This window comes from Monodon monoceros, unplaced genomic scaffold (genome assembly GCF_005190385.1).
Source record: "Monodon monoceros isolate NGI ecotype Baffin Bay Population unplaced genomic scaffold, NGI_Narwhal_1 Super_Scaffold_18, whole genome shotgun sequence".
NCBI lineage: Eukaryota > Metazoa > Chordata > Mammalia > Artiodactyla > Monodontidae > Monodon > Monodon monoceros.
The window spans coordinates 125,301,547-125,442,641 of record NW_021703774.1 but is presented as its reverse complement, the minus strand read 5'-3'; the positions used below and the strand labels follow the sequence as shown (position 1 = coordinate 125,442,641).

The following is a 141,095-nucleotide window of genomic DNA, read 5'->3' as shown; positions in this document are numbered from 1 at the left end:
GATGTTTTCAAACTTTTTCTTAATAAAATGTTGGAGAAAAATTAGCTTGAATCAAAGCTAAAACATGATAATTGAGTCTCAATGAGAAACTGACAGAAACCTGAGTGTCATTTAGTCCAGTATCCTATGAGGGGGCAGAGGAGCAGTAGAGGCCTCCCTGGTAGGAAACAGTGGTGCTGCGGTGGTGTGTTGGTCCACTTGGTTGGAGCAGAAGCAGGGGTCTCTGCTAAATGAACCCAGGGTGTTGATTCAGCTGAGTTCAAGTGACTTTAGGTAATTGATGTGATGTTTCTGCACCTTAGTTTCCTCATCTGTTAAGTGAGAGTCATATTAATAGCTTCCTTAAGTACTAAACTCACAGAGCTGTTATGAGGATCAAATGATGTAAATGGTATAAATCTAATAGCTTTCAAAGGCAGATACAAGGACTTTCCAAGAAATCTGACAATACGGATAGTGTTAAGGGAATTAGTTTCTGGATCTTGGTTCCCATAAATAATTCTGCTAGAAAGGATTTATCTGAGGAAATGATGAGTATTGAGGTGTTATGCCGGTTTTCTATTCCCAACTCCCCATGCATAATCATCTTTATCCCATTTGATAAAATAAAAAGACATAGTTGTCCCCATCTTATTATGGTAACTTGCACTGGGTGTAAAATCCTCCAGGCCTCCAAAGAGACTATTTAAAATACTAAGGTAGGCTAAGCCTCTTCTAATCCAGGCTGCCTGCACCCAAAGTCGGGCTTGTGTTTTTTCTTGACTTATGCCACATCCTGTGAAGAAGGAAATATGGCCTCTGGGATGGACTATTTTGGCCCCTGTTAGATGTTTTGAATCCAGTTACACTGTAGGGTAGGGACATGATGGCATTTTTTATTTAACAACCTCAACCTTTCCGTCCCCTGACTATTGTCAAAGAATCTATCACTTCTGGAAATTCCCTGGCGGCCCACTGGTTAGGACTCCGCACTTCCACTGCAGGGGGCATGGTTTCAACCCCTGGTCAGGGGAACTAAGATCATGCATGCCTTGCGGCATGGCCAAAAAAGAATCTATCACTTCTTACAGTCTTGTGACAACAAACAAATAAATGGGGGTGGGGGAGGGGTGGGGAGTATTGATCAAAAATTCAAAAACTGAATGGCACTTTATATACTTTATTTCATTCAGGAACAAATTTCTCAGCAAGATCCTCTCTCTTTGAATTCAGAAGTGAGATGGTTGTCATGAGGATGTGTCTTAATATATTTATTTGGATAGAAAAATGTAGTCAGATCTTTTTTGACAGAAAAACAATCTGATTTGGCTGGTTGGTTTGACAGTGAGGGCTGACTTTTCCAGTTAGATGTTACGCAGATATTTCCATGAGCTAAAAATACAGCACCAAGATTTTTGAATAAAATATATTTAAATCACACTGTTTAAGCGAGAAAGATTCCTTGTCAAAGTTTTTATTACCTAAGGTATTTTGAAATTAATGGTATTTTCATTTTCTACACCTTTCTGAACACACCAGGTCAATCAAAATGCCTCTAGGTGGAAAAGTAACAAGTCTGATTTAATAATTGTCTGATAATTCTTGAGAAAGCCCTTTTGATAAACTTCCCAGAAATCCAGAAAGTCATTGGCTTTCCCGACTGGATAACAAATGCTTTTGCAAGTCAAGTATTTTCTAATTCTTTGCTTGCAACAGAATTGAGGGAAGAATAGAGTTTCAGCTAATAGATAAAATGCATTTTAATGATAGATCATTCTGCAGTTTTTGGAATATAACTTGGAAGGAGTTCAAAGAACTGAATGATATTTGCTGCAACAAAACTCTATTCCCATCCTCTGATTTGTGTGGAAAAGTTTTCTTAACACTTACGTCTATAAAACGGAAAAATAGAGTGGAATTAATGCTGAACATTATCTCAGCCTAGCAGTAACGTTTATATGAGGTAATTTTTTAAAGTATAATTTATCTTAGTAAGAGAGGCATTTATAATAAAATATTAATTTTATTAGTATAGCAGAGCTGTTGTCCCTCACCCATACCCTCTTAACCCTCCCATGAGATCACCGGCAGACAATTCCTATCATGCAGATGGCCTCCTGTGTTTTTCTGCTTGAGGGGCGCCTCAGGAGCAATCTTCTACCAATGAAAACAAGCTGGTGGACTAATATCCCAGGACAGTTCTGAGCTGTGTTCTACACAGTCATTCAAAAAGTCCCTGTGAGGATGAGCTCCAGTTGCCTTCGAGGTGATTCACTAATTCATGTATCAGGCTTTTTTCTCTTTCCCTTTTTCACTTCTCTCCCTTACCATGCTTTCCATGATCACCTCTCAAAAGAAGACTTACGCCCAATTCCTTTACTCAGGATCTGGGAGAATCCCAAGTTAAGAAAGTCAGATTCTAAGGATACAACAGTGAGCTTTCATTATATGTATTATATTGCATGAAAATAGTAATGTAAGCTACACAAGGACGGAGATTTTTGTCTGTTTTATTCACTGATATATCACAAACATCTAGAACAGTGCTTGAATCATAGCGTTTAATGAGTAGTAGTAATAGCTAATATTTATTGAGTGCTTAGTATGTGCTTGATATATGATTTTTTCAGAAAGCATTTAATCATCAAAAATAACTTATGATATAGCTATTATTATTATTATTATTCCCCTTTTGGATATAAAGGAATTAAGGATAAACAATGGATCCATAGCACCCATCTTTTAAATTGTGGATCCTGGTTTCTAACTAAGGTCCCTTTGATACTGGACCCCGTTCTTTTCTAATTTTTTGTTTTTGCTTTGTTTTGTTTTTGTTATATGTCTGACTCCTCCATTGGTCTTAACTTTTATGAAAGGTAGGGTCCCTATTCAACTCTGTATCCCCAACACCTAGCTTAGAAGCTGGAATAAAGTAGGAACTCAGTAATGTTTGTTGAATGAATAAAACGAATAGTGGCTTATTTATACATATCTATGTTGAGGAAGAAAGGAAAAGGATGTATTCTGGATCCAATTGGAGAAAAGCCTTGAATATAGCCTGAGATATGGTCTACTTTAAGACAAGGCATTTTTAGGATTCTGCCATTTAAAACTCCCCTGAGGGGCTTCCCTGGTGGTGCGGTGGCTAAGAATCTGCCTGCCAATGCAGGGGACACGGGTTCAAACCCTGTCTGGGAAGATCCCACATGCTGCGGAGCAGCTAAGCCCATGTGCCACAACTACCAAGCCTATGCTCTAGAGCCCACGAGCCACAACTACTGAGCCCACGTGCCACAACTACTGAGCCCGCGAGCCTAGAGCCTGTGCTCCACAACAAGAGAAGCCACCGCAATGAGAAGCCCGCGCACTGCAACAAAGAGTAACCCCTGCTTGCCACAACTAGAGAAAGCCCGTGCGCAGCAACGAAGACCCAACACAGACAAAAATAAAAATAAATTAAATAAATAAATTTATTTTAAAAAAAACAAAAAAACTCCCCTGAGATTTTGTTTTTCCCTTGACCGCACCCTGTGGCATGGGGAACTTTCCCAACCAGGGATGGAACCCACACCTCCTGCAGTGGAAGCTCGGAGTCTTAACCACTGGACCACCAGGGAAGCCCTAGCCTGAGATTTTTGTTTCCACCACCAATTCAACCTGGAGTCTATTTTAGCTAGCTAGTGTTTGGAGCTGACTTCCTTGTTGAATTTTCCTTCATCTAAGTATTTAACCCATATCTCTTTCTTTCATTTAGAGGTTTCCTGGCAGAGATATTTAAACCACTTCTGAACCTGAATTCCTTGTATCCAATAATCTGTAAGTCAATGAAAATGGGACTCTTTTGACCATTATTGTATTAAGTGCCTGGCATGCAGTTGGCACTCAATAAATGCTGTTAAATGAATGAATGAGGCAGAAGTAGAGAGGAAATTGTCTAGTTTCCAGTGATTATCCATGAACAATTAAAAAATATGTATATCTTCAACGCTTTACGTAAGTTAATACTTACTGGGTTTGTGAAAAGAGCAACTTCAAATTTATTTATTATTTATTTATAAATTTAATTTATTTTTTTGGCTGCATTGGGTCTTCGTTGCTGCATGTGGGCTTTCTCTAGTTGTGGCGAGTGGGGGCTGCTCTTTGTTGCAGTGCATGGGCTTCTCATTGCAGTGGCTTCTCTTGTTGTGGAACATGGGCTCTAGGCGTGAGAGCTTCAGTAGTTGTGGCAGGTGGGCTCAGTAGTTGTGGCTTGCAGGCTCTAGAGTGCAGGCTCAGTAGTTGTGGCTCATGGGCTTAGTTGCTCTGTGGCATCTGGGAGCTTCCTGGACCAGGGCTCGAACCTGTGTCCCCTGCATTGGCAGGCGGATTCTTAACCACTGCGCCACCAGGGAAATCCCAACTTCAATTTTAGATAATGTGAAATTTTAGCAAAACGAATCTTAGTGCTTCAACTATGATGTGAAAATTGTACTTTTAAATTTTTCTATGACTAAAATTAATATTTATTATGAATCTATGTCAGGATGCTTTAACTGTGGGCAATAGAAAATATAACTCAAATTGACTTAAACAATAAAGAATTTATTGGCTAATGTAAGAGGACATCCAAAAGTAGGGAAGAATTCAGGATTGGTCTATTGGTTGAATTACATCATCAAGGACCAAATTCGTTTCATCTTTCTGCTCTGTCATTCATGCTGTTGGCTTCAGACTCATTCTGGTCCCCCTCATGACTGCAGGTTGGCTCTCAACAGCAGTTGGGCTACAAAGATGTCTTGTTTCAAAGAAAGATAGATTGGCTCCCATTGCTGACTCTAAACTTTCCCAGAAACTTCCATAAATTGCTTTAACTCATAATTGCTCAGAATTGGGTCACTTATCATTCTTGAATTAATTAATGGCAGGGGGCAATTGAAATGCCCTTGTACCAATCAGGTATATCACTTGAGTCAGGATCAGTTTCTCAAGTTTCATTGCTGGTCCTCAATTAGAGAGAGAGGGAATAGCTACTAGGGAGTCAAACACAATGTCTAACCCAACCCTAGCTTATACCTAGGTTGTAAAAGCTTCATCTCAGTCAATTCAGTGTTGCTATGCTTTGCTGCAGTTTTGGTGGAGAGTGGGACTTTGGAAGTGGCATAACTTCGAGGAAGCATCCTGGTCTAGTTGTCACCCATCCACACCTGTTCTTGTTTTTTTTTTTTTTTTGGTGGGATCTTAGTTCCCAGACCAGGGATTGAACCCCTGGGCCCTCAGCACTGAGAGTGCAGTGTCCTAACCACTGGACTGCCTGGGAATTCTCGTGTTTACATCTGGTTTTCAACCACAGCTGACCCGTCCTCTTTCTCTTCCTCTCGCACCACTCTCTTTTGAGTAAACAGAAATACTCTGCTGAGGCATGTTGGGAACTGTGTGGAGTATTTTCATGTCTGTCTGTCTAGTCAGGGATTTTAAACTCAACGCCTGGGGACTTCCCTGGTGGCGCAGTGGTCAAGAATCCGCCCGCCAATGCAGAGGACAGGGGTTCGAGCCCTGGTCCGGGAAGATCCCACATGCCGCGGAGCAGCTAAGCCCATGTGCCACATGAGCCTGCACTCTAGAGCCCGCGAGCCACAACTACTGAAGCCCGCGTGCCTAGAGCCTGTGCTCCGCAACAAGAGAAGCCACCGCAATGAGAAGCCCGCGCACCGCAACAAAGAGTAGCCCCCGCTCGCTGCAACTAGAGAAAGCCCATGCACAGCAACGAAGACCCAACTCAGCCAAAAAATAAATAAATAAGTAAATAAATTTTAAAAATTAAAAAAAAAATACATAAATAAACTCAGTGCCTGTAGGGGAGAGTCAGCATAGTGGGCCAGGAACAAGATAATAGGGAGTGAGGACTGGTAAACCTAGGAAGGGCATGCTCCACTCAAAGTCATTCAAAATCACATTGTTTAAAAACCCTCTGCTTGCCAAACAAGACCTGCTTGTGGGCAAGATTCATTCTGTGATGAACTTCACTCTGGGGTTTTGCCATTTCTCTAGGTCCTACCTGGGGAAGTGGATACACACCTTCCCTGCCTTTGGATCGTCCCAGTCTCTGTTGTCTCTTTCATCCTGCTGGGCTCAGTCCTGGGAAGTAGCAGGTAGTCAGGTAACCCCTTCTTTCCAGGAAATCATTTTCACTTAAATTCTCCTCTGACTCTCTCATCTTCCTAACCCAGGGGATTTTTCCAATTTCAGGATATGGGAAGCAGAAAGCTTTCTACCATTTGCAGACTTCCAAATCAATTGTATTTACTAAGCACAAGCATTTTTTTCCACTTCTTCTGGGGCCCTAGCCCCAAACTCAAAGCCAAGAAAAGGCTCTTGGCTTCTCTTTTTCTGCTGCATTACCTCTCTTAAGATGATGGGCATAACATTCCTCAGCTGTTGCATGAAAAGGGAGAAGGATCATGGGGTGAAATAGGGGAAGATGTTATCCTGCTATAGAAGAAATATAGTGTCCAGAACAAGGGAGCATTCATCAGACTACACAGGGAATGTCTTGTATGTTGCTGTGTATCTCATCTTAGAAAGAATATATTTATCCACAAAGATCCAGGGAGGTAAAGGGATTCTGAATCACATTATATAAGTATCTAATCAATAAGACTTCTATACAACATTCAGCATCCAAGGCTGAGGATGTAACAGTCAAGATAGGCTAGTTTATGCTGTGATAGTAAATGACCTCTGCTCCACGCACAGCTGGGTTGGCCCATGCTCCGGCTGGCAGCGAGCTTTAATATCTGGGACCCGACTGGGGCAGCGGGGACCTGCGTGCAGTAGGCACGGCCAATGCACCGGGCTGGAGGGTGAGCCTTGTGCCCGGGGTGGGACACAGCCGACACCTCCAGATAAGGCCCAGAGCGGCCAGGGGACCTCCGGTGCCAGGCGAAAATATCTTCCTGTCTGCGCCTAACCTCATCGGTTATGCACAGATTGTCTTCACCATCATTTCTTTCTACTTCATGCTCTGCTGCCCCCTCACGTCCTCCTCCTTCTACCTGCTCAGTGGATTTCTGGACGCTTTTGATGGACACGCTGCTCGAGTCCTTAATCAAGGGACTGGGTTTGGGGCCATGCTGGACATGCGGGCAGACTGCTGCTCCACAATGTGTCTGCTGGTCAACCTGGCCCTACTGTACCCTCACGCCACCCTTCTCTTCCAGCTCAACGTGAGCTTGGATGTGGCCAGCCACTGGCTGCACCTCCACAGTTCTGTGGTCCGAGGCAGTGAAAGCCACAAGATGATTAACCTGTCTGGAAACCCAGTGCTTTGCATCCTCTACACCTCCAGACCTGCTCTATTTATCCTGGGTGCTGGAAATGAGCCCTTCTACTGCCTTCTCCTCCGTCATGTTCTCTGTAATCCTGGGGACCAGTCCCACCCCTGTGATCTCTCAGGGACCTTTAGTTGGCTTTGTGGGTCTTTTCCAAATGTGCCTCTGGATCACCACCTGATCACAGCCGCCTGCAACATGGCTGCCTTGGACGCAGCAGATCGTGCCAAGAAGACGTGACCCTGGAACCCCCAGTCCCTGGCTGCCCACCAGCCCTGGGAGTCTCACTGTGCCACGTGGCTCCCCTGTCGCTCCTAGGAGGTCCCAGGCTCATATCTTCCCAATGTGTCATCCAACCTGCTGGGAAGGGGGGCCAGCCTCTTTGGTGATGTCATGTTCTCCATAATCCTGGGGACCAGTCCCACCCCTGTGGTCTCCAGGGACCTATACTTCAAATCAGGAAGGATGCTCAGGAGGGCCCATCCACACGGGCAGTGCTTCTGGGACCCCAAGAGAGCTGTCTGAGGACTGGGTATTGTCACACCCACTGGCTCAGCCCTGGGATCTGGCTTGGCCTGAGACCTTAGGGAGACTTGAGTGAGGGAGGTGGGGTAGGGGCCAGGTTTCCCAAAAGGCAGGGATTCAGACCTCTGCCCCTGGCTAGAGTAATCTTGTGGGTCTAATGGTCAGGAGAGAAGGGGCTGTCGATATCCCCATTGCAATCTCCTCTGTCCTGGCTCTGAAAACCTTGATAATGAGGGTGGGAGTGTCACTGGAAAACAAAGTAACAAACAAACAAAAAAACCCTAAAAAATCTTGGTGACTTACAAAATTAAAAATTTATTTCTTGCTCCTGTTACATGCCCATCACATTTCATTCTTTTCTAGGGAGATGGAGTCAGCTTTACTCTGGAACACACACCATTTGCTGACCATTTTGGCCAAGAGGAAATGGACAAGGGGAACCCTGACTCTTAAAGCAATTGCAAATATTTGCTAAAGTAAATCACATGGCCTGAGATGGCAAAATGAGGAGGGCTATTACATGATGGGAAATCAGAATACTTCATGGACAGTTATATAATCTACCATGTAGGAAGTCCTGTATCATCTTCTTTGGGGGTCCTCTGTGGATCATCTAAGAACCCCCAGGGATTTACATGGTTCAAAATGAGGTCTCATACAAGGCATAGTAATATTTAATATATATTAGCTGTCATTGTTATTATTATTAATATTTCATTAAGAAGGGAATATTCTATATGTTACCTACATATAAATCTTTTGAGGATGAACAGGAGAAATTTCTGTTTTTTTTTTTTTAATTGAAGTATAGTTAATTTACAATGTTGTGTTACTTTCAAGTGCACAACAAAGTGATTCAGTTATTTATGTATATATATTATTTTTCAGATTCTTTTCCATTATAGGTTGTTACAGGACATTAAGTATAGTTCTCTGTGCTATACAGTAGGTCATTGCTTATCCATTTTATATATAGTAGTGTGTATAGGTTAATCCCAAACTGCCAATTTATTTCTCCCCCCCTTACCTCTGCTAACCCCTTTGGTAACTATAAATTTGTTTTCTATGTCTGTGAGTCTATTTCTCTGGTATTTCTTGCTTGAACAGCAAAAGACACACTGGTGTGCTAGTCTCCAGCAAGATACCGTATTACATAAGGAATGGTTGAGTAATTCAGAATATTCAGCTCGAGAAAGAGAAGCCACAGGTGGGACAATATGGCTGTCTTCAAATATATGAAAGTCTTTATGTGAAAACAAATTACACGAACAACGTGCAGGTCCTCGGGAGACAGCTCTGGTAGTGGAATAAATTTGTCTGGCAGGCTTAATTCTTCCAAGAACCTGCCTATAGTGTCATGAAGCACAATGAGCTTTGTGGTGGTTGAAGAACCAATAATAATGAAACTTACACTTATATAGTCCTTAGTATATGCCAGGCATTGGTCCAAGTCTTTACATATACTAATTTAAGCTCAAAACAATCCTATGAGATAGGAACTATTATGTTCCCATTTTTCAGGCGGAAAAAAATGAAGTACAGATTAAGGAACTGCTAAAGTCACACATCTGTAAGTGGTAGAGCCAATGATTGAACTTACCAGTCTGTCTCTAGGGTCCATCCTCTTAACCCTTGCACTATATCGCCTTTGTATAGTTGGAATTCACTTGGAAAGCCTTAGTTAATCAGTCTTATAACTGGTCATCGAATTTGTGATCTTTGTTTCGCCTCTGGGTCTTCTGTGCAACTCTACAACAAGACACTTTAAAAAAAAAGTTGAAGTACAGTTGATATACAGTATTGTGTTTCAGGTGTACAGCAAAGTGATTCAGTTTTATATATATATATTTTTTTTTTCAGATTCTTTTCCCTTATAGGTTATTACAAGATACTGAATATAGTTCCCTGTACTATACAGTAGAGTCTTTTTGTTAATCTATTTTATGTATAGTAGTGTGTATCTGTTAACACCATACTCTTAATTTATCCACCCCCCTTTCCCCTTTGGTAACCATAAGTTTGTTTTCTATGTCTGTGGGACTGTTTCTGTTTTGTAAATAAATTCATTTGTATTATCTTTTAGATTCCAGTGATGTTATATAATATTTGTCTTTCTCTGTCTGACTTACTTCAGTTAATATGATATTCTCTAGGTCCATCCATGTTGCTGCAAATGGCAAGATTTCATTCTTTTATGGTTGAGTAATATTCCATTGTATACATATACCACATCTTCTTTATCCATTCATCTGTTAATGGACACTTAAGTTGCTTCCATGTCTTGGCTACTGTAAATAATTCCACTATGAACATTGGGGTGCATGTATCTTTTCAAATTAGATTTTTTCATCTTTTTCAGGTGTATGCCCAGGAGTGGGATCACTGGATCATAGGGTAGCTCTATTTTTAGTGTTCTTTTGTTTTTTGGCCATGCCCCACAGCTTGTGAGATCTTAGTTCCCTGACCAGGGATTGAACATGGGCCCTCAGCCATGAGAGCACAGAGTTCTAACCACTGGACCGCCAGGGAATTGCCTATTTTTAGTTTTTTAAGGAACCTCCACACTGTTCTCCATGGTGGCTGCACCAATTTACATTCCCACCAACAGTGCAAGAGTGTTCTCTTTTCTCCACACCCTCTCCAGCATTTACTGTTTGTAGACCTTTTAAATTTTTTATTTATTTATTTATTTTTGGCTGCATTGGGTTTTTGTTTCCATGCGGGCTTTCTCTAGTTGCTGTGAGTGGGGGCTACTCTTCGTTGAGGCGCGCGGGCTTCTCATTGCAGTGGCTTCTCTTGTTGGGAGCACGGGCTCTAGGCGTGTGGGCTTCAGTAGTTGTGGCACATGGGCTTAGTTGATCTACAGCATGTGGGATCTTCCTGGACCAGGGCTGGAACCCGTGTCCGCTGCATTGGCAGGTGGATTCTTAACCACTGCACCACCAGGGAAGTCCCATGTAGACCTTTTGATGATGGCCACTCTGAACGGTGTGAGGTGATACCTCACTGTAGTTTTGATTTGCGTTTCTCTAATAATTAGTGATATTGAGCATCTTTACATGCACCTGGTGGCCATCTGTGGGTCTTCTGTGGAGAAATGTCTATTTAGGTGTTCTGCCCATTTTTTGATTGGGTTGTTTGCTGTTTTGATATTGAGTTGTATGAGCTGTTTGTATATTTTGGAAATTAGCCCCTTGTCAGTCCCATTGTTTGCAAACATTTTCTCCCAGTCCATAGGTAAGACACACCTTTTAAATTATACTCGATTTCTACGCATTTGGTTTGTCACTCAGAATGAGTGGTCTGTAGTGACATCTCACACAGTTGGGGGGGTCTATGACGGAGGCTGGAGAGCTGGGAGCCAAGTTTGGAATTGGTGTGGTATAGAGGTGGCAGTGGTGGTGGGGGAGGGCAGCTAGAACTTGACTCTGGAGTTGGTAGGCTGGCCTGTGGTTATGGGGTGGAGAACAAAGTGAGAATGCCATTTGAGAACCAGATCCACAGTGAGCCAAGCTCCAGTCAAAGGGGTCTGGCAGCAAGATCTGGGGCACAGCAATGATTTGGCAACAGGCTGGCAGCGGGAGGCTGACAGATGAACTGGCAGGTTCAGGAAGGATGTAAGTTGAAACCTGCAGAGATTCCTGAGACAGAGGGCCTAGTGGGAAGAACCTTTCATAGGACCCTGCTGGCCTCACCTAGCTGTTTAGCAAGTAAAGCCAGGTTGAACATAAGTGACTTTCTCCTTGCTGTTAGTATTTCTCTACAGAGCAGCAACCTGGTGCAAAGCCCTCCTGATAGTCTTAGGACCCTCTTCACTCAAGTACTGGGGAGACTGGGTAGTGGTTATGTTCCTTGACTCTGATGCCTGGGTTCAAATCCCAGCTCTGGCTCAGTGACACTGGGGGATGAATTACCTAACCTCTTAGTGTCTTAGTTTCTTCATCTATAAAATAAAAAGATAAGAGTGTTACTTCTGAATCAGCATAGCATAGTGATTAAAGAGCACTGTCTCTGGAGTCAGAATGCTTGATTTATGTCCTTAATCTTCCACTTATGTCTGTGGGACCTCAGGCAAGTTACCAGATGTCTTGCTCCAGGTTTAAGGTCTATAAAATGGACACAAAATAATAGGCACTTATGACATAGGGCTGTGACACGAATTAATATTATATATAACATAATAATATAATTATATTATATATATATATACACACACACACACACACACATACAGAGAGAGAGAGAGAGAAAAACACTGGCACATAGCAAATACTCAATAAATGTTAATTATAGTCTATACTGCCCATATCAGAAGACCACACTCAGAAGGCTCCCACAAGCAGGATCCCCTTTACCCAGCGAACCTGATGAGCAATACTTGGGCGGAATAAACTCAGTGTTCAGTTCCAGCCCCTTCATCCAGTTGGAGAAGGAAGAAAGTTGCACTCCCCCTGGCAGTCAAATTGAAACAGAAGAAAGACACAGTCAAAGGCATCCAAAGTAGAGACTTGCCTACCAATCCCAAGGCAACTCTAAGAAGGAGTGATTGTGGTTAGGAAGGTGGCGTGAAGAGCGAGAATGGCACAGTTTGTTCATCCCCACTACCAGATGTGCAAATCAGAGAAAAGTTCTGAGCAAGATATCATCATTATATCACTACATTTGGAGGGTAGAGCTTAACAGATTGTTACCTTGCTTTTTAGTGTTTCACAGTGAAAAAACCTAGGGTGGGAGTTCAACACCTTCCTCTCCCGAGGAAGCACCTCTATCATAGACTGTTATTCCAGGAGCAATTTGTAAGTAGTCTTTTGCTCATGGAGAATAATGGGTCATGCCAGGTAAACATGAAGAATGTAGATTTCTTTCCTCCCAGTTCTTTTTCTTAACTGCTTGGGAACTTTTTTTTTTTTTTTTTGGTCTGAGAGCAAGCTTGTAAAAAAAATGCTGCTGCCTCTTTTCAATAACTGTTAAGATGTTATAGGTTAATAACCACGTTAACTAGTAAAATTTGGAGATAAGATGATTCTTTCACTTGTAAGAATGTGCTACTGTCACACATAATGCCATGTTAGTCCTCACCATTTATTCTTCTCTCAATACAATTGTTACTGAGTACAGGCTCACTCTACTTGCCACATGACAGGCCAATAAATCGGGAGACGAGGTGTTGAGGCAAGGAATAGTGACTTTATTCAGAAAGCCGGGCATCTGAGAAGACGGCAGACTAGCATCCTAGAGTACCATCTTATCAGGGTCTGGATGATAGTTTCTTTTATAGAACAGAGAGGGGGAGGAGGTGAGGAGGTAAAGTAAAAGTAAAAAGGCCAGAAGTCTTGCAAAATATCTCCTGGTTTGGTCAGCCTCAGGGAGGGGATGTGTTAATTTCTTCTTCCTTACAGCCATTCACAGGTGGACAGGGTCAGAATGTTTCCCTGAGGGCTGAACAAAGGCACTTTAGTTTAACATTCAGGTAGAGGGGCAGGTTCCCCAAAGCAGGCCATTTTGTATGCTTAAAGCTATAGACAGATTCCACATATATGTGTTAGCATATGGTATTTGTTTTTCTCTTTCTGATTTACTTCACTCTGTATGACAGACTCTAGGTCCATCACATATATATGGAATCTAAGAAAAAAAAAAAAAGGGTCATGAAGAACCTAGGGGCAAGATGGGAATAAAGACACAGACCTACTAGAGAATGGACTTGAGGATATGGGGAGGGGGCAGGGCAAGATGTGACAAAGTGAGAGAGTGGCATGGACATATATACACTACCAAACATAAAGTAGATAGCTAGTGGGAAGCAGCCACATAGCACAGGGAGATCAGCTCGGTGTTTTGTGACAACCTAGAGGGGTGGGATAGGGAGGGTGGGAGGGAGGGAGATACAAGAGGGAAGAGATATGGGAACATATGTGTATGTATAACTGATTCACTTTGTTCTAAAGCAGAAACTAACACACCATTGTAAAGCAATTATACTCCAATAAAGATGTTAAAAAAAGAAAAAACTATAGGCAGCAACATTTTAGCGATTATAGCAACAAAAAGCAACGGAGAGCAAAGGTTAAAGTAAAAGAAACAGATCCAACATAGAGTCAGATTTTGTTCTTCCCTTTTACACAATCTTTTGGTATCTTAAATATTTCATAAGTGCCTACAGGGAGAAAGGAGTCAGGCACTCTGGGGCTGATATCTTGTCCCTTCTTCCATTATTTTACATCTTTCTTTTCTGAACCTTGCCATTTCCAAGTCACTAGCCTTTCTTCTGTCTGTCCAGAGACTTTATCCACTCTTCGTTCAGCTGTGAGTCAGTCATTCAGTGATATTTACTATGTCTGGAATCGATACCTAACTCTGTGGAGGCCACCATATACAAGATGAAGCCACTTTGTAAGCAGATAGATTGCGGGGGGGGGGGGGGGTGTCCCTGGAGAAAGAGAACCAGGAATGGCTTTCTTGACACAAGTGAACTCATTTTGGCCTAAGCCATGTTGTGAACTCATTTTGGCCGAAGCCTAGCCAAAATGAGTTTACAATGCCCGCCCTTGAACAGGTGTTGGTAATTAATGATCTTAAGGGAACAAAGAAATGCAGGAACAGAGAAGAGGCAGTCAAAGGATAGTGCAGTGACAAAGCAGAGTTCTAGTTCCTGCTTAAGGGATATACATAATAATATATCTTTGACTTCTGCAGGAATTAAGACCCCCACCCAGGTGTAGGACAGGATGATGATGTTGATGTTGACTCTTCTTACTTCAGTCAACCAAGACTTGGACTCTCTGGACATTTGCCCCAATTTTATGCTGAATTCTACTTTACTCAAGACCCTTCTTGAATATGCATGTACCCTTAGCTTAAAACTTTCCCGGTTTGGCTGTTTGGGGAGACACTGCTCTGGGAGAGATCTCTGGTGTTCTTGCTTGCTGTAAGTAATAATAAATCCTTCCTTCTCCCAATCTTTGGCTTGGTTGTGTCTATTGACTCGACACCCACCAAGAGGCAAACCCAGTTTTCCCGTAACAACTATGTTCAAGGAACCTACGGTCTATATTTATTTATTTATTTATTTATTTAACATCTTTATTGGAGTATAATTGCTTTACAATGGTGTGTTAGTTTCTGCTCTATAACAAAGTGAATCAGTTATACATATACATATGTTCCCATATCTCTTCCCTCTTGCGTCTCCCTCCCTCCCACACTCCCTATCCCACCCCTCCAGGCGGTCACAAAGCACTGAGCTGATATCCCTGTGCCTATGGTCTATATTAAATACAACAGAAGTATGCCTGAAATGATGATAGAAAGACAGTGATGGAGAATGATAGTGTGAAGAATGGGGATGGGGTGGGGGCGTGAGGGTTAATATTTGAAATGAGAGCAGCATAATATCTGTGAACTATGGTTGAAGTGGTCACATCATTTAAAAAAATCCTGGTGAGGTTATATTAAATTACATTTCAAGGGTACACTTTGAAGTATGTGAAAGCATCCCTGATGAAGCAAGAGATAATTTGATGTGGAGCTAGAGCTGATTCTAGGTGGTACATGGATCTGGCTTTAGACAATAATAAACTAAATGTTAAGAAAGTATTTCCTTTCTAATCCTATTTTAAAAATATATTTTAAAATATTTATATATTTATTTGTCTGTGCCGGGTCTTAGTTGCAGCACGTGGCATCTTCATTGCCACGTGCGGGATCTTCAGTTGTGGCATGTGGGATATTGCAGCACGTGGGATCTAGTTCCCTGACCAGGGATCGAACCTGGGCCCCCTGCATTGGGAGCGTGGAGACTTAGCCACTGGACCACCAGGGAAGTCCCCCTTTCTATTTTGAGCTGTATGTTTATAGACAAACAGAAAGTCTCATTTACATGCTGCATGTCTTTATTTTTGTTTTTTGTTTTGGCTAACACTTGGTAAACAACACACTTACTTTTTTTTTTTTAAACAAAGGTTAAGCTCAGAAACTCAAGAGGTAGATTTCATCTGGAATTTGGTAACTTTATTTTTCTTGCATTTATTTTAGTGTATCCTTTTATTTATGGTTAGTGAGTTATATACAGTTTCTTTTCCAAATAAATTATTTAAACAAATTGAGTCGATATAAAGAAACATGATAAGCAGATTAGAACCAAGGTGGCACAAGGTTATGGCAAAATTGTGAAAGTAGTATGGAAGTGACGGAAGTTTAGTAAATAAGAGCACTATGCCTGGAATGAGAAAATCTGGGTTTGAGTCCCTGCAATACCACCAACTAGCTCTGTGACCTTGGGAAGTTCACCTAATCTCTCAGAACCTTAGTATTCTCATCTGTAAAATAGGAAGAAGAATCTCTACATGAACTTCTTTGCAAGCTTGTGAGAATCTGATGAAGGAAGGTGTAAAGTGTGAACAAATGTTGACTTTATATTATGTGAAGCTGCAGAGAGGCAACATGGCTTGATGGTGAGTGTGTCAGGATGGGGAGGGAGATTTGCCAACATTTACAGAGTACTTACTATGGGCAAAATGCTGTAGATTTTTGAAAGTAGAAAAATGAATTCAATTTGGCCTTAGCCCTCAGAGTTTACTGTTTGTCCATGGACTAACACATAGATGTGTATTATTCTGTAGACTGTGATACATTATGGCCCTTCCAAGGGCTAGGGAGTCTGTTAGGTACTTTGTCATACTAGCTCATAACTCAGGAACTGAGATCAGAGAGGCTAAATAATTGTTCCATGGTTAATCATGGTGATGTTCATGAATAAATATTTATTATATGCCCAGTCCTGTGCTAAATTCTCTTATACATTACTTCATTTAAGCCTTATCACAAGCCTGTGAGGTAAGTCCTATCTCCCTTTTAATGACAAGCAAACTAAGACTCACAGAGATCAAGAGGCTTGCGGTTAGTGAATGGTGCCGTTGCAGTTTAATCCTGGGGTGTCGTTTGATTGCAAAACCCATTTCTTCCAATTCTACGGCTTCCAATCAGTGGCTGAGTTGTGGGACTGAGGATGGCTGTGCACAAGGAAGGTCCATTCAGGGCTCTTGAAGTGTTAGGTTCTAATCTCAGCTGGGCTTCTCTAAGTTTACTATGTCACAACTCCTCTTTTGTTTCGTAATATATGTCCCTAAACTCTTAAAGGACCAAGTCCTAGGACCATGTGAGTGGCTAATATGGCTGCATGCCACCATAAGGTGATATTGGTGAAGACATTTCAAAACCAGGCAGAAGAACTGGGTGAGAGGGCAAGGTAGGCTATCTACATCTAGTTTGCGGGGGCTAGAGGCTCTCTTTCCTGTGGGAACTTACAGAATCAATTCTTGGTAAATGCAAGGGGACCTTGTGCTAAATCCAATCTCCTCAATTTAGAAAGAGAAGTTAACGGCCAAAGGTCCCACAGCAGGCAGAGGAATGAGACCGCACAGCTCCCCTGTCTCAATGCTCATTTCCCAAGAGCAGTGGTTTTCAGTGTGCTCTCCAGATCAGCAGCCCTAGCACTACCTGGGAACTTGTTAGAAATGCCCACCTCAGAACCACAGAATCAGAGACGGTGGAGGTGGAGCTCAGCACTCTGTTTTAACAAGCCTTCCGAGTCATTCTGATGCATGCTCAGGTTTGAGAATGACTGCAAAGTATCTGCTATATACTCTACATCACATGGCAGGAAGAACAGTGGAGATTTGTCATCACGTCCAAACCCCCAGAAATTCTTCTCCCTCTTTGTTCCCAGGAGGACTGAAGGGGCTCAGTGTAACAACCCCCCGAGATCCACAGAACACTGAGATATTTTAGACAGGGGGATGAACCTATGGAACAAACACTGGCCTGGGGTTGGCAGCCTGGGTGTGCTCCCAGGTAGCCAGAGACAGGTGCTGTCTGGCCATCAGTGTGTGGAGGAGAAGGGCTGGGACCTGGGATACCATCAGGCTTCCCCACCCCCAGTCCAACACAGACAGAGCAGCCAGGAGTCTAGAGAAGGCTCTTCTCCACACTGTCCCTCCGAGTCTGTGAGCCACGAGTTGGGCACGCTCAGAACCCTGCAGTGGATTTCCCAAAGGCAGGAGGCTGGAGGCCTGTGGAAGGAGGGCAGAGGACCAGAGCCGGTGGGATGCAAAGGTGTATGGAAGGCACCTGTGTGCCCCTGCTGACGATTTTTTGCTTTATGTTGAAGGGACGATAATATCTGAGGTGGGGGAAATAATGGAAATTGATTTGCACTTTAGCAGTATCTCTGGCAGCTGCATTACGGATGGATTGGCGGAGGCCAGAGACTTGTGGGCAGGCGGTTATCACGCTAAATCCGAGTGGGAAATGAAAGCTGTGTGTGGTGTGGGAACAGATTTCAGAGAATATGGATTGGGATATGTGGTTATGCCTGGGAGGCAAGGGAGGAGATAGCACCCACCGGGACTTAGTGAGTTGTAAACGTAGTGCCGAAGTCCTGGCTGCTGAAGTCCTGGAACCAGTCGGCTACAAGATCCTGAGGGCTGGATGATCTCCCCCGTTCCCGCCCCACCTTTTCCTCCTAACCCAAGGAACCTGGGCTTTGGAGTCCGGCAGATGAGAGTTCAAAATTCCCGCTGGGGCTTCCCTGGCAGCGCAGTGGTTGAGAGTCCGCCTGCCGATGCAGGGGACACGGGTTCGTGCCCCGGTCTGGGAGGATCCCACATGCCGCGGAGCGGCTGGGCCCGTGAGCCGTGGCCGCTGAGCCTGCGCGTCCGGAGCCTGTGCTCCGCAACGGGAGAGGCCGTAACAGTGAGAGGCCCGCGTACCGCAAAAAAAAAAAAAAAAAAAAAAAATTCCCGCTGGAATGTAACTTCCACCGGGGCAGGATTCTATCTCTGGTTCGCAGCTATATGCTGAGGGACTAAAACAGTGCCTGGCACATAGTAGGGGCTCAAAAAACATTTGCTGAATGAATGAATCAATGAATGAATGGCCATACTCCAAGCCTACTCTCCTCCCTTGTGCATACCCTACTTGGAACGGTTGTTGCTGAAGGAAATCAACTAGCCTCGAACTTGACGCACAGTAGGCGCTCAACATGTTGTGTTTTTCCTTCCTCTCCACAGGAGACCGGGTCCCCAGGCGACCGCAAAAGGGGGTTTTTGTTCCTTGCCTCTTCTCCACCTCCCTTCGCCCCCGCGGGCCCCACGGGGTCTTGGGGAGCGAGCGGGCCGGGGAGGCGGGTGGGAGCGGAGCTACGAGGCGGGGAGAGGCGCGGGCGGACTGACAGGCGGCTAGCGCGGAGCCGTTCTCCCCGCTTACGTAAGGCGCGAGTCCCGCGCGGCCGGCCGGGGCTCCGAACGGGGGCGGGCGGAGGCGGCGCCGCCCAGCGGGATCCGGGCTGGAAGCCTTGCGGAGCGCCGCGTCCCGGCGGAGGTGTGTGTTTATTTGACTGCTCCGGGTGGAGAGGCGCGGAACTCCGGCTCCTTACAGCGGAGAGCGCATCCGTCAGCCCTCGGCGGAGGTGGGCGCTGGGCCGTCCGCGCGGGCGGCAGCCGCTGCGACTCCCCGGGAGGTGACAGCCGCCAGGAGGGGCCGAGGCGCGGACCAAACGCTGCCCACGTGCGGGGACCCGGGTTGGGGCTCAGCCCCCAGTTCTCCCGGGGCGTGGGCGACTGGAGGCGCGCCTGGAGTCACCGCCTAGCCCGGCCCCCCCACTCGGGGGAGGCTGGCGTGGGGATGCCCTACTCCCTCCTCGGACGGGGCGTGGGGCGCGAGGTTTAGGAAGGGATCGAGGTGGGGCGGGCCGGGTGGACCTCCAAGCACCCGACGGCTGCCCCCGCCAGGGGCGGGCGCTCGGACGTTCGCTAGAATCGCGGCGTGGGGCGAGGAGGGCGGGGAGGTGTAGCGTGGCGCTTACTCCGCCTTCTAGCCGCCCCGGCGCGGGGCGGAGGCGAGGGGTTGTCTCAAAAGTCTCTCCTTCCCCTGCAGGGGCGGCGGCAAGTCCCCGCGCGAGCTCAGGGTGTCAGAGGCTGAGGCAGAAGAAGCAAAGTTCCCGGGGCTTCTTCGAGGCCGCTGTCCGGGTTGCCAGTTCGGCTTCCCCCTCCTCGCCAAGGCAATGGCTTCCAAACTCCTGCGCGCGGTCATCCTTGGGCCGCCCGGCTCGGGCAAGGGCACCGTGTGTCAGAGGATCGCCGAGAACTTTGGCCTCCAGCATCTCTCCAGCGGCCACTTCTTGCGGGAGAACATCAAGGCCAACACGGGTGAGGACGTGCGGAGGCGAGGGGCGGGGTGAGCCGACGCGGGATCGGGTGAGGCTGGGAGGCAAAGGCAAAGGGCCGGCGAGGGGCCGGGTCTCTTCGGTCCCCGGGCGCCCTTCCCCCGCCCGCGTGTGGTAGTGCAGGCTCCTACGTGCCGGGGCGCATGCAGCCGGTGGCCCGCGGCCGTGCGGCTTAACCGCGCCAGGGAGGAGGCCGAGGCTAGTTGGGAGGAGGGTGGGAGGTGCACGCGGCCCCTCTCTCCGCGCGGGCTGCTCTTGCCGTGGCGAGAAGCCGGTTACCACCCAGCTGAGGAGGGAGATCCAGGCAGCTGAAAGCCCCGAGCTTCCCTCTCGCCCAGCTTCCTTAAGGCTAAGACGTCCCCGTCTCTCGGCCGCCTCCTACCCCGTCTACCGCGTCCCTGGTGACCCGAAGCGTCCCCTTCTCTCGCCCGAGCCCCCCGGGCCGAGCACCGCCCACCTGTGGGAGTCGGGCGGGGCCGCGCGCTGGGGAACCTGTGGCGCCGCGGGGCTCGCAGCCGCGCGCTGCTCCAGCCCCTCCGCGCCGCCTGGGACCTCTGGGCAGAGCCCTGGGTGGCTTTGAAAGGCCTGTCTGTTCCCTGCCGCCTTCTAAGGTAAACTCTCACCACTCACTCCCCCCTCCTCTCCAAGCCGGGGCCTGGCCGTTAGGAGACAAGGAGACTCGTTCTGATAAATTACATTTTGAATCCAGCTTCCCTGGAAATGGCTTCTTGAGAATGCCTCCTTTGGCTTGCGTGGTGAATTGGGGGCTATAGATCTCCTGCTCTCTTAGCCTTTCAGTACGGCCCTTCTCCCCTCTCCTCCCACCCCACGTTCACACCAGTTCATAATGAATTGGCGTTCAAAGGCGAGAGGTAGCTGTGGTGCTCCTGCAAGGTACATATACATGGCCCTTCTGGGATGCAGATGCTCACGATTAGCAACTTCTTTATGAAAACTTGTTACTGCAGACGGGGTGCTTCACTGTGGCTCCTTTCTCATCAGTGTCCTAGGTGGTTATGGCCTATTATGGGCTAATTATCCAGGGATCTTCATTACAGAAGCACAGATTAGTTTGGTGAGGTAGGTGGAGGACGGTGCTGGAAAACAGAAAGCCTGAAAGCGGGGAATTAAGATGTATCTCAAAGGCGGAGTTTTATTCATTATCTCTTAAGCAGGTTGTAAAAAAGCAAGCTTTTATTTTGATCTTCAAGAATCCTGTCACCCACCCTCAACATACACAAGTCCGAGTTCTGTGTACCAGATTGCACCTGGAATTTTCTCTTGTGGGTATTGTTACCACGATTGGGTCTATTTTAATTTTAATACCACATTCAAATGCATTTTATTCCTTCCGTGTTTGGAATGCAGTTTGGGCAGGGGTGAGAACTCTGTGAGAGGGAAGGCTGGCTCTCTACCCAAGCGTTTTGTGGCCAGGTGGGGCTTCTCGTGGTAGGCATAATGAGGGGAGGAAACTGCTGGGTGGGAGCCCATTTTTCTGCATTCTGTATAGCAACTGACTTGGTAACTTGTTTCTTCTGGCATGAAGGGCTTCACACCATCCATCCTGGTTCTGGATTAGTGGCTCTTTCCATTTTTAAAGAGAATATGATGGGAAGTAGTTGATTTCTGCACTTTTTTAGGGGTTTTGAAAACTTTCCACTTGCTGTTTTCCTTTATTTTGTTCATTTTAACTTTCCTTTGTTCTGAATTTTAGTTTCCATTCTCTTTCAAATGCTTTATTTCCCTCCCAGTGTTTCTCCCTGGAGTAAGAAGTGACTCTGCAATGTTTAAATTATCTTTTTCTGTTGGAAATCAAGTAGTTTATGCATGAACAATTAAAAAGCTTTATCAGGGAAAGAAGAAGAAGAGGAGGAATAAAGGACAGTGATTCGTTTTGAAAGTGGCCTGTTTCTAGTGGACTTGGAGGGTGTTCTCAGATTATTTTTTCTCTCTCAGAAGGTCTAAGAGTCTTACCGGCTCATTGCCTGGTAAATAAGAAAACATTCCACAGCATTTATTTTTTCTGTTAGCTGCTGTTTGCTTTTCCCTAATTTCCTGGTAGAGAAGCACAAGGATCCCTCTGTAGGTACCCCTTTATAGTTGAAGGTTTGAAGGAGATGATGAAGCACAGCAAAACCCCAGGAAATAAAACCTTGGTAGGAATTTAAGTTGGAAAGTAGCTCAGGCCATCTGCTGCAGCCTGGATTGGGGCATACTCCTGTCCACGTGGTTTTCCTGCAGCCACTCCCTGGTGGCTTCTCCAGGGAAGGGCTGGCTACTCATTGCTTTTGGGCAGTCTTCCCTCACCTGCCCTGGCAGAATTCATCTCTTTCCTCTGCACATAGCCTGTGGATTCTGTTGCTGCAGTCACACACAGTTATGATGCAGTGCAGCAAATGCCTTCTGATTTATCCAGTAGAGACTTACTGAGTACCTGCTACATATCAGTGTTCTAGGGGCTGGGGGCTAGAGTGATATTTTTTCTACCTTTACCATGTTCCAGTTTCCACTGAGAGACTTAAAGGACAGGGATCTGACAAATTGCCTAATGCATAAAAGGAGTTCAACAAGTCTGATGAAGGCATGGGTCACGGATTCTATCTACATTTTTCCCAGAAAGAATCAAACAGCCTCTAGCGATCAAGTCCATTTTGCTTAATTAGCTCTATGATTTATGGTAAAAGTTTGTATTTACTGTGGATCTGAGATTAGCCTCATGATAGATGTCACCCGTTGGCTTTGCCTAGGCTGCCTGGAGTAGTGCAGGCTGAGACTTATCAAATACCTTATTTGAAGACCCACCCCCAAGTCTTTGGCTTACATTTTCTTTAGCAAGTGAGTGAGTAAATAGATGGGAGAGTTCTCTTAGTCTGCCAGAAGCAGGGTCCTACAGTCTGTCATAAAGAATATTAGCTTTCCTTGGGGCTTCCCTGGTGGCGCAGTGGTTAAGAATCCGCCTGCCAATGCAGGGGACATGGGTTTGAGCCCTGGTCCAGGAAGATCCCTCATGCCACGGAGCAGCTAAACCCGTGCATCACAACTACTGAGCATGCCTGCCACAGCTACTGAAGCCCGTGCGCCTAGAGCTGGTGCTCCTCAACAAGAGAAGCCACTGCAGTGAGAAGCCCGCGCACCGCAACGAAGAGTAGCCCCCGCTCACTGCAACTAGAGAAAGCCCGCACAGCAACGAAGACCCAAAGCAGCCAAAAATAAATACATTTATTAAAAAAAAAAGAATATTAGCTTTTCTCTATGTGTGTGTGCGTGTGTTGTTTGCAAACATATGCATGAGCCTGTGTGTGCGCGCAAGTGCATGCGCACACACAGGAACACACAGAGCTGGCACTCAGTAGTGAGTTCCATTAAAATTTATATTTAGCGGTACCTTCTTTTGTTGAGTGATGGGTGACTGAAACTTCCTTCTGAAGGGTGTGAGAATCCTGTTTTAAGGATTGTACTGGATCTACTATCTCAAGTGCAGGAAAACTGGAAAGTTTCCATTTGGAAGCATCCTGGACTTGAGAAAAGATGTTCAAGAACAAACCTGTTTCTGCTCTTAATATTAACTGCAGCTCTTGCTGAGGTTTGCAGATGGGACTGGCATTTCAAATTAGTCAATGGGCTGAGCCTCTCCTCTGAAAAGATGACCTAGTTCGGAGGGCTTAGGGTTTTTTTTGTTGTTTTTTTATACTCATTAAGTATAAATGTGTGTCTTTTCTTATGTAGGAATGAAAACTTCTGAGAATTGGAGAAGTATTAAAGAGACTAATGTTCAACAGTGTATCTAAAACAACTTTAAATAGTTCATCTTTTTGTAGATCATACAAAGTCTTGGCTTATTCTGCAATATCTGGAGTATGGTATATTCCTTTTTTTTTCTCCCCTAGCTTGGTGAGACTCGGAATGTAGCCCAGGTCAAGGGTCTGACCAGCCTGGAGGCATCTGTCCAGTCTACAGGTCCACTTCCACATCCCCCTATTTTTTATGGTTTCTTTGTCTGAGGGTTTTCACGTGTACTTCGGGAGAACTATTTGACTTGAATAAGGTGGCCCATGACAATAAGACTGACTTTGTCACATTCGCAGCTGAATCTGAGCATCCTTCCGGTGTGGTCATTTTTTAAAGTAGCTTTTTCTGATCAAAGTCACGCCTTGTAGAAAATTTGGAAAATGTGAAGCTGTGGAAGAAACTGAAAAGGCAAGTGAAAATTACCCACAATTCCCCCCCAACACTTGGAAATTCCAACAGAAGTTATTTTACTTTTTTTCTTTTCTGTGTATTTGCTCCACTACCCCCAACAAACTTGGTGTCCTATTAGTTGATAACCGTTCCCCCTCCCACTTAGATACGTATTGTAAGCATTTTCCTGTGTTCTTAACGCTTCTTCAAAAACATTTAAAATTTCTGTATTATAGTCCGTTCAGCAGATATTTTTTTGAGTATCTTTTGAGTACTCAGATATCCCTTTGTTCTTTTTTTTTTCTTCTTTTTTTGTCTGTGTCGGGTCTTCGTTGCTGCATGCAGGCTTTCTTCTAGTTGCAGCGAGCAGGGGCTACTCTTCATTGCAGTGTGCGGGCTTCTCATTGTCGTGGCTTCTCTTGTTGCAGATCACGGGCTCTAGGCACGCGGGCTTCAGTAGTTGTGGCTCGTAGGCTCAGTAGTTGTGGCTCACGGGCTCTAGAGCACAGGCTCAGAAGTTGTGGCGCACGGGCTTAGTTGCTCTGCGGCATGTGGGATCTTCCCAGACCAGGGCTCGAACCTGTGTCCCCTGCATCGGCAGGTGGATTCTTAACCCCTGCACCACCAGGGAAGTCCCTCCCTTTGTTCTTAGAGGTGAGAGTCCACAGCAAGGTGAGGGGATGCGGGCATGAGGAGACAGGAGATAGCACATATGGAATAAGCAGCATAGTATTTGATAAAGGTGCCTGTTATGAAGGAAATGAAAGGGTGATGAGTTAGTGATGAGGCTAAGATGATTATCCTAGGTTGTGTGATTAGGGAGTGCCTCTCTGGGAGGTGAGTAACCGCAGGGATGAACATATAATGATCCAGGAGTGGAGTGTTCCAGGGAGAAGGGACAGCAAGTGCAAAGGCCCTAAGGTGAGACTAGCATAGCTTGTTTGAGGAACAGAAAGACAGGGAATATGATTGGTGCCTGGTGAGCAAGGGGGATGTGGAAGGAAGTCATGTGGAGCCTTGAGGGTCCTGGGAAAGATTGGACTTTAAAGGCACTGGAAAGCTATTGAAGGGTTTTATAGGACAGTAGCACGAGTGGATTGACCTTCTAAAAGTTGACTTGGGGTTCTGTGTGAGGTGACAAGAGTGGTACCAGGTGGATGAAGAGAGTGGACCGTGGCTTGGACTGGGCGGTGGCAGTGAGAAATGAAGGGCTTTAGGGTGTGTATGAAGGCAGGGCTGACTGGAAGGCATGAGTTGGCTCTGAGGGGTGATGGAGGCAAAACAGTGCACAGTGAGTCCTAGGATTTTGGCCTGAGCCTCTGTGTCGGATGTACCTTAGGGTTGAACTAGAGTCTGTCTAACCAGTGTGGTATGGAACATTTGGGTTATTTGCTGTTTAGTAATGCTCTTATGAACATCATTGTATGTAAACCATTGAGCAGATATCCTCTCCTTGGGATAGGTTACTGGGAATAAAATGACTGGATCAGAATAGTTTTTTTAAAAAAATATTTTATTTGTTTAGTTTCACTGGGTCCTAGGTGTGGCAGTTGCGGCTCGCAGGCTCCTTAGTTGCAGCTCGCCAGCCCCTTAGTTGTGGCATGCAAATTTTTAGTTGTGGCATGCATGTGGGATCTAGTTCCCTGACCAGGGATCGAACCCAGGCTCCTGCATTGGGAGTGCAGAGTCTTAACCACTGTGCCACCAGGGAAGTCCCCAGAATAGTTTTTAAACCATAGGGTGATGAGAGGTTTGTTACAATATTGCTTCTGTTTTATGTTTTGGTTTTTTGGCCCCAGGCATGTGGGAACTTAGCTCCCTGACCAGGGATCAAACCTGCACCCCCTGCATTGGAAGGTGAAATCTTAACCACTGGACTGCCAGGGAAGTCCCGCAAGAGTTTTAAACCTAGCTTACAAACATCCAGACAAGGTTTTGGTGTAAAGGTATCTAATAGGTGCTACTACTATATTCATGTAATTTTTGGCTTACTTAAATATTTTATTTAAGTACAGACATAGATACACATACATTTGTACCTATGGGTTTTTTTTTTTTCCAGCCATGCCGCATGGCTTGTGGCATCTTAGTTCCCCAACCAGGGATTGAACCCCGGGCTCTCAGCAGTGAAAGCGTGGAGCGCTAACCACCGGACCACCAGGGAATTCTCTGTACCTATGTTTTTAAACTCTTTCCTTGTTTTTCTGATTATAGAAATAGTTTGTATTAAGTTATCAAAGGTTTAGAAATCCAAGAAAGATAAGGAAGCAAAAAACTTGTAATCACACTAACTGGGAGGAAAAAATACTGTTAATACTTTTTATATGCAGTATATCTTCCAGACTGTTTTTCAAGGATATATTACTATTTTAAAAATTGCTTGTTTTATTTCACAATGTATCATTTAATATTTTACAGTGTCATTGAAGTCTGTTCTTTAATGTGAGTTTAATGCTTTGTACTATTTCAATATAATTTTTATTCCACTCTTGATTTTTTTGAAAAGGTAATACATGCAGATGGTAAAATTTTCAAATACACTAGGAGTGGAGTGGAAGATCTCTCTCCCATCCTGCCCTCTGGTTCCCCAGTTACTGTCCTCAGGGATACCTACATTTTTACTTTTCTTGGATGTTCATCCAAAGAATTTGTGTATACATATATCTCATGTATGTATAGTGGTGCCTCTTTTAAAAAAAATGTACACATATATACTTTGTTTTGCCTTCTTTTTTTTAAAACTTTGAAATATAGCTTTGACATTGGTTTCTACTAGCACTTATCAACCTACCACATTCTTTAAAAAAAAAGGCTGGATGCATACTCTTATTGTACAACTGTACCATTGTTTCTTTAACCAACCATTCTCAGGTGTTTTGGTCTCAGGACCTTTTAACATATAAAAATCACTGAGAACCCCAAAGAACCTTTTTTTGTTGTTGTTGGGGGTAGGAGTTTATTAATTTATTTATTTTTGCTGTGTTGGGTCTTCGTTTCTGTACGAGGGCTTTCTCCAGTTGTGGCAAGCGGGGGCCACTCTTTATCACAGTGCGCGGGCCTCTCACTGTCGTGGCCTCTCTTGTTGTGGAGCACAGGCTCCAGACGCGCAGGCTCAGTAGTTGTGGCTCACGGGCCTAGTTGCTCTGCGGCATGTGGGATCCTCCCAGACCAGGGCTCGAACCCGTGTCCCCTGCATTAGCAGGCAGATTCTCAACCACTGCGCCACCAGGGAAGTCCCTAAAGAGCCTTTTTTTATACAGGTTCTCCCCGTAGATACTAACTGTATTAGAAATTAAAACTGAGAAAATTTAAAAATATTTACTAATTCATTAAAGCTAACAATAATAAACCCATTACATGTTAACATATGTCTATAAAAACATAACTGTTTTCCAGAACATACGCAATGAGACAATGTAGTTTTGTTATGAGTATTTGCAAATCTCTTAAGTTTGGCTTAATAGAAGAAAGCTGGATTCTCACATCTGGTTCTTCACTCAGGCGGTGTGCTATTTTGTTTTGGTTAAAGTATTGGAAGAATATGTGTCTTCACCCAGATATGTCGTTAAAGGGGGAACTCACAGACTCCTGGAAGGGTCTCATGGACCCTCAGGGATCCTTGGACCATACTTTGAGAATGGCTGGTTTAACCAGTCCCCTGTTGATGGGAGGGTAGGTTATTTATAGTCTTTCAGTATACAAAGCATGCTGGGCTGAATGTCCTGTAAATATGTCTTCCAACAAATGTTTGAGTGCCAAGCAGTGTTGGCTTATGGGACAGAAAGAGATGAGACAAGGTCTATTCCCTGAAGGAGCTGCTAAGTTTATTGGGAGAGGCAGTCAGGCAAACAAGTATGAAGTCGTGAAAGGGAGCAAGATAAGCGTTTGTAGGTCCTGGGGACATAGGGAAGAGGCAGCCTACCTGGCATTTAGGAGGGGGTAGGGTTTGGGAAGGCTTTTTAGAGCTGGAGGAGACTCCTGAGCTGAGTTTTGACAAATGAGCCCATCTGCAAGGTGAGGAAAGGTGGTTGTTGCCACACAGAATTGGAACTCCCCCTCTAGAGCTTGTTTGTGGTTCACAGGGATCTTTTGTGTGCTTTTGTGGCTTGATCACACCTTGTATAATATCGTTTCAGACCTCATTCATCTCTTAGCTGTACGTACTATCAAAGGAAAGGGTTATTATTATACCTGCTCCAGATCACCTTTTCCAGTTTCCATTACTTGTGCTTACCTTTAAGATACATACACAGGGCTTCCCTGGTGGCGCAGTGGTTGAGAGTCCGCCTGCCGATGCAGGGGACGCGGGTTCGTGCCCCGGTCCGGGAAGATCCCACATGCTGCGGAGCGGCTGGGCCCGTGAGCCATGGCCGCTGAGCCTGCGCGTCTGGAGCCTGTGCTCCACAATGGGAGAGGCCACAACAGTGAGAGGTCTGCGTACCGCAAAAAAAAAAAAAAAAAAAAAGATACATACACATATGGTACCAGGAAACCTTTAGTCTTCTGCCTCAGGCTTCCTGGAACTCACGTGATGGCAACTGATCATGAAACTAGTAAACTGGGTACTAGCTATTAGCTATAAATCCACCCATTGGGAAGGGCATATAGAGTTGCCTCTTAAATTGTGGAATGCTATGTAACAAGTAAATTGCCAAGTAACTTGTTACATGGTATTATGCTAGTCTGCTCAGTAGCACTCTGTGTGGTCCATGTTGTGAGAAGATTTAAGACTCAGAAATTGTTTTTCTTGTAACGTTTTAGACAGTATGTTTTCACAATGGATCAGATAATATCAACTACATATTGTCTTTTATCAAACTAGATAGATACACATTTTTATTCATATGTTTTTAAAGCAGGTAGTAGAGGCTTTGGATTACTCTGCCTTTTTCCCTCCACCACTTGATATTTAGTTCAGGTTGGCCTTTAAGACATAGTACAAAAGGTCTCATTTGTAGAGCTTCCTGCAGTCCAGTTAGATGGCTGATGTTATATTTTAACAGTCTCACTCCAAGTTCCAAGAGTTCTTGTACTGGTTAAACGACAGGTCCAGGAGCAAGCATCCCTTCCTTAGCCAGAAAGACTGATGGTATTGAAATAGTGCAAAGTCAGTCCTGCTCATCAAATTCCCAAGAAGCTAGAAATCAACTATTTTCTGTACTAAAGCACTGTTTTTTATTGACCAGCAACCTGTGACCCTGGCACTTTGTAATTCTTGTGACTGTAGTTCTTGTGACTTGGTTAGTGGGTCCTGACCCACTAACGTTTGCAGTGGGTCAAGCATGTGCTAGGCCCTGCAGGGGCTAATGTATGCACATTCTCTAGTTTACACACACGTCTACAGGGCAGTTGAAATACATCATTTTACAAATAAAGAAATGGCCTCAGAAAGGTTGAGTTACTTACCTTAGGTTAAACAGTTAGTTAAATAGAGAAGCTAGCATTCAAACTTGGGACCACATGGCTGGGATTAAACTTCCCATTATGTCGTGCTGCTATGCAGGTACTCCAGTAACTACTGAAAATCCACTTCATGTCTTAGAAATGCCACACTGGGACAGGAATGGCAGGGAACCTTTGCATCTTAGTTCTCCACAAGTCCACTGAGATTCAGCTTTAAGGGTGACCTAGAGATATGTGGTTTGTTGTTATCATTCTGTCCTTAAAAAAAAAAAAAAAACTAAAAAAGGACCAACTTCCTCCTTTCTCCTAAATAAAGGGCCAGAAAAGGTCTGAAATAGAAACCATGTGTAATTGTGAGGAGGCAGAAATTGCTTCTCATCAAAATGGTAAGATTTCTGGAATAGTACCTGCACTTGTTTTTTTATTAGTTGTTTGACAAATGTTTCTATGCCTGCGTTAGGTGGGGGGAGGCATGCACAAGTGCCCTTGAAGCATTTATGGTTTAAGATTCAAGTTCTCGGTTCCACGTTATAGTCCTATGAGTCATGGTGGGGTGTATGTGGGTGAAGTGTTGGTCACGGACACGGTCGGGGAGGGTGTTATGCAGAGGTACCTTTCTCCCATAATGGCTTTCACACTTCCATTAATTTCTCAGTCTATTTTCAGTCCCATCACTTCCATGAAGCTTTTCCACAGCTGTTGCAGCTACATGTCATTTTCTAATCTGGAATTTCTCTCATACCCATCTGTACCTCTAACATGGCATTTATTAATACCTCCCTGTAAGATGATCTATTTCATAACTTCAGTTACAGCCTTTCACCATCTGAATAGTAAGTTCATTAGCGTCAGTTCAGCTCAACAGATGTTTTGATAGCCTATTAGGGCAGGAGGGACAAACAAAGGAAAAATAATCAAGATAAATTGTACACCTTATGCCTTATAAGTGCTATGAAGAAAATGTAATAGTACAGTGACAGTGACTGGGAAGACCACTTGGGAGTGTGAAGTTGGAGGAGGGCTCTCTGAGGAGATGATGTATAAGCTGAGCTCTGAACATGCGTGTGGAAGCCAGGTATATGTAGACTTGGGCAGAGGGAAGATCATATGACAAGACTGTAATATAGGAGTGAGCTTTCCATCAGTAGAGAGGAGAGGAGGCAGGTGTCTCAGGAGCACCGTGAGTGTGGAGGAGATGGCAGAAAAGGAGTCTGGAAAGGTAGGCCTAGGGCCTTGCAGGCTGGCCAGGAGTTTGGGCTTCATTATAACTGGATGAGAAGTGATGGGGTTTGTTGTTGTTGTTTTTTGTTATTTTTGTTCACTTTTTATATATAACAGCTTTACTGAGATATAACTTGCATATAGTAAAGTTTACCCTTTCAGAGTGCACAAAGCAGTGCCTTTTAATATATTTTATAAAGTTGTGCAACCATCACCACTATCTAATTTCAGAACATTTTCATTACCCCGGAAAGAAACCCTGTACCCATTAACAGTCATTCCCCATTCCCCCCTCCCTCCAGGCCCTGATAATCACTAATCTACTTTCTGTTTGTATGCATTTGCCTTTTTTGATGTTTCATATAAATGGACTCATACAATATGTGATTTTTTTGGAGCTGGCTTCTTTAACTTTGCATGTTTTCAAGATTCAACTGTGTGGTAATATGATATGTGTCAGTACTTCATTCCTTTTTATTGCATGATAATACTCTATTGGATGGCTGTACCACATTTTGTTTATTCTCTTATTTGCTGATGGACACTTGGGTTGTTTCCTGCTATGAACCTTAGTATACACGTTTTTGTGTGGACATATGTTTTCATCTCCCTTGGGTGTATACCTAGCAGTGGAATTGCTAAGTCATGTGGTAACACTATGTTTAACATTTAGAGCAACTGCCAAATTATTTTCTAAAGCAGCTGCATCATTTCATATTCCCACCACCTATGAATTGAGTTTTCCAATGTTTTCACATCCTCATCAGTGCTTGTGATTGTCTTTTTCTTTTTTCTTTTAGCCTCCCTCGTGGGTGTGAAGTGGTGTCTCATTGTGATTTTGATTTGCATTTCCTTAAGGACTAACGACGTTGAACATCTTTTCTTGTGCTTCTGACCATTTGTATGTCTTGTCTTCGTTGGAGAAATGTCTATTTAAATCCTTTACCAGTTTTTAAGGTTGGCTCATTTGTCCTGTATTGCTGAGTTCTTTATATATTTTGGTTATAAGTCCCTTATTAGATACATGATTTGCATACATTGTGTCCCATTCTGTGAATTGTCTTTATCTTTTTGTTTGTGTTTTTGTTTTTTATTAGGCCGCACCATGTGGCTTGTGGGATCTTAGTTCCCCGACCAGGGATCAAACCTGGGCCCTCGTCAGTGAAAGCACCGGGTCTTAACCACTGGACCGCCAGGGAATTCCCTGTGAATTGTCTTTTTACTTTCTTTTTTTTAAAAATAAATTTATTTATTTATATATTTATTTTTTGGCTGCATTGATTCTTCATTGCTGTGTGCAGGCTTTCTTAGTTGCGGCGAGCAGGGGCTACTCTTCATAGCGGTATGCGGGCTTCTCATTGTGGTGGCTTCCCTTGTTGCGGAGCATGGGCTCTAGGCATATGGGCTTCAGTAGTTGTGGTGCATGGGCTTAGTAGCTTTGTGGCATGTGGGATCTTCCGGGACTAGGGCTCGAACCTGTGTCCCCTGCATTGGCAGGCGATTCTTAACCACTGTGCCACCAGGGAAGTCCTACTTTCTTAATGGTGTCCTTGGAAGCATAAAAGTTTTGAATTTTGATGAAGTCCAGTTTACCTGTGTTCTTTTCTTCTTTTGCTGCTTGTGATTTTGGTGTTGTGGCTAAGATACCATTGCCTCATCTAAGGTGAAGCCACTGTTTTTAAATATGGAATTGACAATCTGGTTCACATTTTTTAAAAATTAGTTTTTATTGGAGTATAGTTGCTTTACGTGATTCACATTTTTTAATAGGTCACTCAGGCTGTTTGGAAACTGGACTGGATGGTTCTAGAGTGAAACTTCCAAAGACAGGTAAGAGGTTGTTACAGTATCCACAGACAAATAGGTAGACTTTAAACTTCAGTAAGTACTTGTTTAATCAAGGTATTCTGATAGCATCCTGTTAGATGGGATGTTTCTCAGGGAAGTTCATTTGGAAGTACCCATGTAGGTTTGGCATAGCAAGTAGTTGGCACGGAGGTTGGCTCCATGGCATAGAGGAAATATAGTTGGGCTTTGGAGTCATGCATACCTCGGACTCGACCTCTAGTAATTGTGTTGTCCTTCTGTTTTCCTTTGAAGTTGTCTTGTTTCCATTCTTGTCCAAACAAAAATACTTACATTAAAGTTACGTGTGTGCCTCTTTTGGAAGACTCCCTTAATGTAAAATAGCTTTTTAAAAGTTGTGTCATCATTAAAAAGGACAGTTTTCTAACTTTACCTGTTTGTCTGATTGGATAGATTTTTCTCAAGGTCTTTTAATATACAGGGTAGCTGACATATCTGATTCAACTTTTGCTTTGCTTGGTTTTCCTAAATTCTAACACAACTGCTTCTGTAGTTTTTCTCCTACATGACCCCTGTAGATCTTGGTAAAAATAACCCATGTGAAAAAAAAAAAAATAACCCATGTGGTTTGCAGGAGAGCTATAAAATATTGATTGCATATATGAGTATAGTTTCCCAGTTTTCTTAAATGGTGACTATAAATACCAACCCAGGACATAATTTAGTTTTTCCAAGAGGGAGACTGATTTTCAACTTGCATTACTTCAGTGGGCTTAGTTTTTTTTAAAAAATCAGGGGTACAGCTTGGATTGAGATGAAAGTGCAAAACCTTTTCATTGAGCTCATAGTTTTGTTTCAGTTTTCTAGGGTTCTTAGGAACTAAACACTATGCATAACAATGACTATTAGTTTAATTATTTTTTCCATTTCTTAACATCTTAGAATTGGAAGGGATTTTAAGTCCTTCTGTCCAAGTGGCCATTCTGTGCTAGATCCCCTCTATAGAAGCTGACAGCCAACTTGCAGGCTCTTTCATTGCTGGACAGGTCTAATTGTTGGAAGATTTTTTTTCCTTATACTGATATGAAAGCCAACTCCTTGAAACTGTCATCCACTTATCCAGCTTCAGTCTTTTGGTGTCACATAAATTAAACCCACTAGCTCTTCAGATAATTGAAAATAGTTGCTAGGCACCGCTTCCCTGACTTAAGTTGCCTTTTTTTTTCCCCCAAGAGAAACAGCCCTAGTTCCCCCAGCCATTCTTCCCATGATACCATTTCTAGATTCTTTTGCAGCCTGATTTCACTATGACCCTTTTAATCTGCGATGGCCACCCTTCCGAACAACTGGCTAAATGTGGCAGGATCGTTGTAGCTATGTTACCGGAAAGCCAGGTTCGCCTCTTGGTGGGTGTCAAGCCAAAACACACAACCAAGGTGAAGAATGGGAGATGGAAGGACTTCTTATTACTTTACAGCAAGTAATTTGGGATCTTTCTGAAAGCAGCGTCCCCAAACAGCAAAACTGGGGAAGTTTTAAGCTAAGGGGACATGCATATTCATGAAGGGGCTTGAGCAGAGGAGAATTCAGCTTAGAATTGGGGCAAAGGTCTAAGTCTTGGTTGATTGAAGCCTAGTGGGTCAACATCATCATCCTGTCCTCCACCTGGGTGGGGGCTTTAGTTGCTGCAGAACTCAAATACGTATATTGTGCTGTGTATCCCTTGAGGAGGAAATAGGACTCTGCTTTATCACTGGACTATTGTTTGACAGCCTTTTCTCTGTTCCTACATTCCTTTGTTCCCCTAAGATCATTGATTACTGAGACCTGTTCAAGGGCAAGCATTGTGGCCAAGGCTTAGATCACAAAATGGCTTAGGCCAAAATGGGTTCTCTCATGTCAAGAAAGCCATTCCTAGTTCTTTTTCTCCGGGACCTTCTAACCTATCTGCTTACAGTTATAATAGATTTACTTCTGTATCCTACTCTAAATGAACATGTCATTTGGGAGTATTTCTGAACATTGTCCTGCAGTGCACAGTGTAGTTCAAGTAGCCTTGTAAAGCTGACAGTATTTGAGGGTATGTACTAGGGTCATCTCAGACCTAAGTACAGACACCAGCTACTCCAGACTACTCAACTCTATAGTCCTGTCCTTGAGTGAGGGCCCAGAGATCCTCTCCCTTCCTTGGCTCCTTCTGAAGGTTAGAATAGCTAAAAAATTAGGGACAAATTAGAAAGATTCCAGGACGAATTCCAGATGGAATTAATCACTTAGCCTAAAGATTGCAGGACACGGATCAGCGGTGAACAACTCATGACTAAATTTACCCAGATTGTCATTAATTATAGTTTCTTTGGATTGTTTTCCACATATTATTTTGTGAAACCCAGGACTGTAGAGACTTAGGTTACTGAATGAGAGTTGGAGTGCCTGATGCACAGTGAGGCCAAATGAACGGAAAAGTCGGAGTTTGGAGCAGGCAAAGTTTTATTGCACGGTCAAGCATGGAGAACGGGTGGCTTGTGCACAAAAACCCCTGAACTTCCTGATGGTTTTTGGGGAAAGGTTTTTTTGTTTTGTTTTGTTTTTTGTGGTACGCAGGCCTCTCACTCTTGTGGCCTCTTCCGTTGCAGAGCACAGGCTCCAGACGCGCAGGCTCAGCGGCCATGGCTCACGGGCCCAGCCGCTCTGCGGCATGTGGGATCCTCCCGGACCGGGGCACGAACCCGTGCCCCCTGCATCGGCAGGCGGACTCTCAACCGCTGTGCCACCAGGGAAGCCCTGGGGAAAGGTTTTTATAGGCAAAATTTGGGGTGAGGGCTGCAGGGTGTGTGACTTTCTTCTGATTGGCTGGTGGTGAGGTAACAGGGTGGTGCTCCAAGAATCTTGAGCTCAGCCTGAAGTTACTGTTCCTCCACCTTCCACCTGTGTGGGGCCTTAGTTCCTGCAGAAGAACTCAAAGATATTGTTATGTATATTCCTTGAGGAGGAACCTGGATCCTGCTTTAATCCCTGCACTGTAGTTTCTTGATTGTGCCTCCTTTGTTTCTTCATTCCCTATTTCTCTGATTAGTAGCTGTTTGAATCTGCCCTTTGGAACTCAGGGAAGGTTTAGGAGGCTGAAGCCTTTATCCTGCAAATAAGAAATGGGGACCTGGAAAGGCTTTTGTGCCTAGGAGCTCCCCACAGGGTCCTGCTCAGTTTCACTTATGCTAAATATTTTAGCGATGCAAAGCTCTGAGATGTAGTCTTTAAGAGTTTGGGCTCTGACCCACATAGCTGGGTTTGGACTCTGACTTGGCCACCCTACCTGTATGAACTTGGGTAAAGTAGCTAACCTAACCCTAAACTTCTTGTGTAATGGTAGAGCTACCTCACAGGGTTTCCTTGTGCGTATTAAGTTAATATGAGTTGACAGGGCTGAGGCTAGGATGAGATGAGCAAGGCATTTTCCTTGAGTAAAAGATTTAAAGGGGTGCCAAAAAATCAATAAACAAGATAAGTAGTAGTGTAATGCAGTAAAATGAACAAATGCCAACATTTTAAATAAAGACCAGATCTGACAGGACTGAGATTAGGGTGAGGTGAGTGAGAATGAGTTGTGTGCAGGGTTGGATCCTCTTTAAAATTTTCATAGTTTTTCATCATGGATTTTTTCCTGAATTTGATATTTGAAAACACTGGATTAAAATATCTATCTTGGTTACTAGAGCTTGTTTTCTCTTGTACCCTCTCCAATTTTTTGCCCAAGGTGAGTGCCCTGGTTGCAGGCAAATGTGTTGTGTGTTGATGTCTGTTTGTAGTTATTGCAGGGATGTTAGTTTTGTGGAGGAAATGCATTCTAAGAGCCTTGTGGAAGGATTACTTTCCCCAGCATAGATATTTCTGTTACGTTATCTCAGAGTGCCAGTCCAAATCTCGTAATCAAGGTCAGTTTTAGGTTTCCAAATGTCATGCTTCAAACACTGCTGAAGTTCACACCCCAGAGAATAAAAAATGCATGCACTGAGCTTATGTCTAGAGGAATCCAGCCAAACCAAACAGCACTGCAACATTGATTCTCCTCAATGGTGGGGATTGTGAAAGACAAACACAGATGGTGGCTGAGCTGGAGCTGGAACTACTGTTAGTCGGCCGGAGATGTTCTAAGTGACAGAAGGCAGGACCCCACTGGGGGTTGGGAAGTGGTGTTTCTAGAAGTTGAATTATGGTGATAGAGTCTTTCTGTAATTCTGGTTCTGCTCCAGTTTGCCTTTAGTTATACAGGCCTGATGCTTTTTTTTTTTTTTAATTAATTTATTCTTGGCTGCGTTGGGTCTTGGTTGCTGCGCAGGGGCTTTCTCTAGTTGTGGCGAGCGGGGGCTACTCTTTGTTGCGGTGTGCAAGCTTCTCATTGTGGTGGCTTCTCTTGTTGCGGAGCACAGGCTCTAGGCACGTGGGCTTCAGTAGTTGTGGCACACGGGCTCAGTAGTTGTGGCTCGTGGGCTCTAGAGTGCAGGCTCAGTAGTTGTGGCACATGGGCTTAGTTGCTCTGCGGCATGTGGGATCTTCCTGGACCAGGGCTGGAACCCTTGTCCCCTGCACTGGCAGGCGGATTCTTAACCACTGCGCCACAAGGGAAGCCCCAGGCCTGATTATAAATATGTCCTGCAAATCTTTTTCATAGTTAGTGACCAGTGAAGGGCAAAAAAAAGCTGCAGAATGTTTTAAACCACTGTTCTTGACAGTCCAGATGTTACATAGGCAAGGCAAGCTATCTGCTGGGCACCACCCTATTGCAGTAGTCTTTCCTTCTTTCCTTATACAGATTTATCCAATGTTGCTTTTCGCACAAAGTAAGAGAAATAGTTGTGCTTAAAAGGTCACGTGAACTGGGTGTTGTTGATGCTTTGCATAAAATACGTAAAACTAAATAAACTAATAATCACCATAGCCGTTATCATTGGCTTTGATTAGGTTTAAATTTACCTGCAGGTTTTCTCATTTTGTTTTTATATTCCAAAGAGTGGAATCCAGTTATATACTTGAGAAGTGGAATGAGTTAAAACATAACTTCATTTTGTTGGCTGCTGCCAGACAGTGCTGCTTTGCTGTGTCGAGGTGGCTCTATTGCATGGATTTGATCACTTTTAGAGACTCCAGGCATCTTCTGGCTTAGCATTAAAAAAAAAGAAAAGGATGAGAAATTCTTGTCTCAAAAGAGTGTATGTCACCTTCTTTGTACCGATTTTTAGAGAATAGCTGTGGAAGCTGCTGAGCTATATATGTCTGCTTTGTTTTCCTTCTTTCATTTGGTGGGTGGAGAAAGTGTGAAAGTTTTAAGTTGAGTCTAAAATTGTATATCTGGTGGAGCATTCAATTTCATGTATATGTATATCTAGCAGAAGATGTAGAGACCTGAGTGTATATTCCACCCTCAAGTGTAGTGTAGAATTCAGCTTCATCGAGGGGCCAGCAAACTAGTGGCACTTTCATTTACAAGGGAAACATCCTCAGTTATTGAGGAACTCCTTTTGGAATAGAGGCAACTAACTGGGCATACATTGTCCTAGCCTGAAAGCAATCCTTTGGTTTAATGGGCGGAGGTTTATGTTTCCTGTTGGGTAATTTACCAGCTCATCTTCAGATTAGTTAGTGAGGTAAGACTTCCAGAGTCAGAGAATGAAATCCAGTGCTTTCTTCTCTTCCTCCTCATTACTTCTGCTTCTGGGCCAGCTTGGACTGAGTTTTAAAGAGATTTGCAAACCACAAATCTTGGTCGTTAGTGTTGAGTCATTACGATGTGTGGCCTGGTAGTGACTGTGCTCAGGCATAGATGTGCTGTCATGGTGTGGGTGATGGGCGACCCTGGGGAACAGTCTGTGGCACTTGGCTGGTCCTCCAGCATTATCTGTTGAGTTAGGAAGACTCAGGTTCCCATCACCTGCTCGGGCAGTACACAGCATTTCACTCCACCATCTACGGTACTGGCCACTCTCTAATCACTCCTTTTTCAGATTTCACGCTTCCGTGGAATTCTTCACTTCTGCTTTTCAGTCTTATAAGGGCTGCCGTCTTCTGCATTCCTCACTCCTTGTTGGACATTAATCTTCTTCTTCCAAAGGACTCCTAATCTAAGGTGGTTGTATTAAAGGTTTGGGGGTGATGAAGGTTAGAGTCTGGCATAAGCAACGTCTTGACATGGCATATTATTATTATTTTTGGCCACGCCACGCAGCTTGTGGGATTTTAGTGCCCCAGCCGACCAGGGATGGAACCCGGACCCCCCTGCAGTGGAAGCATGGAGTCTTAACCACTGGACCGCCAGGGAAGTCCCGACATGGCATATTAGACACCACTGTCTGAAAACCTGTCTGCCATTCCCTACACACCCCTTTAGCCCTGCCTGCCCCTCTCCTACCTTCGAGTTCAGTTTACCTTCCTGTTCTTTTCCCTTCTGGAAATTTTGCTCTTTTTCTGTCTACCAGCTTTCAATCATACAAAACCTGTTGTTACTTTCTTATCCAGAGCAGTTTACCTTTTCAGCGTCTACCCCGCAGATAAATCCTAGCCCTACCTTTGCTGAGCCAAAAACTCATTAAATTGCTTTCCCTGAATGAAGTGTAGACATATGCTTTAAAACTTTAGTGTGTTTTATAAATCTTATTAAATTTTAGATGAAAGTTTCTCATGTCCCCTCAAGTACGTCTAAGAAAGAGAAGAGTATTATTAAGACTCAGTTTCCCAAGACTTCCCTGGTGGCACAGTGGTTAAGAATCCGCCTGCCAATGCAGGGGACACGAGTTCAAGCCCTGGTCCGGGTAAGATCCCACATGCCGCAGAGCAACTAAGCCCGTGCGCCGCAACTACTGAGCTCGCGTGCCACAACTACTGAAGCCCATGTGCCTAGAGCCCGTGCTCCACAACAAGAGAAGCCACCGCAATGAGAAGCCCGCGCACCACAACGAAGAGTAGCCCCCGCTCACCACAATTAGAGAAAGCCCGTGCGCAGCAACAAAGACCCAACACAGCCAAAAAAAATAAATTTATTAAAAAAGGAGACTTAGTTTCCCTTTGCCTAGGACAGACCCTTAAGTGTCAGGGTTTATTTATTTATTTTTCTTGCTACATTTTGCTTTTCTTCCTTTTTAAAAAATTCTATTTTTATTTGTTTACTTATTCAACTTTGAAAACCTCTTGAAGGCATCCTTTGCTCCCTGAGGCTTAGTTTAAGTCACTCATCTAGACCAGACCTGCAGTTGAGATGTTCTCAGTTCAGAAGGGGAGAGGGCAGATGGCTGAACAAAGGATGGCACTGTGGGAGGAATTGGGAGGAAGAGACTAGTTGCTTGAGGAAGTGGAGAAAGGCAGGGCCAGGGAATCCAGCACTTTCGGGCATGTAAGATACAGGCTCTGGGAATGCATCGCCTGGGAAGCTAAAGCACTTTGTATCTCCATTTCTTCAACTATAAACCAAGGATAATAATGTTACTATCTCTGGGACTTCCCTGGAGGTCCAGTGGTTAGCACTCTGCTCTTCCACTGCAGTGGGCACGGGTTCAGTCCCTGGTGAGGAAACTAAGATCCCACATGCTGTGTGGCGTGGCCAAAAAAAAAGAAAAAAAAATGGTACTACGTCTTAGCCTTGTTGTAAAAATCAAATGAGATAATGCATATAAGTGGCTTGAGTAGGGCTTGGCCCAGTGTTTAATTTTTTTAATGTGACCCATAATAAGGTTGAAATAAATTTCTAGGCCCAAGACGGAACTGCTTCTGCTTGGTGTGCCACACCAGCAAACCGAAACTCAGGTAAGTTTCGTGTCCATGTCAGTGTTCTGCTTGACCGTAAATGTGGTACATCCAGTCAGCCAGTCCCCAGATGCCAAGCCAGCTCTAGGTCTTCTCACCCTAAACCAGATCGACCGACGATGTGGCCCCAGCCAATCAGATATCTTTTTCTTGTCTCTTCCTTGTTCTTTATTCTTTATCCTATAAAGGGCTTCCTGCCTTCTGCCCCATTTTGCAGTTCTCTGAAGGGAGACTGTCTCCTTTATGAAGTGTTTAAAGTTTGTCTGTATCACCTAAATTGTCATCTTTAATCATTTTTTTTAACAGTAGGAATTAGTAGAACCTTGCAATTAACTATATACATACAAATACATAAAATGACATACATTTAAAAAATTTGTAATACTCTCCCTTTTTGTGTACAAAACACTTTTTAATTTCAAAACCAGAATTGTGATACTGACAGCAGTTTGACAACCACTGGTCCAGCACTTAGGTGTTTAATGACTGTTGCCTCTGGTATTTTCCCCCATTACACTCTATCTATCTGTCTGTCTGTCTATCTGTCTATCTTATCTATCTATTTTAAATTGACCTGCTTTTATTTTATTCATTTATTTTTATGGAGGTATAGTTGGCATACAACATTATATTAGTTTCAGGTGTACAACATAATGATATTTGTATATCTTAAGAAAAGATCACAGTAAGTCTCGTTAACATCTGTCACATAGTTAACAGAATTAATTTTGTTAATTCTCATCTCTCTCGTGATGAGAACTTTTAAAATCTACTCTCTTAGCAGCTTCTCAGTATGCAGTACAGTATTATCAACTGTGGCTGCCATGCCGTCACATTACATTCCCCATGACTGACTTATTTTACAGCTGGAAGTTTATACCTTTTGACCCCCGTTACCCATTTTACACATCCCTCACCCCCTTCCTCTGGCAACCACCAGTCTGTTCTCTGTGTCCATGAGCTTGGTTGGTTTTCTTTGTTGTTGTTTTTTTTAGGTTCCACATATAAGAGAGAGCATATGGTATTTGTCTTTCTCTGACTTCCTTCTCTACTTTTATTTATTTATTTAATTTTTGACTGTGTTGGGTCTTAGTTGCAGCATGTGGGGTCTTCGTTGCAAGGCACGGGCTTCTCTCGTTGTGGCACATGGGCTCAGTAGTTGCGGTGCGCGGGCTCTCTAGTTGTGGCTCTGGCGTTCAGCAGTTGCGCGCACAGGCTTAGTTGCCCCGTGGCATGTGGGATCTTAGTTCCTGGAACAGGGATCGAACCTGCATCCCCTTTATTGGAAGATGGATTCTTAACCACTGGACCACCAGGGAAGTCCCTGTCTGACTTATTTCACTTAGCATGATGCCCTGAAGGTCTATCCATGTGGCAAATGGCAAGATTTCCTTCTTTGTTATGGCTGAGTAATATTCCGCTGTGTGTGTGTGTGTCTGTGTGTCTATGAGTGTGTGTGTATGTATGTATGTAAGTATGTATTTCTCTCTCACCTTTCCTTTATCCATTCATCTACTTATGGACCTTTAGGTTGTTTCCATATCTTGGCTATTGAACTGTAGTGAACATGGGGCTACATAAGTCTCTTCAAGTTGGTGTTTTCATTTTCTTTGGATAAATACCCAGGGTGGAATTGCTGGATCATATGGTAGTTCTATTTTTGATTGTTTGCAGAACCTCCGTACTGTTTTTCATATGACTGCCCTCTGGTATTATTATTGTTGTTGTTGTTGTCCTTGCTGGTGTTAAAGGATGATTGCAGGTCGGCCTTCTCAGTGGACCATGTGACCCCACTGGGAGCCCTAGCAAAAAGAGTGGTAGCGGCAGCTGTTTCCCTCCTTCTCTTTCCCTTTGTTCGCAGGACTCGCTCCTACCAGCCGTGGGAGGCTGGGGAACGTGTACCTCTTCGGTGTCCTTGGAGTAGTGCTTGACCAGAATATTGCCGGAAAGCTATGACAAAGGGAGGGAAAAGGGAGGGAGGCAGAGAGAGAGAAAAAAAAAAGTCCCCCATGGGCAGCAGTAGCAATCCATTCTGTTTGAGCAGATGGCACTGGAGGAAACAGCAGCTTCCCTTGTACAGATCTGCAGCCAAGATCCTGCCCAGAGAGGCAGCCGACAAGACGCCTGGTACAGGCAGATTCCACACCCGGGATCTTCTGCAATGGGAAGGAGTTCCTCTTACGTTGCTTTAAAAGTGAAATTCCTCCCTGTCCTCTGAATGGGGCTAGTAGTTGGGTTGTGATAAGTCACAGGGGAGCTGAGAAAATCTAGAGAGCTGGTAAGATTTGAAGTATGATCCCACTCCTTGGAGCTGAGAGTGCCCGGTATGGTGGATGCCAAGGCAGACTTGCAGAACTCAAGCTTGAGGAGATGGTTAAATGCTCTGGGTCTAAAACTCACCTTTGATTTTGGTAAACCTTGTGGATTACTATTACTTGCCTTTCCCCATTTGTTCCCTTGCCCAGATTCTGTTGCCTTCACCCCAATCTGCTTTTTCTCCTTTGCTGCTTACATAAGGCAGCGTGTGGTCCTTCTCCAGATGTTCATGGTGTGTCTATAAATGCATGTGTTCCTATTCTAGGCCAAGAAAATATTCCCGACATAGGACATCCAGATTTTTTTTTGGCTTAATGAAATTCCAGTATCTTTTTCTTTTCACGATTTATTTCAAGTCTTAAAATGAAGTTACTGTACAATTTGATTCTTTGAATCTGTGTGGGGGGGGGGGCGGTCACATAATTGACCTGCTAGTGGGATGAGAAGGCTTAAGGGTATTCCTTGTGCTTAGATATTAGATCACCTTCTTTCTCAGTAATGCTAGCCCCTACCCTATCCAGAGTCATGGTTTCCGTCCATGCATATTTTTATCTTGGCTATTACAGAAACACACCCACGGCCAACATATTTCTGGACCTAGGGTACAAAATTAGACTAAGTGAATGCAAATATCCAGTCTGGCTAGAGAGGAAAAAAAGCAAAGAGGCCAAACAGAGCATTGGCCCTTATTCCCAGGCAGACTGTCACGCCCGAGTTCTGGTCCGGACGCCACTCCTCACGTCTAGAATGGGCATAATGATCAGCGCCTTAGCTGCCCATGAAGGCAGGGAGACTCTCAGTCTCTGGGGTCCCTGTCCTCACCTCAGAGGTAGAGTCTTGGTGGTGGAAAGGATCCTGCTGTGGTTTCAGGCGTACTGAGGAGCCAGCCCTCTAAGCCAAAAGCCAGGTACGGGAAATTGAAATTCCACCTCTGAGATGGCAGAGGAAGAGTCCACCTCCCTCGCTCAGATGAGGAAACTTGAGGCCGCGATAAGTGAAGGACATTGACGTGTTCAGTCCTGTGGGTAGAGACTTGAAGGCAAACTTCAGATCAAGACTCCAGATTCCCAGCCTGGTGGTAATTCATTGTAGCGTATTGGCTCTTTGCCTCATTATGAAGCCGTTACAGTAGTTTTGAAAGGGTATTGTCCCTTGATAAAAATGCAGATATCACGAGTAAATAAACTGTATGATCTCACTTGTGTGGAATCTAAAAAACACACAAAACAAAACAAAAAACCTTGAGCTCATAGATATGGAGAACAGATTGGTGGTCAACAGATTGGTGGTCGCCAGAGGGGGGGGCTTTGGGGGATCAAAAGGTACAAACTTCAGTTATGAGAGTCCGGGGATGTCATGTATAACATGGCGGCTATAGTTAATAATACTGTATTACGTATTTGAATGTTGCTAAGAGAATATATCTTAAAAGTTCTCATCATAAGAAAAAAAGGTTAGGGACTTTCCTGGCCATCCCGTGGTTAAGACTCCGTGCTTCCACTGCAGGGGGTGTGGGTTCGATCCATTCGTCAGGGAACTAAAATCCCACATGCTGTGTGGTGCAGCCGAAAGAAAAAAAAGAAAAAAAGAAGTTTGTAACTATGTATGATGACAGATGTTAACTAGACTGATGGTGGTGATCATTTCAAAATATATGTGAACATCAAATCATTATGTTGTAGGCCTGAAACCGATGTAATGTTATATGTGAGTCATATCTCGATAGAAAATAAGAAATCACGTTACAAATTCTTTCATTTTAATCTCAGAATTAGTGGTAAAGAGATAAACATTTGTACTTTACATAAATTTGGGTTCAAATCTAAAAAGAAAAAAATTTTTTTACTGTTAACATCCTTTTGATGTAGGGAGTAATTGATTATATAGATCACGGATTTAAATAATTTTTTGCTGCAACTTCCTTTGGTTAAAACACAAATAATAATTGACCCCATGATGAGCTAAATTTTTTACCCTGAGACTGAATGGCAGAGGAAAGGTTTTGAAGACAGGTGTAGTTCATGTGAAATCAGGAGAGACATGTGGTCAGTGACCTGAACCTGTTGGGCATCTTAGTCTGATGATGTCCAAAGGAACAAAGAACAGATAGGATTAGTCTTTATAGTCTCAAGGTTTTGCATTATTTTACAATAAATAAGTTATAAATTTATCTCAGGTACCTTCTTTTTAAATTTTATTTATTTTATTTTATTATTATTATAGTTTTTTTTGGCTGCTTTGGGTCTTCGTTGCGGCTCAGGGGCTTCTCTTTAGCTGTGGCATGCGGGTGTTCTCTCTCTAGTTGCGGCACGTGGGCTCTGTAGTTTGTGGCACGCGGGCTCGCTCGTTGAGGCGTGCGAGCTCAGTAGTTGTGGTGCGTGGGCTTAGTTGCCCCGTGTCATGTGGGATCTTAGTTCCCCGACCAGGGATCGAACCTGCATCCCCTGCATTGGAAGGCAGATTCTTTACCACTGGACCACCAGGGAAGTCCCAGAGCATAAACTTTTTTTTTTTTTTTTTTTTTTGCGCGGTACGCGGGCCTCTAACTGTTGTGGCCTCTCCCGTTGCGGAGCACAGGCTCCGGACGCACAGGCTCAGCGGCCATGGCTCACGGGCCCAGCCACTCCGCGGCATGTGGGATCCTCCCAGACCGGGGCACGAACCCGTGTCCCCTGCATCGGCAGGTGGACTCTCAACCACTGTGCCACCAGGGAAGCCCGAGCATACACTTTTTAATAATTATGTTCATAAGTCTGTCCCCACTCCTCATTCTTGGAGGTGTTCTTATATTTGTATCTCTTGTGCCTTGCGTGTAGTAGATGCACAGAAAATTTTGGTTAGATAAGTGGCATGTTCCTGGGGAAGAGAGTTTTCACCTGTGGTTCTGAGTAATTGGAGTGACTCGCATACACTAGGGATAAAGGGGGAGGTGTCTGGTAGGATGCTGGCAGGGTCATTGCACAGCTGGTTGGAGGCCCATGCCACAAAACACCCTTGTCATTGTTGTCCTTATGCTGGTACTTTCTGGGCTAGTTACTGAAAAAAGTATTTGACAAAGAAAGACAAAAGACAGATATATTCAAATCAAATAAAAAGACCTCACTTGCCTTTGCTTAAAGTATTAATAGTAGTTGAGGTTTGGTTTCAAGAGACTTCCATTCCAGTAGTGGATTTTACCTGACTAAAGTTGATTATCTTTCTTAATCTCCACCTTTGTTAAAACAAATCTTTTTGTCTCCAGTGTCAAGATTAAGGGATCCTGGTTGACTTTCTGTTAACTCTGGACTAGGATTTTAGGGATAACTCTTCAGTAGTCAAAGGTGAATTAGCTGGCAGGTTGAATATTGGACCAAAGACCCTCATTTAGTTTGTGACCAATAGCCTCTTTCTGTTTCAAAATGTATTTATACGGAATTTTAATTTTTTTTTTTTTTTTTTTGCGGTATGCGGGCCTCTCACTGTTGTGGCCTCTCCCGCTGCGGAGCACAAGCTCCGGACACACAGGCTCAGCGGCCATGGCTCACGGGCCCAGCCGCTCCGCGGCATGTGGGATCTTCCCGGACCGGGGCACGAACCCGTGTCCCCTGCATCGTCAGGCGGACTCTCAACCACTGCGCCACCAGGGAAGCCCATTTATACGGAATTTTATTGACAACGTAAGAGCTTGTATAACTTAATGTGATAATTACTGACTATTTAATTTTTTTGCCTGACAGAGTAAAATTCCATAAAATTTTGCTATTGAAAGCTTTCTGTGGCTGGCACCTGATCCCCGTGTTTAGGTTCTGAGCTCTGGGACAGGCCTCCTCTGAGGTTGGGACAGGCCTCCTCTGAGGTTGGCACAGGGCCTGGCCCATGGTAGATGCTGAATAAATATCAACTGAGTGAGTATTAAGTGGATTCAGAGAGTATTTAAACCATAAAACCAACCACGTCCCATATTCTCCAGTTTCCCCTGAGTGAAGTGTTTACCATCTCCCCCCACCGCCCATTTCAGTAACCTGTCTTTCACATATTGGACCTTTATGCATTTATTTCTTTTTGGAAGTCATTCAGTCTCTGGAATGTTTGAGCTGGCAGTTGTGAGTATTTAGGGCGGCTATAGAATGGATTTTGTGCCACCTACATATCTGCGAGTGTTTTCTCATGGTTTTTCTAAAGAAATGTTATTTGCTTAGTGGCTCTCCTAGTTATTTAGACAAAGGTTTTTTTTTTCTTTTCTTTCTTTTTTATAAATTTATTTTATATTTGGGTCTTTGTTGCTGCGTGCAGGCTTTCTCTAGTTGCGGCGAGCGGGGGCTACTCTTCGTTATGGACTTCTCACTGTGGTGGCTTCTCTTGTTGCGGAGCACGGGCTCTAGGCACGTGGGCTTCAGTAGTTGTGGCACGTGGGCTCAGTAGTTGTGACACGCAGGCTCAGTAGTTGTGGCTCGTGTGCTCTAGAGCACAGGCTCAGTAGTTGTGGTGCATGGGCTTAGTTGCTCTGTGGCATGTGGGATCTTCCCGGGCCGGGGATCGAACCCGTGTCCCCTGCATTGGCAGGTGGATTCTTAACCATTGCACCACCAGGGAAGTCCTGGTGTTTTCTTTTTAATCAAGATAATTCAAATCGTGTGCCCCAAATCCTCCCCTTTTAGCAGTGGACAGTGTTTTGCCATATTTGCTGCCCAGAATACAATGATCTATGTCAGTCTGTTAAGGCGAATATGGACAACTTTAATGTGAAAGAACTGAGGTCAATAAAAATATCTTCCATAGCCTGGAAGCCTGAGTTTTGGAGAAATGACCTATTTAATAGGTACTTAAGTTCTGTGTTATCTTAAATTTTTCTATTTGGTGTTATTTTAAATATACAACTTAATAGGTAGTGTTAAATTCTGAAAACTTACATGTTGTCTGATCTGGCTAGAAATTGAAAATATATATTTCTCAAGGTAACCAAGGTCATGTCTATTTTAATTTATATTTAGTAGTAATTAAATGGAATAGGTTTGTAAGATGCATTGCTACAAAATTTATATTGTAAAAGAGGTGTATTTTCTTCTAATACATTTAACATTGACAATGGTAATATCTATCTATACATATACATACATACATAATTTTATAATACATACCATTTTGTCATTTGACACTTTCCATTTCTGAAGAAAGTTTTTCCAAATGTGGCCTTAATCACTGGTGTTCTGGTCAATCTCATAAACACATGATTAGTTTTATTTTTTGGTTTTTGTGACACTTAAGATATGCAAAGCTGTTGGTCTTTTTTTGAGTTACTCTTAATTTATTAAGTTTATTTTTGAAACCTTCCTGGTGGTTTATGGTTTATTATTTTAGTGAGTGTGTGTGTGTGTGTGTGTGCACATACGTGTACACACTAAGGATGCAAAAGTAGTGTAAGACAACGTATGTGTATGTACAGCCTTTCTTTGGAATACTGCTTGAGGAATTGGAGCAGGTATGTGTTTTATTCAAACATGCTGGCATTAGCGTTTAATGATACTGTTTTCTCCTCCAAGCAAACTGACAAGGGCAGATGAAGGTCCTGTTTTCTGGAATGGACTTGTCTTCTAATTAGTGTTTTATTTCAGATTGCTGCTGTAGTGAAGTCTTCATTCAGGTGTAGTTATGTTAAGGCCACTTTGCTCTGGCTGCTGTTGGCTTTTCCTGGTTTTTAGGGGGGGTGGGGTGTGGAGTGAGAGACATGGAGCAAGTTTGATTTTGTATCAGATTAGAGGGCATGCTGTCTGTCCTGCTCCAGAGAAGAGCCCAGCCTGCCCAAAATGGGAAAGGATGCTGCTTAGATCTTTCTCTTCACTAGTAAATTGGATTAAGATGGTTCTGGAAGTCTTCCACGGGGTTATTTTGAACTTGGAGTTGCACAGTCTCCGCTGGGTTAGCTCAAGGTACTCTCAAGGGCCAGAAGGTCTTCTGATGTTGCCTCTGCTTTGGACCAGGCCTGTTTGTGCTTGGATTATTGTCACAGCCTCCTTGGCTTTCACCACGCCAACCCTGTCCAAATTTCACATCGCCGTGGGCATTGACTTGTGTAGTCACACAAGGCCCTGCACTTAGTGTAATGCCCTGCTGTTGCCATCTAGAAATTTTTAGTTTTTGAACAAGGAGGCTCCATATTTTCATTTTGCGCTGGGCCCTGCAAATTAAATAGTTGGTTTTAGCTGTGGGAATGGCATTTCTGGAACTACCCATTTTTCCTTTAGTCCCTCGAAGCCCATACTCCTTAACCTACCGGTCTAGCTCTCTCTCGTGGCGTGGTTTTGTCAGATGTCACTAACTGAAGTTCCTCCAAGTATGCCAAGCAGCCCCATGCCTCTGCAACGTTGGGTCCTGGTGTTTCCTTCTCCCCAGTTTTCCCTCCCAGACCTCATTCATTGCTATTCATAGTTTGAAAGGCTGAGGAAATAAGACTGAGCTATGAAACTCTACATGGCCATCTCACCTAGTTAGTACTGATCATACTTTGTCTATATTTCCCTTGAAAAGGTTGATACCTGGCAAAGTTGAGCTATCTATGATCTTGGGGAAATGGTTCCGTAATAACTGTATAGGAAGATCACATTGATTTTTGCCAGGGGAAAAGAATTCTCTGTAATCTTCAGTGTATTCATTCATTCATGCAACAAAATTTTATGGAGTTATCTATACATGCCAGATTATATTCTAAGCACTGAGGATATGGCAGTGAGGAAAGTAGTATTATTTTTTCAATGAACTAATAGCAATATTCTGGTGGGGGAGGACAGAAAGTGAATTCACAAATACATCAATATACAATATGTAAAGTCTGTAGTTCTAGAAAATAATGCACAGTAGGATAAGAGAGTAGAGGGTGATAGGGGTCTGTGTTTGTGCTTGTGCTGTTTAGATAGGGTGGGAAGCCCTTTTTTTTTTTTTTTTTTTTTTTTTTTTTTGCTGTACGCAGGCCTCTCACTGTTGTGGCCTCTCCCGTTGCGGAGCACAGGCTCCGGACGCGCAGGCTCAGCGGCCATGGCTCACGGGCCCAGCCGCTCCGCGGCATGTGGGATCTTCCCAGACCGGGGCACGAACTGCATCGGCAGGCAGACTCTCAACCACTGAGCAACCAGGGAAACCCCGAGAAGCCCATTTTGAGGTGATACTTAATCAGAGATCTGGATGCAATGAGGGCTTGACCCATGTGAAATTCTGGAGGACAGAGTGTTCCTGGCAGAGGAAAGAACAAATGCAAAGGTCCTGGAGAGGGCACATGCTTATGATCTTCAGGAAAGTGCAAGGAGGCTGTTGTGTCTGGAATAGGATGGGCAATGAGGAGAGAAGTAGGAGATGGGGTCAGAGAACTAGGGCCTAATCACACAGGGCCTTGGAGACCAAGGTGAGGACTTGGCTTATACTTCCAGTGAGATGGGAAGTCATTGGAGGGTTATGATGGGCTTGCATTTTAAAAGGATCACTCTAGCTTCTGTACTTATTGCAAAGGAGCCATCTCGCATGCTACTGAGAAGTCAGGTAAGCTAAGAATTGAGAATTGGCTGTTTAGGTAATCTAATTATTTATCCTTTTGATTGACTGATATGTGGAAGACCCCAGAAGCAATCTTTTGATTTTGTAGATGGTCAATGATTGGTATGGGTAAAGGACCCACTTTGATCTTAGCTATGAGATGGTTTATCAGTCTGTTGGTTCTTTGACCAGTTGTCTCCTCTTCACTATATAAAGATTTCTAAATTAGGTTTTGGAGTGTATCTAGCTGCTTCCTTCCTTTGGCTCAGCTTTCTGAGAAGCCATGCGCTCCTGTTAACCACCAGGGTGGTCCAGGGCCATCGCTGCACTTCTCTCTCCTCACAACGACATAGCCTGTTCTGCAGCATCCCCACAGCTTGCTCAAATTTGTTGACCAATAGTTACTGTTGCACTATTACGTTTTGATCAATTGTCTTGGATATGAGAGACACTGTGGAAGTAGAATTTCAAAATCTTCATGTTCAGTTAGATATAAAAGAATGGGAAAAGTCAAGACAACTGTGCTTAACCTTAGGTGACATCCCCTTATTCATGGGGAATAGGTTCCAAGGCCCCCAGTTGATGCCTGAAACTACAGAGTACTGAACCATATATATATATATATATATATATATACACACTATGTTTTTTCTCTATACATACATACCTAGGATAAAGTAATTTTGATAAAGTAATTTTATGGTAAAGTAATTTATAAATTAGGTAAGGTAAGAGATTAACAACAATAATTAATAAAATAGGACAATTATAACAATATACTGTACTAAAAGTTACGTGAATGTGGTCTCAGAGTATCTTATTGTACAAATTTAATGCATTTTTCATCTTAACTAAGCCCTTATCATGCACTGTATTCATAACTTTCGCAGTTTGAGGTTCAGCAGCAAAACTGGCATGAATTTCTTTTTCCTTCTTCGCAATTTCACGGATAGATTTGTTCTTACCATATACCTTAGCAGCCTCAGCATACAATGTTTTTCCTTCCTCCTTAAGTCGAACGTTTACCTTTTCACTTAAAAGAAGCACTTTACAGCTTCTCTTTAGCACATCCAAATGGCCAGCATCACTACTCTTGCACTTTGTGTCATTATTATGTAAAATATGGTCACTTGAAGGTACTGAGACAGTTGATCTGATAACCAAGACAGCTACTAAGTGACTAACAGGTGGGATACTCAGGACCAAGGGATGATTCACATCCCAGGCTGGACGGAGTGGGATGGCAAGAGATTTCATCATGCTACTCAGAACGGCACCCGATTTAAAACTTACGAGTTGCTTATTTCTGGAATTTTCCATTTAATATTTTCAGACTGTGGTTGACCTTGGGTAACTGAATCCAAGAAAACTGCGGATAATGGGGGACTCCATTACTGAGGAGGCAGGAAACACTAGGTTAAGAGCAGAGTGGGAGGGGAATGTTGAGTTTGGACAGGATAAGTGTCAGAGGTATCAGTGGAAGCCATTTAGGAGAGTCAGGAGATAATCAGAGGCCTTAGACGTATCATTTTCGATACTGCTCTCCATTAAATTACTGAATTCAGATATATCCTAATACCATAAATCCTCCATCTGAAGGGACCTAAAACATGAATTAAGCCCAATCCCCAATCCAGTTTTCAAAATCTCTCTATAACATCCCTTCCTGGGCAGTCTCCATTCAAAAATTTCCTTAGGCAACTTTTCCTGTCCATTTATAATTCCTACTACTAGTCCTAATTCTAAGCTCTGAGGATTAAATAAATTAATGCCTTTTCCATGTGCCAAGTATCAGGTTATGGGTAAATTGTCATGGCCTTCTCTGGTTCTTCTCTTTTCCAAGCAAGACAATTCCTACTCATTACTGTTTCCTCATGGGATATTTGGAGCCAGTTCACGTCTTGGTCTCTCACCTTGGAAGATGTGTATTTGTTGTTTATATGTACCTTAAAGTTTGGTGGATGGGACTAAAAACAGGGCCCTGGGGCTGGCCTGACCATTGCAGAGTAAACACCAAGCTTGTCAGTTACTCTGAGCGTTCTGTCTGACAGTGATTTTTCAGATATAAAACATATATACCTTACAGGTATTACCGAAGAGAACTGAAAGCATGCATTCACACAAAAACTTGTACACTGCAGCATTATTCAAGATATCCAAAGAGTGAAAAAAAATATATGTCCATACAATGGAATCATAATATTCAGCCATGAAAATGAATGAAGTACTGTAGGTGGTACAACATGGATGCATCTTGAAAACGTTATGCTAAGTAAAGGAACCAGACACAAAAAACCACATAGTGTGCTTCCATTTATGTGAAATGTGCAGAGTAGGCAAATCTATAGACAAAAAGTGGATTAGTAGAAGCCAGGGCCTAGAGGGAGGAGGAAATGGGGAGTGACTGCTAATAGGTACAAGGTTTCTTTCTGGGGTCATATAAATGTTCTGAAATTAGGTAGTGGTGATGGTTACACAACACTGAGGAAGCATTAAAAAAACCACTGAATTGTACACTTTAAGATGGTGAATGTTGTGGTGTGTGAATTATATCTCAGTAAAGCTGTCATTCAAAAATATGGGTATTACCTCCTGTCTAAAGTTGAGGATCTTAGGAATCAATGAAATAACACGTATAAGTGCCTGGGATAATATGTACTCTCAGTTAAGATTGTTATTGTTGCGCTTAAGGAAAGTAATACTGCTTAGAGATCAGTAACTGCAACTTTTAGTCACTGTTACATTTGTCGAATATTACCTGTTAAATCGTATGCAGTCAACAAATCCTTGTTGAATGAATGTGTTTTGTTCACATTCATGTTTAGCCACATACATGTTCTGTTTCTTGCACGTTACCGAATCTACATCATTGGGCCTAATTTTGAGATCCTTGTCCAGTGATGGGAACTCTTCACAGCCCACGTTTCAGTGTTGAAGTCAGAGTTGGGAGTATAGGCTCAGTCTGGGGAAGGAAGGGTTCTGCCTTAAATTCTAGGTGAAGGTGGAGGCTAAATGATTCTTGAGCTTTCTAACCTAGTAATATAATTCTGCTATATGTTTTTATAAGAACTTAATTGGCCTGTCAAGAATGTGTTTCTTAATGGTTCATTATCAGATCCCTGGAGAGCAGAGGACTTCATCTTGGTTAAAAAAAGAAATTCAGTTCCTAGAAATTCAGCAGATTTAAACTGCTAATTTGTTCTCCTGAACCCAACTTAACAATTTCCACATATAAGAAATTGTTATTTTAAATTATGATATGAGCATTTTTTTCTTTGAAAAAAATTTTAAAATTCACATCTTTTTATGAACTTGGCATTCCACTAATAACACTGCGTTGCTTCTACAACTGCGTCAGCAAGGTGCCATCTGCTTATCCTGAGGCTCGTGAAAAGAAATAAACCGGTTGATGTTTGTGTCATCCAGCATTCTTTCTAGAAGAGCAGTGGAAAATTTTTCCTTTGGTCTCTAAGGAGTGGTTGTGCCTCTCAGCTTCCCCGTGCCATCAGGGAGGAATGAGAAAGAAGGCAAAACTGTCAGAAAAGAGTTTGTAAGTTTTTTTTTTTTTTCTGAAGCTTCTTTTTTGAGAGTGTCTTTTTCCTGTCTTTAATAGAAGTTGGTGATATGGCAAAGCAGTACATAGAGAAAAGTCTTTTGGTTCCAGATCACGTGATCACACGCCTCATGCTGTCAGAGCTGGAGAACAGGCGCGGCCAGCACTGGCTACTGGATGGTGAGTTGAACGTGTGGGTCCGCTGGACCTCTGCCAATAGTGGGTCGTTGTCTCCTTGCACACTCCCGTATTTCTTACAGGTTGCAAAATGCCCTTTTCCCCTAAACGTTCAGTCATCTATTTAGACATATTCCAGTTTGGCAACGTGATAGAAACCTCACGTGGTGAAACCTTTTAATTACTCTGTCTGCAGACCACCATCCCTAGAGCCGTCAGCTTGAAGCAAACCTTCACTGAATTCCTGTTATTGTTCCAGTTTTGATCGTGCCTTTGTTTCCATGACTAAGTTGTCATAAGTATGACTCATCTTAAATCAGAGGTTCTTTCATTCAAAATAGGCCACATAAATTAAAAGCATTAGTTATCATTTTTTACCTGTCAGATTAAAAAAGATAGAAAATCTGAAAACCATAAGAGTATAGGAAGCAAGTATTCTTGAGAGGATAAAATGGGCAACCTTTGGAGGGCAGTTTAGCAGTCTTTATATTTTTTGATTCAGCAATTCCCTGCTTGATTTCTTGCCTAAAGATGTATGTTAAAGGATGTTTGTTTTCAGTGTTATTTGTAGATTGCAAGACACTGGTAACAACCTATCTATCTATCATAGGGTTGCCTTAAATTTTGGTATGTCCATTAACCAAATAATCTGTACCTCTGTGTTGATATGGATAGAGCTCTAAGGTAAACTGCTGAGTGAAAAAAGCTAGTTGCAGTATAGTTAATATCATATACTATTATCTCCATAAAAATGGAGTGACAGTATAATATTACTATATATACTTACAAACACATACATAAGCTGTCTTTGGAAGGTTATAAAAAACTGATACTAGTGGTTGGCTCTGGGTAAAGATTAGGGTTGGGAGAGAGATTTACCTTTCACTGTATATACCCATTCCTATTGTTTGATTTTTAATATTTAAATGATACATAGGCCTGATTTTTTTAAAAAAAACTCAGACAAATATCATGTGATACCACTTATATGTAGGACTAAAAAAATGATACAAAATCAACTTACTTACAAAACAGAAATAGACCCGCAGACATAGAAAACAAACTTACGGTTACCAAAGGGGATAGCAGTGGAGGGGGAGATAAATTAGGAGTTTGGGATTAACATATACACACTACTATATGTAAAATACATAAACAACGTGGACCTACTGTATAGCACAGAGAACTATATTCAATATCTTGTATTAACCTATAATGGAAAAGAATATGAAAAAGTATATATATTCAGTTATACTTATAACTGAATCACTTTGCTGTATACTTGAAACTAACACAACATTGTAAATTAACTATACTTCAATTTTATAAAAATGGTTAAAAAAAACTCAGTCACTCCTATGATACTTAACCCAGGAAGATGCATACAGATGCTCACACACACAATACTGCACAGTTTTGTACTCGAGGAAGATGGAATTAAGAATCATCTACTTTTAAGCTTTACCAGTATAAATCTTTTCATTTATTAAAGGGAAAAAATGGACGGGATGGATTATTTGTCTTACTCTTTAATAGCAGGATTCCTTGGCAATGAAAATAAGAACTTGATGAATATACTGCTTTCTAGGTACAGAAAGGGTAGTGAGATTTACATATAAGAAACTTCTTTCCATTGCAGAGTAGTTTTCCTTCAGTTCACACAATGCACTTTTTCCTATCTTAGCAAGTTGCGACAGCTGAAACTTTGATGTTTGCCAGCCACAGAGAAGCCAGAGTGAATTGCCCTACATTTTAACTATCAGATTGCCTGTATTTCTCCTAAAGTCTGGAGCCGTAAATCTCCATAATGACCAACTTGTGGTAGAGTATTTATTCTATATTGGTGTTTCTCAAAGTGTATAGTGTGCAGTGTTAGTAATGGCTAGACAAAAAAAACAGACTTTGTAGTTAAATGTGTTTAGAAAATGTCAATTTAGGGCTTCCCTGGTGGCGCAGTGGTTGAGAGTCTGCCTGCCGATGCAGGGGACACGGGTTCGTGCCCCGGTCCGGGAAGATCCCACATGCCGCAGGGCGGCTGGGCCCGTGAGCCATGGCCGCTGAGCCTGTGCGTCCGGAGCCTGTGCTCTGCAACGGGAGAGGCCACAAGAGTGAGAGGCCCGCGTACCGCCAAAAAAAAAAAAAAGAAAAGAAAAAAGAAAATGTCAATTTAAATGTTAAATGTTGCTTGAATTTACTGAGCACTTACTGTATGCCAAGTATTGTTCTGAACATTTGATATTTATTATCTCATTCAATTCCTACAATAACCATATCAAGGTAGAGACTGTTATTTCCATTTATTGATGAGAAAACAGAAGCAAAGGAAGGTTCACTTGCCTATCCAAAGTTAGTAAGTCCAAAGTTAACCAATTTCTTAGGACTTTAATGAACCTTTAATATGATAATGTGATGTAACTCTTCATAGAAGGAAATGTCACAAGGCGTTCTGAATGTATATGACCATAGAATCTCCTACCCTACCTATAACCTCTGGGATTTGTTCTATGGTCCATTCTTTGTGAACTATACTATTCAACATTTATTCTTCACTTTGGAGGTGTTCTGAAAAGTTGACTATAGAGTAGATCATATCTTTCTAGAATGCCTTCCATTTAAAAAAATCAGGACCTATGTTCTCATGGGGCTGGAGGGAACCAAGAGACTGAACTGAAAACTTTTGTCAAGAGAAAGGCTATAATGGCCCGTGGAAGGCATGTGTTTATCAGGCAGTAATGAATAAAGCTCCTACTGTGTGTCAGGCACTATGAGGTGCTGTTGATAAAATGACAAGACACTTTCTGTATTCTTACGGGACTTATATTACAGTAGGGGAGTCAGGTGTGTAAAAAATTGACAGTATAATAAAATCATATACATGTGGTACACTGAAGACACAAAGGAGAAAGTTGTCGGTTCTATTGGTGGGAGGCAGGAGTGGAACAACTTTATGGAAAAAGAGATGAATAGAGAGATGTCCTGCAGGTTGAATAATGGGGGCTGGGAAGAAGGATTTTTTCAGCAGAGGCGCAATGTGAACTGGGTAAGAGAGGAATGACTTAGCCTAGTGTTTTCCTGGGCCTGCAAACAGAGAGACAGGGGAAATCCTGGGGTGATGGACTTTGATTCTATGCAGAGATGGTGGAACTGGAAATTTTTGGCTATAGGGACCACCGAAGAGTTAAAAAGGGGAATAACATAATCAGATGTATTTGTGTTTCAGAAAGACTATTCTGTTAGCAGCAGAGCTATTAGATGCTGGGGTAGGGGAGGAGGTGGTGACTAGAAGCTGAGTAAGAGATTGTTGGCACAATTGGGCCAAGAGATGCTGAAGGCCTGAATTTAAGCACCAGCAGTGAGATGGCGAGGAAGCACCATTCCTGAAAGACTGCATTGAGGAGGAAGAATTGACAGGAGTGTGACTGATGTTAGGCACTGTAGCCCTGGGGTTTTCTTTGATCGCCTTCCCAGCTTTTGGAGTTTCTTGGCTGTCATCACCTTCCCTACACTTCTCCAGCTATGTTAATTTCTCCAGACTCTGAATATTTAACTCAAAAAAGTTAGTCTCCCACTACTTCTTCTTATGTGGGTGTTTGCCAGGACTGATAAACTTTAGCTCTGCCACCACCTAACAGTAATTTCTCTAGTTTAAATTCTTTAATTGTAAGGCTTCTCACCTTATAAAATAAACTTGTGTAGTTTTAAGTAAACTTAACTGTTTTAAAAAAGGATCATCTATGTTAAACTCCTTTGGAAAGGTGGTTAGTATAATAACCACTGATCCCAGTTAGAACCAGACTACCCCCTTTGAATCCCAGCTCTGCCATTGTCAGTGCCCTTGGGCAAGTTACCTGTAGGTCTCTGCGTTGTTTTCCTCATGGAAAACAGAGATTACAAAAAGGATGAAGTAAGTGAATGTCCGGAAAGTGCTTATATTTGCCATATAGTAAGTGCTGTATGAGATTTTGTGATTTGTTGTACATAAGGTACAGGTCATGAATTTTTGTTTTTAGGTTACTACATGAAGTGTTAAGTTCAAAAATAGTTTAAAAAATATTCAGCCACGTGAAGTTGGAAAAGTCAGCTTCAGTTGTGAAATGTTTTATGTATCTTTTCACTGCTTTGTTTTGCTATAACTTCCTCTCGGTGAGTAACTGAAGTGCTTTTACCTCATAGGCCTGTTTTTAGTAAAGGACGTCAGTCTCCTAACTGATTTAGTTTGTATCTTTCTAAACACATCTGGTCATGGTTTCGGTTGTGATTTTTCTTTAAAGCTCTGGAATAAATCCATTTGGCAAAGTGAGGACCATCAAGAATGCTAAGTTCTGTGTTCAGTTTGAAATTCCTTATGTTCCAGGGCACGTGTTCTGCGGAGGACGTGCCTATGGAGTGCGCTAAAGGTGATTGCATGTGGAAAGGTCAAGAAAAGAATTCTGGATGATAGATGACTCATCGTCTTGGTCCATATGGCTGTAAACAGGCATCCTGCAAATGGTGGGTGGAAACAACGTAGCATGGATGCAAACCAAGGGGACACCAGGGGTGGCAGTGGATGGGCTTGGTGAGTGCTCTGTGGTTTGGTCAGCTATGTCCTTGCTAAAAACAGTTCAGCACCGCCTTGCCTTCACAGTGTGCTTTTTAGTTGGATAAGAAACACTCTTTTATGTGTTAATATGTGTATATAAGTGTGGTTTTCCCCCTCTTTTTTCTTTTTCTTTCTTTAATTTCTTCAGACGTTTAATGTGTGAGAGCGGTTTTCTGAAAATAATTTTAATTTTTAAGACAAATATTCAACCAGAGGAATGTCATGCACAAGCCTTCTAATTTTGCTCTGATGGTTTTGGGTTTTTTTTGTTTTTTAAAGAGGGTGTTTACTGCTTACTAGGTGATCTTAAGGTGAAGTAACTAGGGAACAATAACCAGCTCTTATAAATAACCAGCTCCAATACAAATTCTTCACTTTTTAAAAAGCAGCTGGCAGTGAGATGGGGCCCGTAGGGAGGTGTGTTAGGTAGTAGATTTTTTTGTTTGTTTCTAAACTTGGTTGCCGAAACCTGTGCATTTAAACAGTAACCTGCAAGTTCTCAGGCTCAGTCCCAATTTATCTCAAGATGTAACAGAATTGTCTGCCAGATGACTTTAGGTGTCATCTAAATATTTAAATTTGTTGTCAAAGTTCGGTTTGACAGAAAGCAATCTTAAATTTTGGAATTATAAGTGGAATATAATTTAAGCCTTTTCATTGGAGATAAAGATAACTTTACAAGGAGAGTCATCATTCAGTCCATGGTTGTATATTTCATTTGATTCATTCTGAGCACTAGCTGGTGCTTTCTGTGGGTAATTCTGGGATTTATTTATTTACTTATTTATTTTTAGCACAAGTCAGAGCCACTTCAGTGTGTGCCGTGTTTGTATGTGTTTGTTTTCCCTGAGAGGTGAATGATCTCAGACCTAAGATATTCCGGGATACATGCTCATTCAGAGCCCTTGGTATCCAAGTAAAAGGTGGATGCTGGGAAACCAGACTACAGATGGTGGAGCTACAGTATCTTGTCCTGATTCTGCAAATGTGTTTTACCATACTGGACTGTACATAACTGCTCTGACCTTATCCCCTTCATATTTTTCTTTCTGAATCAGACCTCTGAATGGTTTTACATCCCACTGGGCAACATATGCCTACAGAAAAAAAAGCTGACAATCCCGTGTCTTCTGAATCACATCTTTTAAGAAATGCCAAGGGCAATTTTTTTCTGTTGCCCTTGTGAATGTAGGGTATGTTTCAAAAATAAAATGTATAATAGGTTTGTTTGGGAGGTCACTGAAGATATTCTCTTTGGAAAAACAGAATCAGGCTTTCTTCTCGTGTGTGTGTGTGTGTGTGTGTGTGTGTGTGTGCGCGTGCACGTGCGTGTGTGCATTTAAGAGGGTGATAGATTATTTTACTCATTTACCTTCAGATGTGTTTTTTTTTATTGAAGTATAGTTGATTTACAATCTCAGCTGTACAGTAATGTGACTCAGTTATACACATATAGACATTCTTTTTTTTATATTCTTTTCCATTATGGTTTATCACAGGGTATTTAATTTAGTTCTCTGTTATACAGTAAGAGTACCTTCAGATGTTTAGTCCTGAAAAATATTGTCAGATAACATTTGTATCTTCGATCACTGTTAAGGCAATATGTATACTGTCATACCTTGAACAGAAGGTTTGAAGCAATTGGAGTGACTGCTAAAGAATGGAGAGTCATAGACTTCATGGAACTTTATTGGGTACAGTGGCAGTGTTCATGCCTGCTAAGCATGGACTGAACAATTGTAATCTTTGGTGCCTCACCAGGCTCATCCTTCTTGATGCGCTCATATGTATAGGAATGAATATGAAAATGAAAAAGATATGTATATGTACAGACACCAATACAGATATTAGAACTTAGCCTTTCAATAATAAACTGCTGAGAAATTTAACAAAATTTAACAGAATGTTAAGTCTTTGTGAGGGTCATCTTTGGTTTAAATCACAGTATAAGAACTTTTTTTTTTTAGACTTTTTGTTGTATATTGGAGTATAGTTGATTAACAATATGTTAGTTTCAGGTGTACAGCAAAGTGATTCAGTTATACATATACATGTATCTATTCTTTTTCAAATTCTTTTCCCATTTAGGTGATTACATGATATTGAGCAGAGTTCCTTGTGCTGTACAGTAGGTTCTTGTTGGTTATCCATTTAAAATATAGCAGTGTGTAGCCACAGCAATCAGAGAAGAAAAGGAAATAAAAGGAGTCCATATCGGAAAAGAAGAAGTAAAGCTGTCACTGTTTGCAGATGACATGATACTATACATAGAGAATCCTAAAGATGCTACCAGAAAACTACTAGAGCTAATCAATGAATTTGGTAAAGTAGCAGGATACAAAATTAATGCACAGAAATCTCTGGCATTCTTATACACTAATAATGAAAAATCTGAAAGTGAAATTAAGAAAACACTCCCATTTACCATTGCAACAAAAAGAATAAAATATCTAGGAATAAACCTACCTAAGGAGACAAAAGACCTGCATGCAGAAAATTATAAGACACTGATGAAAGAAATTAAAGCTGATACAAATAGATGGAGAGATATACCATGTTCTTGGATTGGAAGAATCAACATTGTGAAAATGACTCTACTACCCAAAGCAATCTACAGATTCAGTGCAATCCCTATCAAACTACCACTGGCATTTTTCACAGAACTAGAACAAAAAATTTCACAATTTGTATGGAAACACAAAAGACCCCGCATAGCCAAAGCAATCTTGAGAACGAAAAACGGAGCTGGAGGAATCAGGCTCCCTGACTTCAGACTATACTACAAAGCTACAGTAATCAAGCCATTATGGTACTGGCACAAAAACAGAAAGATAGATCAATGGAACAGGATAGAAAGCCCAGAGATAAACCCACGGACATATGGTCACCTTATTTTTGATAAAGGAGGCAGGAATGTACAGTGGAGAAAGGACAGCCTCTTCAATAAATGGTGCTGTGAAAACTGGACAGGTACATGTAAAAGTATGAGATTAGAACACTCCCTAACACCATACACAAAAATAAGCTCAAAATGGATTAAAGACCTGAATATAAGGCCAGAAACTATCAAACTCTTAGAGGAAAACATAGGCAGAACACTCTATGACATAAATCACAACAAGATCTTTTTTGACCCACCTCCTAGAGAAATAGGCATAAAAACAAAAATACACAAATGGGACCTAATGAAACTTCAAAGCTTTTGCACAGCAAAGGAAACCATAAACAAGACGAAAAGACAGCCCTCAGAATGGGAGAAAATATTTGCAAATGAAGCAACTGACAAAGGATTAATCTCCAAAATTTATAAGCAGCTCATGCAGTTCAATAACAAAAAAACAAACAACCCAATCCAAAAATGGGCAGAAGACCTAAATAGACATTTCTCCAAAGAAGATATACAGACTGCCAACAAACACGTGAAAGAATGCTCAACATCATTAATCATTAGAGAAATGCAAATCAAAACTACAATGAGATATCATCTCACACCAGTCAGAATGGCCATCATCAAAAAATCTAGAAACAATAAATGCTGGAGAGGGTGTGGAGAAAAGGGAACACTCTTGCACTGCTGGTGGGAATGTGAATTGGTACAGCCACTATGGAGAACAGTATGGAGGTTCCTTAAAAAACTACAAATAGAACTACCATATGACCCAGCAATCCCACTACTGGGCATATACCCTGAGAAAAGCATAATTCAGAAAGAGTCATGTACCAAAATGTTCACTGCAGCTCTATTTACAATAGCCCGGAGATGGAAACAACCAAAGTGTCCATCATCGGATGAATGGATAAAGAAGATGTGGCACATATATACAATGGAATATTACTCAGCCATAGAAAGAAACGAAATTGAGCTATTTGTAATGAGATGGATAGACCTAGAGTCTGTCATACAGAGTGAAGTAAGTCAGAAAGAGAAAGACAAATACCATATGCTAACACATATATATGGAATTTAAGAAAAAAAAATGTCATGAAGAACCTAGGGGTAAGACAGGAATAAAGACACAGACCTACTAGAGAATGGACTTGAGGATATGGGGAGGGGGAAGGGTAAGCTGTGACAAAGCGAGAGAGAGGCATGGACATGTATACACTACCAAATGTAAGGTAGATAGCTAGTGGGAAGCAGCCACATAGCACAGGGAGATCAGCTCGGTGATTTGTGACCGCCTGGAGGGGTGGGATAGGGAGGGTGGTAGGGAGGGAGATGGAAGAGGAAAGAGGTATGGGAACATATGTATATGTATAACTGATTCACTTTGTTAAAAGGAGAAACTAACACACCATTGTAAAGCAATTATACTCCAATAAAGATGTAAAAAAAAAATAAAATAAAATATAGCAGTGTGTACATGTCAATCCCAAACTCCCTAAATACCCCCACCTCCAGAACCTTTCCCCCCAGTAACCATAAGTTCAGAGAACTTGGTTTTTATTCCATGACTCTTCCTTTGTTCAGTGTCCTTGGCGTCTGAATGAGCTTAGAGTATGTGACTGAAAAACATGGTAAAACTCTGGATCTCTTCTTCTTAATTTTGTTGGATTCTCTCCTGAGACCCTGTCCCTGTGTCCATTTCTGGTGGGTTTCTTCTGATTGATCTGACTGCTACCCCAGGATCAGGAACAATCTTAATATAGTAGACAATCCTGACTTTGTTTAATTCGGTTTGTGTTTTCAGGGAATGACTAGATTTTAACATGCGAGCACTAAGGGCCATATGGGAACCATATGTATACAGATATTTGAACACATCCTAGAAAAACTTGGTTCAGAGCTCAAAAAACAAATTGAGTATACATGATTTGTGTATCCCATCGATCCATCGGAAGAGGGAGTAGCACACTTCCCGACCTCATAGCCCAGGAGGAGCAAACGCTGCATTAAACAATCATAGTGTAGGATCTTGGGAGCGCCAGTGAAGGGGGTGAGAGGGGAGAGGTAGCACAGAGGAGAAAGTGACTGGCCCTCTCTTGGGGACGAGGGAGGCAGCTATTAGGAAGGTTCCTGGGAGAAGGTGACACCAAGAGCAAAATTTGGGAAGGGGGAATAAAGCACATTCTAGATGGAGGGAACATCATGTACAAAAGGTACAGAGGCATGAGAAAAGAATCTAAAAAAGAGTGGATATATGTCTATGTATAACTGATTCACTTTGCTGTACAGCAGAAACTAACACATTGTAAATCAACTATACTCCAATAAAAATTAATTAAAAAAAAAAGGTATAGAGGCATGAAACAACAAGGTGTGTTCTGGAAACCACAAGTAGTTGGATAATCCTAGAGCTGAAAGTATGAGCAGATGAGGCTGGAAAAGTGGATGGGGCCAAAAGTTAAACACTTCTTGAAATTCAAAAACAGGGAGTTAAGTGTCAAAGTTAATATTATAAATGAGGTAGAAGGAAGTTAAAAATAAAATTTAAAACTGAGTTTGAAAGAGTGAATAATTTATATTTTAACTTTCCTTTCAACTAACATTTAAAATTTAACTAAATTTAAAAAAAATTTTAAATTCAGACATACTTTAGGTATTAAAGCATGGTTTCCCTGTAGTTGGGCCTGTCGTGTCGTACACTTTCAGATGCACTTAGCTCATTTGCTAATGCTGCTTGCTTAGAAGTCTGTAAAGTGAGGCACAGGATGAAACTAATTTTAGATGTTAGGAGAGGCTGCTTCCCTAATTTAGGAAGCAGGTATCTTGGGAATTGGATGAACTAAGACAATTCATTGCAAAACTACATCCAAAGCTTATGAGGTATACTTTGCTGGTTTAATAATAAAACAATTATTGTACACTTACTATGCACAAAGTTCCATACTAAGAAAACAGTTATGTGGTGGAAAAAGCATGGACTTATGAGTCAGGCCTTATTAGCTTGTAGTCTTTAGCAAGCAAATTTACCTTTCCTGGTTTCTTTTTTTCTCATCTGTAAAATAGGAGTATGTATGTCATAGGTTTGCAAGGATTGGCTAACAAATGTAAAACTTGTAGTGGAGTTCTGGAACACAGTAGGTGGTCAGGTGTTAGATGTCTGTTCTTATTTTCAGTGTAAAGAAAATTTAATTGATAATTATTAGTAATGTAAATATATACATAGACACTGATATAGATGTTAGAACTTAACATTTCAATAATAAACTGTTGAGAAACTTAACAAAAATATTGTCATTCTAATAAATAAGGATCATCATTTTTACCCCTCACTAAGTAAACTTGGCTTACGTAAAGCCTAAGTAAATAAAATCAGTCATCTTCCATTAAACCTTACCTAGTAAATATAAAACAAAACAGGATAAAACTCTCTTGATTTTCCTATTACTAATACGAAAACTCTGATTTTGGAAAGAAGAACAAGTTGATTAGGGTTAAAAGTAGAAGGTGATGTGGAAAAATGCAGACAATTTATTTTATTTTTGGGCTGCGCTGTGCGGCTTGCGGGATCTTAGTTCCCCAACCAGGGATTGAACCCAGGCCCTCGGCAGTGAAAGTGCCAAGTCCTAACCACTGGACTGCCAGGGAATTCCCACAGACGATTTAACTTCACCTTTTTTATACTGTTTTTATAGAAATTATACATGATCACTATAAAACACTCAGGCCATATGGAAAAATGCAAAGAAAGGCAACAAATTGCCTAAAATCCTACTAGCCAGAAATAACCAGGGTTAACAATTGCAAACCATCATTGTAGATACCTCTCCATGCACATATGCAGATAAAAATCTGTAAGAATGGTATCATCCTTTACATTCTTTAAAAAAGGCAATTAATTTTACTCAAATTTAATATAGCAAAAGCTAAAGTGAACCCTAAGGAATTATCACTGAGTTTCAGATAAAACTTTCTTCATCACCAGGGATATTAATTCCTATGGGAGCCCCTTAAGAAGATGAAAGATGGGACTTACCTGGTGGCACAGTGGTTAAGAATCCACCTACCAACCAACGCAGGGGACACGGGTTCGAGCCCTGGTCTGGGAAGATCCCATATGCCGCGGAGCAACCAAGCCTGTGCGCCACAACTACTGAGCCTGCGTTCTAGAGCACACAAGCCACAACTACTGAGCCTGCAAGCCACAACTACTAAAGCCCGCGTGCCTAGAGCCCGTGCTCTGCAACAGAAGAAGCCACTGCAATGGGAAGTCCGTGCACCCGCAGCAAAGAGTAGCCCCCGCTCACCGCCCACGTGCAGCAACAAAGACCCAACGCAGCCAAAAATAAATAAAATAAAATAAATAAATTTATTTTAAAAAATGTGAAAGACATTAGGAGATGACAAATTTGTTTTTTTTTTTAGTCTCACATTTCAAATTTAGAGAATATACTTATACTTCCTCCCATCTCCTCTCCCCTTCCTTCCAATTTTTTTAGCTTTTATTGTTAAAATTTATTATAAATTTCTCTGTAACTTTAGTTTCCCATTTTTTTGGTCTTACAGTTAAGAAATATTAATGAATTCTGTGCACTCATTTTTTTCCCACTACCACTTCTGTTAATTTTATTTTAATTAATCTTAGTTATGTCCCTGAATATACCAGAAACCATTGAATAGTACACTTTAAATGAGTGGCTTGTATGGTATATGATTTATATATGAGTAAGGCTGCCCTACTTTTTAAAAAAATTTATTGTATTGAAGTATAGTTGATTTACAATGTTGTGTTAATTTCTGCTGTACAGCAAAGTGATTCAGTTATACATACATATATATATATATACATACACATTCTCTTATTTTATTTTTTTAATTTTTAAATGTTTATTTATTTTGGCTGCACCGGGTCTTAGTTGCAGCACGCGGGATCTTCGCTGCAGCGCGTAGGATCTTTTAGTTGTGGCATTCGGACTTCTTAGTTGCGGCATGTGGGACATAGTTCCCCGACCAGGGATCAAACCCGGGCCCCCTGCATTGGGAGCATGGAGTCTCACCCACTGGACCACCAGGGAAGTCCCCTGTGCTTTTAAATGGTTGGGAAAAAATAGTATTTCGTGACATGGGAAAATGCCCTGAAATTCACACTTCGGCCTCCCTGAACAAAGCATTCCTGCCACACAGCCACGCTGTTGGTGCGAGGCCTGGGGCTGCTTTTTCACCCCCATGGCAGAGGTGAGCACTGCCACAGAGACCACACGGCTCACAAAATTGAAACAGTCACTATCCAGTCCGCCGACCTGTGTCCTAGGACACACACGGAGAGTCTGGAGGTGGGGAGCCCATCAACCCATTGTCGGCTGCTTGTGTGAGAGCAAAGCTGGGGATCTGATTTTGAGACGTGCTTCTCATTTTTATATAACAGGCGAGTCTACATAAATTGCATGAAATTTAAACAGTGAAATACTGTTTGGCCGCTCGGCCTGCAGGATCTTAGTTCTTAGGGCCACGGCAGTGAGAGCGCCAAGTCCTAACCACTGGACAACCCAGGAATTCCCTGTGAAATCATACTTTTAATGCACTAAGAGATTTCGTGCTTTATGAGAAACATGCTGAATTACTTTAACAAAGGAACCTGTTTTGTCCTAAAAGAAGGCCCGGTGCTGATGGAGGGTGCAGGAGGGAGCCTGGGGGCCCGAGGAACCACCTGCCTGGCTTTCACTGCTGGGCTCACCAAGGGTGGGGGTGGGTAAGGATTACCTTCCATCTGCCCCCTGACCCCCAGAATCTGCGATTGTGACCTTATTTAGAAAAGGATCTTTGCAGACAGATGTAATTAGTTAAGGATCTTGAGATGAGGTCCTCCTGGATGAGGGTGACCCTAAGTCCAATGACCGCTGTCCTTATGGAAGAGGAGAGACAGACACAGAGGAGAAGCCACGTGAAGATGGAGCCACAAGCCAGGGACGCCTGGGCCCCCAGCAGGTGGAAGAGGCAGGTAGGACCCTTGCTGGAGGCTCGGGAGGGAGCGCGGTCCTGCCGCACCTGGATTTCTGAATTCTGGACTCAGAACTGGGACGGAGTAACTCCTGTTTTAAGGCTTTCAGTCTGTGGTGCTTTGTTGCAGCCGCCCCAGGACACCAGAACAGGGATCGCCTCACTCTTCCCCTCCCCCGGTCCACGTCCGGAAGGGTTGGCGTAGGCCTGGTCTGGATGGGAGAGTGCGGCGGGGGGCGGTGGTGACAGAGCTCCCTGCGTCCCCCGGGGCCTAGGGCGTCCCGGCAGGGAGTGGATGGCGTGGGGCCCCCAAGTCAAGGCCGTGGCCCGATGTGCGCTTCAAACAACGTGCCCAGCCCCGGCCGATGAGGCAGGAGACGTGAGAGCCCGCGGTCAGTGGCCAGGCCCAGCACGGACAGGGCAGCCCTTCTGAGTCACAGCGTGGGCACCGCAGTGTGGCCCGACACCAGGCTCCCGGAGACGACGGGTCAGGAGAGAGCTGGTGGGCGTGGATGGGTTGGGCTCAGAAGCTCCTGGGACCCGGGTCCTGGTGAACCCTCATGGCTCTGGCTCGGGAGAGGTGGGCAGAGGTGCGAGATGGGACCTAAGCAGGAGGGCGGCGCCCGCCTCCCCTTTAAACTATAAAGAAGTCAAGACGGACTAATTCTTAAAGTCCCCTGAGGGCCCCGGAAGCCCGGCGTCCTATGAGATGCGAGACCCCTCTCCTTGCCCGCGGGGTCGGGGGGTGGGGCGATTGCTGGGCAGCCCTCGGCAGACCGAGCCCCAAGCACTGAGAAATCCCGGGGCGCTCCTGAGAGCAAAGTGCACAAGTCGGGCTCTGCCTGCGCCCCTCCCTGCCAGAGGTGGGCCCCGGGGACCCTCCCCACGGGGCAGCCCAGCCGCTGTCACTGGGGCCCCTACCCCTGTCCAGCTCTCGGTCCTGGAAAAGTGCCGGCGTGTGCGCAGGGCACAGCTGGCTAAACGCTGGTCCTGATCAAAGCGGCTACGGGGACACGGGTTCCACAACCCACCCCGGAGTCCTGGGCCGACCTGCACACATGGATGAAGGCTGCCCCCGACGGAGCAAGAAACGGGAAGGAAAACAGGGCCGCCCAGTGCGCAGAGGGACCTGTGTACCCCACCATCTGCTTCATAGGTGCCTGTGGGGCTGAGACGCAAAGGAAAAGCTGGGGAGGGCCTGGGAGATGGGGGTCAGTGGAGGGAGACCCGCTGCAGCACATCACACGCTTCCAGGGGAAGCTTCCTGTGGTTCTCACGGGGCTTCTGAAGGCCAACGAAGGCCACAGAAGCAGGCCATGATGCCGCCCGCCCCCGAGGCCCTACCTGCTGCGGACATCCTTGGTGCGGATGGGCACCAGGAGGCTGAAGGTGGACCTGGCCCAGTGAAGGGACGTCACGGGCCAGGGGGCTCGGGGGCCGGCCGGGGTCCAGGCTGCTGTGGGCCTGGAACAGTTTGGCCTGTAGCTGCACCTTGCAGTCCGCGTGAGCCCAGTCCACCTTGTTTGCTGTCCGCAGGGCGTCGGAGGCAGCGTTGCCGTCCATGGCGGGCAGTGGGCGCCGGGGAAGCAGGCTAGCCAGCCGGTGGATGCTCCCGGTCGAGGCCCCATCCCGGTGCAGGGGGTCCAGGGAAGTGCTGATCATTCCGGAAAGACAGTTACCCCGCGAGCAGGGGCCTCCGCTGCCCGGGGCCCTGCGGGTTGTGGGGATCTCCTGCAGGGAGGTGCTCAGGCAGGGCGGGGAGCCACTGCGGGCCGGGGTCCCGGGGGCCTCGTCCTGCGGGGTGCCCCCGGAGGGGCTGGCCCGATTCCTCGCGGCCAGGTCCTCACGGCTGGTTTGAAACCGCCTCTTCCTCCAGCCTTTCTCATCCAGGGACAGTGCTCGCTCCAGCCTGGGCCTCGGCGGCGGCGGCGGCGGCGGCGGCGGCTGCTTCAGACTGAAGGGTCTCCCGCTGGCCTGTGGGTCCTCGTTGCTGACTTGCGCTGGGGTGTCCAGAGGGAGCACTGGGCTCTTCTCGGGTCCCCAACGGTGGTCAGTGGCCGGGGACCCCGGGCGGGCGGCGAGGTCTTCATCAGTGTTTGGAAGCTGCCCCTTGAGCATCCTGCCTTCAGGCTGCAGATGCCGCTGGGCGGCCTCCGAGTGCCCCAGGCTCGCCAACTTGGATGGCAGAGTCCAGGCGCCAGCCCTCACACCCGGGGGCAGACTGGCCGAGCCGGGAGACGGCTCCTCCTGGGGCTGCCGGCGACGTGCAGTGTCAGGGATGTGTGGTCAGCCGTCGCTGGGCAAGGCGCGGAGGAGAGAAAGGGCAGCAGCTCCCCCTCGGGCTGGGGTGGTCCAGCTGGAATACAGCCAGCTGCTGCATGGCGGGGAGCCGTGATGGTCAAGAGTCCCCGGCAAGTCCCTCTGGGCGCCGCCGGCTCCCCAGCCCCGCGGGCTTCGGCAGCCGCTCCCCAGCAACCGGCGGGCAGGGTCGCCCACATTCTCTTTTAAAAATTTTTCATTGGAGTATAGTTGATTTAAAATGTTGTGTTAGTTTCTGCTGTATAGCAGAGTGAATCAGCTATACATATACGTATATGCACTCCTTTAAAAATTCTTTCTCCATATAGGTCATTACGGAGTATTGAGAAGAATTCCCTGTGCTATACAGTAGGTCCTTATTAGTTATCTGTTTTATATATAGTGGTGTGTATGTGTCAATCCCAATCTCCCAATTTATTCCCCCCACCCCTTATCCCCCCTGTTAACCGTAAGTTTGTTTTCTACATCTGTGACTCTATTTCTGTTTTTTAAATAACTTCCTTGGTACTACTTTTTAACACAACTTTGCCATTCATCACCTGGTTGACTGGATTTTGTTGAATCCCTCTCTCCTCTCCTCTCCCACCCTCCTTGCAGAACAGCTCCTGAGGTGCTATATTCCATGAGTTTTTGAGTTTGAAAATATCTCCTTATTGTTCAACAGTTGAGCTGACTGTGATATTCTTGAGTGGTCCTTGTGTCCTTTGCAGCCATGCTTCATCATCTTCTGGCCTGGATTATTGCTCTGTAGAAACCTAAGGCCAGTCTGACTTTTTTCCCTTTTGTGAATATAATTATTTTGTCCTGTATAGACTTCCTGACGAATTGTTTCTTCATACTTTAAGTAAGTAGAATCTCTCTATTGGTTTTGTTTTTCCTCTTATATATAGTGTGTCCTTTTAATCTCCAATTCACTTCTTTCCTTTCAGGGAAGTTCTCCTGTATTATGTCGTTCTTTTGGTCCATCTGTTCAGTTTTTCTATTTCAAGAATACCAGTTATATTGGATGCTTTGTTGAATATTCTTTGTCATTACCGTATTTTGTTTAAATTTTTCTTGCAGCTGTGTTTCCTTTTGCCTTCAAACATGTTCAGGGCAGAGGAGAGCAAAACTTTATTTATATTCCATAACTACTTTATAATTTCTTTACCTTTTGTTGCCATGCATGCTATGCTGTAGGGCCTTTGCACTTACTATGCCCTCTGCCTGCGATGCCCTGGCTCCTGAGATCCATGTGGATTGCTGCATTCACATCTCTACTCAGGTATCCCCTCCTCAGTGAATCCTTCGTGTACCATCCTATCTACCCATGTCACTCTTTCTTCTTCCCTTATAATCACATGACATTAGATATTTATCTGCAAATTTGGTGTTGTGTACCTTCCTCATGCTCCCACCCCCAATGAAGTCTTCAGAAAGCAGAGATTATATCTGTGTTGTTCATGGTTGTATTGCCTAACACTGTGTTTGCTGCGAAGAAAAGGCTTATAAGTATATGTCTGATTATAGAGAGGTCTGGCCCACAGCCTGTAGCTAAGCCTACGTACGGGATACTTGGGGCAAAGATATGGACCCTGGTGAAATCATTTACAAATCTAAATCCCTTTTGTCTCAGTTGAGATACAGTGGGGCCAATTTTCCCCTAATTTGTTTCTAGAGACTTATGTTCAAAGAATGACCAAGCAGAGTTCTTAAACAGAAGAGCCTTTAAGCAAAGGATTTGCAGATGGTGGCTGCTTCCTCAGTGCAATACCCATTTTCCCTTACTGGGAAAAGGGCTCCATGCTGTTAGAATAACCTGTTCAAGAACAAAGGTTTTAAGTTAGTAGTTGTCCTCTATGCCCTTAAACAGGAAAAATCCTTAAGCTAATGCCAGAGGATGTCCACGCCATTTGGGAATCTCCCCAAGAACGCCTACCTAATAGAAATTCTTTAATTTCAATAAGACATTTTGAAGATCCAAACTTGTGGTTTAAAGCCAAATGTTCTGTGTCTTGTATTTATCAGTGGATCACGAAGTAGTGATTATAGCATATCTCGGTTTTTAAATCATTTACTACTAACCTATATAAGCTCTTTGAGAGCAGTACCCATTTATTACAAATCTCTTAAACTCGAGGATGTATAACAGGATTTCCAAGTGTCCATGGAAGGTTTCAGTGAGCAGGAATTAGTCCCTCGAGCTCTTTTGGCATAGTGGGAAATGTGGAGCTCACAAAGTGATAGGAGGTAGCATAAGCTCCGTTTGCCAACATCTGGAACACAGCTGCTTCTTAATCTTTTCACCATCTGTTAATAAAAACTGGCTGAAAAGGAATATGGAGGTCTTAGATACACATAGAAATAAATATTGAATAAACAGATAAGATATAAGAGAGAAAAGGCCTTCACAAAACAGATTTTTGATGGTGATTAATTTTAAGTTATAACTAAGGCTTCTGGTGGGTGGTGTGAATGGTCTGAATGCCCCACTGGGTTAGGGAAGACCATGGAAGAATAACTGACTGCTTTCAACTTTAATCCTTCAGTGATTAATTGTGATGAACAATCTGTAACCTGGTTCTTGTTTTTCTAACAACTGGGAAGAGATGGGTGGTCAGAAGCCACCACGTTGGCCCCAGATCTTAATGGTGGTAGGAAGGGGGCCTGATGTTGCTTGGCCTTTTCACAAGCTGCCCATCCCAGGCGGATGTTGGAAGTTGCCCTTCAGAGCTGCCCTTTTATTTCCATCAAGTGGAGGGCTTGCTTTTCTGCCTGGGAATGTGGTGGTGGACTCTGGCTCTGTGCCCTTCCTCTGGAGTGAATGCACTCCAAATTAGAAAAACAAACGTCCTAGTTCCCTCTTGCCTTCCACTGCCTGAGCTTGTTGTTGTGGCACCTCCTGCTTCAGCTGCCCTCCCTCAGGCTCTTGGCATGGCTGACAGGAGTCGGTGCCAAGGCCCAGTGGCCAGCACTGATGGGAACATAATAACCAGTCAAGACTTTAGTGACATCTCCCTGCACCTGGTAAATCTTTTGGGGAGTTTTTAAAAACAACCTGTAAGGCACCATAAGTAGTGATGCACCATGATAGCTTCTGGGAGACTGTATAAAATTTCAGCTTTCAACGTGGATTGGCTGTTTGAACAGGACAGAGCAGCTTTTCCAGGCCAGGTTATGAGATGAGATAGGGCTACCATGAGGTAGGTTTTCCATACTCCTGATCAGAAACCATGCAGTGGAACAGTGTCATATGTGTAGTTAAAGGGAGGAAAGCAAGCTTTCCATGCTTAAATATGATCTTTATTTTACTTTACCTGTTGGGCTTTCTGGTTTCCTCAACAATGGAATGTATTCACTGGGAATAGGCTGTCTAAGGAGGCTGGAATACTGCTAGTCATTTAAAAGCATGTCTTTCAGGATTAGTTTTAGTAAAACCAAAAGCATACCACAATTGTTGCAGGTCTTTAAGTGGAAAAATTATTAATGCTGCCACCTGTTGACAGCATTTGAGTGTGCATCAGCCCACTTGGTTAGTAATCCCTGCCCGCCAGGAATACCATATCCACGTGAGATCTGACACTCTCCCGGGCATTTCAGGATTAAACACAGCCCCAGCCCTCAGGGATCTTGTAATTTTAATAGGCTCCATGAGCAAGCATATTTAAAGAAGAAGAAATAGCCACAGCTAGAGTGGCAAGTTTTCCTTGGGCCTGCCAGTGTCTAATCATAGCCTGCCTCATCTAAATCACTTAATTAAGAGACGATAATCTCTTGGTTAGAATATATTTAAATACTTTGCATATGCACTGAAATACTTTCCTGTTCAGAATGGCTATTCCTATTTAGATACAGATTTTCTGTTACAAGACTTCCATGGGATCATAGTTTAACATTCCATACATTAGCTAATTATTTGTTTCCTTCCAAATCCCAGGAGCCTAGCAATTCAAAATACCAACGAGTTGAATCTCATACCAAGAGTAGATCTCTAGCAGAGAACTTGGATCAGTGGATATCAAATGGTAGCTAAATGTATTCTAGAGCAAAATGCCTACATTTACCCCGCCCCCCAAGTCAATATGAACATCTCATGTCCTGATACAGGGGCATATTGCTTGACAGGTTTCAAGTAGTCTTCATACTCTGCCCCTCTGACATTATGTTCTTTTGAAAAAATATGTATGGCTGGATAATAACGCTTTTTAAAAACCGGTTTAAAATGTGCTGGTCGCATTGCACCTCTCCTGACATTCTCTTCTTGGCAGCTGATGGATGTGAGAATTACAAACGAATTACTTTGGGGCTTCCCTGGTGGCGCAGTGGTTAAGAATCTGCCTGCCAATGCAGGGGACACGGGTTCAGTCCCTCATCCGGGAAGATCCCACGGGCGGGGCAGCAACTAAGCCTGTGTGCCACAACTACTGAGCCCGAGCTCTAGGGCCCGTGAGCCACAACTACTGAGCCTGTGCACCACATCTACTGAAGCCCGCACACCTAGAGCCTGTGCTTCACAACAAAGGAAGCCACCGCAGTGAGAAGCCTGCACACCACAATGAAGAGTAGCCCCCCGCTCGCCCAAATTAGAGAAAGCCCGCACAGCAACGAAGACCCAACGCAGCCAAAAATAAATAAATAAATAAAATAAACAACAGACATTTATAAAAACAAACAAAGAAAAAAACAAATGAATTACTTTGAGGATTTACTCAGCCCAACTTGAGACACTGGTGTAAATAAATTCAAGGAATTCTGGAGCTACCATGCTGCCTTTTATTTTTTTATTTTTGGCTGTGTTGGGTCTTCGTCGCTGTGTGTGCGTTTTCTCTAGTTGCAGCGAGCAGGGGCTACTCTTTGTTGCAGTGCGTGGACTTCTCATTGTCGTGGCTTCTCTTGTTGCAGATCATGGGCTCTAGGCATGTGGGCTTCAGTAATTGTGGCTCTCAGGCTCAGTAGTTGTGGCTCTCCGGCTCTAGAGCGCAGGCTCAGTAGTTGTGGCGAATGAACTTAGTTGCACCGCGGCATGTGGGATTTTCCTGGGCCGGGGATCGAACCCGTGTCCCCTGCATTGGCAGGCGGATTCTTAACCACTGTGCTTCCAGGGAAGCTCCCATGCTGCCTTTTTGAGTACCATTTCTTATCGTCTGCCCTGAAGTCTTAAAATTAGGATCTGTAGGCTGAAGGATATTCATTTCTTAATTATCTTATAAGCAGATAAACACTGCTCCTCACTCCATGGAGCCTTTGTCCTCATGCCTATCTAGAGTGACAGACAGGACCTGTGACCCTTCAGGCCTGTGACATTGTACCCCAAACTTCAGTGGGAGCCCCGACCCATCCCCAGGGCCTTGGTGACCACTTCAGAGATTAGGACACCACAGCTGCCCTGAAAATTATACTATTTGAGACTGGTTACTTCCAACTGTGATGCTTGATTATTAATGGAAATGTAAGTCATCCCTCTTACATTACACCCCTCTTACATGACCTTTTAAAAATCCTCTTCTCTTTGTTACTGATTCCCCTCCTCCTGCCCCTAATTCTTGACTCTTCCACCGTTCTGGAATCCTGTTTCCTTATCAGTTTTCTCCACCTTCCACGTGCCCTCTCTTTGTAGAATGCTCTGTCTACCTTCTGTCTTAAGGAAAACCTGGGTCTCCGCTTACGATGCTACATTTTTTTGTTTCTTCTGTTTTTTTTTTTGTTTGTTTTTTTTTTTTGCAGTACGCGGGCCTCTCACTGCTGTGGCCTCTCCCGTAGTGGAGCACAGGCTCCGGACGCGCAGGCCCAGCGGCCATGGCTCACGGGCCCAGCCACTCCACGGCATGTGGGATCCTCCCGGACCGGGGCACGAACCTGCATCCCCTGCATCGGCAGGCGGACTCTCAACCAGTGCGCCACCAGGGAACCCCCCCAGAGACCCTTTTTTTTGGGGGGGGGTCGTGGTACGTGGGCCTCTCACTGTTGTGGCCTCTCCCGTTGCAGAGCACAGGCTCTGGACGCGCAGGCTCAGCGGCCATGGCTCACAGGCCCAGCCGCTCAGCGGCATGTGGGATCTTCCCAGACCGGGGCACAAACCCGTGTCCCCTGCATCGGCAGGCGGACTCTCAACCACTGCACCACCAGGGAAGCCCTGAGCCTCAGCTTTTATAACTTTAAAATGTGGATGATGCTCACCTGGCAGACTTGTGACTTTTGAAATATTTATTAATTCATTCAACAAATATTTATTCAGCATCTACTATATGCCAGGCACTGTTTTAGGCACTAAGGATATGGCAGCAAATAACTTTAAAAGTTCTGCCCTCATTTTGCTTACATTCTGGTGGGAATAAAATAAAACTCAGAAAATAAGTCATAGACAAAAAATGACGCAGAGAAAAAAAGAAAAAGAATGAAGGGTGAATGGGGCACCAGTGGTGGGCTGGTTAGAGAAGCCCTCACTAACAGACCTGCTTCGAGCCAAGGCTTGTGAAGCTGAGGGCATACCTGGACATCTGGAGTGAGAGCCTTCTAAGCAGAGGGGACGTGAACTATAAATGTCTTAGGCGGGAGTGAGCCTGCCTGCTTGAGAACAGCAAGGATGTCAGTGATGTGCAGGGAGATGAGGAGAGAGGAGGAGAGAGAAGAATCAGGAACAACAGCAAGCCTTTGCCGGCTACTGCAAAGTTTTGGTTTTTCTGTTGCATGTAATATATCTGGCACATTGGGGATGCTCGACAAATAGTAACCATGATGATGAGGATGTTACCGTGATGCTCTGCTCTTTTGGTTGAAGAAAGATAGATGGGGTGACATTTAGGATTCTTTTAAGTACCGCCCCCCCCTTTATACCCCTGGAACAACAGCATAGTAGAATAGAAAGAGCACTTGAAAGACCAGAGACCCGATGTTAAATCCAAGTTCCTCTGTTGACCCTCACTGAAGGCAAACATACTCATCTATCCAACAGAGGGTGATAATTCCTGCTCTGCCGACCTCCTAGGGTTGACGTGAAGAATGAAATAAGTAAACTTATATAAGCACTTTGTAAACAGTACACTAAAAATACGCGTGAAGCATAAAGGCTGTGTTTGCTGAATTATTATTGGAACCTGGAAACCATCTAGTCCAGCTTCTAGAGTTTCCTTGTCCGTGTGAATGTTTCTAGAAATGGGGTGCAAACTGGTGGAAAGGACCGCAGAGCCATACCTTTCTCGGTTTGGGTTCTGTTACAGTTAGTGCAGCCTGCATGTAGATTAGCTCCTTGCAAGTTGTGTCCCATTGCCGCCACAAGGCACACCTGTACTACCAGCAGCTTGAGGCTGAATCTTTGTGCTGAATCTACCAGTCTTCTGAATTTTAACGTAAATTAAGGCTCATCACGATAAGGTTTTTTTGTGTTTTTTTTTTTTTTTTTTTTTTTTGCGGTACGCAGGCCTCTCACTGTTGTGGCCTCTCCCGTTGCGGAGCACAGGCTCCGGACACGCAGGCTCAGTGGCCATGGCTCACGGGCCCAGCCGCTCCGCGGCATGTGGGATCTTCCCGGACCGGGGCACGAACTCGCGTCCCCTGCATCGGCAGGCGGACTCTCGACCACTGTGCCACCAGGGAAGCCCCATGATAAGGTATTGAACTGGATCAGGAAGGTAAATTTAAAGAGCTTTATTATCTAAAAATGAGGTGATGAAAGGGGCAAACAGATAACTAGAGTGGGAAGGTTATTACCGTCATGGCTATGCTGTGCCCGAGCTCTAAGCTATGCTTGGGTTGAGTTCCCTGGTGACTGGGTGGGACCAGAATGTGGAGTCTGTGTGCTGAACTGTAATTGTGGCAGAGAGCAAAGAGCACCAGTGACCCCCCAAACTCTTAGAAACTCTCAGAAAAGGAATTAAATGTGGGTCTGAATGTGAGAGCCCAGTAGGTTGGCACTGCCCAGCATATTTTTGAAATCTGTTCCTTGTGAATTCAGCTTATTTTGTACACAGTTGCATTTCCCACCCATTCTTCCAGAGGCCCCCAAAGTTTAGAAGAAGTTCTAGGGGAGCTGAGCTGATGGGCTTCTGAACCTCATTAGACAAGGAAACTTTAACTAATAACATTTGAGTTTTTATTTGTTGAAGGAATTGTTATATTCTGTTTTAGAGCTGCCTCTTCTTTCCTACGGCTTTTTTCAGCTCTCAACCTCTACCCAAAGGATAAAGAACAATGTTTTCTTGTCAGGGTAGTGACTAGTGATGCTGCAACACAAGGCCCCAGGGACTGTGGCTGAGTGATTGCTAAAATTCTTTGTGCGTACTCATCAATAAAAATGTTGTCTACATCTTCAGTATATGGATATTTATGTATAAATATATAAATAGTACAATTTTATTAATATATAACTGGTAAAATGGGCCCTCCCAAATAGAAGATTAAAAAGGATGAGGAAAAAAAAAACAATAGAGGTTCTGTTTCTTTCTGTACTCTGAGGAGGGTCTCTTTGGAAGCTACTGCTTCAGAAGATGGCTTTTCCTTGAAATTGGATTTGAGGAAAGAGCAAAGATTGATTTGGGATTGTTTTGGCTGCAGGCATCTTTCTAATTCCAGTTGTCATCTTGAAGCTTCAATGAGGTGTAGGTTATACAGGGAAAGGCAGGACCTGGCCATCAGTGGGAGAGGTGCCTTTATGTGGAAGGCTTACTGCCCTCACTTTATTGGTGTGTCAATGTAGATTGTACCGGGCACAGTACCAGGAGATAACAAGGGGAGTGAGACACGTCTTAAGCCCCCACCTCAGGAAGCTCATCTTCTAGGGCAGACTCTGGAGCGTGGTGTAGGCTGAAGTGGACTAAGACTTGACATAGTGCCTGGGCCTGCTGCCAAAGTGCTCACTCTAGCAACCCCAGCCTGACCTGCAGTGAGCTGTTGGAAGGAGGGGGACAGAAGAAAGCACCTGGCTGAGGGGGTGTGTAGTATTCAAAAGGGAATTTGGTGGGAAAGAATTTGGTGTGGTTTTATCTGGACTCTCCTAAGACCCCTTCCCTGTCCGCCAGTCTGTGCAGCCATAGATAGAATTGAGCCATGAGCACCCACATGGGTCCAAATCTTGCTCCTTGGTGGCCCAGATAACATTACATTGTTATTTACCTGGTAACTGTCACATATTTGGGGCTCCAGAGTACACTCAAATGCTATGAAACCCCAATTCTAAAAGTCAGTCTGTTTCTGAACTTCATAATAATCAAAAAAGAAGTTGCTTCATGAATCAATTTTAAAGTAATCAAGCCATTCCATAATAGAGGGTTACATATAGACTTTACAGAGCTCAAGAGTCATGTAATTTCATGGAATTATTTACAACTAAGGCAGACTAATCAAAGAAGTATATTCACTTAATAGAAAACTAGAAGGGGACTCCCCTGGTGGTCCAGTGGTTAAAAATCCACCTTCTAATGCAGAGGACGCAGGTTCAATCCCTGGTCGGGGAACTAAGGTCCCACGTGCCGCAGTGCAACTAAGCCCGCACGCCGCAACTACTGAGCCCGTGCACTCTAGACCCCGCGTGCCACAACTAGAGAGAAGGCTGCGCGCTGCAGCGAACATCCCGCGTGCCGCAGCTAAGACCTGACACAGCCAAATAAGTAAAATAAGTAAATAAATAAATAAATAAATAAGAACAGTAGAAGACAACTACCCTAGTGTTTGCCCACTGTGTACCAGGCGTTGCTGCCTTCCAGAGCTAAGGCCAAGGTGTCTACATTGTACTTAATCTTAGGCAGGTATGATTTGACCTTTTACTTCCCCAGATACCAAGCAGTTATAATCTGGTCTGACAGAAATTATGTTGAGATTTGAAAAAAATCTAGTTAGTTTATTTAAAGGCAATATTGTTTTCTATTTTGAAGATACTGTATCTCAGTTCCCATTGCAGAAGCACCCTGAACATACTTCCAGGCATAATCTCCCAACATGCGGGTACCTTTATGTGAAGGGGATGCTTAGCCAGTGTGGGAGGAAGGAGGGGATACAGCTGAGTGACTATTGGCACAAGAGCCTAGGCTGCAAGATTAGAAATACCTATTTCTCTGATGAAGCCAGCCTGAATGCAAGAGAGATCACAAGAGGACAGCAAATGAGGATGTGAAAGCAGTTTCTTCTGATGTTAGCTGTAATGCTGGAACGGCTCTGGTGTTGCCTGGTGGAAGCATGTGTTTAGCTTAGGTTGGGCACATGACAGCCGATGAACTTAGATGTGCTCTGCAAGATAAGCCTCTCCTCACCTCTGTTTGAACTTACTCTGTCTTTCCTTGTCATAAGAATAGAGTTGAAATGTGCCCTGGGTTTGGGTCTCTCTGTTCTTGTATCCCTTTGCAAAGAGATACCACTTAATCTCTTAAGAGATTCTGCAATAAACAACATCAAAATTTAGAAACTTGGGGGCTTCCCTGGTGGCGCAGTGGTTGAGAATCTGCCTGCTAATGCAGGGGACACGGGTTCGAGCCCTGGTCTGGGAAGATCCCACATGCCGTGGAGCAACTAGGCCCGTGAGCCACAACTACTGAGCCTGCGCGTCTGGAGCCTGTGCTCTGCAACAAGAGAAGCCGCGATAGTGAGAGGCCCGCGCACCGCGATGAAGAGTGGCCCCCGCTTGCCACAACTAGAGAAAGCCCTTGCACAGAACCAAAGACCCAACACAGCCAAAAATAAATAAATAAACAAATGTGGGGTTTAAAAAAAATAATAAAGGTTGGCCCAGTTTAAAAAAAATTTAGAAACTTGGGCCATTGGATAATTTCCCTTACTGGAGAAATTAGAAAAGAAGCTCCAGGGGAAGCCTAGAACAAATTATCTGTAGCGAAAATCCAGTTTTATTTGTTTCCCCAATCCACTGCAGAGCAATCTCTTTTGCCAAATACAAATTACTGGAAAAATTAAAAGAAAAAAACCCAATAAATTCAAGCCCAAATTTTAGATTCAACAGAGTTAAAATTACTCTGTGGAATTGCTATAAAATTCCTAAATGTTTTTTCTCATTTCTGTACTTACTGTGACCAGGGCTTACATTGGACTGCAGACCAGATGTTGAGTTTAGTAAGATATAGGGAATGAATAATTTCAGATGGGACTTGCAAAGACACTTAGATACAAAGTACTGTAAGCAAGATCATCAGGGCATAAACTTTGGAAATAGCTACAAAGCCCTATACTAAGTTGCTCATCTGTGTTAATTTTTTAGAAGCTGAAGGGTATAGCAATGATCAAGACAGAAAATGTCCCTTTTCTCAGAGTGAGATAAGGATAGAAAATAAGCATAAATACTTGGAAATTATTCATAGTAATAAATAATAGAAAATAAACAGTAATGAGATAGATAGTGGAAGGGGAATGGGACTATTTTAAGTATACTAGTGTAAGAAGTCTCCCTGAGGAAGTTACATTTATGCATGTATCTGAAATGATAACAGTCATATTCAGAGACCTGCAGGAAGAACATTTTAGGCAGAGGACAGCAAATGCAAAGGCCCTGAGGCAGAGGTATCTGACACTACAAAGATAGAAAGGAGCTAGTGAAGAGAGCAGTATTGAAAGTAAGTCGACGTGGCCAAAGTCAACCTTGGGCATCATGTCATGTGATACTGAACAAAAGAAGAATAAATTATGGAAGTGTAGATAAGGAAAGTGGTTTCATGGGTAGCCCAAAGGTGAAGTTGTGGGAACAGGTGAGTTGGGTTGCAGCTGGGGAACATGCAAGACCAAGGAAAATCAGAAATATCATCCTGGTGTATGGGGAGGAGGGGAAGAGGGGCCTATTTCTTGTGTAGAAGATGATGGATGAGGACCCTGGGAGGAATGGGCTTTGGAGAAAAGGGCCTGGCCTCACAGGCAATAAGGAAGGCATTGAAGGGAGCAGAGGTTGGTACCTGGAGCGGGGGCATAGAGACAGTGTTGGGTGGGTTTTGTCACACTGAATGCAACAAACACTCTGAAATCACCTTGGCATTCAAACGACTTGGAGATTAACACAGTGCAGCACATTCATGTTTGAATAACTGGCTTCCTGTAATAGGAAAAGGAGTTCTTTGATTGTTAAGTGATTTAAGTTTGTCTTCTGAATATTGCACCTCCTATTATACTTTCTTTCCTGCTCTCCATCCACCCAGCTCTTTTACCTAAGATTTAAAGGACATTTTTTTAAAAAGTGATAATTGGATACAGTAAGGTTTTTAACAAAACAGACCAACTTGACAAACTATTTAGGAACAAGATACTACTGTGTACCATCCCAGCCAAACCTGGGGTTACATTTAAAGCAGGTCAATCCCTGGTGGGGGGGGGGGAATATATATATATATAAAATTTGGGGTCAACTAACTGCAAAAAAGAAAGTGATGCCCATGAGTTCAAACTTCAACTGCAGTTTATTTTCCGACATTTAGAAAAGTAGGGTGAATTTTTGCAGTTTTGCAGTATCCAGATAGTTTCAAAAGCACCAGTTCTTTTTGAGATTGGAATTTTGCCCACCTTGTTACTAAGGTGCAGGCTCAAATGAAGGTCTGAGTGAAGGATCCTACTTTATTTTTTAGACTTAAAAAATATTTGTGTGTATATATAGAGGTATCCTAAGAATAATATGTCCATAAGCTGTTAGAACTAAAAGGACACAAATAAAATTTGCCCCTTTGATTCTTTAACAGAAGAAGAAATGGAGGTGTTATAACTTGCCCAAGGTCACACAGGTAGTTAAGAGCAGAGCTGAGACTAGAGCTGGGACTAGCCTAGTGATGTTTAGCACTTATTGCTTTTATCGTGTGACTCCTTAGCCTTTCATATTCCAAATGCTAAAGCTAGGTTGTAAAGTAGCATATTTTCTTCTAGTATTAAATTTATAGAAGTAGATATAAATTCCTGATTAAATCTCCTTTCTGGGTAGTGTATGTGCAGATTTGATTATCCTGTCTCTGAAAATATTTCAACAACTAACTGAATTGGGAAGTGTCTCACATTTGATGTTTTGTTTTGGCATTTAGGTTTTCCTAGAACATTAGTTCAGGCCGAAGCCTTGGACAAAATATGTGACCTGGACCTAGTGATCACTTTGAACATTCCATTTGAAACGCTCAAAGATCGTCTCAGCCGACGCTGGATTCACCCTCCTAGTGGGAGGGTATATAACCTGGACTTCAACCCGCCTCATGTACATGTAAGAATATACAAAATACTTTCGCATATTGACAAGAAAGAGGTAAAACATTTCAGTCGAAAAGCGGGGGAACGATATGAATAGGCTGTTCCAAAAAGAGCAAATATACATAGCCAGCAAATATTTTAAAATTCTCATTCACTAGTAGTGAAGGGATGTAAATTAACGTTTACATTTATTGCTGGTTGGGATCTGGAAAAATGATACTCTTACCTGTATTAGGTATATGAAATATTAAGAGTCTTTTAGAAGAGCAACTGAGCAACCTACATTAAAACTTTTAAATACATATTTCACTCAACCCACTTCTGGGAGTACAGTCTATGGAAATGTAAGTACTTTCAGGTCAGGTCATGTACATGATGAGGCTTATTTCCATGTTGTTTGTAGTGGGAAAAATAAAACAAAACTTGAAAACAGAACGAATATTCATCTATGTGGATGATTAAATACATTTGAGAATATCTACATTTTGGAAAATCATGTATAAGGTTAAAAAAAAAAAGAGACAAAGTAGTACATTCTTTGGCCCAGAGAAATATTTCCCCTGGGTATTGTTGAATGAGAAAAGCAAATAGCAGAATGATTACATTTTTCTGAAACCGTGACCGCCCTTCTTCTTCTTCTTTTTTTTTTTTTTGGCTTGCGCTGCACGGCTTGTGGGATCTTAGTTCCCCAAACAGAGATTGAACCCACCCCTCAGCAGTGAAAGCACAGAGTCCTAACCACTGGACTGCCGGGGAATTCCCTATGACCACCGTTCTTTATGTATATCTGTTTACGTGTCTGTAAGCGCTCTCTAGCTTCATAGGAGTAGTGATAAAGATATAAAGGAACTATCCTGGGCTGGCCAATAGGTTGAGGCTGGGACAGAATAAGGAACAGGGTTAGAGTGAGTGGGGTCATGTGAGTGGTGGGAGTGCAGAGGAGGGACTAGGCAGGACTAAAGGCATGAAAGATTGCCCTTAAGAAGAAGTTCAAAATATAACATCTATGCATCTGCATAAGATTAAATACATGTAAAGGTATATGTTTAAAGAAACTTTTGACAAATTCATTTAAAGAGTAACTGCTCTTTCTGTTAAAGACATGAATTAGTTCAATCTGATAATCCTTCAGTTATTTGGTGGTAGATACTATTACTTGTTCTTACCCAAATGTGGAAGGGGTGGCTATTGTGTCTTATTGGGTTCATGTTTATGGAATAGGCTAGACTTGAATATAGATAGAGTCGGTAATAACTATAGAAAACTACTTCAAGGGGTTAAGGATGCCTTCCTAGTTCTGTAAGTCTTCATTAAGTCCTGATGAGTCTTTTTCATTTGGGCTAAGCACTGGTCTCCTTTTCAAGTTTTCTTTTTAAAAGGTAAGTAGTTCTGGAAGTCCTTTATTAGAGCCCTTCCTCCATTCCATCCCCAAAAGCTAGTATGGGAAAAAAAAATGTATAGGGAGGAAAATAGGGTTCTGAACATGCATTGGAGTCTAACACAAAAGCTTCATATTTTGACTCTGCCTAGACCTGCTGATGCAGACTCTCCCAAGATTTGAGAAGCTTGAACACTGAGTTGCTTTCCAAAGACTGGGTATCCCTAAAAGAACACCTGCAATTACAGCGCTATTTCCAAAGATAGCAGTAAAAGTGCTGCTCTGGCCTGAGTCCACCAGCTGTTGTGGCCAAGCTGCCCCAGGAGAGATGCTGATGTCCTATTCTGCTCTTTCTGGAAGCAGTTGTTATCTCCTGATACTCTGAAGTCCTAGAAATGGCTTCTGAACTTTGCAGCAGTAAGTAAAATAAAAGAGAGGGAACTATAGGTGACGTACAGCTTTCTCCCATGCCCATGTCTCATGTTTTGTTAGGGTAACAGCCCTGGAATACCCATGTGATAATTGCGGCTCACCAATAAATCCTAAGTGTAAGTTATGTACCTAAGGCCCTGAGCTATAATAAAATTTTAGTGCATTTCAAACTTACAGCCGGTTTCAGACTATCCCGTTGAGTTGCCTGAGCCTTTTGATTCTGCTTTAGCCTACCTTTTTTTTTTACTGTTCATCACAAAACTTTAATATTGTCAAACTAAGACAAACATCCAGGAAGCAAGTATCTTTTGAATTCTAAGACAGTCCTAAGTGAAAACTCTGCTCCTAATACAAAATTTAAAAGTGAACCAGGCTGTCATTTAGCTTCTTTACAAATAAACAGGATAGTCAGGTAAAAAATAGACTACTGTTGATAGCAATCAGTATTACAACAAAAGGAGATGAGTTTCCTGTAGTTTCCAGGTGTCTTCATGATTAAAATAAATGACTCCTTCAGGCACATGAAATCCCAGTTTTAGTTTTTCTTCTGCTCTAGGATCCTTCCCCATGTTGCTGTCTCCCAGGAAGCCATGGTAAGCCTGTATCTCCAGCAGGCTGTGGGTTGTTGGCCTTGGAGGACACACATTCATCTCTTCCCATGGTGTCCTGAATGTTCTGCTCCTGGGGCTGGGTCAGCTGCTGGGGCTTATCCTTAGGAAGATCCAACTCTTGTGGCATCTCTGCCTCAGCCTCATGGAATAGCAGCTTACCCTGAAGGGTGTGTAGCAGGTGGAGGAAGGTCTGGTGCCTCTGCAGCTTGTACTGCTCCTGCCCTGCCTGCTGCTTCAGGGTTCCAAGTTCCTGATATAGCTGTTCAAGCTCCTGCTGAGTTCCTGTCTGACGCTCCCTCACCTCTGAAGACACCACTGCCAGATGCTGCAGACGCTTCTCCTGTTGTAGCTGCCACTGCTTCTGGACTCTTCTGAGTTTTTCCATGGCCATTTGCTTCTTGGCCTGGAGTTGTTCAAGGGCCTCCCGGAGCTTGGCCTGCTTCCTTTGGGCGTCCTCCACCTTGGGCAGTGCCTGGGTCAGGGAACTTGTGATGGCCTCCACGTGCTCTTGGTAGGTGGCCTTCAGCTCTTTCCATTGCTCTTTGACTTCAATTGCCTTCTGCCGGCTCGTGTCTTCAGAAGCCAAGGGGTTCAGGTCCTGGGCAGTGCCTTCCTGAACCAAGAAATTCTACGGGAAGTCTACTACTTGAAGCTGGCTGCAGAGGAGCTTGTCTTTCTTCCGGGAGTCCATCACAAACTCAGCCAGGATCTGCATGGGCAGTTCTGCCTCCTCCTGAAGACCTATAGGCTCCAGGATGTCTGCCACCTTGGCCAGGGCCTCTCGGGCAGCAGCCTCCGCCTTAGTCTCTGCCGCCGCCATCCTTCCCCGGGCCGCGCTTCAGCTCTAGCCTACCTTTTGACAGATTTATTTCTTGTTACTCTCTCCCCTGGTAGGCAATTCTCATGTGTCCATTATGCTATTTGTAAGTAGGTGGTGTGGCTCCTGAAGTTAAAATATATTGAAAATCAAATTTTCTAAAATTGCAGTTTTTCAGTTCTCAGAATGTTTGTTCCTGATTTTCATGGGTATAATGACTCATGCCTAGTCTCCCTTCAGATGCCATTATTTAATTTAGTAAAATAACCTGAGTAAGTTTAATCTCAGAAGAGCTACGTGACAGAATTTGAAAGCTAGCAGAGACAGGACTGAAATACCTCCTCCTCAATGAAGTGTTTTCCCTAAGTAAACTGTTTGGTCCTTTGAGATATTTATTTTCCGTATTATGAACTCAAGCTTTGGAAAGGCAGCTAGTTTTAGGAATATTTAGAGGGCTAGACTGACATTGTCTAATGGCTGTTTGGTGTTGGGGGAGACAGCATGGAATTTTGAACTGTGAGTTGAAGGTATCGTTTATCAGAACCACTGGAACATGTTTGGAAAGACCTGAGAAGTTAATAAAGATTTAATGTCAGCTCTTATGAAAACAGCTTAACATATTGTTATGAACGCTATTTCTTTTTTAACTACCTTCACCATTACTATTGTACCCCAGGCCTAAATCATCACGGGGTAGGAATCAAAGGTGAATATATGGTTTTGCCCAGGAAAGTTTTATTTCACCTATAGAATAGCCCAACCGTTGGCCATACTAACTGGTTTCTCTGGTATTTGTAGGGGATCGATGACATCACTGGTGAACCATTGGTACAGCAGGAGGATGACAAACCTGAAGCAGTTGCTGCCAGACTAAGACAGTACAAGGATGTGGCAAAACCAGTCATTGAATTATACAAGTGAGTGTGCTTCAGTGTTTCCATGGCAGGTGGCCAGCCAGCAAGGTGTGGCTCCTCATGGGAAGGACATTGGGCTGCAGTGGGGTAGTGTTTCTTTAAGCTTGATAAACCCAAAAGGCCCAGTACCTCTCAGATGAAAGTCAGATGAAATGCTGGCATTGTACGTGGGAGAGAATGCCTGGTACTTTTATGCTGAAACTCTTATAAGGACCAAAACCTGATCATCTCTGTCTGCTTGACTGTAAAACTGCATCTAGACTTTTCATTTTTCTCTTAAGGGACTGAAATAATGGCTTACATTTTGATACTCCCATATGTAAATATCTGACTTGGATAGAAGATTAGAAGGGACTTTTGGCCCCCACACGTCTGGAGGGTGTTTAAACAAAGAAGAGCTAAAACTACAGATTGCAAATTCACATGGCTCCAGAGGCCAGGCAGTTACTGGAAATGAGTGTCAAACCTGGTGGGGGCCTTGTCAAGCTGGGCTGTTGAGTGACAGTTGAACTGGACAGCTTCCTCTGTTTCTCCAGCCAGTTATCACCCCAGGGACACTCAGGCTCAGTGTGACCAGTGATCCCTGTTTTTCAAGAGAAGCAGAAATCAGGCTCTCTCTGTGGAAGAAAATCCCAATTTTTATTATTTTATTTTATTTTTTTATTTTTTTACACAACATTTACAGCTTTATTGATAGGGTATAGGCATTATGCAAAATTCAGCCATCATTATACAACCTCATTTCCCATCTAAAATAAATGAGAATATATTTTACTTTAAATGGGACGTACTGGCAAAGTGCCAAGAATTAAAGACTAACCTTAAAGTCCTAATTTCATACTTCAAATATCACAAAAAGCTGTGATTCCCAAAACCATGAAAGCATAATGAAATAACTACACAGAGAAAAAGGACATTTAACTCATTTCATGCTTTCTTAATTTTATATAGTGAAAACGGACATATTTATAACTTCAGCATACTTCATAAAATCATTATTCATCAGAAACAGACAAATATTTACAAAGAACATTTAACTTAAATTTCATAGTTGCTTATAAAAAGGCACTTGAAAGATTGACCTGTATAAAGAAATGAGTCTTGTCAAGAGATGGTAAACTATAAATATAAAATATACCACAACGTTAAAAACCTCATAGTGTTCTATAGGAAAATCTCTAAAGATAACTTAATCTTTCGGGGTAAAAAAGTATTTAGCATTACAGATTTAAAATGCAAATTTTATATATGAATTCAATAAGGAATACCTTTAAACCCTACATTGCCACATAATCATCATCTATTTTGTGGAAAACAATAAAAATTATGTACTTTATGAACATGTGTACATCAAAACCAAAAGGTTAATTTTTACTTTTTCCTTTATTGGCAACTTTGATGCATTTTTTAGGTTTTGGTTCCCAGAGCGCGTTTTTTACAAATCTTGAAGCCACCCCCCGTCCAGTTTGCCAGCCTCTTTCTCGTCTGTTATGTCCTTGACTCTGTTCATGTATACTCCGATTCTTTCTAATTCTTGCTTTACTGGATGTTCCTTAGGATTGATTCCCTGAGTTGCCAAATAAACCCAAAACACTGAATGTAATGTGTAAGTAGAAACTAAATCCACTTTTCGCTCGTTCAAATGGGTCCAACTTCTGCAACAACGCAACTCATTTCTAGACGCAGACGTCACGGTCTTCAGCGTCTCATCCACAGCACCAGTGGAATTCTCAAACGTTGATAAATACCATGACTTTCTACAGGATAGTCTTCATTAATTTCTTCGCCTGCCATTATGACCAACTCGCGGGCCTTCCACTCCTGCCTACCTGAAAGCAGTCAGCGGCGGTGACATCAGTGGTGCACCGGCTCTCCCCAGTTTTTATATTGGCAACAAGTTAAAAAAATTTTAACCGCATGGAAGCCAAACAAACCCTATATGTGGACTGCATTCGGGACAGCAGTGTACAGCCTCTGCTATAATCAGTTTCTGACCTTGTACCCCCCGAATAAGTTAGCAACCCTGTAGATATGACGTTGCTGATCATATTATTAGGACACGTCTTGTATTTCATGATCTATTGTTGTAAGTAATAAAGGTTTTAGAGTAGCAAGGATTGTCAGTGATTTGCTTTTTAATGTATATATTGAGGCAGATTTGGGGTTGTCCCTATAATGTTATTCTTGGATATGTTTTTATTTTTTTTAAGGTTTTTTTTGTTTTTTGATGTGGACCATTTTTAAAGTCTTTATTGACTTTGTTACAATATTGCTTCTGTTTTACGTTTTGGTTTTTGTGCCCCGAAGCATGTGGGATCTTAGCTCCCCGACCAGGGATCAAACCTGCACCCCCCTGCACTGGAAGGCGAAGTCTTAACCACTGGACCGCCAGGGAAGTCCCCTTTAATATGGTTTTTTTTTTTTTTTTTTGGTACACGGGCCTCTCACTGTTGTGGCCTCTCCCGTTGCAGAGCACAGGCTCCGGACGCACAGGCTCAGTGGCCATGGCTCACGGGCCCAGCCACTCCGCAGCATGTGGGATCTTCCCGGACCGGGGCACGAACCCGTGTCCCCTGCATCAGCAGGCGGACTCTCAACCACTGCGCCACCAGGGAAGCCCCCCTTTAATATGTTTTTAAAGGGGAGAAGAAAAGGTGGCATGATGGCAAGCTTGCCGGAATTGCTGGGGGTGTTGATACGTTTGTAGGGGCTGTTTTGCCACTCAGTGATGTGTGATATAGACAATGAGATTGTGCTTACCGTATGCCCAGGATCTTCTTCTGCTCTAATATCATGTCAAAAGGAAACCTAAAATGCTTTGTATGTTGGACTTTGTTTTTCAGGAGCCGAGGAGTACTCCACCAATTTTCTGGAACGGAGACTAACAAAATCTGGCCCTATGTTTACACACTTTTCTCGAACAAGATCACACCTATTCAGTCCAAAGAAGCCTACTGAGCCCTCCAGTGGAAGAACCAGGAAGATATGGTCATCCATTCAATTGTATGTGTAGTGTTGGTGCCATGTCCCAATTAGCAGCTAGCTGAGATAGCTTGCAGCATCTTTTCTAGTTTAAATGGTGAACTGCTATGAAAACTAATGAATAGAAAGAGTTAATGAAGAGGCTCTTCTCTGCCTTTCTAAAAGAGGGGCTACCTGCACATGTTTAAGACGTCCCTGCACATGTCTCAAGTCCTTCACAAGAAAGAAAGCAAGTACAGGCTGGATTTCAAGTGGTGTATAACCCAAGCTCTAGCTGATTTTCGACAGCCATGTTGTTGCCATAGTGGCCTTTTCACACGTGATGGTGGTGGTCCCTGGTTCTCCCCAGCCCCCAAAGGCTGTTGAATCATAGCACCAGGAGGCCTGAGAATGCCAAGGGCTGTAGCTGCCTTTGTCCCAGGTTCTCTGGTATGTGTCCTCCTGGTGACAGTGGGATTGAAGCTAAGCTCTCAGTGGTTGCTTCTCTGGCCTTGAGTCACTCTCCACAATTCATTTTTTCTCTTAGGAATGACGCCTTCTCTCTGCATCCATACTCCATAGAATCTCTCCTTTCCAGTCATCCTGGAATGAAAGGATTTGGCTTTTACTACTTTTATTAGACATCTGTTTTCTCCCTTCCTAGACTATTAAGTAATACAGATTGTTACTGCTTTTATCCCTCTCAAATTCCTTTCTAAGAGCTGAGAGCTAGGGGACTGTGTTGAATCTCTTTATGCACTAGGAACTGAGCTATGTGGAGGGTCTATTTAAACTGCTGGTCTGACTCTCATGGGTTGACACTGCTCCTTTCTTTTATTGTGGCAAAATAAAACCCTCAGAGTCTTTAGGGAACCCTGAAAAACTGGCAAATATTCACCTCCATAAATGTTAAAAGATCATATCATATCTTATGTATGGAAGTAAATAAGACCATATGGAATTACTGGACTAAATGAATAGTTTAGCTTTTTAGTCAAGACAAAAAAATGTATTTTGAAAATGCTGCTAAATATTGATGCTGACAGTGTTTTTCTCCTGTGAGTGACCCAAGCATATTATAAATAGATGGTGAAGGGAATGGAGCCTGTGGGGTTGAGGAAAACGTTGCACTAGCCACGCCTATACTGATGATGACAGGTTTACGATGATGGGATTTGACAAAAATCGTAATTTTTTATTCTATTCCAAAGATGCTTTCTATAGGGTGGCCATTAAGTCTAGAAATATAGATCATACCGTTTTGTCATTCACTGAAATGTAGTATCAGTAAACCATTTATTTAAGGATTTGCCTGGTTTCCAGACTTGGTGGCCATCTTTTATAATTCTTGCTCTCCTCTGGGAAGGACAATGAAATTTATTCCTGTTGCCTTAAAAATAGATATTCCTCTTCATGCATCGTGATTGTCCCCAGGGAGGGTCCTTTACTATCCCTGGGAGTGACTTTTGTCTAACTCTTCATACTGGTGAGAAAACAAAAGAAGCCTATTTCAGCATAGGTGGTGTTGAAACACATTATTTATTTTCCGAAGATGTCGCAGTGAATCCACAGTCAATTCACTGACCAATGGATTCTGTATGGTAGCCGTACATCTTCCTTACAAATACTGCCCCCCACTCTTGCCCGTCTCTCTCCCTTTGTCCCTTCATGTGAATGTTCTTTGGCTACCTTAGTGGAAACACAGACCAGTTTCCTCCTTATCCTCTGAATCAAAGTGAAAGAAGATTATTTACTTTTTAGGTTTATGCATTTAAAATGCCCAGTTCAGGTATTTGAAACATCAGTGCATGATAGTGACTTTTTAGAAGACTTGTGTTTGAATGCCAGTTGATAGGGACAGGGTGAAAATCAGACATGCAGATACAGCTCAGGTTTCCTGGGGAATCGGGCAAAGAAAAACAAGTCTGCTATGAGGAAAATTGCTTCTGCCATAGAGACAATTTCCACAAAGTGGGAAAAGTAGAAAGTTAAGGTTATTATATGGATCATTCAGAAGAGGAAAGTGTGTGCTTTTTTGGAAGCAGAAAAATCTTCAGACCTCTTTCTTCACTTCTTTCAATGTTTAGCAGATGTTCCAGTGTAACCACTGGCTTTGGAGTTTTTCAAAGAGGCATGGGAAACGGCCTAGGTGACCCCTGATTCCATATACTCTGCTCCTCCATCCTTCCCTCCCTTCTCCCTTCCAGCAAAATAGATGCTTAGTGCCAGTGTCAGAACCACTCAGTGTGTCTCAACACTGTGCTGTTTCTGAGGTTGCCCTGCAGTTGAGGGCAATCACCTTTGCTAGGTGAGACCAATAAAAGCCAAACACTGTTTCTGTGGGCTTTGAAAGATGATACTTGTTTCATGTTCAGTGGCCTAGAAAATCTGTTTCTGGTTTTCTTCAACAAAGTCTAGTTTTTCCTTCAGTGATTTTGTAAAAAAAATAAAATGTTCTTGAAAATATTTTGACAAAGGTCAAAGTAAAGGGATATCTTTCTTTAGTTTTCCTTCTACTGCCACACATGAGGTTCCATTACAGTTAGGCAAAAAGAGTAGTTTGGCTGGTTTCTAAGATTCCTACGTGGCCTCACCTTCTGTGACTCTAGCCAGCTCTGCGTTCAGTTTGCTTTCCACTATCCTGACCGGCTTCCCGCTTACTTGGAACTTGAAAATATTGCCGTGTTTAATACACTCTAACACTAAAGCAAGCATATAATAGGTACCATTTATCGAAGGCCTACTGAGTGCTATGTACAGTTTTAGGACCTTTACAAACATCTCATTTACTCTTTCCAGCATCCTTTGAGATAGGCACGATTCCATGTTTATAAACAAAGAAGGCGAGGGTCAGAAAAGTAAAGCATCTTGCCCTGGCTCCTGCTGCCAGCGCACAGTGTAGTCAGGACTCAAAGCCAGGTTTTCCTGACTCTGCTCCTGGATGTTAACTACCTGCGTCCTGTCCCAAGCAAGGCAGGGCACTGAGCTGCTTGGTTTTGCTTATATTTCCAAGTGGCCTCATGTCAAAAATAGCAGAGTTCACTATGGTGACGTTCAGCTCTGTATGGGACTGTTCTCTTTTTTTTTTTTTTTTTAACTTTTGCTTAAGCAAAGGAAGCTGCTAGAGGAGAGTCTGAGCCCTTGATCCTCCATAACTACTCATTTGTAAATAAAGTGAAAGGCTGTCAAAGTAGACTTGGGTCCAGGCTAATCTGTGGCAGAGGCAAGCTCAAGGTCCTCACCTACCCTTTCAGTGTCCATGGCATTGTGCCCCTGAAGGGACCTTTATGCTTGAGCCACCCCAGCCGTGGTGCTCACACACAGGCCTGGACTCCTGCGAATTCACCAGACACTACTCCCTTTGCTTCCCTGACATCAGAACAAATCCCTCCCTCACTCCCACCCCGAGACAAGGCCCTGATAGTAACTGATCTTCCCTAAAGGGCTAGCAGGTGAACAGATGGTGACTGAGCCCCTAATATAGGGTCATCCTTGACTTTCATACTATCTTCCCTGTATGACATTACACGTGAACATGATCCTGAATGCCAAATCCACACCTTTGTCCACCCTCTGGTGTGGTGGCAGTGCTTATCATGCACAGTTCCGGCAGAAATGGGATATTGGCTTCCTGTCTCACCTTCCTTCCACGGGGTCACTTCTGGCATCCTCCAGCAGCCCAGCTTCACCCAGGCTGTGCCCCTCTCTTTGGTAGGGAAGGGAAAAAGGTAAGAATAGGCATAGGTGACAGAGGATTCTTGGGAGAGAGGTGATGGTGTGGCCTTTTCTGCCATTACTAGGTTGTTGACAGGATAAATTTAGATAGAAAGATGCCTATATAAACCCATAAATAGGGTTTTTGTAAAATTTAGTTCACTGGGACCTGAGTTCAATATCTGACTTTGGCTATTTGTTTAAAGAGGTCTTACCATCTGCTGGGGGTGGGGAGTGTCTTTGCCCAAATCATAAAGTCAGCAGACTTCCAAATATATTAAGGTATCAGCATATTCTTGGTAGTTACTGTTTATTGGTACTCGGTGCTAAGTGTACTGCATCCATTGTGTAATTAAATCCTCCACAATTACCCTATGTAATAGATAGTATTATCTCAGTGATCTTGCCTCCTTGTATTTAAAAACTGAAATAATCCTGTCTACTTAACCTTTTCCTTTTCCTATAGGGATTAATCAGGAAATTCAAAAAGGCCTTTTTTGTACGTTTCTGTAGTTTGAGCTCCCTGTTCTCATGAATAGGTAAAACAATATATTTGCTCCCACCTGGAATCCTTGCTTTTGGCTCTGGTGCTGAGACAGGAAATGGGCACTGGGTGGGTCCTGGTGGTAGTTGCACACTGTATATACAGAGGGCATGTGTCTCATCTGTACTCTGCTGGGTCACAGGATCTCGGGAGGCATTCGTATCTACCTGATGAATTTCATATCTTTTCATTTAATAGACGATATCTTTTCTCACTGCAGTAGTTTTACCAGAAAGGCAATTCATAAGACAGAGGTGTATTCGTAGTATGAATTGCTTTCTCTCTATTCTCCACCATTCTCAGTACTCCTCGTCTATTTGGTGTTTCAAAAGAAGAGCCCAGTAGCAGAGACTTCTTTGAATAAGGGAATGTGGTCTGGTCATAAGTTATCGTCCCTTTCTATAAATAACTGACCCAGTCTGGTTTCCACATGAAAAGTGTGCAAGACCCAGGTGTCGGGGAACCATGAAGCTGTATTTCAACTATGAGGAAAAATCTGCTTCCTGCATCTGTTGAGACGTAATTACAAGTGTTGAGAAATGCCGTACCTTATCTTTTAACAAATTGCACAGTTCTTGCCAAAATAAATGCCATTATCTGTATGCTTCAGGGAATTCCCTAAATTGGTGTGTGTGTGTGTGTGAGAGAGAGAGAGAGAGAGAGAGAGAATATTCATTCCTTCTTTGGTGATAATTAGGCTATTCCAGAAAGCACAGTGTTAATTCTTGAAATAAAAGATTTCCTATTTAAACACATGTCAAAGAGCAGCGCACCTTAAAGATTCTCCCTGGGATTGATGTGTGTCTAACTTCGTTTCATAAAACCTTTCTCTTCTTCATTTAAAACTTTGGATATAAAGTCAGAAATGTGTTAAATAAAAACAATGTTTTGTGTTTAATTTAGAGAAGAATAAAGGGAAGAAAAACAAAAACTCAGTCTTTATGTAAGCTACAGGGTGTCAGGGCTTAGAGGGCTTTTCTAGTTTTATGAGAATTTATACTACTGATTTTTATATGTTCTTGTTTTTGAGATGAATAGATCTCGGGAAATTGTTGAGTTACAGAGACATTTCACTATGATCCCTCTCGAGCTTAAATCAGTTCTCTAACCTAATGACAACTTGTCTCTGGTTTACTGTCCTGTGAGATGTCAGCTCCATTTTCCCAGAAGTCATGTGTTTACGATGAGTCAGTGCTTTTCCTCAGTGTGAAAGTTGTCGCCCCTCTTGATTTCGGTGTATGTGCTTAATTCAAAGATTCTAAACCTGTAGTCTAATCTGTACATGCTCTCTTAACTGTTAATTGTGTTGTTGATTTTATCTTGCTTGAAGATTGATTCATACTTTTTAATTTGATAGAAATAAAGTTTTTTTTTTCCGCTTATAACTAGTGAGTTCCTTTAACATTTCTGTAGCTTTTTACACTTGGGAAAATACACATCTTCACAGAGATTCTCATTTATGCCACTGTGCAGCCACCCCATCGTCAACAGTGTTTTCTACAATTTGTAGATGGGGAAAACAAGGAACATGGTGTTCGCTGGATAAGGTGACAGTTGGTGGCAGAGTGAGACCCTGAAACCAAGAGTTATGACCCCCAGTCTCATTTTCTTGTCTGTTCATCATGTTGCCTTACTTTGTTTACCCTCAAGCTCCTTATTTTCCAGCACTTTATTAACCTATTTTCATGGACCTTCTTTTTTTTTTTGCGGTACACGGGCCTCTCACTGTTGTGGCCTCTTCCATTGTGGAGAACAGGCTCTGGACGCGCAGGCTTAGCGGCCATGGCTTACGGGCCTAGCCACTCCGTGGCATGTGGGATCTTCCTGGACCAGGGCACGAACCCGTGTCCCCTGCATCGGCAGGCGGACTCTCAACCACTGCGCCACCAGGGAAGCCCCATGGACCTTCTTTAGTTTATTCTTAAAACAGCTGGATGATGTGAGCAGATCCCATCATCACATCCTACACAGATCACATCCTACAGATTAGGAGACTGGATCAGAATACGTGGAATACGTGACTCTAAGGTCCTAGAGTCCCGGCTTACTCAGCAGAAGCAGAACCCCCAGGCCTGTCTGGTGGGAGCTCGAGGCATGGAGGAAATACAGCCTCTGCAGGAGAAGCTCCCGGTGGCAGGGAGAGGGGCAAACGCCCTGGCTTCTCCCAACCTCATCTTCTCCTGTCTCCTTTATAAAGGGGCCTTCCGTTAGCTGCAGCCGGTCAGAAGCCAGCTAACACAGGAGCCTGGGGAGCGCGTTCTCCAGGCTTCCATGGCCCTGAAAGGTGAACTGGACATGATGGCAATGTGGGAGATTGTTTTAAAGTTCAAACCATTCACCTTTCAGGAGGATTTTACATCTCTGCCCCATGGGCTTCATGCTTGGGTATGTGATGTGCTTTAGCAACTGGACTGTGAACAGAAATGAAGGTGCTGCTTCTGAGCAGAAGCCTTAGGAGCCAGAGCATGGGCACCCATCTCTGTAACGAGACTGGCAGCCTCATGGGGCTTTTCTTTTACCTGAATCCTGAGGTAGAGACTTGGAGCAGGGATGCAGCCAATCCATGATGGACGGGTAGTGTGCATGAAAAACCTTTATTTTTATAAAAGCCACTAAGATTTGGGTGGAGTTTGGTACCATAGCATAATTCATCCCAAGCTGACTGATAGAAATGGGTCCAAGATGAATATGTCATCCAGTTATAACTTTCTCTTATCAACACTATTAGGCTGTGGGGCTGCAAAGATGAATAAGACCCAGTTTTTGTCCTTGACTTCCTTACAGTCTCCTGGAGGGGATGGACACGATTAAATAACTACACATAACTGTTGGAGTTAATCACTGGGTTACACTTGACAGAATATAGGTGGAGTGACTCTTGGCTGGCTAAGTAGAGACCAAGGGAGAGTTAATATTTGAGCTGAGTGATGCAGGAAAGAGGGAACGCAGGCCAAGGGGATGGGATGTGTATCGAAGTATAAGCATGTAAGCCAGGTGGAGGCCAGGACTGGGGAGATAAATGTAAGATCAAGTTGTATTGACCTGGTCTTAAAATTTGCAATAGACAGTACAGACTCTGCTGGGAAGTGACTTATCCGATTTGCATGATAAAATTGTAATTGTACTACAGGTCTGAACTAAGAGGTAGGGTTCCCCAAAAAGGAATGGTTGGATTATAACGAATGCCTCCAGAGGAGAGTTTAATGCCTCCAAGGGAGAAGTCAGGAACAAAAATGAGTGAACCAAGAGTGAGGGGAGGTGGTGTGGGGGACCCTGCTTTTGCTGAAAGGGGAGCCACTGTGTGAAACCTTTTTTTTAAATTAATTTTTATTGGAGTAGAGTTGCCTTACAATGTCGTGTTAGCTCCTACTGCACAGCAAAATGAATCAGCCATACATAGACATATATTCCCTTGAAATCTTATTTTTAAATGTTGGCAATTTAAACGTTAGAAAGCATTGCACGGGCCAAACAGCATATCATTTTAAGCTGGTGTGGGACTGCTGGATCAGAGGCACTCAGGAGGTAGGAATGAGGGTCTTAGTCTAGATATCTATGAAGTGAGGGGGTAGGATATGTAAGGGTAAGGCACTATGAAGGGGACGATTTTCTGATTTGGATGACCAAAAGAAATGCATAGTTATATAGAATTTTGCTTTATCAGAGAGCACCTGCTTAAATAAATCACTTGAGTTTTTTCTCCCAGAGTTCAACTGGGTATGATTTTCCCCATATTTTCCCCATATATTTTCCCCGTTTCAGCCACTGAATACGTAAGCAACCAATAATTAAATGGAAACCATACCCATACTTGAGGGAACCTTCCTAAACTAGTTATGTCGTATATGCATTTTATATATGTGTGTGTAAATAGAATTATATATGTATATGTGTGTACATATATGCCTGTGTTACAGAAGATAACATTTACAGTTTACTGAAGGTTTACTCTGTGGTGACAGGCAATGGGCCAAGCATTGTATACCAGTTATAGATGATGAACCTCAGGCTTAGAGAAATTTAATAATTTGCTCAAGACCACCTACTCAGTAAGTAGTAGAATGAAGACTTCAACTCCAGTGCTCACTTACGATTATTCAGCTGTTCTTCCTCATTCTGACTCTTACTACCCAAAGACCCAGAAGGACCACAATTAAAGGCCCTGCAATCAAGGCATCTTTGGCCTTGGGCAGGACTTGCAGGAGTCAGGGTGGAGAGCCTTGCCACTTGGAGGTGACTAGGATCTGAGCAGTGTTGAGTTTCTCCTGTGACCAGCTTTTCTCCTAGTCAGGATCCTAGCGCCAGTCCCTTTAACAAGGCAAGAAGACCTCCCATGGAGAGGTCTTGCACCCCCCATTCTAAGTCCATGCACCCTGAGAAAATGATTCCCTGCCGAGGAGGAATCAGGGATACAAAAAGGAGTGGTGCATATCCAGATTAGTCAAGACAGATCAGCCACTCTCTTCACAGTAATGCCCCAAATACACTGACCACTGTAGATCCACTATGTTATATTCCTTCAACCACCCTGGGTGCACTGACCATCTCAGAGTACTCTGGACATGTTGACCTCCAAGATGTACCCTGGGCACATTGATCATACGCACTCAGCACAATATGGAAGCCTTCTATCAGCCCAGCAGGGTCAGGGAGAAGCGGGTACAGGCTAACATTGCTTAAAGACCTGACTGAGCCATCTTCCATATTTTATCTGTATATAAAAAAAAAAACTGCTGTTTCCGCCATATGAAGCCAATAAAACAGCCCAATTATTTAGTGTTCATATGAAAACCTTACCTAAAAATTTATAAATGTTGGTATTTATCAATAGAGGTTAGATGGTGAGGGTTCTTTGAACATGACATGCCTCAATCTTACCGTTTCTACATGTCTTCCCCAAACTATAGAGATCAAGGAAAGCAAACAAAATAACAATTAACTCACCACATAACACAATTAAATCTACCACATAACCAGGAAACGGAAGACTGCGAACTCTCATTGCATTTGAGTGGAGAAATAAATATCTGCAATTAGTAGCATGGAGCCCATGTGGAAATGGAGAGTGAGGCAGGGATTATTTGGAAAAAGGAGAGTGCAGTGGCATCCCAGAGAGTCCCACACTAAGTGGAAAAATACTGAGAACAGCCATGCTGGATTAGAGACCTCACTAATGGGGGAAGGAAGGGGCTTGAAGGTACATGGGGCTAAATGTTTCTGAACATGTATGAAGAGGTGTAGCTTCTGGGAGAGAAAAAGGAGCTTGGAAGGAGGAGATATCTCTTGGAGAGTTAGTGACAAAGAGGGAAGAATAAAGAAGTTGGTGGAAATTTAGTTTTTCTAAACTCTCCCTAACCATCCTCCCTTATCCCACAGAGCCTCTTCGTTAAAGAAATTGTATTTCACTGTACCAACTGAAGAGGGGACTCTTGAACTAAGAAACTAGTAAGTCACTCAAATCCTTCAACCCTATCCGTAGAAACATCTGGTCCATCCAGAAAAATCCAAAAGTCTTGAAAATGAACAGGTGAAAGCAGCCAACATCCACACAAAGTCACTTCCAAAAGGAAATAGAGAATCAAAAATCTTCAGCTGAAAAACACCCAAGACCCAACCTTCAACCAGAAGACACTGTAGTACAACACTCCAACATGAATCATATATTGTTAGACAAGGCATAAAGTTGTGAAAAAACATCACAAATCAGTAATTCACAAATGCAAAAGAGAAGTGGGCACAAAAAGAGGTGTGGAATAAGAATTGACTGAATGCAGAAAAGAAAGTGATTGAAATGACAATGATCTCCAAAATGAGGACTAAATTACAAGATGTACAAGAGGGAATAGATTCAACAAAGTATACGAAGGAGATATGGAAAAGTGAAATGAAAATTTCCATGAGGATGAAACAAAATAAGGAAAAGTGAAAAGCTCAAAGAAAATAATGGCTATAGAAGATAGACAAAGAAGACCTCATACACCTATAACTGATTCTGTAAAGAAGAAAAGCAAATAATAAAGCCAATGTTTAAAGCTATAATTCAATAAAAACTTACCAATAAATAAATAAATCCTGAATCTATATATTGAAAAGGACACTGTATATTGAAAGCTACACCATGGCACTTTGAAAATTGACTCAGAATAGTCAACTTTAAGACATATATTTTTTTTACATCTTTATTAGAGTATAATTGCTTTAAAATGGTGTGTTAGTTTCTGCTTTATAACAAAGTGAATCAGTTATACATATACATATGTTCCCATATCTCTTCCCTCTTGCGTCTCCCTCCCTCCCACCCTCCCTATCCCACCCCTCCAGGCGGTCGCAAAGCACTGAGCTGATCTCCCTAAGACATATTCTTGTATGTCCAGGAAAACTCCTCTAAGCCCTCAGGCAAAAAGACCAAGTGATTCAATGTACAAACCAAACCAACAATGGCACAATATTTTCATGGAAAGAAAGTGTGAACCAAGGATTTCATATCTAGCCAAGCTGACCTTCACTTATCAAGGAGATGTGGCAAAAAAAAAAAAAAAAAAGAAAGTTTATAGTTGATGACTCTGGGTGAAGGGCACCAGGGGTAGTATTCTTTTAACTTTTCTACAGATGGGAAAAATTTTAATTACTAAGCGGCAAAAAAATTTTAACTTTAAAAATGTATTGACTATTTTGAGTATTTACTGATTTCTTAATTCCTCCCTCTCCCCAGCCCCTGGTAACCACTAATCTACTTTCTGTCTATGGATTTGCCTGTTCTGGACATTCCACATAAATGGAACAATATATGTGGCCTTTTTTGCTTGGCTTTTTCACTTAGCATCATGTTTTTAAGGTTCATCCATGTTGTAGCATGGATCAGTACTTCATTCCTTTTCATGGATGAATAATATTCTATTATATAGGATATACCACATTTTGTTCATCCAGTCATCACTTGGGTTGTTTCCACTTTTTGGCTATTATGAATAACGCTGTTATGAACATTTGTGTACACGTTTTTGTGTGGACATACGTTTTTAATTCCCTTGCTTATATACTTAAAACTTAAGTTCCTGGGACAAATGTATGGATGCCAAGGGAGAAAGGGGGCGGTGGGATGAATTGGGAGATTGGGATTGACATATATGCATTATTGATACATGTATAAAATAGATAACTAATGAGAACCTACTGTATAGCACAGAGAACTCTACTCAGTGCTCTGTGGTGACCTAAATGAGAAGGAAATCCAAAAACTAGGGCATATGTGTATACGTACAGCTGATTCACTTTGCTGTACAGTATAAACTAACACGATATTGTAAAGCAACTACACTCCAATAAAAAAAGAGAATTAAGTTCCTGGGTCATATGGTAACCCTATGTTTAACTTTTTAAGGAATGGCCTAACTGTTTTCCAAAGTGGCTGTTACCATTTTACATTCTCACCAGCAATGAGTTCCAGTGGGTTCCAATTTCTTCACACTCTTGCCAACACTTGCTATTATGTATTTTTTATTATAGCTATTCTTGTGGATGTGACCTTATTGTGATTTTGATTTACATTTCCCTAATGATGTCAAGCATCTTTCCATATTTCATTATTGGCCATTTGTACATCTTCTTTGAAGAAATGTCTATTTAAATAATTTGCCCATTAAAAAACTGGGTTATTTGTCTTCTTATTGTTGAGTTGTAAGAGTTCTTTATATACTGCATACTAGACTGTAATCAGTTATAAGATCTGTAATATTTTCTCCCATTGTATGGGTTGTTCTTTTCACTTTTTTGACAGTGTCTTTTGAAGCACAACAGTTTTTAATTTTGATGAAGTGCAATTTACCTAACTTTTCTTTTGTTGTTTGTGTTTTGGTGTCATATCTAAGAAACCATTACCTAATCCACAGTTCAAAAAGATTCATCCCTATGTTTTCTTCTGAGAATTTTATAATTCTTACATTTAGTTCTTTGATCTAAATATTATGAGTTAATTTTTGTATATGGCATAAGGTAGGGGCTCCAATTCCTCTGCATGTGGATATGCAATTGTCCAGCAACATTTGTTGGAATGACTATTCTTCATTGAGTTGTCTTCGTACCTTTGTTGAAAATCAACTGACTATAGATATATGGTTTTATTTCTGGACTCAATTCTCTCCTATTGATCTTTATGTCTATCCTTATGCCAGTACTACACAGTCTTTTTCTTTAATTTTTAAAAAATTTATTTATTTTATTTATTTTTGGCTGTGTTGGGTCTTCGTTGCCGCCCATGGGCTTTCTCTAGTTGCAGTGAGCAGGGGCTACTCTTTGTTGTGGTGCGCAGGCTTCTCATTTGCGGTGGCTTCTCTTGTTGCGGAGCATGGGCTATAGGCGTGTAGTGGTTGTGGTGTGTGCGCCCAGTAGTTGTAGCTCGCGTGCTCTGGAGCACAGACTCAGTAGTTGTGGCACATGGGCTTAGCTGCTCCGCGGCATGTGGGATCTTCCCAGACCAGGGCTTGAACCCATGTCCCCTGCATTGACAGGCGGATTCTTAACCACTGCACCACCAGGGAAGCCCACTACACAGTCTTTTTTTTTTCTATACCTAAAATTAAATTCTGTTTTGAGAACCATTCCTCCCAGGTCATAGAAACTTTTTATTTTTTTACACAGCAGGCTCTTATTAGTTATCCATTTTATACATATTAGTTATACATGTCAATCCCAATCTCCCAATTCATCCCCCCCCCCCACTGCTTTCCCTCATTGGTGTCCATACATTTGTTCCCTATATCTGTGTCTCTATTTCTGCCTTGCAAACCAGTTCAACACAGTCTTGATTACTGTAGATTTGCAGTACATTTTGAAATAGAAAATGTGAGTCTCTAAACTTTTTTTTTTTTCTTTAATTTTTATTGGAGTATAGTTGATGAGTCTCCAACTTTGATCTTCTCTTTCAGGAATGTTTTGGCTCTTCTGGGTCCCTTGAATTTCCATTTGAATTTTAGGATCAGCTTTTCAATTTCTGCAAAAAATGACATCTGGGATTTTGCTAGAGATTGTATTCAATCTGTAGACCCATTGGGGGAGTATGGCCATTTTAACAATATTAAGTCTTCCAATCCATGACCATGTGATGCATTTCTATTTATTTAATTCTTCTCCAATTTCTTTCACTGATATGTTGTAGCTTTTGGTGTACAAGTCTTTTGCTATTTTTTTTAAATTGTTGCTAAGTATTTTATTCTCTTAATGTTATTGTAACATTGGAATTGTTTTCTTAATTTCATTTTCAGATTGTTTTTTGCTAGTACAGCTATACATTTGATTTTTGTATATTGATGTTGTGTCCCGACATCTTGCTAAATGCCTTTTTTAGCTCTAATAATTATTCTTTCTCACGCTCAAATCATCCCAAATTTGGCAAGTAGGATCCTTTTCAAGTTGTTCTTGTTTCTTTTTGACATGGCTCCATTGGTGACTGAACACTTACTTGATTGTTGGCATAAGAGTTCACAGTGTCATCTTGTACTTTCCCTTCTAAAACCTGGAATTAGTCATTTCTTCACAGAGCTCTGGTCTCTTTTAGTGGGGTAGTAGGGTATTTAGAAACCACCAAGATCTTGGCACCATGTATGCTCATCGTTACTGTGGTGACATTAGATAGAATTAAGAAATATATACATTTTAAGTTATAAGTTCATACTGATATTTCTAATTCCAATTTAATCATTACAGAATTTTTCCATACCCTCTTTTATATCTTTCTTCTCAGACGGAAAATCTTATTTCCTATTCACATTAATATATTTATTTATTTGTTTTATCCCAGTGCTACTCCCAGTGTTATATAAATCAACTCATTTTTTTTTTTTGTTTGTTTGTTTGCGGTACAGGGGCCTCTCACCGCTGTGGCCCCTCCCGCCGCGGAGCACAGGCTCCGGATGCGCAGGCCCAGCGGCCACGGCCCACGGGCCCAGCCGCTCCGCGGCATGTGGGATCTTCCCGGACCGGGGCACGAACCCGTGTCCCCTGCATCGGCAGGCGGACTGTCAACCACTGCGCCACCAGGGAAGCCCATTTCAACTCATGTTGTTCTTCAGAAATTAGGAAGTTTTTCTTCTAAAAAAATTGCTAGTCCAGTTCAATAGTGTGCCTAGAGGCCTAGTTGATTTACATCTGGTTCTAGCTCCTTATTTTCTTGAAGACCACTAGCAGTTGGCTGTTGATTTTTGTATGTTAGCTTTACTTTCTGCTATCTTAAGGAATTTCTTTATTATTTCTTTGTTATAGTATTGATTCTGTTGGGTCTTTCATGTAGAATATCTGTACATAGAAATAGTTTTACTTATTTTCCACTTTTTAGTTCCAATTGTTTTCTCTTGACTGACTGCATTGGCTGATATTTCCAATACAGTGTTAAGTCGTAGTGGAGACAATGGCAACCTTATCTTGTTTCTAGCCTTAGACTCATGTTTCTCCATAAATAAGCCTTCTTAAATTTCCTCCATTTCAAAAGTTAGCTATGTTCCTTTCATTGATTCTTTCCTAAGAAGTTTTAATTATGTATCTATGTCATATTCCATCGATTTATGTTTTTGTCTTTATTATCTCCTTCCTTGTGCTTTCTTGGTTCAGTTTGTTGTTGTTGTTTTTTTTTCCTAGCTGTTTAAGTTGAGAATTTAATTCATTTATATTCATTCTATTATTTTTATACATGTATAAGACTGTGAATTTTCCTCTGATTATTGTCATAGCAATATCTCACAAATTCTGAGATGCAGTGTTTTAATTATAGTATTTACTTTGTATATTCTCTTCACACAAAGGCTGTTTAATAGTTTTTCTTTTAAATTTCTATGTGGAAGGGCTTTTGATTTTTAATTTTGATATTAATTTCTAGCAGTATTGCATTGTGGTCAAAAATTTTTTGGTATGATTTCTACTTTATGGAACTTTTGAATATTCTTTTGTGAAGTTTTGTGACTCTCCATGAATTCTTGAAAAGAAGATATATTCTCTATTATTGCATATCTGCATTTAACTTATGGACAACTATAAGTGAGTTCTGTTATTAAATTCATTAAGTGTTGCATCTGAGAAAAATGAGATTTTTAATCAGGATTACATTGCAATATATTAACATAAGATTCTACTCGAAATCTGGTTTGGCTAACCACTGTTTTTTGTTAGAAGTTTGTACTTCCTCAGTTCCTAAGGTGGGATATGCCAGTTGGCCTAAGCTGGAAAGAGGAAGAAAATTTCATATTTTACAATTACCCTGAAGTGAACGATGAAAAACATTTTTAACTATTAAACTCTCAAGAATTAAAAATACTGATGATATTCAGGATTGTGAGGTTCTAATGTAAAGGGAAACATATACTGTCACAGGATATACAAGTTGATAGAGTGACTATGGAGGGCAAGTTGCTAGTATATATCAATATTAAAAATTCACATGTCCAGGGCCTCCCTGGTGGCGCAGTGGCTGAGAGTCCGCCTGCTGATGCGGGGGACACGGATTCGTGCCCCAATCCAGGAAGATCCCACATGCCATGGAGCGGCTGGGCCCGTGAGCCATGGCCACTGAGTCTGCGCGTCCGGAGCCTGTGCTCCGCAACGGGAGAGGCCACAACAGTGAGAGGCCCGCGTACCACAAAAAAAAAAAAAAAATCACATGTCCTTTGATTCTATATACTATTTATTTTAAGGAATTCTTCCTACAGAAATACATTTGTGCACAAAGTTATATACATAAGAATGTACATTGAAGTCTTGGTTGAAACAGCAAAAACTAGAAACAACCTAAATATCTTACACTAAGGATATGGTTAAGTAATACATAAATCATACTCTATCTTTATGTGGAACAATGTGTACTGGAAAAATTGTCAGATATATTCTTAATGAAAAATATAAACAATATGTGGTTTATGATTCCATTTATGTAAAAAATTGTGTGTGTGTATGTGTGTGATGGATAGTAAGTCCATAACTCAGGTGTACAAGACATAGAACTGTTTTTTTTTTTTGCCCGCACCTCATGGCTTGTGTTATCTTAGTTCCCCAACCAGGGATTGAACCCGAGTCCTTGACGGTGAAAGCACGAAGTCCTAACCACTGGATCACCAGGGGATTCCGAAATAGAGCTTTAAAAATTTTTTATAATTTTCTCTTATAATTTGGTCTAACTTCTGTTTCTAATCCTCACCACATCAACCTTGTAGATATACTCTCAATGAATTTGAAGTTTCTCATTCCTTTTCTCCAGGGTTGCCTCTGAGTTCCAAGGAACTGGGAGATGGGATAGCAACTGGTCTCTCTGATACTAGAGGTCCTCTGTCAACACAAGCATCTGCCAAGATATCCATCTTCATGATTCTTGGTCATCAGTCACATAGGTGTTTCCATCCTGTCAGCTCAAGATGTTCTTCCTGCTTCTTCTCCATCTTGCCCATGGGCACAGAAATCATTCTTCAGGCCCAGGACTCGTTTTGCTGATCCTTTCCCTACCACGGCACTGGAATGTCTGAGAGACTGTCTACGGGCAACGTCTCAGGATGCTGTCTCAGAGACAGGCTGCCAAGCCCCTCATTCCAGGACACTCCAAAATCTATATCTTCACCTCTTTCTTTCAGACTCCCTGCTCCCCTCCTCCCAGGAGAAATATCCAAGGGTGAGGAGAAGATGAGTGGGCCATCCCTCTGTCCTCAAATCCTCTACTTTTCTTACTTATCATGTGTATAAACTAAGATTCATCCTCATTCCCAGGTTTCAAACTTTGGAAAACCAGAGCAAGGGGAAGACCCTCACAGCCCTCATACTTGTTTTTTCTCATCCTTCTCTCAACGAGCACAAAAGAGCCAAGGTGTTTGAATTGGAGAGTTACAGCAAGAAAGGAATTTGGTTAATATTTCTAAATATCTTCTTTATTTTTTAAAGTTACTTTTATATTTTGTAAAATTTTTGGCTGCGTTGGGTCTTCATTGCCGTGTGTGGGCTTTCTCTAGTTGTGGTGAGCGGGGGCGGCTCTTTGTTGCAGTGTGCAGGCTTCTCATTGCGGTCGCTTCTCTGGTTGTGGAGTATGGGCTCTAGGCACGTGGGCTTCAGTCGTTGCAACACGTGGGCTCAGTAGTTGTGGCGTATGGGCTTAGTTGCTCCATGGCATGTAGGATCTTCCCGGACAGGGCTCGAACCTGTCCCCTGCACCGGCAGATAGATTCTTAACCACTGCGCCACCAGGTAAGTAAGTCTCTCTAAATATTTTCTAGTGATATTTTTTACTCATATTTATTCATATGTGGAAATGTAGAAGAAAGGTCTGGAAAGGTATATGTCTAACAGTTGCTGCCTCTGGGGAAGGCTGTGAAGAGTAGGGAGCTGCAACCCTGCTGCATGCCTGACAGGAGAAAGAGAATGACTTCTGAGAACCCACTAACGACTCCACACACTCCAAGCTAGAGGTTTAGAAAAAGTGACATTACGAGATACTCCTTTTTTCCCTCCTTGTTTGCTGACTCTTTACAAGCAGAGTGGGTGTCACCTCTCATTCATCGCCTCCTAATGGATAGGATTAATAAATAATGGATTCATCTAATGAGTTTCTGATCTATATTTAATTTCCAGTTGGAATCTTTAGTGGACCCCAAAACCCTGTTTTATCTCTGTTGTTTCAAATTCTTGCGATGAACTTTGTTTTTGTCACCAAACCTGTTAAGGAGTAGTAAACGAATGCATTCTCAGCTGCAAGCTGCTCCACAGTCTTTGGTTCAAATGTAAAGAGGAAGACCTAAAAGGAGGAAGGGGGAAAGCAAAGGGTCAGGGTCCAATAAAACACATAGTCCCAGGACAAAATACCTGCAAAGATTAGTGGAAGGGGAAACAGATCCATGTATTTGGAGAAAGGTCACACCTGTCTTATTGTTTATAGGCCTCTGTTCTTGGCCTAGGATGCTTCAGTGATTTAGTGGAAGTAAAATTATATTAATTAGATTTATAGCTGGGAGAGATTGCCTTCTGGATAAAAGACTCAAGATTCAAAAGACCTTGAGGCTAGGTCAAAACAACAAAATGCAATTTAATGGAAATGAATGCCAAGTCCTACATTTAGGTTTAAAACATTCAGTTGCAGAATATAGAATGGGAGGAACTTGGCTTGATAACAATTTTATGAAAAAAAATTCTGAGATTTTAGATAACTATACACTAGCCTAATCCAAGGTTTAAAACTCCTCCACCTGCTAAAAAACAGCTAATAGTATCTTCGCTCCTATAATAGGAATATAGTTTTGTGTTCAGATTAATGGAGGAGTTATATTGTACTCAGTATTGGAAATATTTCCAGATATATTGCTAACAAAAATTATGAACAAAATGTAGACTATGATACCATTTATGTAAAAAACGTGTGTGTGTAGTGGATATGAACTAAGTCTTATATTTAATTTTCAAAATTCAGTTTCAAATTTCAGGTTATAAAGTAAACCTTCATAAATGTTTTTTTTTTCTTGGCTGCATTGGGTCTTTGTTGCTGGGTGCGGGCTTTTCTCTAGTTGTGGCGAGCGGGCGCTACTCGTCATTGCGGTGCACAGGCTCCTCATGGCGGTGGCTTCTCTTGTCGTGGAGCACAGGCTCTAGGTGCGCAGCTTTCAGTAGTTGCAGTGTGTGGGCTCAGTAGTTGTGGTGCATGGGTTCAGTAGTTGTGGCACACAGGCTTAGTTGCTCTGTGGCATGTGGGATCTTCCTGGACCAGGGATCGAACCTGTATCCCCTGCATTGGCAGGCAGATTCTTAACCACTGTGCCACCAGGGAAGTCTCAAAATGAATTTTTTAAATGTTAAAAAATTATTAAGTGAATCCCTTGGCATGGCCATGTATCTTGATAGACACTGAATATAGAGTGTTTGGGCAATACCTGAAGTACTTGGGGAGGTTCTGGGTTCTACTTTTTAGAAAGCCATTTTGAAAGAAGAAAATATTCAGAAGAGAGTGAAAAGGAGAAGCCGCAGAAGGGGGGTAGGTAGGTGAAGGACCTGGGGCTGAGTGTGGGGAGGGGACAAGAGGGCATATTTTTCAGATATCTAATGAGAAGCCCAAGGCAGAGCTAAGACTGGTGACTAAATGCTATAAAGATGTTAGATCTATGATCAATACAAAGAAGGCCTATAACAGTTATTACTATCCCACAATGAGTAAGGCTGAGTTCCCTTCCCACTGTGTTCCCTGTCAACTGGGGAGATGATGATGATGTGAACGATAATGGTTACCATTTATTGAGAATTTACTAAGTGTTTTTCATATATTATCTCATTTAATACCCACAACAGTGCTATGAGGCTGAGAGAGCTTAAGTAACTTGCCCAAGGTTTGATTGCCTACCCACAAACCCATAAAAAATGGAATAGTCCAGTGCATCCGTATTTCAAACACTTTTTGTTCTAGTCATCTAAGACTTTTTTAGCAAATTGATAGTTCAGCCTATTTCAACATCCAGCAGAGAGTCTGACAACAGTTGATGCTCAGTGTGCGTTAGTTGAATCAGAAATAGTAATCCATGAATGGGAATGAAGCATTGTGTAATAAGAATGGGCTTTGGAATAAAATGCACTCTGCCATGGTTACAGATCTTGAGATGAGCCCAAGAGACACGAAGCGTGTTTCTAGAGCAGCACTGTCCAATCGAATTTTCTGCAACAATAGAATTGTTCTTCAATTATGCTGTCAATATAGTAGCCACTAGCCATATGTGGCAATTGAGCACTTGAAATGTGACTAGTTCAACCGAGGAACTGACTTTTAAGTTATTCTATTAAAGTTTATTAATTAAATTTAAATGAAAATAGCCACATGTGTCTAGTGGATACTGTATTGAACAACATAATTCTAGAAACTGATTTTTCTTGCATTTCCTGCACTTGACTGCAAGAGGGGTGGACTGTGTGAGGAGGGTGCACAAGGCTAATGATTGTGCTGAGTTAGATGTAGTCAGCGTGCCCTGGGCTCATCCGGGGGGTGTATCAGGCTGGCTGAGGAGTCACAGGCAGCGTCAGCAAAACTCACTTCTCAGAGCCGCAGGAACTTTGAACCCATTGGTAGGATGTCCAGGTGGCCCCCAGGCAGATCAGCCAGAGGGAAGAACTAAACTAAACTCCATAGGGAAGAACTCATGGCTGATTGGATGTGCAAGCTGCTAACGGGGCAGGACAACCTCTCTATGCCCCTGGGGTCGTGCCCTCCGAAGTTCATGGGTCACCAAATTCACGTGGAGAAAACAAAGATCAAGATGGCTTGCAGAATTTTAGGGGACTTTATTGACCTCTTAGTGCATGCCATAGCTTCCCCCAACCCCAGAGGAATCTCAAATCCATATCTTTCCTGTTTCACTTTGTGCCACCTTTTCCATTGCTCACCAATCTTCACCCATGCAGGTCTTCTCTGTTCCTGCCTAGAATGCACCAAATCTCAGCAGACCATTGTGACTAAGAGTACAAACTCTGGAGCCAGATCGCTGGAGTGCAAATCCTTCCTTTGCCGTTTATTAGTAACTTATTAACATTTCTTTGCCTCAGTTTTTTCACTTGTAAAATGAAAATAATAATAGTACTTACCTCATTGGGTTGCTGAAAGGGTTAAATGTGTGACTATATGTAATGTACTTAGATCACTACCTGACATATAATAAGTATTATAATAGTGTTGGTTAGTATTATCAGTAATAATAGTCCTCCTACATTAAGATTTGCTTCCTATATCTTATATATTTTTTGCCTGGGCAACTGGTCATCCTGCCGGTCTTGAAGTCCATTCATTTTCTCAGGGGGATGTTTCCCTTTCAGTGAGCTTAGTCACCGCCCTCCTCCACCTCCACCATTATATGTTCTAACAGTGCTGGTACGCTGGACTTTTCCTTCATAGCACTTATTCACTTGCATGATTATCTGTTTGGGTAATTGGTTATTTCATGTCTTTCTCCTCCATTAGACCAAAAGCTCCTTGAGTAAAAGAACCACAGTTGTTCAGTTGTTCAGAGTTATATCCTAAGGGACTAGCGGGATATTTGTTCAGAGTAGTTGTTTAATGAAAGAAAGAATTCATAAAAAAAAAGAAAGAAAGAATTCATGGAGGCATGTCAGCATCACAGGGTAAGGCAGTGTAATATTTCAAGCCAAGCTCACAGAAGCAAACCCTCTCAAATATTCAAACTGTCAAAAGTCTTCTCCATTTTGTAACACCTTTTACTATCCACCCAGTTCAGTTCTCTCCATCATCATTAATGACCCACAGTTGAAAATAAGAAGCAGAGGTAGTTTTTCATGGAAGAGGGAAACGTAAACCAGCAAATGTAATTGAGAGAAATTTGTCCTTAGATGTTACATCCAATGATCTTATTTGCTTTTCGTGGCCCCTTGGGAGATGTTGATATGCAGCTCCAGCTATGGTCGATTAACAATATTCAACGTAAATCCTGGAAGAAAAAGAAAATATTGAATCATTATTTTTAATTAACAATTCAAGTATTAAGTAATCATTCTTTAATTAACATTTTGTGTGTCAATAAATTAACATTTAATAAATTAACATTTATTAAGTAATCATTCTTTAATTAACATTTTGTGTGTAATAAATAATTTTATGTGGTCATTCATCGATCTGAAAAGCATTTGATAGCTGATATATAGTGAAGAACCATTACAAACCTTTGCGCATTTGTTAGAAGCCCCAAAGGTTAAGATAACGAAATAGGACCAAATCCCAAAGGGTCAGTTATGAATTTCGGTAGAGCACCGCCACCACAATTTGCAGATGTGATTCCAATGTTTATACCCTAATTTATCAGTGATTTTGTTCTTAACTTACATGCACAGCAAGCAGACCCTCTTTATAAGTCCATGCATGCGCATAAAATGCTCAAGTCCAATGTTGAAGAATCTTCCTTGGAAGTGTCCTTCTGGCATCATGTCACCCGGGATACCACTCAGAATTAGATATTTCTGCCCCAGTATGCAGTCTCTTTAGGTGTATTAATTAGTAAGAGTATTCTGACTGCTGTAACAAACAACTGCAGAATCTCAATTCTGGACATGACAGAGGTGTTTCTTGCTCACACTGTAGTCCAATGAGATTGATGCAGGAGCGGGAGAGATTTGTTTCATGCAGTCATTCAGGGACCCAGGCTCCCTCCATCTGAAAGCTCCACCATACTTCTGGGCTTCAAAATCAGTACCTGGATCATCAGCTTCCAGTCAGCTGATATGTGAAGAAAGAGAGCTTGGAGGGTTATGTGAAAAGTTTCAGAGGCCAGGCTTCTGAGTGGCTTACATCATTGTTCCCCATTCCCTTGGCCAGACTCAGTTACATGGCCATGACCAACTGCAAGTTAGGCTGGGAAAGTAGTCTAGCTGTGTGCCCAGGAAGAAGAGAAACATGGATATTGGTGAGCACCAGCCATCTCTGTCACAAAAGCAAATTAATACTATGATAACAGAGATACATAGCAAACAAAGGAGGGGTTAAAAACTCCAATTTTAACTATAATTATACCTCAACCGGAAAAAAAAAGAAGGGGAGTATGTACACATTCTAAGGTTTAAAAGCATGCCGGCTTTCCCTGAAGGCATTACACCGCAATACTAAGTATTGCAAAGGCACTCTCCAGGAGAACAAAAGATGTGAGGATTGCAGACCCAGCCGGTGAGACTGGTTTGAAATGGCCACCGCTCTCCCATGCGGCTGCAGCTGAGTCCCTAGTAGAACCCACCTTCTTCCATTTTCCTATTACCACTCATTTTAAAGCCTCACCAACAGAGTCAGCTTTTTCAGTTGGCCTAAAACTTGGCACTTAATTTTTTCTTTCTTATTATACAAGTTAAGATTCACACACAGAAAGCTTGAAAAAAAAAATTAGAAAGACATGAAGAAAAAAATCATTTATCATTACACAATTGGACTGTCATTTTCAAAAAAGTCTCTGACAAGGAGATTGAAGACAGGAGGAGGGACCCCCAAATCACCCTCCCTCAGCCCCCATCAGCCATTCCCATGGCCCTGTCCTTCTCTACTTTGAAGGCTCCCCAACTATGTGTCTGTAGATAACCACTCACCCTGTATTTCACTTCCCCTCCATCAAAGCCTACAGTTAAACTCTGAGCCATGGGGCCAACATTTCCAGAAAGATCCCTTGCCCTTTGATAGATTTTCCAGGCTCCACACAATAGTTCTTCTCTAATAGAAAAGAGAGGAATACAAAAACCTTTTGTTACAGCATGTTCTGTGTCACTTAAAAAGGGAGGGCGAGGATTAGCATAATTTGAACATTTGCTTTATGCCAGACAAGCCTAGATGCTTTGTAAATGTAATCTCACATTTCATCTTCAGCGTGCCCCTTCGAGACACATATGAATTTCCCTATTTTGCAGAGGAGAAAACTAAGGCACACAGAGGCTAGTAACTTGCCAAGGGTTGCCCAGAAGTGATCAATTCTGTGACTTTCATCACTCTTCTCCACTGCTCCTAAATCCCAGATAACGTAAGGGAAGACAGGGAAGGAGGATTTCTGGAAAAGCTCCTTGGAAGTGAGGGATGTTTGGGCTACGTGGGGCTGCACATTGAGGTACAGGTCAGAAAACATTTTCTGAAATGCCTGCAGAGGCTGTTTCTTCTCCTAGGCATCCATCCCCTTGGTTCCATCTTCCGTCCGGTGGCCCCAACCCCCGGGCTGCTGTAACGCCTTCTCCTTCTGCCCTTCCAGCCTAGAGTGGTAGTGACTTTTTACTATGACTCTTCTCTGTACTGCCTCATGATCACCACTCCCCTGCAATAAAGTCCCTTTGTTCTGATGTAAACCACAAACAGAATAAGAATACATTTAATGAGAACGTCTACTTTGCCAAGTCTGTGCCGAGTGCAGAGAATCCTGTGATTAATAAGCCAGGTGTCAGATACAAAAATGGGAGCTCTAGTCTATGGAGGAAAGACAGATTTTTAAGCACTTATTTTCAATACAATATGAACTTCAGAACTTCAGACTGAAAAATAAGTTTAAAGTGGAGACTACCCTGAGTTGTTTCCTGTACTAATGATAGTCCTACTGGCGTTGCCATTGGGGTAACGTGAAACAGCATCCAGTGGTTCCAAAGGCACCTGAGCTGCCTTTAGGTTATACAGTTTAGTTTACATTCTGGAACTTTCTGTAAGGGAGGGTGAGTAACAGGACACCTCAGGCGTAAAAGAAGACAGACATGGAATTAAATCATGAAGTTTGAAGGATGTGATCTTCACCAATTATCAACCATCCCATTTTTCTCTCTCTTGAGACACATGCAAACACACACACACACACACACAATTTATTTATTCATTGTGAAAGGAGATGCCATTCTTTTTTATCTGTATCTCTAAATGGACATAGTATTACAATAAGCTCCTTTGTTTAATTTAGCCTACTTGATTCTTTACATATGATGGTAAAACTTATCACAACCCTGTGAGGTAGGTACTATTTACTATCTCCATTTTACAGATGGGGAAACTGAGATTTAGGGAAGTTAGGCAAGTTGGATAAGGTCACACAGTTAGTGACAGAGCCAGGATTCACACAGCTCCTTTCTATTAGCCCCCTAGCACACTGCACACACGCAGACTCACACACACACACATACAGTCTTGTATCCCATTGACTTTGAGCACTGCCATCTTTGAATTTCTGGACTTAGCTTTGTAAACAAAACGACATGAATGGAATTCAGAGTTTGGGGAGTCTTTTTTTGTCCTATGCCCAATATTTGTTTTGCACTTTCGACATTTGAAAAGAAATTCCATGTTGCTAGTGCTTATGAATGTGCCGCAGGGCACTTGCATGTTTCTACTTGGGTGGAAGATCTTCTCTCAGGTTACATTCTTTTCCCATGGGCTCCAGGGACTGCTGGGAAGGCTTCCCACTGGATCTGACTGGAGCAGGCTGTAACCGTGGGAGCCAGAGACTTCTGGCTGGTTTCAGCTCCAAGCTGGAGGGGTGCCATGAAATCACATGATGCTTGGACTAAAAGGGCAAGCTGAAGAATGTCTCTCTCATCCCACCCTGACCAGTGACGTGTAAGCAGTGAGCAAATGCGCCCCTCCAAGAAGCTACTGTAATCCACTGGATATACCAAACACTAGAAGAAAAGGTGAGTCTCTAAGCCAGGCACTGGGGTTACTGATACGTAGCAGTATTCCAAAACTAGTGAGAGTTAGGACATGCAGGGAAGGATGGTGGGAAACCCTGGAAGGAAACTTCTAGGTCATGTGGATAAATCCCATTCATTAATGGGAGTGGAGGTCGTGGTGATTAAAACAGTAAGCCAGGAGGGGAAGGGACATAACCAATATTTTGCAGGTGGTCCTGGTAACCAGGATTCGATTTTAGGTGTCCTAACCACAAGGCCAAGTAAGAAGTCCCAGGAGCAGAGGGCAACCCTTGTCTAGGGTAGGAGTTGCTGGCATGTGGCTGCTATTTCTGAGTAGCTTTGTTAATTAGATTGTTTCTTCTAAGGGTCTGTTTCTTTAGACGTTAGTCTAGATGGCATGGAGAATGAAGGCTGGTGTAGCAGAAAATGCAGCTTACTGCTGATAGAGAGGACACCTCTCAATTTCCACCCTCTTCCTGGTCTCTCCCATTCCCCTTCTTTATTTCATATTTATATCTTCCTATTCTTCTTGGATTAGAGAAAGAACAAAATAGGTCTGGCCCATAATTACTTTTAGAGTGTCACTTATCTAGACCCCCAAGGGACTCATTCCAAACAGGAGAGTAGTTTAGCACTCCCTGGCTGACCTGGGTCTCCATGCTCCTGTGACCTTTCCGAGTCTTCCATGTCCCCGCCCTGGAACCTGGCAGATGGTCCTAGGTCTCCCACAGTGAGCCAGCCGTCACAAGAAAGCTGAGTGTAGCCATGAAGGCGTGGGCCTCGGTGGAATCTTGGCTCAAGCACGATTTAGATATTAGAGTGAACTATATGAAATTGCAGACATGTGGCTTTTTAAAAATTAAACTGTTAATTTTAAAATAACTGTAGATCCACATGCAGTTGTAAAAAATAATACAGAGATCCTACGTACAGCTTTACACATTCCCTCTAGTGGGAACATTGTGCAAAACTATAGTCTAATATCACAACCAGTATGTAGACATTGATACAGACAAGATACAGAACAGTTCGATCACCACAGGCCTTTCCTGTTGTACTTTTATAGCCATGCTCATCTCCCTCCTCCCTGGCAACCACTATCTGTCTTTTTCTAAATCAGTCTATTTATTTATTTTTTATTTATTTGGCTGTGTCGGGCCTTAGCTGCGGCACACGGAATCTTCATTGTGGTGCGTGGGTTTCTCTCTAGTTGTGGTGCACAGGCTCCAGTGGGCACGGGCTTAGTAGTTGCGACGCACGGGCTTAGTTGCCCCACGGCATGTGTGATCTTAGTTTCCCCGCCAGGGATCGAACCCGCATCCCCTGCATTTGAAGGTGGATTCTTATCCACTGGACCACCAGGGAAGTCCCACTAATCTGTTTTTGATTTATATAATTTTTGCCATTTCAAGAATACTATATAAATGGAATCATATAGTACATAACTTTTGGGATTGGCTTTTTTCACTCAACATAATTCCTGGAGATTCATATAGTTTGTTGCCTGTAGCAATAGCTTTGTTACTTTTTATTGTTTAGTACTCTATGGTAGGGATATACCACGGCTTGTTTAACCATTCACCCAAAGGACATCTGGGTTGTTTCCAGTTTGGGGCTATTACAAATAAAGCTACTATAAACATTGCTGTATAGGTTTTTGTGTGAACATAAGTTTTCATTTTTTTCTGGGATAAGTACCCAAGAGTGCCATTGTTGGGTCTTATGGTAGTTGTGTTTAGTTTTATAAGAAACTGCTAAACTCTTTTCTAACGTGGCTGTACCATTTACATTCCTACCAGCAATGTGTAAATGATCCAGTTTCTCCCTCTGCATTCTCACCAGCATTTGGTGTTGTCACTATTTTTCATTTTAGCCATTCTGAGGTATGCAGTGATATCTCATTGTGGTTTTAATTTGTACTTCCTTAATAGCTAACGATGCTGAATATCTTTTCATGTGCTTATTTGATATCTGTATGTCCATCCTCTTTAGTGAAATATCTGCTCATGTCTTCTGCACATTGGATTATTTTTAATGTTGAGTTTTAAGAATTCTTTATATATTATAAATACTAGTCCTTTGTCAGATAACTATTTTTGCCCACTTTGTAGCTTGTATTTTCATCCTCTTAAAAGGGTCTTTTGCAGAGCAAAAGTATTTAATTTTGATAAAGTCCAATTTATCAACTTTTTTCTCTTATGGATCATGCTTTTGGTGACAATTCTTTGCATAGCTCCAGATCCTAGATGATTTTCTCTTATTATTTTCTGTAGAATAACATAGAATAAAATAACATAATCCATTTTTCTAGATTTTTATATAAGGTGTGAGGTTTAAGTCAAGGTTAATTTTTTTTTGCCAATGTATGTCCAATTGCTTCAGCATCATTTGTTGAAACAGCTGTCTTTCCTCCATTGAACTGCTTTTGCACCTTTGTCAAAAATCAGTTGGGTATATGTGTGCAGGTCTGTTTCTGGGTTCTTTATTAATCTATGCATCTATCCCTCTGCCAAGACCACACTGTTTTGATAACTATAGCTGCATAGTAGGCCTTAATATCAGGTACAGTCTTCCCACTTTATTTTCTTTTTTCTATGAAACTTAAAGGTTTTTTTATAACCTTTTCAGTTGGAAATAAATTGAAAACTTACAGAAAAGTTGCAAGAATAAGAATAGTACAAAACACACCCATATATTCTTTGTCCAGATTCACCTATTACTATAATTTTGCTGTATTTGCTTTATCATTTGCTTCCCCTCTCCCCAAACATATATATGAAACTTCTTTTGTAAACCATTTGAAGGTAAAATAAATGCATCATGACCCTTTACTCCTAAATACCTTGGTGTGTATTTTCTAAAAATAGGGATATTTTCTTACATAACCACAGTATAGTTATCAACTTCAGTAGTTTATCACTGACACTTATTTAATCATATATATATATTTAACTTGACCTAGTAATATCCCTTGGAGTCTTTTTTCCAAACTCCAACACAGTCCATTCTAGAGTCAGGTATTACTGTTAGCTGTCATATTTGTTTAGCCTCCTTTAGTCTAGAACACCTCCACAGCCTTTCTTCATCTTTAAAAAAAAGAAAATTAATTATTTTTAATTTTTGGCTGTGTTGCGTCTTTGTTGCTGCGTGTGGGCTTTTCTCTAGTTGTGGCGAGCAGGGGCTACTCTTCATTGTGTGCAGACTTCTCATTGCAGTGGCTTCTCTTGTTGCCGGAGCATGGGCTCTAGGTGCACAGGCTTCAGTAGTTGTGGCTCGCGGGCTTCAGTAGTTGTGGCACGTGGGCTCTAGAGCGCAGGCTCAGTAGTTATGGCGCACAGGCTTAGTTGCTCCGCGGCACGTGGGATCTTCCCGGACCAGGGATAGAACCCGTGTCCCCTGCATTGGCAGGTGGATTCTTAACCACTGCACCACCAGGGAAGTCCCTCTTCATCTTTTATATCATCGACATTTTTAACGAATATAACATCCCTGCCCTGACGCCCCCTCCCCCGTACCCCAGTTTTCATAGTAAAGTCCTCATTTGGGGTTTAACTTATATATCTCCATGATTAGATTCAGGTTGTGCATTCTTGGCCAGAATGTTACAAAGGTGATGTGTCTCTCAGTGTATCATCTGGATGCACTGGATTATCATCTCCCTCCATTGGTGATTTAAATTTTGATCATCTGGTGAAACTGTCATATGATGAATTGAGCCTTTTGTTTGAACCTACAAAAATGGTAGTTTCATGATTCAACCTAACATATAAGCTTTATATGGGTTTATGCAGGTAACCTGACCTCTCTGATACTCAGTTTCCCCCATCTGTTAAGTGAGGATATTAATAATTTCTCTCCCATGAGTATCATTGGGAGAGTTAAATAAGGTAATGTATGTAAAATTCGGCACTCCATAAATGTTAGCTATTATTATTTCAGTCAGGCAGTGTTAAGGGATCGTGGTTTTGCTCTTCCTCTCCGACTCTCAACTACAGGCAAAATCACGACAGAGATAAAGTGGTGGGGGCTGGGCCACCTCAGCTCTGACATTTCAGTTTCCTCATCTGGTGAATGGGAAACGCCTCCTACCCCACAGGGTTGCTGTGAGGTTTCATGGCATATGTGTAAAAGTGCCTGCACATAGAATAGGTTCTTAAAAAAAAGAAGAAAAAAAAAAAAAAAGGGCTTCCCTGGTGGAGCAGTGGTTAAGAATCCGCAGGGGACACGGGTTCGAGCCCTGGTCTGGGAAGATCCCACATGCAGCACAGCAACGAAGCCCGTGAGCCACAACTACTGGAGCCCGTGTGCCACAACAAGAGAAGCCACCGCAATGAGAAGCCCGCGTACCACAATGAAGAGTAGCCCCCCTCGCAGCAACTAGAGAAAGCCCCAGTGCAGCAACGAAGACCCAATGCAGCCAAAAATAAATTTTTTAAAAAAGTGATTCTTAATCTGTTGCATGAGGAAAACAGGAATATCTATCAGACTTAAATAAAAAAAAATCCACTGGAGTCTGTCATACAGAGTGAAGTAAGTCAGAAAGAGAGAGACAGGTACCGTATGCTAACACATATATATGGAATTTAAGAAAAAAAATGTCATGAAGAACCTAGGGGTAAGACGGGAATAAAGACACAGACCTACTAGAGAATGGACTTGAGGATATGGGGAGGGGGAAGGGTAAGCTGTGACGAGGCGAGAGAGTGGCATGGACATATATACACTACCAAGCGTAAGATAGATAGCTAGTGGGAGGCAGCCGCAGAGCACAGGGAGATCAGCCCGGTGCTTTGTGACCACCTGGAGGGGTGGGATAGGGAGGGTGGGAGGGAGGGAGATGCAGGAGGGAGGAGATATGGGAACATATGTATATGTATAACTGAGTCACTTTGTTATAAAGCAGAAACTAACACACCATTGTAAAGCAATTATACTCCAATAAAGATGTAAAAAAAAAAAAAGAAAAAAAAGAAAAAATAGAAGCATAAAAAAAGCAAAACTTCAAAAAAAATCCAACATAATGTGGAATCATTCTGAGGCAGTAGAAAGGGATGAAAAAAATATAGCTAGAGCCCAGGACTTGGATATCGGCATAATTTAACGGCTGTGTGATCTCTGGGCAGATTACTTCACGTTTCGGAGCTTCAATTTTATCATTTGTAATTTGGGGATAAAAATCAGTGCACATCCCAGGGGGGTTTGTGTTAATTAATGATGCCTAGCAGTAGTTGGGCACTCCGTCAACATCTCCGGAACGAAGGGGGAAAGACTAAAGCATTCACCTGTGAGCTGCCAGGGGCTGAGCGCTCCCCCCGCTGGCGCATCCCTGCAGCGTCCCCGCCTCGGTCGGCCGCACCCGCAGGCTCAGCGCGAGCGAGGTCCCCACCCTCCCCGCCCCGCATCCGGCCGCAAGCTCCTCCCCCCGCGGCCGCGTCCTCCCCGGCGACTGCCTGGCACCTGGCAGAAGCGCGGCGGCCGGGGAAGCGGGAGGCGATCCTCGGACGGCGGCGGGCGGCGGGGGAGGGGCGCGGGCGCACAGATGGGAGCAACTGAGAAGAGCGGCAAGAAGAGCCGGAGGCTGTTTTCTTCGCTGCGGCCGTGGAAGGCAACCCGGCGGCTGTGGCGGACGCGCTCGGCTTCCAAGGCGGCGCAGGGTGAGTGTGGGCGCGGCCGCGGGACCTGTTACCACGAGCGGCGGGCGCCGGCCTCCCGCTGAAGCGGGGCCGCGGTGGCTCCGGCTGCTGCCGTAGGCGGCATCTCCCGCTGGGTTCTCGGCCCCCGGGGCCCGCGGGCGGGGCCCGCGCCGCCTGGACGTCTGGCCCTGCCTGGGCGACCCTCCTCCCTGACCCTCGGCCGCGGGGACTACACCAGTCCCCAAGCTCCCCCGGGGCCGCTCGACGACAGTCCCTTCTTCCCCCTCCACCCTTTAAGCGTATCTCCCCTTGGCCCAGGTGGTTGCAGCTTGTTAATTTCCCGCACAAGTCCCTGTCTGTCCGTTTGGCTCTGGACAGAGGGAATCCGGGGTGCCTCTGGAAAACAGTTTGCATCCCCCTCCCCCCAAAACCTGGCCGGCACCTGCAATGCAGTACCCGTTGGGGGATTTAATCCGCACCCAACTCTGCCTTGGAGGTCCTCCCCATTGGACCCACCCTCTTTCCAACCCATCTGTTATCTTGTAAGCTCTAGTCACAATTAACTATTTCCCAAACACATTCCACCCTATCCTCACCAGGGCCTTAACTCACATTTATTCAGTCACTGACTCACTGCATTCATTCATTCCATAATTTTTATCGAGCTCCCCTGTGTGTCAGGGCCCAGGATTGAACGAGACAGGCAAGGCCGCAGCTCATGGAACTACTTCTAAAGGGGGAAACAGACATTACACACGTCAAATAGGTAAAAGTCTCCATTGCAGATTGCTCTGTGTGCTTGGAAGGAATCAAATCGTCTGCTGGGAGAGGAAAAAAGGTAGAGGGGCCCTAGCTTACTTGGGGGGTGGACAGGGAAGGCGTCTCTGTGGCCATGCAATTACAGCTGAGCCTGAAGACTGATTCAGAGTTACTCCAGCATGGAGCCAGGGGAGAGCTTCCTGCCAGAGGCAATAGCAGGTGGAAAGGTTCTCAGTGTGCCTGAGCTAAGCAAGGGGAAAGTGAGGCAGGCAGGGCCTGGGTCAGGGTCTGGGTAGTATATGATGAGGAGTTTGGAATTTATTCCAAGTGAGCTGGGAAGCCACTAACATGTTCTGAGCACAGGGACATGACACGATCTGCTGGCTCATTGCCTTCTCTCTATCTGCAGTGGCCATGCCTTGGTTTCTCAGCCTGGCCAATTCCTACCCGTCCGTTAGGACTAGCACAAATGCATCTCCTCTGTGAAGCCTTTCCTGGGATAGGTGCCACCTGTAACCTGTCTGCTGGTATTTCATCATCCATAGGGCATTTGTCACTGTTCATCTGCTATTATAGATTCCATGTGGGCAGGTTCTCATCCACTTCATCTTTGCATCCCCCACCAGGCTAAGTCAGAGCTGGGTACTTTGTAGATACCTGTCTGCGTGTGTGTGTGTGTGAGCGCGTGTCTGTGTCTGTCTGTGTCTGTCTCTGTCTGTGTGTCCTGTCATGTCCTTTTCGTCTGTTTCCATCATCTGAGGATTCTTCAGAGGCTGACATGCCTTGAGTTCTAAAATGGCCGACCTGAGCCAGGGCAGAAGCTAGACTGCAACAGGGCCGCATCACCCCCATCTCCACCCCAGGGTTGTTACGAAGATTAAATGAATTAATGAGTTAATAATTGTAAAGTGCTGGCACATAGTAAGCATTCTAAAAAGAAATTTGACAAAGAGCAAAAATAATTATCCTTCAAATATTTGTGTTAGAAACAACACAAATTATTGTGTTAGAAACAAGCTTTTCTATTGTTGATGGTTAGGGAGGCTCTGTGGCTTGGCATTGTCATCTTGCCGGCTTTCAAAGGACGTGTTATTACTTTTAGTGAATGCGCCAATTAAATTCCTTCCACACTGCATCAAGAACTGTTGCGGAAACTTAGTAGGTCTAAAGGCTGACCACCCCTTTTCTTTAGCTTGCCTGAGTAGTTGAATAGATTGGTAATTGCAACAAGTATTCCTTGAGTGATACTTATATGCATAGTGTTATACCAGGTGTTGCGTGAATGTTTTACAAAAGAGGAATAAATGGGTATTCCCACTGCAGTAAATTGGGTTAGAATAAGTTTTTTAGTTTTATAATTTTTAAACCCAGGTGTATACTGTGTACACAACCATCCTCTCTTTTTCTTCTTTGTTCCCATCGTAGAGTTCACCCATGGCTTACCCGGGGCCCATTGCCATGCCACACCTCTCTTTTCTTAGGTAGGATCTTGGCAGATCACTGTATTTCCCTACTTCCCCTTCCCCCCTACAACCTGGAGATGAGGCCATTATAATGTCTTATGTTATATGATACTTTACAGTTTATGGAGTAGGTCAACTATAAGGTCTTCTTTAGATCTTAACTAACCTTGGAAGGAGGGAGGACAGATGGTATTTATTTCCCCCATTTTGTAGATGAGGAAAGTGAAGCAAGAGACGGAGTAACTTGCAAGAGGTCATAGGACTGGTGTGTGGCCAATTCAGGCCTGACTACCCACACAGCTTCCTTTCTGCCACATCGGCACAAAATAAACATGTTCCAGTATCTATACTCATGGAGGGAAGAAGTAAAATTAATAAATATTATGCAGTGAATGAAATCCATATCCCAATTTTATTTAATTTTTCTTAAAGGTGGCCTGAATTTCTCATGATGATGTCAGCGTCACTTGGGGCATCTACAATCATATGCTTTGGTGCCAGACAGACGATGATTTGAATCTGCCACTAGTAAGTGGCCCACTAATAAGCTGTGTGATCTTGGGCAGGGTGCTGAATCTTTCTAAAACTCAGTTATCTATCATACATAAAATAAGGATGATACTCCTATATTATAATGTTCCTGTGATGATTATATGGGTTATTGTATATAAAGTGCTTGGTACATAGTAGCTCACAAGGTGGTGGTTGTTATTTTTGTTAATATTAGTCCAGATATTGCACCATATGATCACACCCCAAATATGGAAAGTTCAATGAGTGGTGGGAATAAAACATGGCTGGAAGCTCTTCAGGGGCCACAATCCCTTCTGGACCAATCAGAAGGCCTTCTACATCAGTATCCTTCTTTCTACCCTCCCTTCCTTTTTTTTTCAGCAGGAGGCTACAGATGAGAAGTAACATAGCTTCTGGGGACCTCTGGCATCTGTTCAGCTTAATATTGTATCCTGAATATAGAAGACATTCAATAAATATGTTTATTTAGTTATTGGATAATAATGAATGAATGGTTAAATAATGAATGAATCCTCTGGGATGTATATATTGATTCCTTACTTCCTTGCTAATACTCAGTACTGTCAGAATTTTTTGATGCGTATGAAGTGGTACTGCATGGTGCTTTTATATTGAATTTCCCTGACGAATAATGAAGCTGGAGATCTTTTCACATGAATATTGGCCATGTGTGACCAAGACATGTGTGAACGCCTGTTTATGTTTTTTTTTTTTTTGGTGGTTCATGTTTTTTTTTAAATCTGCTCATAGGAGTTCTTGAAATCTTCTGGATACCAATGATTTACCTGTTTATATGTCCAAGCAACTTAAAAAAATCTACTAACCATGCAAGCTGTTCTAAATGAACAAGCTGTGTCCAGTAGAAATTAAGCCCCTAAATTGCTTCCAGCTTTTGCAGAGAACCAGATTTACATCAAATATCAAAGCTTTAGGTTATAGAGAAGGGAGCGGATGGTTGGTGGAAGTATTTTGTGAGCAGTAGGCTTTCCTAGTCCTTGAAATGATGGTAGAAAACCAGTCCTGAGCTCTTCCCCCCAGAAATAGCCTCCTGCAAACGCTGGTGGGCTGAAGTGCCCTTTCCTGAACTGCATTTATTCCCTCGGAAGACACAGGTTGGACCTGGAGTCAGTCTCTATCCGCAGGTAGTGCTTTCCAGGACTAGTTACCTGGAGGAAAGGACAGAACACTTGTCAGGTGACCTGTGGTTTATTCTTACTGCCATTTTCTGGCCATATGTCCCTAAAAACAAATCACATTGAATGGAGATAATGGTCACTACCTAGGGATATTGGAAAGACCAAATGATATCATAACTATGAAAGGACCATATAAATGCAAAATATATTTGCTAGGCTCTGTGAAGTAGCCAACCCTATGCCGGAGTGGGACCTATACCCTTTAGGCCCCATACCTTCTCCTACCCTCTCTTCTGCATACAGGTGCCTGATTGTAGAGTAGTAGTTCTCAAGGGTTGTCTCCAGACCAGCAGGAACAGGGTCTCCTGGAACTTGCTAGAAATGCAAATTCTTGGAGCCCACCTCAGAGCTACCAAAGCAGAGACTCTGGAGGTGGGACCCAGCAACCTGTGCTTTACCAAGCCCTGCAGTAATTCTGGTGTGTGCTAACCTTTGAGAACCGTTGGCCTAGTGGGATGTGCAAAGGCTTTAAAGACAGTGAATGGGGGTTTTTCAGTCTTAACTCTCCCATTTGCCAGCTTGTGCGATGAGCAGTTTACTAAGCTCTTGGGCTTCCAAGCTCTCATCAATAGAAGCAAGATGATGTCACTTCCGTCACAGGGGTGTTGTGAGAAGTAAATGACAGGCAGTATCCTGGCTCTGCTACTTTTTTGCTATGTGTCCTTTGGCAAGTCTCCTTTCTTCTTTCTGCCTCATTTTTCTCATCTAAAAAAAACGGACTGGCAAGCGTTAACGTGCACGCATTGCTTACCGTGTGCCAGCCGTGGTCCTAAACCTGTGAATATTTTAATTTTATTTAATTCTTACAATAACCCTGTTTTACAGTCTCTATTTTATGAACGAGAAAACCGAAACACAAAGAGGATAAGTAACGTTTCCAAAGTTACACAACTAGTAAGCTGGGATCCAAACCCAGGCAGTGTGCTGTGAAAGTCCTCGCTCTAAAGGCCATGCTTGGCAAATAAGTTCTTTAAAAGGATGGTGATGATGATAAGAAGATTTCCTTGCACACAATGGGTACTCCATGTATTAATTCTCTTCCCCTTGCCTTGTGGCTTGGCTTCATCGGAGCACACCCAGCTTTTCTTATAGTCATGCTGCCCTTCTCTGCGGTGACCCTAATCACAAAGCCCCATCCCCTCCCCAGCCCCCAGTCAGCAGTTTTCTCACTCCAGTTCATCTCGCTTACTGCCACTTGGATGCTCTGAGCAAACCAGACAGGCGTGGCTGGGGGAAGACCGAATGTGGTGGTGCAGGTGAAGTCATTCTCCTGTCACCCCACCCTGGCATGTTTTGGAAATGAATGACTAATCCAGAAGAGAGGGTCCAGGCAAGTTACCGAAAGATCATTGGGTCTGCCCAATTTGAGAAATATCCTCCCAGTCTCTTTTGCTCTCAGATTTCCAAGGGAATATAAAAGCCTTTTTTGCTGAGTTTTTCTTCGGAGTAAAATATACAGCTGGGAAGTTGAACCCACAATGTTAACAGCAGCGTTTTTTTTCTTTCATTTTTGTTTTGCTAGGACAATGAAGAGCCTTATTCTCTTTCAATTCAGGGTGTCACTCATTGTTCTTGAAAATTCTCTTTGGTTTTGCTCTCAAGATGGCCTCCCTTGCTGGGCATGACTCACCGGTCTAATGACTCAGAAGTGGCATCCAACAAGACAAGGACTGTGCAGAGCTGTGAAGGGACTTGTGGCCAGTGGAGCCTGCCTGAAGCTTTCCCTAAACCCGGTTATTGAGATGGAGCATCATTTCCATTAATGGATGTTTATAATGGTTGTTGGTACCAGTTTATTGGAAGCATGAGGCAGTGCCTTGTTCTGGAAGGCTCCAAGGCTTGAGTCTATCCTTGTCCCTCAGCTGGGTGTGGCCTTGAGGTTTACTGTGGGCAAGACAAGGCTTCTAAGAATTTACCTGACCCTGCTTGGAATGGCCACAAAATCAGCCAGTGTACGGCTTCTGTAAAATTTGTATCAGGGAAAATAAAGGCTCTTCTTATCTGAAGAGGACTTCAAATCTCTTTCAACTTAATTTAAAAAAATCTATTAAGGATGAATAGAAAGATGAACATCTATGTGACAGAACAAATTTAGCAAAATGTACTTGAAGATGTTTGCCATGCAATTCTTCCAACTCTCTGTATTTTGAAACTTTTCAAAATACAGTGTTGAGTAAAATGCAGGTAACCCTAGAAATGATCATACTCTTGTAAAAATATTGCTTCCTTGTTAACATAAATGGCAAGCTCTCTCCCACTTCCTCACTCCTCCCAGACTTTGTCTTTTTTTCCTGGGGAGCCTGCTTGATGAAAAAGGGCCTGGAGTGAGCCTGGCAGGGGGTGAGCTAATCCTTTACACCAGGGCTTTATCTTCTTCCTGATATGTAATTCTCACAATAGCCATATAAACTAGTTATTATTTTCTGCATTTTATGAGGAAACTGAGGTGCAGAGGGGTACATTTGATCCAGGTCAGTAGGTGATAATATTAGTCTTACAGCATTTATGGAGCCCTCCCTTTATGTGTCAGCCTTTGTGCTGTGTCCTTTACGTGCATTAACTCATTTGAGCCTCATCCTACCCTAGGAGGTAGGTGCCTTCAGTATCTTCATCTTACACATCGGGAAATGGAGACTTAGAGAGGTGCAGGAACGTATCCCAGCTTACTCTAGGAGCCAGGAAATGGCAGAGCCCATGTTTGAACCTGGTCTCTCCTGCTTTATAGCCCTTGCCCTACTATTCAGACCCAGTCCTCGGCCTAACTCAGTAAATCAGCATATGTTGTAGAAACCTCTTGTTCTGAGACCACAAGCTCTTTGAGGACAGAATGTTTTGTTCAGCACTGTGTCATTCTCAGTCTTCAGAGCAGTGTCTGGCATAATGAATATTTATTGGATGAAAGAGTAAACGGATGGTGTCTTCTCATCACCCCCTCCTTCACCCTATCTGCCCCTAAAGGTGCTCCTAACTGGGTACGTTTTGGCTGCCCTGGCCTTGGTCCTTGGAGATGGAGATGCCCATTTCTTTGATGTGGTTTATGGGCCAACATGCCTCATTTGGTGGCCAGTGAAGAGTTCCAATGAAGGCAGATTTTCCTCATTGGCCTTAAGTTGTCAAGGATGCATAAGGATATTATCCACTGTCAAGGAAAGATGGGAACAAAACCAAAATAAAATTTCCCCAAACTTTAAGGGAGTCTTTAAATTGTGGCGGCTAGAAATCAACTCCAGGACCCCTAGTGGCCACGACAGGCTTTCCCTCTATAGCTATATTTGACTCTCGGGCTGCTATAGTGAGCAGGTAAACACTAGCAATTTGTTCTCTTAATGTGCCCAAGTATGTTGATAATTATACTTTACACTTATGTAGAACTTAGTTTACAAAGTACCACCTGTTCTCCCTTTTGATCTTCTGAACAGCCTGGACCACGCACAGGGCATGGATGATTAGCCCCACTTTACAGATGAGGAAACTGGTGCCAGAGAGGTTCAGTCACCTGCTGTTCACCACTCAGGTAATAGTGGTAGAGATAGGTCTTCAACCCTCTTTTCTCACCTCCTACTCTGGCAAATTTTCCTTTTCAATATTGTACTTAACCCAGCAATTTCTGGGGATGAGCGCAGGTTGGTGCATTTCTTTTTGTTGCTCTTCTTCCATCTTGGAGGTGAGTGAGGTCCTGGATTGGGTCAGTTAATCATTCTGGATGTCAGTTTACCAGTCTGTATATTGGGGAATAAACACTACCCATCAGTGGGTGCACTTGGAGCAGAGGAAGTTGTGAGGGTTTGGAACTCAAAAAACAATTTCTAAGTGAAGATGTTTGGAAGGGACTGTGATGACGGATTCATTTTCTGTAAAACAAGTTCAATGGCACCTCCCCTGGCCACACTATCTAAAATGGCAGCTCTGTTACCTCATTATCATGCTTCATTCTTCTTCACAGCATTTACTGCCACTTATTGTATGTTTATATTTGTTTGTTTATGGCCTGTCTGAATCCTCCCACCCAAATGTGATAGCCACGAGAGCAGGGACTTGGTCTGCTTCCTGCACTCTTGAATTGCTAACAGGTGGAGTTGTGCCTGGCACAAATAACCGTTGTTGAGTGAATGAATGAAAGAATGAATCTGAGGTATGTAATGATTGAAAGTAAGTTTGCATTGGATGATTGAAAGATTTGCTTGAGTATTCCTTGCTGTCTAACAGAGATGGGGTTTGGTCTGGCTTCCATAGATCCATTTCTGTCTCAGCCATCCAGTGGCTTAAGACCAATCACTAAAGCCTTGAGTACCAACTTACACCTGGGTGAACTGGGTTCAATAACCCAGGTCCATTCAGCAGACATAGGTCATTGGATGGCACTGTATGCCTCTGCATTGTAACAGCCGGTGAGTGGCTTGAGGACTGGGGTTGGTTCCCATCACTGTTCTGTCCGCAGTACTCAGCATAGAGCCTGGTCCACAGAGAGGTAAAAGAAGTGTTTGCTGAATGAATGAATATGTAAGAGGAAACAAGCACAGGGCTGTTAATCCCCCTCCAAAGTGAAGGTCTCCATTTGAGAATAAGCTTGGTGCACGGCACACGTGGTCCTCTTTCAACTTGAATCAAATCTCTCCAGAGACAAGGAGGCACTAAACAGTTGATTCCCTAACCTACTGCGAGGAAAGGCAAGCCTAGGCTCCAGATCCAGTTCCATGCCATGTTTTGGAATTTGTGTTTACGTCTGTCTTCATTCCCCATCCTTTCTGCTCCAGCATAAGCAAAATTATAACCCCTGCACACTGACTTGCATGCAATTATCAGAGCCCGGTGCTCCTCGGCTGAGGGACTTCTCCCCCAAGACCGCTGACTGAATGACAAATCCAAAGTCAGGGTTGCAGAACCAGCCAGACTTTCCTGCTCCTTTGCAGCAGAGGGAGGAAGGAGAGAATGAAAGATTCTGAAAATAAAGGTAAGGGGCCGACTGCAGAGGGGAGGTAAAAGAGGCTAGGGATAAGATGTCACTCCATGGACATGTTTAGTGTATATTAAATGGCTGATTTAAAATTAGTGTGCATATATTATTTAAAAATTCTAGTATATAATAATAAACGTGACTTTTAAAAATAACTGATCTCTGGTTTCCAAATATTGTCATTCAGTTTTCCATTTTTGTGCTACTAAATATAACATTTTTGCATTCTTCATTTAATCTTGGCTGAATAACACATATTTACATTTCACAGACTTCCTTATAATAGTTCCCTTTTATTTTGCAAGTGTTCAGAATACTTAATTGATATATAGGCTTCTGGTGCATTATTGGAATTGCAATATCTGAAATACTTCAGACTTTTACAGTTTGGGTTCTTAAGAAAAATGTAGAGGGAGAAGCCTTTAATGAACATTGACCTTTTCGGGAGGATCCAATGGGGAGCCGTCACTGACCTTCAGAAGTGTTTATCTTGCAGAGAGATATTCAGATGCAAACTCCCCCGACTCTGCTAGCTTCCATCCCCTAGATACCTGGTAACAACCCCCCTTCGCATCCCCCCCCCCCCGCCCGCCGCCCCGCTGTCGCCCCCTCCCCCCCAACCCCCGGCCAGTTCCGCTTGAGGCATGGGGGAGGAGAGAAACGGATTTAAATGAAAACTCAGGAAAGGTCAGGTCTCTCAAATGAGCCAGCCAAATAAATATTAAGTTCAACAACAAGGATTCTGGAGGATTCTGGGGTTTCAGATTCCGAGGGTCCTTAACATTTTCTGCCGCAGATGGGGGAGGAGCGATAGATCCCAAGGCTCGGGAGGCTACACGCGTTCCCCAATCCTGTTTCCAGGAAGGAGCCCTTCCGTGGTGTTGCGTAGGTGCGGCTCCTGGTCCTGCCGCAGCAGGAAGGCGCAGGGCGGCTGGGCTCCCGGGAAAGCTCCGGGGCAGCCGCCCAATCTCCGAGTAGCCTGGCCCAGCCCCTGCCTCCCCCCAGCTAATTTTAGGGTTTGCCCGCCCCCCTTTTCCCCAGCAGGCGTTCGCTGATCTCACCTCAAGCCTCTCTGCAGCAATTTTCCACCCCTCCCTCTCCTCCCAGCACGCTCTGCTTTAAGGAGGCCCCAGCACTCTGCCCTTGGGCACCGGGCTTGGGTGCTCAGGTGGAGGCTGGCACACAGCGCCAGAGCAGGTTGCTCACGCCCACCGACCCTCCGCAACACCGGAGCTGGGTGGTTCTCTTCATTGATGAGACCGCCCAGGCCCCAAGCCTTCTCCTAACTGCATGCAGGGCCGCCCGCTTGGCCTTCACCAGCCTAGTCCTCAGGCACACTCTCTGGCATGTTATAAGATTCTCATCTTGTAATGGACAGTGATGTTTATTTCATATTAAAAACAAACAAAAAGCAACCAACCAAACAAAACCACACACAGCCTGATGCCGGTAGGAAGGCTGGTATTTTAATCTATCACGCTGCTTGTGATGAAGGCTCTTAAGCAATTTCACTTACTATAACTGAGGCTTTAAAAGGGTCTGGGGTAGCTGGTGTCGGTTCCACATAGCGATCTCTGCGGTTTTGATGTTTAAATTTTGATTAAACAGCCTTAGCGAGGAAGAAAACAGATTTGCATGGCCCTGGTAAATGCAAAGAGTGCCTGTCTACTGCTGTTTCTACGCCAAGCTCTCATGGACAAATAAAACCTGTGTCTGTGTAATCAGAATATTTTAAATAAACTCAGGGAGAATGTTGGCCTTTCCTGTGTCGTTTTCAGTAGCTGGAGAAAAGGTTTCTGGAAAGAAAAAAATGTGCTTATGTGCCATGTCATGCTAGGCCAGGGGCATGGTTTAGAAAAAGTTAAGACCGCCTGAGCTGGAGGCTCATGTTAGGTTAATATTCACCACCGTTTGGAATTGAAACACTCCCAGTTTCTCAGTGTATCAGGCAGGATGCTTTAGGCTTCAAATGCCCAGCTGCTTTTTTAGGGGAGTTGGTATTTAGAATTTTTGTTTCACTTTGTTTTGGAAGGAGCCTTAGTTGGAAGTCAGGATGGTTAGGTTCTGGCTTGTTTTGCCACTAACTCATTGGTGACCTAACACAATACCCATGATTTTTTCGGACCTGTTTCCTTATCTCTAAAATGGATAACTGTTAGACCAGATCACTGTTCTTCAGATTGTGGGTGGTAAGAAAGCAATTCAGTGAGTCTCAAGCAACCTTTTAGAAAGATGAAATAGAATAGAAAATGTCAGAAACCATTGCATATGGTAAGTGTAAATAATTGTTTCCTGTAACTTCTGTTTTAGATGTTTATGTTTGTTTATGTATGTAGATATGGGCTGTATTGATGTCAGATCAGTTTCTCACTGTGAATCCCAGTCAAAAGAGTTTGAGAAACACTGAAATCAGTCACAGCTTCCTAGTTTGTCAAGGAGTCTATGAAATGCAGTCCATTTTTGTTTATGTATGTTGAGAATGTCAGTAGTTTTCCTCAGAATTTCCAAGGGGTCTAAGACCCCAAATAGGTTATGAATTATTGTGTTTCCCCCAAGGCCCTTCTAAGCTAACCTCTTAGGGATCAAAGAATCCTTTCAGGGACAGGAGATGGGCATGTGTTGACAGGACCAGCTGAGTGTGAGATGTGAGGTGGGGTGTGTGAGCATGTTGAAGAGAACGTGTGACCATGGTACCTATACCATGAGACCTATTTGTAGGCTCCAAGGTGCCAGTTGGTGACCTGAATATGAAACACAAATATCTACAAATTAGAGTCTTTGTGCTGAAAAGTACCACAGGAAAACTATTAAAATGTTGTGCATTGTTTAGAAGTCAACTCTCCTTGAAAACAAGAACCAGGTAAAATTTTAAGAGGTTGACAGGGACAAATAAAGCATCAGGCTGTTGGTAGACAAAAACTGAATTTTTATAAGCTACCATCACATGACTAGTGTTCTGTAAATGTTGAGCTGTGGTTTAATAAATGCCTTTCTTTCTTTTTTCTCTTTTTAGTACATCTTGTCTTAAGACAGTCCAGTGAGGCTTTTAAACACAAAAGGCATTGTATAACATTTACCCAGCATATCTCAAAATGCTTTGCAAACCAGGAAAAAAAAATTCTGTATGAGGCAACTCAGAATAAAATAGTTGAATGAGTTAATAAGTAGGTATTGGCAAGCATGACAGCTAATTATAATAATAACAGCCATAGCTCCTATTTAATGAACAAGTAGTATGTGAAAAGCTCTTTTCAAGGTACTTTACACATTGTCACAGCACTGCAAGGTTGGGGGTATTTTACATGTAAAGAAATGGATTAAGAACTTTTTACAGGGCACATAGCTAGTAAGTGGCAGAGCCGGGATTCAAACCCAGGTCATTTTACCTTCAAAACCATTCACGTGGTAGGCAAGGGCTTTGAGAATAAGTAGCGTGGGAAAATTGCAGAGTTTTTAGTAAAATTTTCAACATCATTTATTGCTAGAATTAATTTACTTATTATAAAAAGGGAAATGTGAACTATAGAAAATGATGGCTTTTGTGTATTTTTCTAGATTGTGTTTATTTGGAAAATAGGCATTTTAACTCTAAGTTCAGCTGCAAATTTTCCTTTTATTTTGTAAGTTCTCTCTTTTATGCAGCAAGGTTTTAGAAGCAGAGATACGAAAGAATATGAGTGGAGAGTTTGAAGGTTTGGGTGGAAACATTTTTTTTTCCCTACAACAGTTTAGGGCAAATAGTTCTCTTTTCAGTTTTTCTATGTTTTATTTCAAAATAACAAACATGACATTTTGTGAGCAAATAAAGTTATGCATAACATTTTAACATGGTAAAACTAGGATTAGAGCACACTGATTCCTGAAAGAATCTGATTTTTTCCTGAAAGTTATTACAGAATCTGATTGGGAGTTTGAATATGGTCAGATCCAGACTTTTAAACCCTAAATATTTAAAACACTATGGTGTACATCCCCCAATCTGTAATTCAAAATGAAGTAAGTGCAAGGAAATCCAAAAATGTGTTTTTTTTTTTTTTTTTTTTTTTTTTTAACAACCATGACTACCTTTAGAGAAGACTCAGATTCTTTCAAGAATTTGTGCTTGCTGCTTGGGACTGCCATAGGTCAGGCAAACGATGTGTATTGGTTGGGGTGATCTGTAAATGGCTGAGTGAGTTCTCAGCTTTCACGGCTAGCATGAGATAGAGCTGGGTTTAGAGCCTGGACTATGCCATTGCTTCTCAAATGGACACAATACTGCTTCCTGTGGAACATACTAGAAATATGCAAGGGGCTGTAGCAGCATTCACTGGGAAATGATAGATGTCCTGCAATGTTCCGGACTGTTCCACTTAATGATGAATTTAATTATCTCTTGTCCTGTGCAACTTTCAGATGTTTTGCTGAAGACATAAGTGTAAACCCTCTATACTTTTCTGAGCCTAGAATATAAGTTGGTATTACATATACACTGAAGTTTCTGGTATTAAAAATGTTGTGTAAAGCAAGGAAAGATTACACTTAATTTTGTTTGGAAAAATCACTTACCCAAAGCGTCAATTGGTTTGAGACATCAAAACGACACACTTGTCTCATTCAGTCTATGTACCTGTACATGTATCTGACTATTAATGTCACCTAATACAGTCTTACTTGAGTATTTGCATATTGAAATCCATATTGTTTTGCTATATTTATTAACTTTTCTTTCCTTTCTCTTTTACATTGTTGTTGGTATGTGTGGTATAGTTATTGTTGTTTAATTGTGTGTTAGGTAGGATATTTTATCTTTAAATTTCATTTTGAGATACTAAACAAGGAAATACAAAATATTTTTTTATTTGTATATATATGTGTTACTCAGAGTATACAAAATGACTTTATTTTTACCTCTTTAATAATTTAAAAGAATTTCATCCAACATCAACACTTTTGGAGATTATATATTCAATTCTATAATTCTGGTTCCTTTAATAAAATTAGGACAATCTACAACAAGATTGAGGTGAGCATAAACTGCCCTCTTTAAGGGCAGAAATACTGGGATATAGGTGTTATAAATCTAAAAAATGATGTCACTGGTAATATATATTTATGCTGGCATTTTAAAATTTCATTTTCTGATTGTTTGCTGTTAGAATATAGTAATATAGTTGATTTTTATTTGTTGACCTTATTTCAGTGACCTTCCTAAATTAACTTATTAAATAGTTTTTAGATTTTTGTAGGTATTTGGTTTTCTATAAATAAAGACAGTTGTATTTCTTTTTTTTTTTTTAACATCTTTATTGGAGTATAACTGCTCCACAATGGTGTGTCAGTTTCTGCCCTGCAACAAAGTGAATCAGCTATACATGTACATATATCCCCATATGTCCTCCCTCTTGCGTCTCCCTCCTACCCTCACTATCCCACCCTTCCAGGTGGTCACAAAGCACCGAGCTGATGTCCCTGTGCTACGTGGCTGCTTCCCACTAGCTATCTATTTTACATTTGGTAGTGTATATATGTCCATGCCACTCTCTCACTTCGTCCCAGCTTACCCTTCCCACTCTCCATGTTCTCAAGTCCATTCTCTACGTCTGCATCTTTATTCCTGTCCTGCCCCTAGGTTCTTCAGAACCATTTTTTTTTTTAGATTTCATATATATGTGTTAGTATACGGTATTTGTTTTTCTCTTTCTGACTTACTTCACCCTGTATGACAGCCTCTGGGTCCATCCACCTCACTACAAATAACTCAATTTCATTTCTTTTTATGGCTGAGTAATATTCCATTGTATATATGTGCCACATCTTCTTTATCCATTCATCTGTCGATGGACACTTAGGTTGCTTCCATGTCCTGGCTGTTGTAGAGCTGCAGTGAACATTGTGGTACATGACTCTTTTTGAATTATGGTTTTCTCAGGGTATATGCCCAGTATTGGGATTGCTGGGTCGTATGGTAGTTCTATTTTTAGTTTTTTAAGGAACCTCCATACTGTTCTCCAAGGTGGCTGTATCAATTTAAACTCCCACCAACAGTGCAAGAGGATTCCCTTTTCTCCACACCCTCTCCAGCATTTATTGTTTGTAGTTTTTTTGATGATGGCCATTCTGACTGGTGTGAGATAATACCTCATTGTAGTTCTGATTTGCATTTCTCTAATAATTAGTGATGTGGAGCATCCTTTCATGTGTTTGTTTGCAATCTGTATATCTTCTTTGGAGAAATGTCTATTTAGGTCTTCTGCCCATTTTTGGATTGGGTTGTTTGTTTTTTTAATACTGAGCTACATGAGCTACTTGTAAATTTCGGAGATTAATCTTTTGTCAGTTGCTTCATTTGCGAATATTTTCTCCCATTCTGAGGGTTGTCTTTTCGTCTTGTTTATGGTTTCCTTTGCTGTGCAAAAGCTTTTAAGTTTCATTAGGTCCCATTTGTTTATTTTTGTTTTTATTTCCATTTCGCTAGGAGGTGGGTCAAAAAGGATCTTGCTGTGATTTATGTCATAGAGTGTTCTGCCTGTGCTTTTCTCTAAGAGTTTTATAGTGTCTGGCCTTACATTTAGGTCTTTAATCCATTTTGAGTTTATTTTTGTGTATGGTGTTAGGGAGTATTCTAATTTCATTGTTTTACATGTAGCTGTCCAGTTTTCCCAGCACCACTTATTGAAGAGGCTGTTTTTTCTCCATTCTATATTCTTGCTCCTTTATCAAAAATAAGGTGACCATATGTGCGTGGGTTTGTCTCTGGGCTTTCTATCCTGTTCCAATCATTTATATTTCTGTTTTTGTGCCAATACCATACTGTCTTGATTACTGTAGCTTTGCAGTATTGTCTGAAATTCAGGAACATGATTCCTCCAGCTCCGTTTTTCTTTCTCAAGGTTGCTTTGGCTATTCGGGGTCTTTTGTGTTTCTATACAAAATGTGAAATTTTTTGTTCTAGTTCTGTGAAAAATGCCATTGGTAGTTTGATAGGGATTGCACTGAATCTGTAGATTGCTTTGGGTAGTAGAGTCATTTTCACAATGTTGATTCTTCCAATCCAAGAACATGGTATAACTCTCCATCTATTTGTATCATCTTTAATTTCTTTCATCAGTGTCTTATAGTTTTCTGCATACAGGTCTTTTGTCTCCTTAGGTAGGTTTATTCCTAGGTATGTTATTCTTTTTGTTGCAGTCATAAATGGGAGTGTTTCCTTAATTTCTGTTTCAGATTTTTCATCATTAGTGTATAGGAATGCAAGAGATTTCTGTGTATTAATTTTGTATCCTGCTACTTTACCAGATTCATTAATTAGCTCTAGTAGTTTTCTGGTAGCATCTTTAGGATTCTCTATGTATAGTATCATGTCATCTGCAAACAGTGCCAGCTTTACTTCTTCTTTTTCGATTTGGATCCCTTTTATTTCTTTTTCTTCTCTGATTGATGTGGCTAAAACTTCCAAAACTATGTTGAATAATAGTGGTGAGAGTGGACAACCTTATTTTATTCCTGATCTTAGAGGAAATGGTTTCAGTTTTTCACCATTGAGACCGATGTTGGCTATGGGTTTGTCATATATGGCCTTTATTATGTTGAAGTAAGTTCCCTCTATGCCTCCTCTCTGGAGGGTTTTTATCATAAATGGGTGTTGAATTATGTTGAAAGCTTTTTCTGCATCTATTGAGATGATCATATGGTTTTTCTCCTTCAACTTGTTAATCTGGTTTATCACATTGATTGATTTGCATGTATTGAAGAATCCTTGCATTCCTGGGATAAACCCCACTTGATCATGGTGTGTAATCCTTTTCATGTGCTGTTGGATTCTGTTTGCTACTATTTTGTTGAGGATTTTTGCATCTATGTTCATCAGTAATATTGGCCTGTAGTTTTCTTTCTTTGTGACATCTTTCTCTGGTTTTGGTATTAGGGTAATGGTAGCCCTATAGAGTGAGTTTGGCAGTGTTCCTCCCTCTGCTATATTTTGGAAGAGTTTGAGAAGGGTAGGTGTTATGTCTTCTCTAAATATTTGATAGATTTCGCCTCTGAAGTCATCTGGTCCTGGGCTTTTGTTTGTTGGAAAATTTTTAATCACAGTCTTAATTTCAGTGCTTGTGACTGGTGTGTTTATATTTTCTATTTCTTCCTGGTTCAGTCTCAGAAGCTTGTGCTTTTCTAAGAATTTGTCCATTTCTTCCAGGCTGTCCATTTTATTGGCATGTAGTTGCTTGTAGTAATCTCTCATGATCCTTTGTATTTCTGCAGTGTCAGTTGTTACTTCTTTTTCATTTCTAAATCTATTGATTTGAGTCTTCTCCCTTCTTTTCTTGATGAGTCTGGCTAATGGTTTATCAATTTTGTTTATCTTCTCAAAGAACCAACTTTTAGTTTTATTGATCTTTGCTATTGTTTCCTTCATTTCTTTTTCATTTACTTCTGATCTGATCATTATGATTTCTTTCCTTCTGCTAACTTTAGGGTTTTTTTGTTCTTCGTTCTCTAATTGCTTTAGGTATAAGGTGAGGTTGTTTTTCTGAGATGTTTCTTGTTTCTTGAGGTAGGATTGTATTGCTATAAACTTCCCTCTTAGTACTGCTTTTGCTGCATCCCATAGGTTTTTGGTCATCATGTTATCATTGTCATATGTTTCTAGGTTTTTTTTTTTTTTTTTGTGGTATGCGGGCCTCTCACTGCTATGGCCTCTCCATTGTGGAGCACAGGCTCTGGACGCACAGGCTCAGCGGCCATGGCTCACGGGTGCAGCCGCTCCGCGGCATGTGGGATCCTCCCGGACTGGGGCACGAACCCATGTCCCCTGCATCGGCAGGCGGACTCTCAACCACTGTGCCACCAGGGAAACCCCTCTAGGTATGTTTTGATTTCCTCTTTGATTTCTTCAGTGATCTCTTCATTATTAAGTAGTGTATTGTTTAGCCTCCATGTGTTTGTATTTTTTACAGATTTTCCCCTGTAATTGATATCTAGTCTCATAGCATTGTGGATGGAAAAGGTGCTTGATACAATTTCAATTTTCTTAAATTTACCAATGCTTGATTTGTGACCTAAGATATGATCTATCCTGGAGAATGTTCCATGAGCACTTGAGAAGAAACTGTATTCTGTTATTTTTGGATGCATGTTCTATAAATATCAATTAAGTCCATCTTGTTTAATGTATCATTTAAAGCTTGTGTTTCCTTATTTATTTTCATTTTGGATGATCTGTCCATTGGTGAAAGTTGGGTTTTAAAGTCCCCTACTATGATTGTGTTACTGTCGATTTCCCTTTTTATGGCTGTTAGCATTTGCCTTAGGTATTGTGGTGCTCCTATGTTGGGTGTATAAATTTACAATTGATATATCTTCTTCTTGGATTGATCCCTTGATCATTATGTAGTGTCCTTCTTTGTCTCTTGTAATAGTCTTTATTTTAAAGTCTATTTTGTCTGATATGAGACTTGCTACTCCAGCTTTCTTTTGATTTCCATTTGCATGGAATATCTTTTTCCATCCCCTCACTTTCAGTCTGTATTTGTCCCTACATCTGAAGTTGGTCTCTTGTAGACAGCATATATCTTGTTTTTGTATCCATTCAGCCAGTCTATGTGTTTTGATTGGAGCATTTAATCTGTTTACATTTAAGGTAGTTATCAATACGTATGTTCCTATTGCCATTTTGTTGATTGTTTTGGGTTTGTTATTGTAGGTGTTTTCCATCTCTTGTGTTTCCTGCCTAGAGAAGTTCCTTTAGCATTTGTTGTAAGGCTGGTTGGGTGGTGCTGAATTCTTTTAGCTTTTGCTTGTCTGTAAGGGTTTTAATTTCTCTGTCAAATCTGAATGAGATCCTTGCTGGGTAGAGTAATCTTGGATGTAGGTTTTTCCCTTTCATCACTTTAAATATGTCCTGCCACTCCCTTCTGCGTTCCAGAGTTTCTGCTGAAAGATCAGCTGTTAACCTTATGGGGATTCCCTTGTATGTTATTTGTTGTTTTTCTCTTGCTGCTTTTAAAATTTTTTCTTTGTATTTAATTTTTGATAGTTTGATTAAAGTGTGTCTTGCCGTGTTTCTCCTTGGATTTATCCTGTATGGGACTCTCTGCTCTTCCTGGACTTGATTGAATCTTTCCTTTCCCATATTAGGGAAGTTTTCAAGTATAATCTATTCAAATATGTTCTCAGTCCCTTTCTTTTTCTCTTCTTCTTCTGGGACCCCTATAATTCGAATGTTGGTGCATTAAATGTTGTCCCAGAGGTCTTTGAGACTGTCCTCAATTCTTTTCATTCTTTTTTCCTTATTCTGCTCTGTGGTAGTTATTTCCACTTTTTTATCTTCCAGGTCACTTATCTGTTCTTCTGACTCAGTTATTATGCTATTGATTCCTTCTAGAGAAGTTTTAATCTCATTTATTTTGTTGTTCATCATTGGTTGTTTGCTCTTTAGTTCTTCTAGGTCCTTGTTAAACGTTACTTTTATTTTCTGCATTCTGTTTCCAAGATTTTGGATCATCTTTACTGTCATTACTCTGAATTCTTTTTCAGGTAGACTGCCTATTTCCTCTACATTTGTTTGGTGTGATGGGTTTTTACCTTGCTCCTTCATCTGCTGTGTGTTTCTGTGTCTTCTCATTTTGCCTAACTTACTGTGTTTGGGGTCTCCTTTTTGCAGGCTTCAGTTTCATAGTTCCCATTGTTTTTGGTGTCTCCCCCCAGTGGCAAAGGTTGGTTCAGTGGGTTGGGTAGCCTTCTGGTGGAGGGGACTGGTGCCTGTGTTCTGGTGGATGAGGCTGGATCTTGTCTTTCTGGTGGGCAGGACCACGTCCAGTGGTGTGTTTTGGGGTGCCTGTGACCTTATCATGACTTCAGGCAGCCTGTCTGCTGATGGGTGGGTTGTGTTCTTGTCTTCCTAGTTGTTTGGCATAGGGTGTCCAGCACTGTAGCTTGCTGGTCATTGAGTGGAGCTGGGTCTTAGCGTTGAGATGGAGATCTCTGGGAGCGCTTTTGCTGTTTGGTATTAAGTTGAGCTGGGAGGTCTCTGGTGGACCAATGTCCTGAACTTGGCTCTCCCACCTCAGAGGCACAGGTCTGACACCTGGCTGGAACACCAAGACCCTGTCAGCCACACAGCTCAGAAGAAAAGGGAGAAAAAAATAAATTAAATGAAATATTATTAAAATAAAAAATTTA

General features: G+C 42.6%; 2 protein-coding genes and 2 pseudogenes across 2 annotated transcripts; 2 read left to right on the top strand and 2 right to left on the bottom strand.

Moving 5' to 3' along the window:
* The first annotated feature begins 6,974 nt into the window (after nucleotides 1-6,974).
* Nucleotides 6,975-7,467, top strand: LOC114899664 (CDP-diacylglycerol--inositol 3-phosphatidyltransferase-like). The gene is made up of 2 exons (XM_029230638.1): nucleotides 6,975-7,364; nucleotides 7,411-7,467. Exons 1-2 carry the CDS (start codon nucleotides 6,975-6,977, stop codon nucleotides 7,465-7,467), a joined length of 447 nt encoding a protein of 148 aa, XP_029086471.1.
* Nucleotides 7,468-19,644: 12,177 nt separating this feature from the next.
* On the top strand, nucleotides 19,645-91,330 carry AK4 (adenylate kinase 4). The gene is made up of 5 exons (XM_029230668.1): nucleotides 19,645-20,017; nucleotides 53,864-53,983; nucleotides 82,734-82,906; nucleotides 86,930-87,048; nucleotides 89,889-91,330. Exons 1-5 carry the CDS (start codon nucleotides 19,873-19,875, stop codon nucleotides 90,001-90,003), a joined length of 672 nt encoding a protein of 223 aa, XP_029086501.1. The 5' UTR covers nucleotides 19,645-19,872; the 3' UTR covers nucleotides 90,004-91,330.
* Nucleotides 85,256-86,134, bottom strand: LOC114899688 (annotated as a pseudogene).
* Nucleotides 88,410-88,839, bottom strand: LOC114899691 (annotated as a pseudogene).
* Nucleotides 91,331-141,095: the final 49,765 nt, after the last annotated feature.

What these genes read in the sequence shown, in the direction of transcription:
- AK4 (XM_029230668.1), top strand. Translation starts at nt 19,873, where the DNA reads ATGGCTTCCAAACTCCTGCGCGCGGTCATCCTTGGGCCGCCCGGCTCG. An exon ending in GAACATCAAGGCCAACACGG is followed by an intron (nt 20,018 to 53,863) that starts GTGAGGACGTGC and finishes TGTCTTTAATAG; the next exon opens with AAGTTGGTGATATGGCAAAG. An exon ending in CCAGTCATTGAATTATACAA is followed by an intron (nt 87,049 to 89,888) that starts GTGAGTGTGCTT and finishes TTTGTTTTTCAG; the next exon opens with GAGCCGAGGAGTACTCCACC.
- LOC114899664 (XM_029230638.1), top strand. Translation starts at nt 6,975, where the DNA reads ATGCTCTGCTGCCCCCTCACGTCCTCCTCCTTCTACCTGCTCAGTGGA. An exon ending in ACTGCCTTCTCCTCCGTCAT is followed by an intron (nt 7,365 to 7,410) that starts GTTCTCTGTAAT and finishes GTGATCTCTCAG; the next exon opens with GGACCTTTAGTTGGCTTTGT.